General features: G+C 55.8%; 2 protein-coding genes and 1 long non-coding RNA gene across 9 annotated transcripts in view; 2 read left to right on the top strand and 1 right to left on the bottom strand.

The window, feature by feature from the left end:
• Positions 1-3,990: 3,990 nt before the first annotated feature.
• pip5kl1 (phosphatidylinositol-4-phosphate 5-kinase-like 1) lies at positions 3,991-69,025 on the top strand. 3 transcript variants are annotated; one of them, XM_059638249.1, is made up of 10 exons: positions 3,991-4,794; positions 40,501-40,692; positions 49,460-49,510; positions 50,945-51,099; positions 51,491-51,615; positions 58,191-58,225; positions 62,658-62,713; positions 63,624-63,736; positions 64,842-65,004; positions 68,579-69,025. In XM_059638249.1, the coding sequence occupies exons 1-10, from the start codon at positions 4,783-4,785 to the stop codon at positions 69,003-69,005; spliced, it is 1,329 nt and encodes a 442-aa protein (XP_059494232.1). In that variant the 5' UTR covers positions 3,991-4,782; the 3' UTR covers positions 69,006-69,025. The 3 variants fall into 3 exon arrangements, with proteins under 3 accessions (XP_059494232.1, XP_059494231.1, XP_059494233.1); XM_059638248.1 differs by lacking the exon at positions 3,991-4,794 and adding an exon at positions 5,244-5,301; XM_059638250.1 differs by lacking the exons at positions 3,991-4,794; positions 40,501-40,692; positions 49,460-49,510; positions 50,945-51,099; positions 51,491-51,615 and adding an exon at positions 57,608-57,871.
• On the bottom strand, positions 27,863-40,666 carry LOC132206038 (uncharacterized). Its single transcript, XR_009442766.1, has 3 exons — positions 40,632-40,666; positions 28,062-28,160; positions 27,863-27,949 (listed from the first exon to the last, which is right to left on the bottom strand). It is a non-coding gene; the product is annotated as an uncharacterized LOC132206038 (long non-coding RNA).
• Positions 69,026-102,260: 33,235 nt separating the features above from the next.
• The window catches only part of sh3glb2b (SH3-domain GRB2-like endophilin B2b), a 126,975-nt gene continuing 89,720 nt past the window's right edge, over positions 102,261-139,515 (top strand). For 2 of the 5 annotated variants that reach the window (XM_059638407.1, XM_059638410.1), the window contains exon 1: positions 102,262-102,800. In XM_059638407.1, the coding sequence (XP_059494390.1) occupies positions 102,681-102,800 (120 nt within the window). In that variant the 5' untranslated portion in view covers positions 102,262-102,680. Of the gene's footprint in view, positions 102,801-139,515 lie in introns of all 5 variants that reach the window. The other 3 variants (XM_059638406.1, XM_059638409.1, XM_059638408.1) reach the window with 2 other exon arrangements.

Here is a 139,515-nt window from a genome sequence, read left to right on the forward strand (position 1 = left end):
AACTTCCTTCCTGTCTCCCCAAACCCTGCCCACCATCTGCAGGGCATGAGCCAGGAGTGTGTTGGAATACTCCCCACCCGTCCATTTGATTCAGCTCTCCAACAACCCCCAGGAAGCTCAACACCATCCAGGACAAAGCAACATGCTTGACTGGCACTCCATGCACCATGAAGCCTTACGGTGTGTTAGGCTTTATTGGTAAAGGGATTGAGTTCCGGAGCTGTGATGTCATGCTGCAACTGTACAAAACGCTAGTGCAGCCTCACTTGGAATATTGCGTGCAGTTCTGGTTGCCCCACTACATGAGGGATATGGAAGCATTGGAAAAGGCGCAGAGGAGATTTGCCAGGATGTTGCCTGGTCTGGAGTGCAGCCCCTATGAAGAAAGGCTGAGGGACTTGGGTCTGTTCTCATTGGAGAGAAGGAGGCTAAGAGTGGATTTAATAGAGACATACAAGATGATCAGAAGATTAGATAGGGTGGACAGTGAGAGTCTTTTTCCGAGGATGATGACTTCAGCTTGTACAAGGGGGCATAGCTACAAATTGAGGGGTGATAGATTTAAGACAGATGTCAGAGGCAGGTTCTTTACTCAGAGAGTAGTAAGGGCGTGGAATGCCCTGCCTGCCAGTGTAGTTAACTCAGCCACATTAGAGGCATTTAAACAGTCGTGGATAAGCATATGGATAATGATGGGATAGTGTAGGGGGAGGGGCTTAGATTAGTTCACAGGTCAGCGCAACATGGAGGGCCAAAGGGCCTGTTCTGCGCTATATTGTTCTATGTTCTATGATGTACGTACATAGTGGTATAAATCATCACAGCAGTTGACCAAGGCCCCTTCAACAGCACCTTCCAACCTGATAGTCTCTTCTGGCTCGACAAACAAGGACAGCGGACACATAGCTCACCCCCATTATCCACCAAACAGACTTGGGAATATGTTGCTGTTTCTTCAGTGTCGCTGTGTCGAAATCCTGGAATTCCATCCCTAATGGCACATGGACTGCAGTGGTTCAAGAAGGCAGCTCACCACCACCTTCTGGAGAGCAACTAGACATGGGCAATAAATGCTGGTTTTGTCAGTGACTCCACTAAAAGAATCCTCTACAAAAAAAAAGTTCTAGGACTGGGATAAAGCTACTTCTGTTTGTCTCAATATGTATTACTCTCACAGAGTCATTGAGTCACACAGCATGGAAACAGACGCCTCAGTCCAACTCATCCATGTTGAACATAATCCCAAACTAAACTAGTCCCACCCACCTGCTCCTGGCTCACATCCCTCCAAACCTTTCCTTTTTTAGATTAGATTCGATTCCCTACAGTGTGGAAACAGGCCCTTTGACCCAACAAGTCCACACCGCCTCTTGAAGCATCCCACCCAGACCCATCCCCCTATAACCCACACACCCCTGAACACTATGGGCAATTTAGCATGGCCAATCCACCTAACCTGCACATCTTTGGACTGTGGGAGGAAACCGGAGCACCCGGAGGAAACCCAGGCAGACACCGGGAGAATGTGCAAACTCCACACAGACAGTCGCCCGAGGTGGGAATCGAACCCGGGTCCCTGGCGCTGAGAGGCTGCAGTGCGAACCACTGAGCCACCGTGCTGCCTATGTACCTATCTAAATATCTTTTAAACCTTGTAGCTGTGCCTGCATCCGCCACTTCCTTAGGGAGTTCACACCACCAACTGTGTAAAACATTTCCCCTGCATATCCTTTTAAAATGTGTCCTCTCACCTTAAAAACATTCCCCCTTCTCAAGGAATGCCCCAACCTAGGGAAGAGACACCTACCATTAATTCTATCTATACCCCTAATGATTTTATAAACCTCTATAAGGTTACCTCTCAATCTCTTATGCTCCAGTGAAAAGAGTCTCAGATTATCCAGCCTCTCCTGTCAACTCAAACTTCCCATACCTAGCAATATTCTGATAAATCTCTTCTGAACCCTCTCTAGCTTAATAAATATTCTTCCTTTCTTTTATATCGTTTCAGATTGGGCTCAAGTCTCACTGCAGAGATTGAGTCCCCATTTCAGGCTGATAACCACAACGCCCACAGGGAGATGGGGTATCGCTCCCTCAGAGTGTCATCTTTCCAGTGAGGAATTTAACTGAAGCTCTGTTTGTTTGCTTGCACAGAGAAGTAGGAACATCCCCGCCGCCACCCCCCGCTTGCGAGAGCTTACTGCTTGCATGTTCTATGTTACAGCTGTGACTGCTCTTCAGAAGCACACCCACAAAAAACACATTACTGCGGAGGCTTGAAATCTGAAATGAAATGAAAAAAAGCTGGAGGCCACTCAGCAGGTCATGTAGCATCTGTGGAGAGACATTCAGACCGTTAATGTCAGAACGGACTCTCGTAAACGACCTTGAGAAATTGTTCTCCATGGAGCAGAGAAAGTTACGGGGAGACTAATAGAGGGATTGAAATCACGGAAGGCTTTGTGGAATTCACTGCCACAAAAGCTTGTGGAGGCCAGATCATTGAGTATATTAAGGAAAGAGATTGATAGATATTTAGATATGAAAGGCACAAGGGGTATGGAGAGGAAGCAGGAATATGGTGTTCAGGTAGACGATCAGCCATGATTATATCGAATGGAAGAGCAGGCTCAAGGAGCTAGTTCCAACATTTCTAATGACAATGTATACAAGGAGAAATTATTCACAGTGGCAGATGGATTAGCAATATTTTAATTTTGAAAAATTTTCATTTGTAGATGTGGACTTTGCTAGCTGAGCCAGCATTTATATCCCATCTCCAGCTGCTGTCGTGAAAGTGATGCTGGGCTGCTTACGTGAAGCACTACAGTCCATTTAGTGTAGCAGAGCCCACAGTGCAATTACGGAGGCAGTGATCTAATCACTAGCCCATTAATCCAGAACATCAGGCTATCATTCTGGGGGCATGGATTCCAATCCCACCAGTGAGGTGGTAAATTCACTGATTATCTGGATTTGGTAAATTAGTCTAATGACGACCACGTAGCCAACTCCATCTGGTTCTACGAATGTTCTTTCAGGAGGGAAATCGGCTGGCCTTACCTGGTCTGACCTACACGTGACTCCAGACCCACAGCAATTAAGGATGGACAATAAATGCTGCCCCAGCCAGCGACGTGCAAATCCCACGGACATTTTTTTTAAACTTCTGGAATTTTCACCCATTGACCAGCGATATATTTCCAAGTCAGGGTGGTGAGGGGCTTGGAGTGGGGAGGTGGGGGGGAATCTTGCAGATGTTGGAAGTAACTGCTGCCCTGGTACCTCTAGATGGTGGTGATTGTGGGCTTGGAAGGTGCTGCCTGAGGAGTCTTTGGTGAACTTCTGCAGCGCATCTTGTAGACAGTACACACTGCTGCGACTGTTCATTGGTAGCGGAGGGATTGCATTTTTGTGGTCGTCGTGCCAAACAAGTGGGCTGCTTCGCCCTGGAAGGTGCGCAACTTCTTAAGTATTATTGGAGCTGCACCCAGGGGGGAGTATTCCCTCACACTTGTGACTTGTGCCTGGAAGGTGATGGACAGGTGCTGGGGAGATGGGAGCTGAATTATTTGCTGCAGGATCCTTAACCTCTGACCTGCTCTTGTATCCGCAGTATGTATATATCTGGTCCTCCTCGTCAATGATAACACCCAGGACACTGCTAGTGAGGTATTTAAGATAAGTAGTAACTAGAGGGTAGATGAGAATATTTTTTATGGTTGTCAGTTGCTGTGATCTGAAATGCAGTGTCTAAAAGTGCAGTGGAAGCAGATTGAAGAGTAACTTTCGAAAGGAAAGGGGGGGGCATTGATTTGGCAAGGGGGGGTACACATGCTGGGCTGTGCAGGTGGGAAAAATGGTCTTATTCTGCACTAGGTCACGATGGCTCTGTAGAAGCATAGGTGCCATGAAATTGCAGGCTGTGTTCATATTGGACTTTCTTTAAGGAAATCTACCAGTTGCATTGGCCCCTTATCTAACAGTCGCAGTTGTAAATGAGAACGGGGAGCCTATCCAAAGTTGGGTGTAAGGAACACACCCATCATCTTGACATTAGTTGTTGTATTGGTGTAAGGGTATTTTTCTGCTAGATGTTTTGGTGGAAGACACCTGCACCTCTGAAATAAGTAGGTGTTTGAAGTTACCTAGCAACGTGTTTGTTTATCAGCTAGTGCGTGATTATGGGGTGGTTTGAGAGAACTGGCATTAGCTGCAGTGCTGTCGATATTAGTCCTGCTGACTACTCGTTTTTCTTCCAGTGCCGTCTGAAAGCCCTCCCCTGCAGCATTCCACTGTTAAAAAGTGGCACAAATGTTTCTTTTTAAACAGGAGAATGAACAGCATATTGTCAGACACAGGGCTTGCAATTAAAACAATTTAAGGGTGTTACTTTAAAGGAGTGAGCGTATGGAGTTTGGTTCCACAGTTGTCTATGCGCTCGCACCCAGCAGTGCGAAATCTGACCACCCCTGCTGCAATTTAACTGTAGGTTCAACCAACGGAGCTCAAATAGTGATGGATTTTTCATGGTGGTGAGGGGTGGGGGCTGTCCTGGAATGAGCAGGCGAGTCTTATAAGTGGGGAGGCACTGCATTACAGGAGAAACTGGAGAACGTGGGCTGTGCCTAGGCCTCAGGAGGGACTCACTGGCAAAGGAGGATGCTGGAAAACAAAAGAGTGGGCATCAGCTCAACCTAACCCCAGGGAGCTCAAAAACAAACTGAGTAGATCTAGCAGATCACTGGGAAGCCAGTGAGCTGTCAACATCCTTGCACTATGGCTGAGGAGGTAAGAAATATTTGGGTGAAATCTATATAATTTTTTGGCATGCATGATGGGCGTGAGAGTTATTGCTATGATTGTTTATTTGAGATTTGTTGTAACATAATTAAGAAAAAAATTGCAATTGTAATCAAACCTGCAAATTTAATTTGAGATTGATTGAATCCTGCATTTTCCTAGCTATTTCCAGTCCTGTTCTGTGAATGCACCGGAACACCATCTCTCTTCTTACAGCTTTTATTTGACGGCAATTAAAATGATCTAACTTCAAAAGCTGCAGTGTTCAGTTTGTACTGCAGAAGGTGCTTTCATAAAGAGAAAATGCATTATTCAGGCTGGCTTTCAGTAGCAATTATCTTGGAAGATGGGATGGACTGAAATCGGGAGTGGCGGTTAATGCTGTACCTAACATTAAATGATGTGTTCTGGCGCAAACTTTGATGACTGCTGACATAGTGACATCTCATTGTGTGCAAAGTATAAAATGGACTATTGATGTGCAGTCGGAGGGAAGTAAGTATAAACTACATAGAGGATAGACCCAACTGGCTCATACTGGTGTTTATGCTACCCTCCACCTCTCTTCATCCCACCCTGGCAGTGCATCCTTTCTCCGTCATGCACATTCCTGGCTTTCCCTTAAGTGCATTTGTGTTAACAACCTCTATTACTCCCCGCGTGATGTTAAGTTCCACGTTCTGTCACTTTCCAGTGAAAGTGGTTTCTCCTGAGCTGGGGAAATGTGAGGAGAAGGATGGGACGTTTGTGAAATAATTGAAGCTGTTTAGCTGCATTTTACAGTCCACTTATAAAGTTTCCTTGAGGACCTGAGCTTTGCAGAACAATTCAGGGCGAGCAGATCCCCAGTTAGATTATCCTTGTACAATGAGGTAGCAGACATCAGCGGGAGCAGAGTTCCAGCTGGTAGACTTGGATTATCAACATATTTCCAATGCTGGTTTGCAAAAGTACAGAATGTTGTGTTTCTTACTGCAGATTTGATTTGAGTGTGATTAAAACAACCTAATTTTGAAAGCTGTAGCATGTAAGTAAAACTGTGAAAATATTTCTCTTTTAAATAAAAGGGAATTCAGACTAGGTTTCAATAGTAGCCATCAGTCAGGATGATGTCCAAACATTTTTCTGCACTCATCTTAACTCACACCAAGACACTTCCACTTATCATAGAATCCTTGCAGTGTGGAAGCAGGCTATTTGGCCCATTGAATCCATGCCAGCCCTCTGGAGAGCATCTCACACAGACCCACTTCCCTACCCTATCCCTGTAGCCCTGCATTTCCCATGGCCAATCCACCGAGCCTGCACATCTTTGGACTGTGGGAGGAAACCCACGCAGCCACGGGGAGAACGTGCAAACTGCACACAGACAGTCGCCTGAGGGTGGAATTGAACCTGGATCCCTGGTGCTGGGAGGCAGCAGTGCGAACCACTGAGCCACTGATCACCACCTCTGATTATTCTCTATTGAATCCCAGCCAACAATGCCTTGATTTTAAATTTTTTATTATGCTTTCAGATCCCTCTGCAGGCTTGCCCTCCCTATCACCACAGTCTCGTCCAGCTCTGCAATCCTCTAAGGTTGCTGCACTCCACCAATTCTGAGACCTAGCATTTCTCATTTTTACCAAAAAGGTAGTTCATTTGTAAAACTTGCAAACCATTTTGAATTTTTTTAAAAATTCATTCATGGGATGTGCCAGGGCAGCATTTATTGCTTGTCTGTCATTGATCAGGGAGGTAGCTAAGAGTCAACCACATTGCTGTGGGTCTGGAGTCACATGCAGGCCAGACCAGGTAAGGCTGGTAGATTTGCTTCCCTAAAGGCCATGAGTAAATCAGATGGATTTTTACAGGAATCAATAGTGGTTACGTGATTTCCATTAGGGTCAATTCTTAATCCAGAATTTTATTGGATTCAAATTTCGTCATCTGCCATGATGGGATTCAAACCTACCTCCATAGATTCTCGATTACTAGTCTAGTCATATCACCCCATGCTACTGTCTCTCCAAAAATACTACAGAAAGTGTAATAAAGTTGAACGTTTCTCTACTCAGCATGGCACACTCTGAGGTGCCCTAATACAATTGCAGCATTTTTCAAGTTCATAAATAAAATCCCAAGCACACAGCTCCGAGGGTAAACCCCTCGAATTTAACCCCACTCAGCAGGAGCACGCTCCCCTGTGTGGTGCCATTGTAGAATTTCTGCGTTCTTGATGCTCACAGTGGATGTTCCATGTCAAAAACACAGCGCAGCATGTTCCACACAGTTTCCAGCCCACAATCCACTATTGCAAAAAGGTCATGGACCCGAACATTCCCCCCTTGTGCCTCTGTATCAGCTGTCCAAGTGTTGGTGCGTCCCTCGTCTTATATCTTTAACCTTTCTTAACCATTCTACTAGTGCAGGCCGTGACCTCAGCAGCCTGGTGCCCTAATCTTTGGCATTCCCTCCCCTAAACTTCTCTGTCATTTCTTACTGCCTACCTGTTAAACCATGTGTTTGGTCACCTGCCTTCATTCTTCTTATGTGGCTCAGTGCCGATTTCTGTTGAGAGCGCTCCTGTGAAGAGCTTTTTCCCAAGTGAAAGATGCTACAGAAATATACACTGTTGTAAACCTGTTTATTTTTATCGCTTCTGGACTCTTTATCGTGGTCTAGTGACTGGGATCGGAAGCCAGATACAGGATCACAGCACATCAGGATATAACCTGCTGGTATTTGTTGCCAGGCTGTCAACTCTGTTCCAAGTGAATCAGAAGCCAAGATATCTTTCTTTCATTGGAAGGGTTTATTAACTTCTAAATCTTAGAGTTCCTTCCTCAAGCCGACTCTTCATCTAGCCAGTTAATTAATCAATCAATTAATCCCGATCACCTTGGTAATGACTTGCTGTATTAACACGGATTTAGACTCAACCACTTCAGTAAGATATTGAAAGTCTAGTCGAGCTTGTACTCCAGAAACAGCAACCCGGGCAGGACAAAACGCTGGAAATTTGGGGAGGGTGGCACGGTCGCAGAGGCAGAGAGGGGATCTATATTCCCAGTGAGTAATTTCTAGTGTTGATCAATTGTGTCCAGATTCAGTAAGTACCCTCATGGCTTGCCCATGTGCAGACCCTACGTATGGCCCACCTCAGCGCAGCCTCGTAGGCCCCTGTCTTCACCCCATTCCCACTTACTTCACCACAGGAGTTTATGTACCATCAGTGAAGCCATTACTGTGACCTTTGTTTGAGACAATAAATCAAGTTTACACAGCGTAGCAGTGAATCCCACCCCCTTCAACCAATGGGCTATCATCAAGTGAAGGAGAATGTTTGTATTGTTCCTCAAAAGATCCTTGAAAGTGGAGCCGCAGGTAGATGGGGCGGTGAGGAAGGCGTTTGGCACAGTTGCCCTCATTGGTCGGAACTTGGAGTATAGAAGTTGGGATGTGATGTTGCAGCTGTACATTGGTCAGAGATAATGGGAACTGCAGATGCTGGAGAATCCAAGATAACAAAATGTGGAGCTGGATGAACACGGCAGGCCAAGCAGCATCTCAGGAGCACAAAAGCTAGGCCACTTTTGGGAAAACTGTGTAGAATTCTGATCGCCCTTCGATAGGAAGGATGTTGTTAAACTTGAGAGGATGCAGAAAAGATTCACAAAAGTGTTGCCGGGGTTGGAGGGTTTGAGCTACAGGGAGAGGCTGAACAGGCTGGGGCTATTTTCCCCGGAGGCTGAGGGGTGATCTTATAGAGGTTTATAAAACCATGAGGGGTGTGGATAGGGTGAATAGTCAAGGTCTTATTCCCAGGTTCGGGGCGGGGGGAGTTCCAAATCTAGAGGATCATCGGTCGAAGGTGAGAGGGGACAGATTTAAAAGGGACCTGACGGGTTACTTTTTCATGCAGAGGGTGGTGCATGTGTGAACATAGAGCATAGAACAGTGCAGCACTTTACAGGCCCTACGGCCCACAATGTTGTGCTGACCTATTATCCTACTCTAAGATCAATCGACCCTGCGTACCCGACATTTTATTATCCTCCATGTGCCTATCCAAGAGTCGCTTAAAATATCCCTAATGTATCCACTCCACTACCTCCGCCGACAGCGTATTCCACGCACCCACCAATCTCTGCGTGATGAACCTACCTCTGACATCTCCCCTATACCTTCCTCCAATCACCTTAAAATTATGCCCCCTCATAATAGTCATTTCCATCCTGGAAAAAAGTCTCTGGATATCCACTCTATCTCTGCTTCTCATCATCTTGTACATCTCTATCAAGTCACCTCTCATCCTTCTTTGCTCCAAAGAGAAAAACCCTAGCTCCCTCAACCTTTCCTCATAAGACCTGCCCTCCAGCATCCTGGTAAATCTCCTCTGCACCCTCTCTGAAGTTTCCACATCTTTCCTATGCTGAGGCGACTAGAACTGAAAACATTATTCTAAGTGTGGTCTAAGCAGGTTTGATAGAGCTGCAGCATAACCTCGCGGCTCTTAAACTCTATTCCCCTGCCAATGAAAGCCAATACACCTTCTTCACAACCCTATCAACTTGGGTAGCAACTTTGAGGGGATCTATGGACGTGAGCCCCAACATCCTTCTGTTAGTCCACACTGCCAAGAATCCTGCCATTAACCCTGTATTGTGAATTCAAATTCAACCATCCAAAATGAAAGACTTCACAATTTTCCGGCTTGAATTCCATCCGCCACTTCTTTGCTCAGCTCTGCATCCTGTCAATGTCCCATTGCAAACCACAACAGCCCTCCATCCTGTCCACAACTCCACCAACCTTCGTGTCATTGGCAAACTTACTAACCCACCCTTCCACTTCCTCATCCAAGTCATTTATAAAGATCACAAAGAGCAGAGGTCCCAGAACAGATCCCTGCGGAACACCACTGGTCACCGAGCTCCAGGATGAACACTTTCCATCTACATATACCCTCTGTCTTCTATTGGAGAGCCAGTTTTGTATTCAGACAGCTAAATTTCCCTGAATCCCATGCCTCCTTACTTTCTGAATGAGCCTACCATGGGGAACCTTGTCAAATGCCTTGCTAAAATCCATATACACCACATCGACTGCTTGATCTTCAATATGTTTTGTCACATCGGCAAAGAATTAAATAAGACTTGAGGCATGGCCTGCCCCTCACAAAGCCATGCTATTTCTAATCAAACTGTGCTTTTCCAAATAATCGTAAACACTACCTCTCAGAATCCGCTCCAATAATTCGCCCAACACAGAAGTAAGGCTGACCAGTCTGTAATTTCCAGGATTTTCCCTATTCCCTTTCTTGAACAAGGGAATGGCATTTGCCACTCTCCAATCTTCTCGTACTACTACAGTGGACAGCGAGGATGCAAAGATCAGTGCCAAAGTGGCAGCAACCTCTTCCCTCGCTTCCCGTAGTAATCTTGGGTATATCAATCCTCGAGTTTTGCAAAATTTCTAGCATATCCTCCTTCCTAACATCAACTTCTTCGAGCATATCAGCCTGTTTCATGCTGTGCTCACAAATGTCAAGGTCCCTCTCACTGGTGAATACTGAAGCAAAGTGTTCATTAAGGACCTCCCCTACCTCCTCTGACTCTGCACACAAATTCCCTCCACTATCCCTGAGTGCCCTACCCTCACTCTGGTCATCCTCTTGTTCCTCACATAAGTACAGAAAGCCTTGGGGTTTTTCTTGATCCTACCCACCAAGGTTTTCTCTCAGTCCCTTCTAGCTCTCCTAAGTCCATTCTTCAGTTCCTTCCTGGCTACATTGTAGACCTCTAGAGCCCTGTCTGATTCTTGTTTCCTCAACCTTAAGTAAGCTTCCTTCTTCCTCTTGACTAGGTATTCCGCATGTCTTGTCATCCAAGGTTCCTTCACCTTACCATCCTTTCCCTGCTTCAGTAGGATAAACCTATCCAGTATCTGTAGCAAGTGCTCCCTAAACAACCTCCATATTTCCGTTGTGCATTTCCCTGAGAACATCTGTTCCCAATTTATGCTCTGTAGTTCTTGCCTGATAGCATTGTAATTCCCCCTCCCCCAATTAAATACTTTCCCATACAGTGTGCTCCTATCCCTCTCCATGGCTATAGTAAAGGTCAGGGAGTTGTGATCACTGTCACCAAAGTGCTCTTCCACCGAGAGGTCTGACGCCTGGCCTGGTGGAAGGAGCTTCCAGAGGAAGTAGTGGAAGCTGATATAATTACAACATTTAAAAGGCATCTGGATGGGTAAATGAATAGAGGGTTTAGAGGAATATCAGCCAAATGTTGACAAATGGGACTAGGTCAGATTGGGATGTCTGTTTTAGAACAGTACAGCACAATACAGGCCCTTCGGCCCACGATGTTGTGCCGAACTTTTACCCTAAACCTAAGGTCTGTCTAACCTCCACCCCTACCTTATACTATCATCCATATGCCTATCGAATAGCCGCTTAAATGCCCCTAATGAGGCTGACTCCACTACCCTCTCCGGCAATGCATTCCACTCCCTGATCACTCTCTGAGTAAAGAACCTACCTCTGACATCTCCCCTATATCTACCTCCACTCGCTTTAAAACTATGACCCCTCATAATAGCTACTTACACCCTAGTGAAAAGTCTCTGGCTGTCCACTCTATCTATACCTCTGATCATTTTGTACACCTCTATCAAGTCACCTCTCAACCTTCGTCGTTCTAAAGAGAAAAGTCCTAGCTCACTCAACCTTTCCTCATAAGACCTTCCCTCCTTTCCAGGCAACATCCTGGTGATGCTCCTCTGCACCTTTTCCAATGCTTCCACATCTTTCCTGTAATGAGGTGACCAGAACTGGACACAATACTCCAGATGTGGCCGAACCAGGCTTTTGTATAGCTGGAGCATAACTTCAGGGCCCTTGAACTTAATCCCTCTATTAATGAAAGCTCACACACCTTCTTAACAACTCTATCCACCTGGGTGGTAGCTTTCAGGAAACTGTGAACATGAAACCCGAGATCCCTCTGCACCTCCACACTGCCAAGAATCTTTCCGTTAACCCTGTATTCTCCTTTCAAATTTGTCCTTCCAAAATGAATCACCTCACACTTTTCAGGGTTAAACTCCATCTGCCACTTCTCAGCCCATCCCTGCCGCATCCTATCAATGTCCCTTTGTAACCTAGAACCGCCCTCTGCACTATCCACAACTCAACGCACCTTCATCAGCAAACTTACTAATCCACCCTTCCACTCCTTCATCCAAATCATTAACAAAAATCACAAATAGAAGAGGACCCAGGACAGATCCTTGTGGTACACCACTCGGAACTGAGCACCAGTTTGAATATTTTCCATCTACTTGTTTTAAAGGCCTGTCACTGTCAATTTGTACACATAAACGTGTTGGTACAGAAAGGCACTATCTGTAGCAAGATCATATGTGACCAATTGATCTGTTTTAGAGGTGGTCGTTGAGGTTATTAGGCCGGAATAGCCTTCTTTGACTTCACTTTATCCTGTACAATCTTGTAGATTTTGCAATGTCTCTTCCACAGTCCAATTCCGCTCCTCTGTCAATTTTGGCTCAATCCCTCCAGCCACTATGATGTCGCTCCCCAACCCATCAACGACTCCACTAATTGCCGATATCTCCATAACTCCCACTCAACGTTCCTATAATTCCCTATTTCACCATTAAACATCCCCCAATACCCATTCTGTCCTTCAATGCCCCCCCCCGGAATTCTCCATCTCCTTCCTATTTATAACACCATACCGACTTCTCCAGCCGTCCCCCTATGAACTCTCTGGCCTATCTTCCAATGACGTTCTGGAGCCATGACGGCATAGTATGTAATAAATTGTGCCACAAGTAAATAAATATTTCTTCATTACTAAAGCCTTCGACTATTAGACAAAACAATGGCATGTTAATAGCTTGTTCTGTGGCAGAACTGAACAACTCTCAAATGAGAGAAAATGTTCAGTTTTTTTTCATACATGGTTATATCACAAATGTGAACCCACTGCACACACATGACTGCACGTGTCCAATACTTGCAGCATGGGTTAGTACCTGGGACTTCGATGTTGTGGCCATTTTGGAGACATGGATAGAGCAGGGACAGGAATGGTTGTTGCATGTTCCGCGATTTAGATGTTTCAGTAAGAACAGAGAAGATGGTAAAAGGGGCGGAGGTGTGGCATTGTTGGTCAAGGACATACAGTTGCAGAAAGGATGTTTGGGGACTCGTCAACTGAGGTAGTATGGGCTGAGGTTAGAAACAGGAAAGGAGAGGTCACCCTGTTGGGAGTTTTCTATAGGCCTCCGAATAGTTCCAGAGATGTAGAGGAAAGGATAGCAAAGATGATTCTCGATAGGAGTGAGAGAGACAGGGTAGTTGTCATGGGGGACTTCAACTTTCCAAATATTGACTGGGAACACTGTAGTTCGAGTACTATAGATGGGTCAGTTTTTGTCCAGTGTGTGCAGGAGGGATTCCTGACACAGTATGTAGATAGACCAACAAGGGGCGAAGCCACATTAGATTTGGTACTGGGTAATAAGCCCGGCCAATGTTAGATTTGGAAGTAGGTGAGCACTTTGGTGATAGCGATCACAATTCTGTTATGTTTACTTTAGTGATGGAAAGGGATAGGTGTATACCACTGGGCAAGAATTATAGCTGGGGGAAAGGCAATTACGATGAGATTAGGCAGGATTTAGGGAGCATAGGATGGGGAAGGGAACTGCAGGGGATGGGCACATTAGAAATGTGGAACTTATTCAAGGAAAAGCTCCTGTGTGTCCTAGATAAGCATGTACCTGTCAGACAGGGAGGAAGCTGTAGAGCGCGGGAGCCGTGGTTTACGAAGGAGGTGGAATCTCTGGTCAAGAGGAAGAAGAATGCTTATGTTAGGATGAGATGTGAAGGCTCAGTTAGGGCACTTGAGGGCTACGAGGTAGCCAGGAAAAACCTAAAGAGAGAGCTCAGAAGAGCCAGGAGGAGACATGAGAAGTTGTTGGAGGATAGGATCAGGGTAAACCCTATGGCTTTCTATAGGTATTTAAGGAATAAAAGAATGACGAAAGTAAGATTAGGCCCAATCAAGGATAGTAGTGGGAAGTTGTGTGTGGAGTCAGAAGAGATAGGGGAAGCGCTAAATGAATATTTTTCAACAGTATCCACTCTAGAAAACGACAATGTTGTCGAGGAGAATACTGAGATACAGGCTACTAGACTAGGTGGGATTGAGGTTCACAAGGAAGAAGTATTAGAAATCCTTCAGAGGGTGAAGATAGATAAGTCCCCTGGGCCGGATGGGATTTATCCTCGGATCCTCTGGGAAGCCAGGGAGGAGATTGCCGAGCCTTTGGCATTGATCTTTAACTCGTCATTGTCTGCAGGAATAGTGCCAGACAATTGGAGGAAAGCAAATGTGGTTCCCCTGTTCAAGAAGGGGAGTAGAGACAACCCTGGTAATTATAGACCTGTGAGCCTTACCCCAGTTGTTGGTAAAGTGTTGGAAAAGGTTATAAGGGATAGGATTTATAATCATCTAGAAAAGAATAAATTGACTAGGGATAGTCAGCACGGTTTTGTGAAGGGAAGGTCGTGCCTCACAAAGCTTATTGAGTTCTTTGAGAAGGTGACCAAACAGGTAGATGAGAGTAAACCGGTTGATGTGGTGTATATGGACTTCAGCAAGGCGTTCGATAAGGTTCCCCACAATAGGCTATTGTACAAAATGCGGAGGAATGGAATTGTGGGAGATATAGCAGTTTGGATCGGAAATTGGCTTGCTGAAAGAAGACAGAGGGTGGTAGTTGATGGGAAATGTTCATCCTGGAGACTAGTTACTAGTGGTGTACCTCAAGGGTCGGTGTTGGGTCCACTGCTGTTTTGTCATTTTTATAAATGACCTGGATGAGGGCGTAGAAGGATGGGTTAGTAAATTTGCAGACGTCACTAAGGTCGGTGGAGTTGTGGATAGTGACGAAGGATGCTGTAGGTTGCAGAGAGACATAGATAAGCTGCAGAGCTGGGCTGAGAGGTGGCAAATGGAGTTTAATGCAGACAAGTGTGAGGTGATGCACTTTGGTAGGAGTAACCAGAAGGCAAAGTACTGGGCTAATGGTAAGATTCTTAGTAGTGTAGGTGGGCAGAGAGATCTCGGTGTCAATGTACACAGATCCTTGAAAGTTGCCACCCAGGTTGACAGGGCTGTTAAGAAGGCATAGAGTGTTTTAGCTTTTATTAATAGAGGGATTGAGTTCCGGAACCAAGAGGTTATGCCGCAGCTGTACAAAACTCTGGTGCGGCCACACTTGGAGTATTGTGTACAGTTCTGGTCACCGCATTATAAGAAGGATGTGGAAGCTTTGGAAAGGGTGCAGAGGAGATTTACTAGGATGTTGCCTGGTATGGAGGGAAGGTCTTACGAGGAAAGGCTGAGGGACTTGAGGCTGTTTTCATTAGAGAGAAGAAGGTTGAGAGGTGACTTAATTTAAACATATAAGATAATCAGAGGGTGAGATAGGGTGGATAGGAAGAGCCTTTTTCCTAGGATGGTGACGGCAAGCACGAGGGTGCATAGCTTTAAATTGAGGGGTGAAAGATATAGGACAGATGTCAGAGGTAGTTCCTTTACTCAGAGAGTAGTAGGGGAATGGAACGCTTTGCCTGCAACGGTAGTAGATTCGCCAACTTTAGGTACATTTAAGGTGTCATTGGATAAGCATATGGACGTACATGGAATAGTTTAGGTTAGATGGGCTTGAGATCGGTATGACAGGCCGGCACAACATCGAGGGCCGAAGGGCCTGTGCCGTGCTGTAACGTTCTATGTTCTATGTTCTATGTAATACATACTGCAGGGTGAATACAAATATTTCTTCTGCCATTCGTGTAGGAATCCAGGATCTAAAGCCTTTAAATGTTGAGAAGTGGGTTAATCAGCCCATTGAGACTGCTCCACCATTCAATGAGATCACGGGTGACCTGATAATCCTCAACCCTACTTTCCCACCCTTTCCCCCATAGCGTTTGATTCCCTTTTACTGATTAAAAATCAGTCTGTCTATCTCAGTCTTGTATATCCTTAACTACGCAACCTTGACAGTCCTCTGAGGTAAAGAATTCTATAGATTCACTGCCCTCAGAAGAAATTCTTCCTCATCTCTGTCTTAAATGTGCAATTCCTTATTCTGAGATTGTACCCTTTTGGTCCTAGACTGTTCCACAAGGGAAATAATCTTTCCATATCTACCCTGTCAAGTCCCCTAGGAATCTTGTATGTTTCAATAAAATCACCTCACATTCTTTGATATTTTAATGAGTACAGGTCCAATATAGTCAATCTCTCCTCCATACCTGCTGTCAGTCCAGTGACTCTGACTCACTGTGTAAAACTCTGATTTCAGTCGCTTGGCCAAACACTGCATTTTGAAAGTATCTCTCAGCATGGAAAGCAGCAGCTCTGCCCATCACTTTGAAAGAGCTGTGCCATTAGTCTTCCATTAGTTTGCCCTTCCGTGATGGGCTTGCAGGGCTATCCCCTTTGTGTAAATCCACTGCCTATCCAAGTTAGGACGAAAACAAACACAGGAAAACAACAAAATGCTCCCAGCCATTGAAAACCTCTTGGAATCCCCAGTAATGGTGAGCAGACAGAAGCCCATCTCTTCCTTACTCTCTGGGCAAGGAGAAAGATAGAAACAATAAAATCTCAATTCCGGGTTCGGTCTATGTCCAGGACAAGGTGCCAGTTTGAGAACAGAATGGGCACGTGCCAGTGAGTAATGGCTGCAATTCCTTTCATTGTGAGAGACTTAACTGTACCTTTGTACACAGAATTACACCTCTGCGTTGAACATACAGTATGTCAGTAGGCCATTTGGCCCATCTCACCCATACTGGTGCTTATGATCCATTTGATCCTCCTCCTGCATCCCTCTTGATCTCATTCTGTCAACATCTTTTGCTCCTTACGCCACCCCCATTAAATACATCAACAGTATCCACTTCAAACACTCCTTGTAGTGATGACTTGCACATAGTGACCACTCTCAATGTAAGAACCTTTATCCTGAATTACCAACTGGATATATTTTGGCCAACTTGTGCCTTTCTATGGTTCTGGTCTCCTCCTCTATTGGTAGAAATGTGTTCTCTCTGTCCAACCTACTACAATTCCTTTCATTGTCATAAAGATCACCCACAAATTCTTCTTAATAGAGAAAAAAAACTCTATTTCCTGGTACTCTAATTTCTGATGCCAACCTAAAGAATGTTTTTATGAATCTCCTTCAATGCCTCTGTATTCCTTTCCTCATATAGAGACTAGAAACATGCATATCAAAGCTGGAGGTCTACCCGGTCTTCTATCATTACCAACTAGGAGTGAATTGTAGAGCGACATATCCAGCTAATGGAAGGCAGTCATTCCTAAAATGGGATTTAACAGAATTCTGAGGCACATTGCCTGAGTTTCCTTAAATAGATAGTTGATACATTACATAAGAAGGAGAAGTAGAAAAGAAGTAGGTTATTCAGCCCCTTGAGGACACTGTGCTATCCCATAAAACCATGGCTGACTTGAAACAGTAGTAGAAATTGCTCGAAAAGCTCAGCAGGTCTGGCAGCATCTGTGGAGAGAAGTCAGAGTTAACGTTTCAGGTCCAGTGACCCTTCCTCAGAAGATGGCTGCTTTGATGTGACCGTAATTCCACTTTCTTATTCCAGTCTTGTTGAACAAGAAGTCATTGAACACAGCCGTGAATATATTCTGACCCGACCTCCACTGCTCAATGGCAAGAGAATTCCAAAGATGTAAGGAAGTCACTCCTATTTCCCGCTTAAGTGGAAAATGCCATATTTAAGATGTGCCCCCCTGCTTTTAGATAACCTCCAGGATTTCCACCAGCACCCTATCCGAAACCAGGGAAGCCCTAGACTCCCCGACTCCTTCCGGGGAGTTGTAGATTCTTCCATACATGCACTCAGTCATTCTCGGGGAGTTCCAGATCCATCCCTCCAACACACACTCGTGTACACATAGACTCTCTCTGAGGGAGTTCTGGATAACTCCCCCAACACACAAGTGCACATGCATATGCACACTTTTGGGGATTTCTACATATCCTCCCAAAACATGTATGCACGCAGACTCTCTTTAGGAGAGTTCTAGATTCCTCCCAAAACACACGTCCACACACACACTCACACACACAAACACACACACACACACACACACACACACACACACACACACACACAGACACGTGTACCCTATCTAGGGGAATTCTAGATTCTCCTCACAAGACGAGTTCTGGATCCTACCCTGTGGGTTAGCTATGAACACGATCTCTCCACATGTGGAACTAAGTTTACGTTAGTGAGAAATGGAGTTAAGAATTGGAATTATTGGAGGGTCTTCCTTGAACTTGTCAGGGCTGTGTAGAGTAGAGGAGCCTAAAAGGGTGGTGGAGGCAGGAAACTCTAAACATTTTAAAATATCCTTGGATATTCACTTGAAGTGCCATAACCTACAAGGCTACAGACAATGAGTTGAGTTAAGTGGGCTTGGGCTGGATGCTTCTTGTTGGCGATCATAAACATGATGGGCTGAATGACCTTACGTGCTGTAAATGTTGATGATTCTCTGGTTCAAAAAGTGGTAGGGTGTTGTGTAATGGTTTCTATACATCAGTGAGATAGAACAAATTACCCCTTTTATATGCTCTGATCTTCACGATATGGAAGTAACAGTAAGTGGATTCAGTGGAAGTTTGGCCCTGGGATTAATAGGAAAGTTTGACTAGAGAAGTGGCAGGAATAGGAAGGAGCACGGGAACTGGAGCGTAGGATAAAGGGTCCTTTGAGCTGAGTCCACCATTTCATTATAGCATGGCTCATCTGAATGCACGGCTTCACAGATTTGTGCCTTCAGCCATATTCGTTCCTGCTTGGTGGACTTTACAATCCTGCAGCAGTGAGAGTTATCGCACTGTTTCACATTCCATTCTAGAACATAGAATTGTGCAGCACCGTACAGGCCCTTCGGCACCCGATGTTGTGCCAAGCTTTTGCCCTAAACCTAAGGTCTATCTAACCTCCACCCCTACCTTATACTATCATCCATATGCCTATCTAATAGCTGCTTAAATGCCCCTAATGAGGCTGACCCCACTACCCTCTCCAGCAATGCATACCACACCCCGACCATTCTCTGAGTAAAGAACCTACCTCTGACAAGTCCCCTATATCTACCTCCACTCATTTAAAACTATGTCCCATCGTAATAGCTACCTCCACCCTAGGAAAAAGTCTCTGGCTGTCTACACTATCTATACCTCTGGTCATTTTGTACACCTCTATCAAGTCACCTCTCATCCTTCGTCATTCTAAAAAGAAAAGCCCTAGCTCTTTCAACCTTTCCTCATAAGACCTTCACTCCATTCCAGATAACATCCTGGTGAATCTCCTCTCACCTTTTCCAACACCTCCACATCTTTCCTGTAATGAGGTGATCAGAACTGGACACAATACTCCAGATGTGGCCGAACCAGGCTTTTGTATAGCTGGAGCATAACTTCATGGCTCTTGAACTCAATCCCTCTATTAATGAAAGCTCACACACCACACGCCTTCTTAACAACTCTATCCACCTGGGTGGTGGCTTTCAGGAAACTGTCAACATGAAACCCGAGATCCCTCTGCACCTCCACACTGTCAAGAATCTTTCCACTAACCCTGCATTCTGCTTTCAAGCTTGCCCTTCCAAAATGAATCGCCTCACCTCATTCTTATAGGGATGGCTCTGGAAAAAATCTTCTTCTGGGAAATGTCACTCACTGCTCCCCAGTGAGAAGCTGCATTCCTAATGAGGTCTTTCCCAGTTACAGGATACATGTGGACCCTGCCCTTAATGGCCAAAACATCCAACAAGGCTTTACGGAGGGTGGAGAAACAAATAAAAAAAACAGGAGAAACAGAATGACCACCAAGCAGAGCTGGGAGAGTTAGGAGTCAGATTGAGCTTTAAGATGAGAGCACCTCATGATAGCTGGATTCTTTGTCAACCAGTTTGTGATGTGGAAAAGGGCACATAGACAGAGGCGAAGGTTAGAAGACCAGAAGACCCAGGGTGGCACAAAAGAAAGACAAAGCGTCAAGCATCTTTTAAGAAGAGGATTTAATCTAATTCAACAGGAAGCCTGTATGGATGGGCCCAGAGCCTGAGCTGATTGACAACTGGGGCATGGGCAGCTGATGTTTTAAAACAGGAAGCACTGGAGAAACCCTAAGGTTCAGTAGCAGATGACAAGGTGTGGAGCTGGATGAACACAGCAGGCCAAGCAGCATCAGAGGAGCAGGAAGGCTGAAGTTTCAGGCCTAGACTCCTCTCCAGAATTTCTAAAGGATGGTCTAGGCCCGAAATGTCAGCTCTCCTGCTCCTATGATGCTGCCTGACCTGCTGTGTCCATCCAGCTCCACACCTTGTTATCTCAGATTCTCCAGCATCTGCAGTTCCTACTATCTCAGGTCCAGTAACATGTGTGCAGAGAGAAACAGCTAATGTTTCAAATTCGATTTGAGTTCTTTGGAACCCAGAGCCATGAAGAAGAGTCACACCAGACACAACATTAACTCTGTTTCTCTCTCCATGGATACGGCCAGACATGAAGATTTTCACCAGCACGCTTTCTTATTTCACACCCCCAGCATCTACACAACTCAGCTTTTGATGTGAAGTTGTGAGCAGGTTGAAATTCAAGGAGGACGAGGCCTTTAGGACAATCAAGTCTAGGGGTGACAGAAACAGCGATTAAGGTTTAGGATGAGGTGGGGACAGAGATGGATGATGACGCAGAGGGATCCAGAGTGTCATTGGGTCTGCGCTCATCCAGGCAAGTGGGGAGTATTCCATCACACTCCTGACTTGTGCCTTGTGGATTGTCACAAGGCTTTGGGGAGACAGGAGCAATATTCTCTCATTCTCTTTGGGGTGTGTGGGTGCTTTAAAGGTGGGCACTGTTTAAAATGTATTGCATGTTCATGCACATGTGGTAACTTAAAGGGGCCCATGAGTGTGTGGCTCGTGGTATGCCCAATCAAGCTTAGGGGGGGGCGTTTGGTCAGCACTTGTGTTACTCAGCCCCTGACCTACTCTAGTAGCTGCGGTGTTTGTAATGACTAGGCCACTTGTGCTTTTGATCAATACCAAGTCCGAAGTGGAGAATTCAGCAGAAGGTCATCAGAGTTTGTTCTCTCTCCTAGCAAGCAGTGAAGGCTGGTCACTGAAGTATAACCACCGCTGAGTTTGATTCATGAGGGTGTTGAGGGTCATGGAGCGGTAGCAGGGGAAGAGTTCACATCAGATCAACTGTGAATTTATTGAGTGCGCAGCAGGCTCTGGGGCCAAATGGCCTACTTCTGTTCTGATTTTGAATCTTCTGATGTTCAGCAATGATGTAGTCACTGAAGGCCTGGGGTGTATAGAGGAATAACAATTATTCCCAGGAAAAGTCTAAACAATCATAGTTTCTATCTAGAGATAGTAAGAACTGCAGATGCTGGAGAATCCAAGATAACAAGGTGTGGAGCTGGATGAACACAGCAGGCCAAGCAGCATCAGAGGAGCAGGAAAGCTGACGTTTTGGGCCTAGGCTGCAATGATGCTGCTTGGCCTGCTGTGTTCATCCAGCCCTCCATCTCATAGTTTCTATCTATCCTGACTGTTTTGTTTGGTCTGTTTGAGGGGAATCTTGTGTGTTTATTTGGTGAGAGGTGTCTGAGATGTAGATAGGGGCCGAGGCGGAGATACAGCTTTGGTACGGGGGTGGTGTGGGGGAGCAGAATGAAAACAGAGGACGGTAAAGGCAACAGAGCCCAATAACAATGATACCCTGGGAGGGAAGATTCTTTGCAAAGGATGTTAGGATGGAATTGATTTGGGGTGTTAGTATGAGCTAGATGGGAGGAATGGACAGAATGGAAAGTGGTTGGCAATGAGGTGGGGTGGATATAATGATAGAATTAATTAAGTGTGACAAAGCAGATGGGCAGTTTGTTGAATACGATGTTTTATGCCAAAGCTATTCTTTCCAAAGATTAAAATGCATATTCACTGCATTTGAATTACAAAGTTCATTTTGTCGAGTGAATTAATAGAATATCACAGTTTGGATTCAATAGTTTGAGAAGTTGTTAACAGTCTGTATCCTACAGAGTGAAACTATTGTATATGTTTGGACATGCTGGCATACAATAGAAAGGTATAGTTATGATGGTGCTATGAAACATGGATCTGAACAAGGAAACACATGAACAGAATGGAGCTGTTTTTTCAATTCTGATAAAAACATGTCCCCATTTACACTCTAAGATAATAAAATGTGAGGCTGGATGAACACAGCAGGCCAAGCAGCATCTCAGGAGCACAAAAGCTGACGTTTTGGGCCTAGACCCTTCATCAGAGAGACGTCAGCTTTTGTGCTCCTGAGATGCTGCTTGGCCTGCTGTGTTCATCCAGCTCCACACTTTGTTATCTCAGATTCTCCGGCATCTGCAGGTCCCATTATCCCTGATCCCATTTACACTCTCACATTCCACTACATCCCAGAAAGCCTGGATAGCCTGGGAGTTTTTTCCACTGGAGTGTAGGAGGTTGAAAGGTGACACAATAGAGTTGTAAGCTCAAGAGAGGGATGGATAGAGTTAATGGTAGGTGCTTTTTCCCTAGGATGGGGGATTTCAAGACCAGGGGGCACATTTTTAAGGTGAGGAGCGAGATTTTAAAAAGGCATAAGGGAAAACATTTTTTTATACAGTGGATGGTCCGTGTGGAAGTGGCAGATGCCAACGCAGTTACAATGTTGAAAAGACACATAGATCAGTAGACAAAAAGGAAAGTTTTGGAGGGATATGGGCCAGGAGCAGGCAGGCGGGACTGGTTTAGTTTGGGATTACATTCTGCATGGACTGGTTGGGCCGAAGGGTCTGTTTCCATGCTGTGTGACTCTATGCCTGGGTCTGTTTTGCTTTCTAACACTTTATCTGGAGTGAGAGGGTTTGATTCTGTTCAAGGCACTGTATTTAAAATAGTACAATCGTGGTAATGATACTAATTTAGTCGTTGCTGTGCTCAAAGATATTCACAATGTGCATGCATACATGCCAATAAACACAGACGTGTTCAATCTAGAAGCTTGAACAAATGCAGGAGAAATAGCGGTAATTCACTATTCAGCCAGAATGTTCTGTTATGTTTTCTCTGCTTCTGTTTGTGTTGGTTGGTTGCGAGCCTGTCTATATTGTGTCACAAGGCCTACATGAGGCAATAATGAACAAGTGGACGGAAGAGAATGGAAAATTCCATCAGGTTCCGCAGAGATTGCATTCAGTAGCAGTCTCCAGCAAGTGTTTGAATCAGCATGATTTCAAGATTGGAATATCCTCAAGAATATTCCCTGGGACATCCAGACTGGGCAAGCTCGGTTAGTGCCTGACAGAGAGCAGTTAGCAAAAGGATTGGTTTATAGTATCTCCATCTTCCTTGATTGATCGCTGAGCCAGTAAAGCCATTTTGTGCTTATAACGTTTTAGTGACATTTCCTACCTCTTGCACACTTGCATCAATTTAATCATAAGATAGTCGGGACTGCCGAAGGTGGAGAATCTGAGATAACAAGGTGTAGAGCTGGATGAACATCTCATGATGCTGCTTGGCCTGCTGTGTTCATCCAGCTCTACACACAATTTAATCATCTCAGGTTTGCTACTGCATTTTGAATTGATTTAGCATCCTCTCGCATGATGACCTGAGACACTTCACAGCAGCATTATCAAACAAAATTTGACACAGAATGGACAGTATACAGTAGATGGCAGGACTGTTATAGGAACATTGATATGCAGAGAGATTTTGGGATGAAAATGCATAGTTTCCTGAACGTGGCAATACAAGTGGATAAGAGGGCAAAGAAGGAATGTTTGCCTTCATTGGTCGGTGCACTGAGTATAAAAGATAGCAAGTTGTGTAGCAGTTATGTAAAACTTTAGTGAGACCACAACTGGGCTATTGTGTACAGTTCTGGCTGTCACACTGTAGGAAGGATGTGGCCGCTTTGGAGAGGCTGCAAGAAAGGTTTGCCAGGATATTTTTTAAAAACTGAAAGGACTGCAGACTCTGGAAATTAGAAGCACAAACAGCAATTGCTAGAAAAACTCAGAACTGAAGAAGAGTCACTGGACTTGAAACGGTAACTCTGATCTCTCTCCACGGATGCTGCGAGACCTGCTGAGTTTTTCCAACAATTTCTATCTTTGTTTACGAGAACGCTGCCTGGAATGGTGGGTGTTGGCTATAAGAAGCGGTTAGACAAAATTGGTTTGTTTTCGCTAGAGTGTCAGAGGCTGAGGGGTTGATCTGAGAGAAGTGTACAAAATTGAAAGGCACGAATACGATGCATTGTCAGAGTCCTTGTCCCAGGAGGAGCATAGATTTAAAGCGAGGGGAGAAACTTTAAAGGAGATGTAGGAGGTGAGTTTTTTTACACGGAGGGTGGTAGCTGCCTGGAGCTTGCTGCCGGGGGAAGATTACTCTCTAGGTCAAGTCAGCAGAGGGAGGGGGAAAGTGTTGGGTATTCCAAAAGGCATTAGGGTGGACAAGTCCCCAGGTCCGGATGGGATCTATCCCAGGTTTCTGAGGGAAGCAAGAGAGGAAATAGCTGGGGCCTTAACAGATATCTTTGCAGCACCCTTGAGCACAGGTGAGGTCCTGGAGGACTGGAGAATTGCTAATGTTGTCCCCTTGTGTAAGAAGGGTAGCAAGGATAATCCAGGAAATTATAGACCGGTGAGCCTGACGTCAGTGGTAGGGAAGCTGCTGGAGAAGATTCTGAGAGATAGGATCTATTTTTATTTGGAAGAAAATGGGCTTATTAGTGATAGGCAACATGGTTTTGTACACGGATGGTCTGTCTTACCAACTTGATAGAATTCTTTGAGGAAGTGACAAAGTTGATAGATGAGGGAAGGGCTGTAGATGTCATATACATGGACTTCAGTAAGGTGTTTGATAAGGTTCCCCATGGTAGGCTGATGGAGAAAGTGAAGTCGCATGGGGTCCAGGGTGTACTAGCTAGATGGATAGAGAACTGGCTGGGCAACAGGAGACAGAGAGCTGTAGTGGAAGGGAGTTTCTCAAAATGGAGAACTGGGATCCCTGTGGAACACCAGGGTCAATGTCGGGACTGCGGTTGTTGGTGATGTACATAAATGGCCTGGAGGAAGGTATAGATTGTCTGATCAGCAAGTTTGCAGATGACACTGAGATTGGTGGAGTAGCAGATAGTGAAGGGGACTGTTGGAGAATGCAGCAGGATATAGATAGATTGGAGAGTTGGGCAGAGAAACGGCAGATGGAGTTCATTCCAGGCAAATGTGAGGTGCTGCATTTTGGAAGAGCTAATTCAAGGGCGAACTATACAGTAAATTGAAAGGCCCTGTGTAAAATTGATGTACAGAGAGATCTGGGTGTTCAGGTCCATTGTGCCCTGACGGTGGCAACGCAGGTCAATAGGGTGGTCAAGAAGGCATATGGCATGCTTTCCTTCATTGGATGGGGTATTGAGTACAAGAGTTGGCAGGTCATGTTGCAGTTGTATAGGACTTTGGTTCGTCCATATTTGGAGTACTGTGTGCAGTTCTGGTCGTCACATTACCAAAAGGATGTGGATGTTTTGGAGAGGGTGCAGAGGAGGTTCACCAGGATGTTGCCTGGTATGGAGGGCGCTAGCTATGAGGAAAGGTTGAGTAGATTAGGATTATTTTCATTAGAAAGACGGAGATTGAGGGCGGTACCTGATTGGGGTCTACAAAATCATGAGGGGTATAGACAGGGTGGACAGCAAGAAGCTTTTTCCCAGAGTGGGGAACTCAATTACTCGGGGTCACGATTTCAAGGTGAGAGGGGAAATGTTTAAGGGAGATAAGCATGGAAAGTTCTTTACGCAAAAAGTGGTGGGTGCCTGCCACACGTTACCAGCGGAGTTGGTAGAGGTGGGTACAATAGCGTCATTTGGGATATATCTAGACAGACACTTGAATAGGCAGGGAGCAGAGAGATACAGATCCTTGGAAAATAGGCGACAGGTTTAGATCGAGGCTCTGGATCGGCGCAGGCTTGGAGGGCCGAAGGGCCCGTTCCTGTGCTGTAATTTTCTTTGTTCCTTTTTTCTTTGAGATGGTAGAAGCAGATACCATGAAACATTTGTATTCAGTTGGTATTCAGAAGTATTCAGACAATCACAGGAACAGGCAGGGAATAGAAAGATTTGGACCATGTGCAGGCAGATGGGATTAGTTTAGAATGGCATCATGGTCGGCACAGACGTGGTGGGCTGAAGGGCCTCTTATTGTGCTGTACTGCTTTATTTCTAACCACCTAAGCAAGATGAACATATGAATTAGGAGGAGAAGGACACTAAGCCCCTCAAGCCGGCTCTATTTTTTATTAAAGTTGTTCCTGATTTGAATATTCCACATCCCTACCTCCCTTCAGTGACTATTCTCCCCTTGATTATTCAGAAACTTCTTAACCTCTCCATTAAAACATATTCGAAGAATCTACTTCCACCCCCTTTTAAAGAAGAATGCTCTAAAGACAGGGGAACCTCCATATGAAAAGTAATTCTCATCTCTAATGTTTTACCCATGCGGCTGGCAGCTTGGTCAAGTAGCTGGCTTTCTAGGGAATGTCTTTGAGGAGGAGTGAGCGAGGCAGAGAAACAGCTATGTTAATGCGGTGGATTGCCGCATCTTGGAGCCCAGCAGCTGAGACACGGACCCCAGAGGTGCCTGGAAGGGGATTTAGGATGTATAAGAAGGAAGAACGCAGAGATCTTGAGTATTGTAGGGCTGGAGGAGAGCAGAAATCATGGAGGAGTCAGTCTCCCACTATTTGACTTCTGTAGGCTCCTCCATAAAACTGTGCCAGTCCAGAGAGGCAGCTCAACATCATTTTCTCCAGGGTAACTAGGGATGGGCAATAAATGCTGGCCCAGCCAGAGACACCCACATCCCACAAATGAATTTTTAAAAAAACACTCTCATTGGTTTGCAGCTCAGAATTCTTGAAGGCGTTGGGCAGCTTGCACGGGGCCTGTGTAAAAGACCTGTCTGCGTACATAGATCCCTGAAAGTGCTGTTAAGAAGGCTTACGGTGTGTTAGGTTTTATTGGTAAAGGGATTGAGTTCCGGAGCTGTGATGTCATGCTGCAACTGTATAAAACGCTAGTGCGGCCTCACTTGGAATATTGCGTGCAGTTCTGGTCGCCCCATTACAGGAAGGATGTGGAAGCATTGGAAAAGGTGCAGAGGAGATTTACCAGGATGTTGCCTGGTCTGGAGCGCAGCCCCTATGAAGAAAGGCTGAGGGACTTGGGTCTGTTCTCATTGGAGAGAAGGAGGCTAAGAGGGGATTTAATAGAGACATACAAGATGATCAGAGGATTAGATAGGGTGGACAGTGAGAGTCTTTTTCCGAGGATGATGACTTCAGCTTGTACAAGGGGGCATAGCTACAAATTGAGGGGTGATAGATTTAAGACAGATGTCAGAGGCAGGTTCTTTACTCAGAGAGTGGTAAGGGCGTGGAACACCCTGCCTGCCAATGTAGTTAACTCAGCCACATTAGGGGCATTTAAACAGTCGTGGATAAGCATATGGATAATGATGGGATAGTGTAGGGGGAGGGGCTTAGATTAGTTCACAGGCCAGCGCAACATGGAGGGCCGAAGGGCCTGTTCTGCGCTGTATTATTCTATGTTCTATGTTCAAAATCCATCTTAGTGCTGGAAAGACAACCATTGTCAATGACACTCATATCCCAAGTACAAGCAAGACCTTTTAGAACATGATTTTGAGGGATGCAAACAAAAGAAATCTCCATTTAGTCGAGGTGTTTACTTCAAATGTTATTCAAGCAAAATGTTTTTTAATTGGAAAACTCATGGATGTCAAATGGTCCAATCCTTTCCCATCACATTTTCCTGAGTCAGGCGATGATCTCTTTTTCCTGTGTTTTGTCCGGCTTTCATTGTGGTTGGGATAGAGGAGCTAATTGACTCTCAGACCTTGTCAGCAGGCACAGATTAAAGTAGCCTTTTGAAAAAAATCAAGCATGATTATTTTGCAAGGGTTTGCCATTTTTGTCAATTTTGTTTCATTTTTAAAAAGGTTTGAGGCTTTTTGAGCACCACGTACAAGCACGTACCTCGAGGAGAAAATCGAGGATCCAGTCAGTTGACATCCTTCTCTTTCGTTGTATAAATTGTCATTCCCTTTATGAAGTTTAGCTTCTTGTACTCCAGCTCTGATGAACGCAAACCAAAAGGTTTCAATTATGTGTCTCATTTTAGCCATGTTAAAGAATAGGAAGTTGTACAGCCTGGAGAAAATGATGTAATTAAAGCGAGGGTGCTGGTGGAAGGCTGTTTTGCGGACTAGGCCCTGCCACTTTCGTTTGTCATTGATATAAAATAATTGAGATGAGAAGATAGAAGAGTAAGTTTGCGAATGACACCAAAACTGGTGATATAATGGAGAGTGAAGAAGGTGCTCTAAGATTCCAGAGAGACCTTGATTGGGTCAATGGGCTGAGAGGTCGCAGATGGAGTTTAATTTGGATAAATGTGAGGCATTACATTTTGGTACAAATGAGGGCAGGGTGGTGTTGTAGAACATCGGGATTCAGGTACATAATTCTTTGAAGTTTGCGTTACATATAGACAGGATGGTTCAGAAGGCATTTAGCACACTTGTCTTCATTGCTCAGACCTTCTGAGGATAGGACAGGACATTGGCGAGGCCCCTTTTGGAGCACTGTGTCCAGCTCTGGTCTCCTCCTGTTATAGGAAGGATATCTTTAAGCTGAAGACGGTTCAGAAAAGATTGACGAGGATGTTGCCCAGAATGGAAGATTTGAGTTATAGGGAGGGGCTGGATGGGCCGGGACTTCTCTCACTGAAGCATAGGAAGTTTTTAAGATCATGAAGGGTATAGATAAGGGTGAATGGTAGGTCTCTTTTCCCTAGGGTGGGGGAATTTTAAGACTTGGGGACATATTTTTAAGGTGAAAGGAGAAAGATTTAAAAAAGAACGTGAGGGACAACTTTTCCACACAGAGTGGTTCAGAAGAAGTGTTGGATGTGAGTACAGTTACAACTTCTAAAAGATATTTGGATAAGTACATGATTCAGAAAGGTTTGGAGGGATATGGGCCAGGAGCAGGCAGGCGTGACTAGTTCAGTTTGGGGATTATGGTCGGCACGGTCTGGTTGGGCCGAAGGGCCTGTTTCCGTGCTGAGTGACTCTATGACACTGGCAACAGTAGAATACTAGCCTCGCCACTGAGTGAGTAATTCAGAGTCCTCGGGCCGATGACCGAGGCACAATATCAAATCCCACAGAAGGAATGAAGGGTCACGGGGAGAGTGCAGGGAAGTGGTGTTGAAATGCCCATCAGCCATGATTTAAATGGCAGAGTGGACTTGCTGAGCCGAATGGCCTTACTTCCACTCCTATGTCTTACGGTCTTATGGTAGCTGGGATAATTTAAATTTAACTACTTATTCTAAATTTATTTAGAAATTATAAAATGCTAATATTGGTAATGGTAACCAAAAAGACACCAGGTCACTGTAAAAAGCCATCTGGTCATGTCATGTTTTTGAGAGAAGGAAGTCTGCATTCCTAATCTGGCCTACATGCAACTCTGGCCATGCAACATTTACTGTTGACTGATAACTGCCCTCTGAAATTTCCCAATAACCACTCAGTTTTTCGCACTGCTGCCTCGCAGCGCCAGGGACCCGGGTTTGATTCCACCCTCGGGCGACTGTCTGTGTGGAGTTTGCACATTCTCCCTGTGTCTGCGTGGGTTTCCTCCCACAGTCCCAAGCTGTGCAGGTCAGGGTGGATTGGCCGGGCTAAATTGCCCGTAGGGATGTGTAGATTAGGTGGGTGGGATGCTCTGAGGGTCGGGATGGGTTTGTTGGGCCGAAGGGCCTGTTTCCACACTGTAGGGATTCTATTCTGTCTATTAAAGAAATCGCTTGCTGAGCAAGTGGCTCACCGAGGGCAATTAGCAATGAACAATTAATGTTTCTAATACTTAAGTGTTTTGGAGAGTCCTGGGCAGCCCGTGTACGTCAGTGAGCACTGGGACAGTGGGTGACCTGCACTCGGTGCGAGTGAGTGGCAGATTTTTGGATGAGTTCAGGTTTGTGGGGGGTGGAGGACAGGAGCTTGGCCAGTCCTTCTTGCAACATCCCCATCGTGTGAATATATCAGAAAAAGACCAAATGGACATGTTCCAGTGCTGTCAGTGCTCTGTAATTATCTAAATGCAATTGCATGCGTTTTTGTAAACAGCAGAATCTCTGCCTTTTTTTCTGTAACATTGTAGAATTCCTTATCCAGGCTCTGATACAGTCAGCCTCCCTTATGGAACAGATTGTTACTTCGCTTGTTCGCTTTACTTTGTGTTCTCAAACTTTACTTTCTTGGTAATTGTTATCTCTCTTTAAAAAGTGTTTAATATTTGTGAAGCCAAGATACTAAGATTCTTTGCTATTACTGATCCAAGGCTGTAAAATGGAACTCAGATACAGCTGAGTCATCATCTAATCAAAAGGTGAAATTGATTCCACAAGCTTTCATTCTCTACTGTTTTCCTGACCCTCTGATTCACTTCCACAGTACGGGATAAGATTCCTCATTTCAGGAGCTCATCAGAGCTGATCTTGACTTTATCTCCTGGCCATCCTCCCATCTTCCACCCTCCTGAAACCTGAGCTCATCTGAAAATCTGCACTCTCTCACATAGAGTGCACATCCACATGCTCACCAAGCTCTGTTGGCTGCTAGCCCAAAAGAGGCATATTGGATTGGAAATATTTACTCTCTTTTCACAGATACTACCAGATCTGTTACGCTTATCCAACATTTCCTGTTTTTATTACAGATATCCGGCGTTCACAGTACTTTGCTTTTATGTTGCTATATAAATGCAGATTGTTATTGGTATGTTGACATAGACTGAGTCATCTGGAGACTGATAATCCGGTGGCTAGGTGTAAGCATTTGAGTGGTATCTCTGGCAGACTGTCAGAGGCTTGTAAAACTGAAATGACCGAGGGTGTAAGATAAGAAGGAGTAGAGCTGGATGGACACAGCAGGCCAGTCAGCATCTCAGGAGCACAAAAGCTGACGGTTCGGGTTGGGACCCTTCTTCAGAAATGGGGGAGGGGAAGGGGATTCTGAAATAAATAGGGAGACAGGGAGAGGCCAAGAGTGCGTTGACTTTCTCCTGTTTTTGATCAATGGCTTTGTTGTGCTCAGAAGAAAAGTTTAGAGGAGATTTGACAGAAGTCGTACAGTCGTAGAGTCAGAGAGATCTACGTGATAGAGAAAGGTCCCTTCAGCCTATCACATCTGTACTGGTTAAAAATGACCATCTAACTATTCTGATCCCATTTCCCAGCACTCGGGCTTGAGTATGCATATCTAAATATTTTCTAGGTGTGATGAGGGTTTCTGCCTCTCTCATTCTTACAGGCAGTGAGTTTCAGATTCCCCACCATCCTCTGTATGGAAAAAGTTCTTCCTTACACCCTCACTGAAGCCCCTGCCCCTTACTTTAAATTTACGTCCCTCGGGTCATTGATCTCTCCACCAAAGGGACAAGTTTATTCCTATGGTCTGGGTGGGATGCTTCAAGGGGCGGTGTGGACTTGTTAGGCCGAAGGGCCTGTTTTCCACACCATAGGGAATCGAATCTAATCGAATCTATCCTGGTTATGCATCTCATCATTTTATACATTTCAGCGTTGTCTCCACTCAGTGGAAACAACCCCTGTCCAATCTCTTTCCATAAACATGCCAGCCCAGGACAGGCCTGGTTAGAAGAATTGGAGTTTCTTGTGATTGAAGACCCAAAATTTTAAGAGATTTGAATGTAGCTGACGTTCGAATGAACACTAGTTTTTTTCAGCAATCAATGACAGTTTATTTGCACCATTACTGAGACCAGCATTTATTAATCAAATTTAAAATCAACCAGCCACTCATGTTGGGCCTGGAACTCACGTCCTCAAAGCATTTGCCTGTATCTCTGGGTTACGAGCCCAACAACATTACCACAGCGTTCTCCGTCGCCGGCTTGTTCTAATTGAATTTGTCCTAATGCCCACAACGACAACGTACATTTACATAGAGCCTTTTAACATGTGAAATATCTTAAGGCCCTTTAGAGGCGAGTTATCAAACACCGGACATACATTGTTATGTAAGACATACCTGGGCAGGTGAAGCAAAGTTTGCACAATTGAGTGGGGGTTTTGATGAGCATCTTAAACAGGGACAGGGAAGAGTTTAGGAGTACATTCTGGAACTTAGGAGCCAGATGGTTGAAACCATCATCACTAAGGGAGGAACCAAGGAATTGGCAAAGGGCCAGAATTTGAAAACCCAAGTGGCTCAAGTTTAAAATTCCCATCTTTGTGTTTGAATTCCTTTTTGGACGTCCCCCCCGCCCCGTCTCAGTGACCACCACTAGCCCTACAACCCTCTGCCCTTCTTACAGAATCACGAACTAAGGCAGTGCAAAAGGAGGCCGTTCAGCCCAACGAACCTGATATGCTCAGGAGCATTCCATCCTCTGTATTTCCTGCATTTTGTTTTCTCTAACAAGTGTTTATCCAGTCCGTTTTGAAGGTTTAACTAAAGCTGTATCCATCACCAGTGGGGGTTTTGATGAGCATCTTAAACAGGGACAGGGAAGAGTTTAGGAGTACATTCTGGAACTTAGGAGCCAGATGGTTGAAACCATCATCACTAAGGGAGGAACCAAGGAATTGGCAAAGGGCCAGAATTTGAAAACCCAAGTAGCTCAAGTTTAAAATTCCCATCTTTGTGTTTGAATTCCTTTTTGGACGTCCCCCCCGCCCCGTCTCAGTGACCACCACTAGCCCTACAACCCTCTGCCCTTCTTACAGAATCACGAACTAAGGCAGTGCAAAAGGAGGCCGTTCAGCCCAACGAACCTGATATGCTCAGGAGCATTCCATCCTCTGTATTTCCTGCATTTTGTTTTCTCTAACAAGTGTTTATCCAGTCCGTTTTGAAGGTTTAACTAAAGCTGTATCCATCACCAGTGGGGGTTTTGATGAGCATCTTAAACAGGGACAGGGAAGAGTTTAGGAGTACATTCTGGAACTTAGGAGCCAGATGGTTGAAACCATCATCACTAAGGGAGGAACCAAGGAATTGGCAAAGGGCCAGAATTTGAAAACCCAAGTAGCTCAAGTTTAAAATTCCCATCTTTGTGTTTGAATTCCTTTTTGGACGTCCCCCCCGCCCCGTCTCAGTGACCACCACTAGCCCTACAACCCTCTGCCCTTCTTACAGAATCACGAACTAAGGCAGTGCAAAAGGAGGCCGTTCAGCCCAACGAACCTGATATGCTCAGGAGCATTCCATCCTCTGTATTTCCTGCATTTTGTTTTCTCTAACAAGTGTTTATCCAGTCCGTTTTGAAGGTTTAACTAAAGCTGTATCATCACCCTATAGGCTTCGACTGAAACTGTATCTAACGCTCTATAGGCTTCGACTAAAACTGTATCCATCACCCTATAGGCTTCGACTGAAACTCTATCCATCACCCTATAGGCTTCGACTGAAACTGTATCTAACACTGTATAGGCTTCGACTAAAACTGTATCCATCACCCTATAGGCTTCAACTGAAACTGTATCCATCACCCTATAGGCTTCGACTGAAACTGTATCTAACACTGTATAGGCTTCAACCAAAACTGTATCCATCACCCTATAGGCTTCGACTGAAACCATATCTATCACTGTATAGGCTTCAACCAAAACTGTGTCTATCACCCTATAGGCTTCAACTGAAACTGTACCCATTACCCCATAGGCTTCGACTAAAACTGTACCCATTACCCTGTCAGAGAGTGCATTCCAATCACTTGTTTCTTCCTAAAATGTTTCTCCTCATGCCAGATCTGGTGTTTTTACCACTCGCTGTAAATCCGTACGCTCAGGAATATTGACCCTTTGGTCACTGGCCAGAGCATTATCCTTTCTAAAGCCTTTGTGATTTTGAACGGCCCTGCCAAATCTCCCCTCAGCTTTCAGCCAGCAGCCTGGCTTCTTCTTCCTCTCCATGTACTCCCTCGTCCTTGCGGCCCATTCTAGTAAATTTCTTCTGAACCTTCTCTAAAAATTTAGCTCCTTCTTAAAATGTGGTGCTAGGAATTGGACCTGGTGCTTCCAGCCATTGCACTGAAGCCAGGGCGTGTCTCAGTGCATATTTGTGTAGTTCATGATGTCTCACTTGTATCTTGAACCCTCCTTCATAAAACAGTTGAAATTGAGAATGTCACTTTGGAGGCCAATGGTCCAATTTTGGTCCAAAGGAGCGGATGTCCTTAAAGCCTGACTTTATTTCCTTTCTGCCTGGGAATAGATAATACAGTCGCTATAGCGAGACTGTCACAGGCAGCCTGCTTTCAGAATCACAGCAGCATACTGTTTGCCATCTTTCATTAAATGCCAGCAATTGTACTCTCAGAATCACAGCTCTCAAGATTTGGTTGAAACTGCAAATGCAGCCAGCTCATGGTGCAGAGCGAAGATTACAGTCTGTGCTTGGCAAAAGGTGTCCTTTCTCCATCTCAGTAGCCAGGCCATGCGTTTCATCCATCTTCTTCAGCTCAATCTACATTAAGCACCACAGCCCAACAATCCTGTGGGGAAATTAACTATCCTCCCAGTGTAATCCCAGCAGGATAACAAGGTGTGGAGCTGGATGAACACAGCAGGCCAAGCAGCATCTTGGGAGCACAAAAGCTGACGTTTTGGTTTCCGATGAAGGGTGTAGACCTGAAACGTCAGCTTTCCTGCTCCTAAGATGCTGCTTGTCCTGCTGTGTTCATCCAGCTCTACACCTTATTATCTGCGATTCTCCAGCATCTGCAGTTCCTACTGTGCCTAATCCCAGCAGGAGACTGCAAGGGACACTCAGGGACTGGTGAGTAGTACTGAGGAGGTGGGGAAACTGCAGAAAGATTTAGACAGTTTAGGAGAGTGGTCCAGGAAATGGCTGATGAAATTCAATGTGAGTAAATGTGAGGTTTTGCACTTTGGAAAAAAGAATACAGGCATGGACTATTTTCTAAACGGTGAGAAAATTCGCAAAGCTGAAGTACAAAGGGATCTGGGAGTGTTGGTCCAGGATTCTCTAAAGGTTAGCTTGCAGGTAGAGTCTGTAATTAAGAAAGCAAATGTAATGTTGTCATTTATCTCGAGGGTAGGAATATAAAAGTAGCGATGTGCTTCTGAGGCTTTGTAAAGCTCTAGTTAGGCTCCATTTAGAATACTGTGTCCAATTTTGGGCCCCACACCTCAGGAAGGACATACTAGCCCTGGAGCGTGTCCAGCAGAGATTCACACGGATGGTCCCTGGAATGGTAGGTTTAACGTATGATGAACAGCTAAGGATCCTGGGATTGTACTCATTAGAGTTTAGAAGGTTGAGGGGAGATCTAATAGAAACTTACAAGATAATGTATGGTTTAGAAGGGGTGGACACTAGGAAGTTGTTTCCATTAGGCGGGGAGACTAGGACCCGCAGGCACAGCCTTAGAATTAGAGGGGGTAAATTTAAAACCGAAATGAGATGACATTTCTTCAGCCAGAGAGTGGTGGGCTTGTGGAATTCATTGCCACGGAGTGCGGTGGAGGCCGGGACGTTGGTTGCCTTCAAGGCAGAGATCAACAAATTCTTGATCTCAAAAGGAATCAAGGGCTACGGGGAGAGTGCAGGGGAGTGGTGTTGAAATGCCCATCAGCCATGATTTAAATGGCGGAGTGGACTTGATGGGCTGAACGGCTTTACTTCCACTCCTATGTCTTATGGTCTTATGGAAACAGTGTAATTTTGGAAACATTGTGAAGTGGCCATCTTTAACTTTGCAGCTCCCCTGAGGTCACTCACTGGAAATTTGACAAGCATTCTTGCAGTGTGTAGAGATAAGAGTTTGCTGATTTTGTGTGGAATTATATGGGATCTTCTAGCACAGCAGCAGACCACTTGGGTCACAGCTGGACGTTGCTGGTTTACACTCCAAACCTGCCCGCTTCCAGTTTAATTCTTCTATCCCCATTGACACCTTTGAGGCAAACTGTATTGTGGGTAATGTCATGATGTGGGTCATGCAGAGGCCCAGGCTAATGCTGTGGGAAGCTGATTCTAACCCCACCATTGGCAGTTAGAAAGGACATTTGCTGTCTGCACCCAGTCTAAAGACAGAAGTCACATGACATCAGGTTCACTTCAACATCCAACAGGTTCACTTGAAATCACAAGCTTTCACAGCACTGCTCCTTCATCAGGTGAAGTCCTGGTCTGACCTACAAGCAACTCCAGACCCACAGCAATGGGGATGGCTCAGAAATGACTTCGCAAGCCACTCAGTTGTCTCAAAGAAATTAAGTTGGGAGGCCCTATCTTATTACCCCGACTCACCACCACCTTCTCAGTTCATGAACACTGACCCAGGCAGCAAAACCCTACATCCTGTGAAATGAATAAATGAGAATGATTGATTTGACACGGTGGCTCAGTGGTTAACATCGCTGCCTCACAGCACCAGAGACCTGGGTTCGATCCCACCCTCGGGCGACTGCCTGTGTGAATTTTGCACGTTCTCCTGGTGTCTGTGTGGGGCCTCCCCGCATTGCTTCAGTTTCCTCCCACTGGTTAGGGTGGATTGGCCATGGTGTGGCGTGCAGGCTAGGTGGATTCACCACCGAAAAAATGTAGGGATAGGATATGGCTGTGGGCCTGGGTGGGATGCCTTCAGAGCGTTGTTATGGATTTGACGGGCTGAATGGCCTGCCCCCACACTGTCGGGATTCTACACCATGACAGTGTGAGATTGTAAACACCTGCTGCCTTGCTCCTTTTAGCTGATGGAGGTTTCAGATTGGTAGATGCTACTGATCAGCCATGTTGAGGAGAGGGAATGTTTAGATGGCAGATAAACTGCCAATAATTGGGCAGTTTTATCCTGGATGATGTCAAGCTTTTTAATGTTGCTGGAACTGCATTCATCCAGACAAACAGGGAGTATTCCATCGAAACAATCGGAGTTGAAATGCCCATCAGCCATGATTAAGTGGCGGAGTGGACTCGATGGGCCGAATGGCCTCACTTCCATTCCTATGTCTTATGGTCTTGTGGAAGCCTATAAGATTCTTAGAGGACTTGATAGGGTTGATGCAGAAACGTTGCTTCCCCTTGTGGGAGGGTCTAGGACCAGAAGGCATCGTCTCAGACTAAGGGCTGCTCCAGTGAAGGCAGAAATGAAGATTTCTTCTCTCTGATGTGAGTGAATCTATGAATTCTTTACTGCAGCGGACCATAGAGACTGGGTCATTCAGAATACTAAAGGCTGAGACAGACAGAATTTTAATCAGCAAAGGAATTGAGAGTTATGGAGGAAAGGCAGGAAAGTGGAGTTGAAGATTCTCAGATCAGCCATGATCTCATTGAGTAGCAGAGCAATCTCAAGCTGAATGGCTTATTTCTGCTCTGACACCTCATGGTCTTTTCACAATCCTGACTTGTGCCTTATCGATGGTGAACAGCTGAGTAGAAATGCGTGGGGAATTTTGAAGCATATTAATATTGGCTCACACAACCACCTCCAATGTATAGTAACTCTCCTGGCTGAAACCTTACTTACCCCAAGTCCTATTCAGCCATCGTATTGGCATATTGGCTTCCTTTCTGAGCACACTGATTTAAAACTTCTCCTCCCTATGTTCAAATTCCTCCATTCTCACCCATCCCTGTCTCTGTGACTTCCTAAACCTTCCGAGAACCTTCGGTTTCCGCTCTCTCGGGCATCCTCTGCTGTCTCTGCTCCTTCGCCAGCTGCTTTTCTTTTTGTTGTGATCATCCTAAACGTTGGAATTTCTTCCTCAGACTTGTCCACATCTCCATCTCCCTCAACACCATCCTGTAAACCTCTGAGCAAATTCCAAATATTGCCCACTTTAGGGCTCAGTGACAGCATTTGATCCCAGTGCACCTGTGAAGCATCTGAGGATATGTTGGCTGTGTTAGAGGTGCCATATAAATGCAAGCTGTTGTTGGTTAACTGTGGCCAAATCAAAATACTTGAGCCTTCCATCACTATGCGCTGGTGTGCCCCCGTTGTGTGAGTGTCATCTGACACCTTCATTTCTGATTTATGATCAGTCTTCCCTCCCCGATTTACAGAAAATAGGGCCTGGAGGTCCTTCCTGTCCATTCTGCAATTCAATATGAACATGGCTGATCATCCGACTCAGGCCCCTGCTCCTGCTTTCTCCCTGTACCCTCTAATCCCTTTAACCCCAAGAACTGTGTTGAACTCCTTCTTGAAAACATCCAATGTTTTGGCTTCAACCACTTTCTGTGATGGAAAATTCCATGCTCTCTGGGTGACAAAATCTCTCTTCATTTCAGTCCTAAATAACCTAACTCATATCCTCAAACTGTGACCCTGGATTCTGGACTCCCTGGTCACTGGGAACATCTGCATTTACCCTGTGTGGCCCTGTTAGAGTTGTATAGATTAGCTTCCCTACAGTGTGGAAACAGGCCCTTCGGCCCAACAAGTCCACACCACCCTTTGGAGCATCCCACCCGAACCCATCCCCCTGTAACCCACACACCCCTGAGCACTACAGGCAATTTAGCACGGCCAATCCACCTAACCTGCACATCTTTGGACTGTGGGAGGAAACTGGAGCACCCGGAGGAATCCCATGCAGACACGGGGAGAATGTGCAAACTCCGCACAGATAGTCGCCCAAGGCTGGAATCGAACCCGGGTCCCTGGTGCCGCCCATAGGTTTCTATGGGATTCCCCCTTCATTCTTCCAAACTCCAGTGAATATAATCGTAACTGATCCAGCCCGTCTCCATGTGTCAGTCCTGCCATTCCGGGAATCAGTTCCTGGCTTTCAGCTGAATTTACCGCACTGTGCTGCGCTCAGTACTGTGACTAATGCATTTTGATCTCTGCAATCCTTCCCTTGTGAAAGCCAAAACATAAAGATTCTCTTTCAGTCTGCCCGCTGACCTGAATTAACCTCAACATCAGATGCCTAAATGCATCTGCCAGCTCCGGCATGTTTCACTTTCTGGATGATGCACTAAGCAGGAGAAAAATTACTGGGCCTCAAAACAGGCAGGTGTTTTATAAAGGGATAATGGGAACTGCAGATGCTGGAGAATCCGAGATAATAAAGTGTGGAGCTGGATGAACGCAGCAGCATCTCAGGAGCACAAAAGCTGACGTTTTGGGCCTAGACCCTTCATCACCTCTCTGATGAAGGGTCTAGCCCCGAAACATCAGCTTTTGTGCTCCTGAGATGCTGCTTGGCCTGCTGTGTTCATCCAGGTGTTTTATAAACACTTTTCTTCAAAAACGTATCCTTGTTAATTGCATATTGCTCGATTCATGATCGAGTGTCGTCCAGTTGAAGGATTGAAAGTCTGTTCACTTCCCATTGTCCAAGGGCAGGCGGGACATGACTAGGAAGGCCAGGTTGTGGGGACAGTGTAGGTTACATTATGATTAAACGTCCAGGAATTTCCCTGGAAATTGGCAACTCTGAATTATTACTGTACGCGTAAAGATGACATCGCTCGTCAAGACTGTAAGCCCAGGATAATATTGTGGTCTCTTGCTGTTCTCTGTGCAACATAGAACATAGAACATAGAACATTACAGCACAGTACAGGCCCTTCGGCCCTCGATGTTGTGCCGACCTGTCATACCGATCTCAAGCCCATCTAACCTACACTATTCCATGTACGTCCATATGCTTATCCAATGACGACTTAAATGTACCTAAAGTTGGTGAATCTAATACCGTTGCAGGCAAAGTGTTCCATTCCCTTACTACTCTCTGAGTAAAGGAACTACCTCTGACATCTGTCCTATATCTTTCATCCCTCAATTTAAAGCTATGCCCCCTCGTGCTCGCCATCACCATCCTAGGAAAAAGGCTCTCCCTATCCACCCTATCTAACCCTCTGATTATCTTACATGTTTCAATTAAGTCACCTCTCAACCTTCTTCTCTCTAACGAAAACAGCCTCAAGTCCCTCAGCCTTTCCTCATAAGACCTTCCCTCCATATGAGGCAACATCCTAGTAAATCTCCTCTGCACCCTTTCCAAAGCTTCCACATCCTTCTTATAATGCGGTGACCAGAACTGTACGCAATACTCCAAGTGCGGCCGCACCAGAGTTTTGTACAGCTTCACCATAACCTCTTGGTTCCGGAACTCGATCCCTCTGTTAATAAAAGCTAAAACACTGTATGCCTTCTTAACAGCCCTGTCAACCTGGGTTGCAACTTTCAAGGATCTGTGTACATGGACACCGAGATCTCTCTGCTCATCTACACTACTAAGAATCTTACCATTAGCCCAGTACTTTGCCTTCCGGTTACTCCTAACAAAAGTTAACAAGCCAGCAATAATATATTGTCACCTCTCTGGGCCTCAGTTGGATGAATGATTAAGAGGGTTTTCAGGCCCTGAAGCGGTTTGATTCACTGTTTCTTTCAGATGGAAAGCCAAGATACCAGCATGAGCCAAAGATCAGCGGCAAAGAGGAAGTTCCTGTGGCGAGTCAGACAGAAATGGAAACTGTTGGGTTTGTTTGAGATCGATCGCGATCACGAATTTTACGAATTTACCTGCATGCTGAAGGAAGGACTCACATCCGCTGTTCAAGTCTCCCTCGACAATCCACATATGGTAAGGTCAAGCGGTGTGCCAATCAGCCCCATCCTGTAACGCAGTGAGTGAAGATGTATGATAGTCATCTATTTCACACCAAATAAAGTCTGTCGGGGAGGTGATGGCCTGGCAGTGTTATCACTGGAATGTTAATCCAGAGACCCAGATTCGAATCCTGCCAAGGCAGATGGTGGAATTTGAATTCAATAAATATCTGGAACTAAGAGGGTGTCACTGGCCAGGCTGCATTTATTGCCCCATCCCTAATTGCCCAAAGGGTAGTTAAGAGTCAACCACATTGCTGTGGGTCTGGAGTCACATGTAAGGATGGCAGTTTCCTTCCCTAAAGGGCATTAGTGAACCAGATGGGTTTTTCCTGACAATTGGCCATGGATTCATGGTCATTAAACCCTTAATCTCTTACTTTTTATTGAACTCAATCTCACCATCTGCCGTGGTTCGATTCGAACCTGGGTCCCCAGAACATTACTTGGGTCTCTGGATTAATTGTCTAGTGATTATATCACAGAATTTATTTCGCTGTCAAACAAAAGGGTAGCAAGGTGTTTGTACACTGCTGCCTCTCAGCACCAGGGACCTGGGTTCGATTCCAGCCTCGTCTGTGTGGAGTTTGCACATTCTCCCCGTGTCTGCGCAGGTTTCCTCTGGTGCTTCAAGACCCATTCATCAGTCTGGTTTCTAAGTGTGACCGAGATGAATAGGAATTTCTTCAGCCAGACGGTGACTAATCTGTGGAACTCTTTGCTGCAGGAGGCTGTGGAGGCGAGGCATATTTAAGATAGAGGAAGATTGGCTCTTGATCAGTAAGGGGATCAAGGGTTACAGGGGGTAGGCAGGGAAATTGGGTTGAGAAACGTATCAGCTATGATCGAATGGCAGAGCAGACTCAAGCCAAATGGCCAAATTCTGCTCCTATATCTTATGGTCTTATGGGGAAATTACTGATTATCTCCACTCAGACTGGGACTTGATGTCATTTATTGCAGACAGAACAGAACAGTCCTTTCTCAGTTCGAATCTCAAATGCAACTCTCAGGGACTGCAGGGTTATCTATCCAGCAACATCCTGCACTGCCCAGAAATTAAAGATTAATTTCCTCTGACAGTATTACCAGTAATCCTGTTGAAACATTATGAGCAGCATTGTTTTTTAAAAATCTTCCCTTCCATGCTCTGTGAATTATCTTCAATTTGTTACCTGTGGAAGTTTAGAGACAGGAGGGAAGTCCATTTGACTAGCAAACCAAAATCATCTGAGTGCCGAAGGGAGATGCAGCTCATTTCTGATATCAGAGATAGTAGGAACTGCCAATGCTGGAGAATCTGAGATAACAAGGTGTGGAGCTGGATGAACACAGCAGGCCAAGCAGCATCAGAAGAGCAGGAAGGCTGACGTTTCGGGCCTAGACCCTTCTTCAGAAATGGAGGAAGGGAAGAGGGTTCTGAAATAAATAGGGAGAGAGGTGGAGGTGGATAGAAGATGGATAAAGGAGAAGATAGGTGGAGAGGAGATGGACAGGTCAAATAGGCGGGGATGGAGCCAGTAAAGGTAAGTGTAGTTGGGGACGTAGCGAGGGGATAGGTCAGTCCAGGGAGGGCAGGCAGGTCAAGGGGGTGGGATGAGGTTAGTAGGTAGGAAATGGAGGTGGGGCCTGAGGTGGGAAGAGGGGATAGGTGAGAGGAAGAACAGGATAGGGAGGCAGGGACGAGCTGGGCTGGTTTTGGGATGCGGTGGGGGAAGGGGAGACTTTGAAGCTGGTGAAATCCACATTGATACCATTGGGCTGCAGGGTTCCCAGGCGGAATAGGAGTTGCTGTTCCTGAAACCTTCGGGTGGCATCATTGTGGCATCGCAGAAGGCCCAGGATAGACATGTCGTCTAAGGAATGGGAGGAGGAGTGGAAATGGTTCGTGACTGGGAGGTGCAGTTGTTTGTTGCGAACCGAGCGGAGGTGTTCTGCAAAGCGGTCCCCAAGCCTCCGCTTGGTTTCCCCCAATGTAGAGAAAGCCGCACCGGGTACAGTGGATGCAGTATACCACATTGGCAGATGTGCAGGTGAACATCTGCTGATTGGAAAGTCATCTTGGGGCCTGGGATAGGGGTGAGGGAGGAGGTGTGGGGGCAAGTGTAGCACTTCCTGCGGTTGCAGGGGAAAGTGCCGGGTGTGGTGGGGTTGGAGGGGAGTGTGGAGTGGACAAGGGAGTCCCGGAGAGAGTGGTCTCTCCCGAAAGCAGACAGGGGTGGGGATGGAAAAATGTCTTGGGTGGTGGGGTCGGATTGTAGATGGCGGAAGTGTTGGAGGATGATGTGTTGTATCCGGAGGCTGGTGGGTGGTACGTGAGGACGAGGGGGATTCTCTTAGTGGTTGTTATTGCGGGGATGGGGTGTGAGGGATGAGTTGCGGGAAATGTGTGAGACACGGTCGAGGGCTTGGAAGGTGTTGGGTGTAGAAACGTACAAACTGGGAGCAAGGGTAGGGCCACTCAGCCCCTTAAGCCTGTTCTGCCATTCACTATGAGCTTGGCTGATCGTCCATCTCAACACAAACTGCCCCCATTCTTTCTGTACCCGTTGATTCCTTTAATATATAGAAATATATCAAATTTTTTTTGGTTTAGTCAGTGATCCATAGCCATCTGCGGTAGCAAATTTCACAGTTTGGCCACCCTCTGAGTGAAGAAATGTTCCCTACTCTCGGTCCTTTCTCCATAGTTTGAGACGGTGACCCCTCGTTCTAGATTCCCCAACCAAGGGGGGAAACATCCTCCCTGCAACAGGGCACACCAGCTCTATTTGTCTCCAAAAAGCCAATGACAGGGGTGTAGCGCGTGAAGTGGTTGGAGACAGGATGGTCACATGATGGGATTCCTGAAATGTGTCTGGCCAGCAGTGGGAGTGAGGAGATTGGCAACAGGCCAATGACGTGGCAGCTCCATGAACAGATCCATCTGGAGTTTACGAATTCCAGAGAGGTCGTGGGCTTCTTCTTATGGGGGACCTTGCATCCCCTGCACTCATACCAAACCCAGCTCTGTACCAGACAGTCGGTGAGGTCTTGCAGTGATTGAGTTGGTCATCTGCTGATCCAGCAAGTCAATTCATTTTGCATCATGCAACCAATGTTTCACTGGCATAGTTGCAAGAGTGAACATTCCTGTTTATATTTGGTGGAAGCCCAAACGTGTGGAAGTTACTGGAGAGACCCACTGGCTGGGTCTATCAGTCTGAAAACCACCCAAAGGAAGTCCTTCATGAGAAGAGTTTCCAAACAGTCAATGGAAATGTTCACCATTTTTGAAGAAGTGTTCCACACAGATCAATAAAGTGTAGTTACATAGGGAAGTGGGACAAAATTAGGATGTTCTGTTGTCCCACAATAAAAGGGGATATAGTGGACCAGTAGTCAACCCAGAAGCCCAGAGTCAATATGGTGCAGAGCTGGATGAACACAGCAGGCCAGGCAGCATCAGAGGAGCAGGAAAGTCGATGTTTCAGGTCAGGACCCTTCCTCAGGACTGGAGCTGTTGGGACGGAGCTCGGAAATAAATAGAGTGTGGGGTTGTGGGGCTGGGGTAAGGTAGGTGGGATGGTGGTGAGTCAGTGCGGTTTGGAAGTGGTAGGGACTGGCCTGTGGGAGGGATAGGGCAGATAGCTGGGGGAGAAGATGGACAGAGATTGTAGGAACTGCTGATACCGAAGCCTGAGATAAGGAAGTGAGGAGCTGGAGAAACAGAGCAGGCCAAGCAGCATCAGAGGACATGGACAGGTTGAGTCAGGTCAAGGAGGCAGGGATGAGAGGGTGGGTTGGACATGGAATGAGGCCAGGGGTGGGACATTTTAAAACTGGTGAATTTCGTGTTTAGGCCATGGAGCTGTAGGCTCCTGAGGTGGAATATGAGGTGCTGTTCCTTCAGATTGTGCATGAGGTCATTGTGGCACTGGAGTATCTCCGAGATCCAGAAGCCCAGTCTGACTCTCTGGGGCCATGGGTTCAAATTACACCAAGGCAGCTGGTGGAATTTAAATTCAATTCAAAAAGCAAAGAAAAAGGCCCTTCAGCCCATCATACCCACGTCATCATGAAGGACTTGCCTACCTTAGTCCCATTTTCCAGCTATTGGCTCTTAACCTTGTATGCCTGTAGCATTTTAAATATTGATCTAAATATTTGCTTAAGTGCCCTATCTCTACGACCCTTTTAGACAGTAAATTCCAAATACCCACAACCCTGTAGGTGAGAAAAGCCTTCCTTTATTCCCCTCTAAACCTCCCGTCCTTCGTCTTAAATCTATATCCTCTGGTTGTTGATCCCTTGATGAAGGGGAAATATTCCTATCTATCCTATCTATGCCCTTCATAATTTTATGCACTTTGGTCAAGTATACCCTCAGCCTTCTTTGCTTTACAGAAAAAAGCCCCAGCCCATCTCGTCTGTCTTTACAGCTGAATCACTCCAGCCCAGGCAACATCCTGGTAAATCTCTTCCGAACCCTCCCCAGTGCAATCACTTAGTCATTAGAGTCATCAACATACACAACATGGATACAGACCCTTCGGTCCAACTTGTCCATGCTGACCAGATATCCTAGATTAATCTTGTCCCATTTGCCAGCATTTGGCCCTCTAAACCCTTCCTATTCATATCCCCATCCAGATGCCTTATAAATGTTGTAATTATACCAGCCCCCACCACTTCACATCCTTCCAATAGTATGGCAGCCAGGACTGCACACAGAACTCCAGCTGCGGCCTAACTAATATTACATACAGCGTCAACATAACAATTCTGCTCTTGTTTTCAATGCATCGATGAATAAAGGTGACTCCCCCTTCTGTCTTCTTAACTCCAGTGCCCTTCTGATCGATCGTGGTGGCTGAGTACGTCACATTAGCACAGTCTAGCCTTACATTTCCCAGCTTGGTCAATGGCGAGGTGTATTGATTACAGCCTTTCAAATGCCCATATGACCATACGACATAGGAGTGGAAGTATGGCCATTCGGCCTATCGAGTCCACTCCGCCATTTAATCATGGCTGATGGGCATTTCAACTCCACTTCCCTGCACTCTCCCCGTAGCCCTTGATTCCTTGTGAGATCAAGAATTTGTTGATCTCTGCCTTGAAAGCTTTTAATGTCCCGGCCTCCACTGCACTCCGTGGCCCACCACTCTCTGGCTGAAGAAATGTCGTCTCATTTCCGTTTTAAATTTACCCCCTCTGATTCTAAGGCTGTGCCCACGGGTCCTAGTCTCCCTGCCTAACAGAAACAACTTCCCAGCGTCCACCCTTTCTAAAAAGGTTTGTGTTAGGTTAGGTCGACAGAAACAGTTTAGTCTGCTGGAGACCATCAAGAACAAGGCAAGATCAATCAATCATAGAATCCCTACAGTGTGGAAACAGGGCTTTCGGCCCAACAAATCCACACCGACCCTTGGAGCATCCCACCCAGACCCATGTCTCTAATCTACACATCCCTGAACACTACGGGCAACTTAGCACGGCCAGTCCACCTAACCTGCACATCTTTTGACTGTGAGAGGAAACAGATGGGTCTAGTTTGAGAGCCTGAATGTTTAGGAAGGGAAAACCAGGCAGCACCCTTTCACACAGACTCATGGAAATCTGGAATTCACCTCCCCAAAGGACTTTGGGTGGTGTGGTTGGGTTGGGGGTAGGAGGTTGTATCAGTTGACATTTTTAAGATGTAGAGGTGCTGGTGTTGGACTGGGGTGGACAAGGTCAGAAATCACATGACACCAGGCCATAGTCCAACAGGTTTATTTGAAAACACAAGCTTTCAGAGCCTCGCTCCTTCTGAAAGTCTCAGCACTAATAGCTGAAGAAGGAGCGAGTCTCCAAAATTTTGAAGACTAAGATCAATTGATCAATCTCAGCAGCATCTGTGAAGTGAGAAACAGTTAACATTTTAGGTCCAATTTGCCTGCTCTTGTTGTGAAGAATTTTTGCTTTTAATTGATTGATCTTCGTTGGTAGAGGAATAGGGAGCAAACGTGGCAGAATGGGATTGAGGTATAGGTCAACCAGGAGCTGACTGAGTGATAGAACAAGCTAAAGAGACTGAATGGCCTCCTGTTCCAAATCTAGTCACAGTTGCACATTGGTACTTGCAAGGTACAGTTTGAATTTGTCGCGCTCTCTAGTAGTGACCCGATCCTTTTGTTCTGCTAACAGATGACTTATCTCACTGACAATGCCTCATTGGAAATCTGAAATTTGGCCCATTCTCCTTGTTGACAAGAGACTTTTGAATGCCCCAGGGGTTAAAATGCCCTGTTATTACAGCTGTATTTTCTCCTGTGGTTACAATGTTATTATCAACATAATAAAGCCATATAATGTCTTAACACCCCACAGGAATGCATTGGACGTTTCTGAACCAGCTTAAGGCCTGGAGTATTAATCAAGCTGATATTGATAAATAAATATTTGTTGATCACCACATAGTGAGAGGAGGAGGACATTCAGCCCCTCACACCGATTCTGCCCCTCAATTAGATTATGGCTGATTATCACAACTGTCTTTTCCCAGCTTAGTTTCATTATCCATTAATTGCCTCTCCTTATAAAAGCATTTGCATCAAGTGTAGACCAGTTATGGGACTACAACAACTGTAAGACACAGGCTTGGCTTCCCAATGTAAAAGGGGGAGATTTGATCAAGGTGCTCAAAACCATGAGGGTAATTAATCGAGTAATAGAAAGTCTTCCCAGTGACAAGACATAAGGACAAGGAGTAGGCACAGACCATTTTGGCCCAAGCCTATTCTGTCATTCAGCACAACCGTTGTTGATCTCGGGCTTCCCCTTCACCTTCTCTGACTGCTCTCCATATGTCTTGCTTCCCTGAGAGATCAAAGACCTGTCTACCCCCACCTTCAATGTACTCAACAGTGGAGCATCCCCGACCCTGTAGGGTACAGAGATCCATCAGCAGTGACCAGTGGTGTGCCCCAAGGGTCAGTGTTGGCTGTACTGCTTTTAGTCCTTTATATAAATGACTTGGGTGTGAACAGAGGTAAGGTATGGAGATAAAGTTTGCAGATGACACCAAAATCAGCGGTGTAGTGGACAGCGAAGAAGGTTACCTCCGAGCAAAACAGGACCTTGGTCAGATGGGCCAATGGGCCGAGGAGTGGCAGATGGGGTTTAATTTAGGTAAATGTGAGGTGCTGCATTTTGGAAAGGCAAATCTGGGCAGAACTTTTAAACTTAAAGGTAAGGTCCTGGGGAGTGTTGCTGAGCAAAGAGACCTTGGAATGCAGGGTCATCGTTCCTTGAAAGTGGAATCACAGGTGGATAGGATAGTGAAGGAGACATTTGTAACGCTTGCCTTTATTAGTCAGTGCATTGAGTGTAGGAGTTGGGAGGGTCATGTTGTAGCTGTACAGGACAACAGTAAAGATAACACAGTGTGAAGCTGGAGGAACACAGTAGCTCCTCACTGCGTTATTTCTGACTCCAGTTCTTACAATCACTGTACAGGACATTGGTGAGGCCGATTTTGGAATACGGTGCACAGTTCTGGTCTCCCTGCTAGGGGAAGGATGCTGCAAAAGTTGAAAGAATTTATAAAAGATTTACAAGGACATTGCCAGGGTTGGAGGGTTTGAGCTATTCGGGGAGGCTGAATAGGCTGGGGCTATTTTCCCTGGAGCACCAGATACTCAGGGACGCCCTTATGGAGGTTTATATAATCATGAAGAGCATGGATAGAAAATATGTTTACCCCCAGGGCGGGGGAGTCCAAAACTAGAGGGGCATAGGTTTAAGGTCAGAAGGGAAAGATTTAGAAGGGACCTAAAGGGCAACTTTTTCGGGCAGAGAGTGGTCTGTGTGTGGAATGAGCTGCCAGAGGAAGTGGTGGAGGCTGGTACAATTACAGCATTTAACAAGCATCTGGATGGGTTTATGAATAGGAAGGGCTAGAGGGATATGGGCCAAATGCTGGCAAGTGGGAGACAACAAGGTGTGGAGCTGGATGAACCAGGCCAAATCCAGGATATCCAGTGAAGAAAAATGAGTTGGGCCGAAGGGTCTGTTTCCATGCTGTACATCTCAATGACTCTATGACTATAAGCACAGAACATGGATTGGAGGTGATTAGCAATGGACTGAAAGGGAGATGAGGACATTTGATTAAACAGTGAGTTGTTATGATCTTGAGTGTGGTGTCTGTGAGGGTGAAGGAGTCAGTTTCAAAATGACCTTCCAAAGGGAATTGGGTGAATACATGTAGGGAAAAAAATTACAAGCCTACGCAGAAAGGGGTGGGAGAAGAGGAATAATTGGAAAACTCTCCAGGAATTAGCTGGCCTCCAACTTTGTAGTAGTATTCGATGCTTCTAATCTAAAGGTTCCTTCTGGACTTGTCACTGTCACATTGCTCCGTGTGTGTGTGTGTGTGTCTATGTGTGTGTCTATGTGTGAGTGTTTGTGTGTAACTGTGTGTGTGTGTGTGTGTGTGTGTCTGTGTGTCTATGCGTGAGTGAGTGTGTGTCTGTGTGTGTGTGTGTGTGTCTGTGTGTCTGTGTGTGTGTGGGATCTTGCTGTCACAAATTGGTTCCTGCATTTCCTACATTCCAACACTATGGGACATGTTTGACCTTTAACCTTAAAGCTCTTTGTGGCATCCAGAGAAGTGGAAAGGTGTTATATAAATGCAAGTGTTTTTTTTGTACTGGACAGCAGGGTAACATTTGCCTGTTTGTACTTTCTTTTCTTTCTTCTCTTCTTTTGTTCAGGGCATCCTCAGTGACCCGGACTTTGGGGCTGTGCTAACCCAAATACACAAGGTAAGCCTTTCTGCTTCCTCTGTCTGAATTTGGGAAGAGCTATGCAGATAGGAGCAATCAATCTTTGGAGAACCAGTAGGACATTCATTCAGGATTGTCTCTGCACCTAGATAACAAAGTGTGGAGCTGGATGAACACAGCAGGCCAAGCAGCATCTCAGGAGCCAAAAACTGACATTTCAGGCCTGGACCCTTCAACAGACCCTCCATCTGATGAAGGGTCTAGGCCTGAAACGTCAGCTTTTGTGCTCCTGAGATGCTGCTTGGCCTGCTGTGTTCATCCAGCTCCACACTTTGTTATCTCTGGGTCCAGGCCTGAAATGTCAGCTTTTGGCTCCTGAGATGCTGCTTGGCCTGCTGTGTTCATCCAGCTCCACACTTTGTTATCTTGGATTCTCCAGCATCTGCAGTTCCCATTATGTCTTGTCTCTGCACCTAAGTTCTTCTTATGAGAATGTTAGAAGATTCTTCCTTAATGAGTAGGGTCCTTTCCTACAGCCCCCTTTTTCCTGAGGAGATCATTGCTAATCACACTTTGTGTTTCAATGCATTTGTCTATGAGCTAGTAATGTAATTCCTTCTTCCTGAATTCTGTGCCTGAATGTAGATCTGACCCACAGCGCCCTGGCCTCTCCCAGGGTAGCGGGAAGAGGCAGGTCCCGAAACAAGCCCAAATGGAGATCAAACTCCATCTGTCAGCCCTGAAGAGATCTACACCAGCCTTCCACCCAACTGAGCTAGACCCACCACAGTCAGCAGACCGTTTTACCTGCAGCTTGTAGCCTAGAGCTCTGGGCCACTGCGGTAGAAGGTCCACTTTCTTCCCATCACAACTTACTGGGAATCTCAAGATAATACAATGTGAGGCTGGATGAACACAGCAGGCCAAGCAGCATCTCAGGAGCACAAAAGCTGACGTTTCGGGCCTAGACCCTTCATCAGAGAGGGGGATGGGGAGAGGGAACTGGAATAAATAGGGAGAGAGGGGGAGGCGGACCGAAGATGGAGAGTAAAGAAGATAGGTGGAGAGAGTGTAGGTGGGGAGGTAGGGAGGGGATAGGTCAGTCCAGGGAAGACGGACAGGTCAAGGAGGTGGGATGAGGTTAGTGGGTAGCTGGGGGTGCGGCTTGGGGTGGGAGGAAGGGATGGGTGAGAGTAACACCAGCCACAGTCTTCAGTTGGATGGTCCTACAAGTTTAGAAGCTGCCACCTTTTAGCTATGTTATGAATGCACCTTCTGTGTCTCTCAAACCCTGGAGTGGGACTCAAAGCCAGATGATGCAAGTTATTGATTGTGCAATGTTGAGGTTTTGCTGTTTTCAGCGCAATGCTGAATTAATGAAGGGAGGAAGTAATTTAAGGCTGTCTCACAAGAGATGTTTAATGTTGTCCTCGTGTTAAGAAACTCAGATTGTCTGCCTGTTTTCTATCACAGGGTTTTGAGATGAAGACATTTGCAGGGCCTGTGTTTGCAAAGTTCCGGTCCATGCTGGGCATGAATGAGACAGAATACCAGCAGTCCCTCAGTTCCGAAGGATTCTACCTTCAGTTCATTAGCAACTCCAAGAGCAAAGCCAACTTTTTCCTTACGTGAGTAAGATTGGCATGCGTGGAGAACGGGTATTTGAAGGACCGGAGCGTCCTGAAGCTGTAGCAGAATCGGTAACAAAAGAACCAGATCGCTCCCCGAGCAGAGTGACACGCTCCCCGTGTACAGTGACTCTGTCCCCTCGCACAAGAGACCCTCCTCCCTCACGGAGCCACACACGCCCTTGTGGACTTAATCATTCCACGGGCAGAGTGACTGGCTCCTCTCCCCACCCCTCGGTCCTCATCCCCCCAACCCCATCCATACCCTGGAACCCACCAGCTCTGCACAGAACGGGCCAGCACAGTGGGAAGTGAGCTGCTGATTTCTAAGAGAATTTTGCTAAATTTTCTTAATTAATCTACTTAATTTGTCTTAATTTGACACACTCAGAAATGACAAGAGGATTTTCCTGAAAACTCAGGAGAAGAGAGAGATAAAGTTTCTGCTATCGAACCTGCGGTCCTACATTCAACACATGGAGAAATACCCACATTCACTACTCGTCAAGTTTCTGGGTAAGAGGAGCATCACAGTTTTAATAAAGGAGCTCCCCCCAGGGCCTGAGTTAAAGGCTGTGTTTAATCAAGGGGTAACGACCAGACAAGGTCATCACAGAGTGGGGTATCTCACTTGCAGTATCTCACTCAGAGATAGCAGTAACTGACGATGCAGGAGTCAAAGATAACACAGTGTGGAGCTGGAGGAACACAGCAGGCCAGGCAGCATCAGAGGGGCAGAAACGTCAGCATTTCGGGTTGGGACCCTTCATCAATTCTGATGAAGGTTCCTGACCCAAAACGTCAGCTTTCCTGCTCCTCTGATGCTGCTGGGCCTGCTGTGTTCCTCCAGCTCCACACTGTGTTATCTCTGACTCCTGCATCGTCAGTTACTGCTATCTCTGAGTGACCAGACAAGGTCCATTGTCAATCTTTAGTCTGTCCTGCTTCAGTTGACCATGAGGGGGCAGTAGAATTGTTGTTGGGATTAAAAAAAGATTGAGCCTCCCTCCATTTCATCCAATGAGTCTCGTTGTAAAGTGCATCTTCATCAATCTTTTGCAGAATATTACAGTTCAGAAACAGGCCATTCAGCCCATCTGCTACATGCCACCGAGTGTCTCACAAGAAACCAAGAAATAGGAGCAGGAGGATACCATTCAGCCCATCGAGCCTGCACTGCCATAGATGATTGGAGGGTTCATCTACCCTTTCGCATCCTCTTCCCCATTTCTCAATTCCCTGAGACAAAAGCCCAAACTGTCCTGACCTCAAAAACACCCAACGACAGAGCATCAACAAAACTTTGAGATACAGTTTTGGATTCACAGCCTTTAAATGAAGAAATTTCTCTTTATCATTTGTCTTAAGACAGTACCCAGCTGCCCCCACCCTGCTTTAGATTTCCCTTATTCACAGAAACAATCTCACCTGTACTTAATACAAATTACTATTTATTGCAAATAAATTGATTCTTATTACATGTAAACAATAATGAACTGTCAGCATATACCTCCACCAGTTAAAACCCTATTCCCCCCCTTTATAAAGTCCCCCATTCCACACAAATAGTCTTACAGGCAGGTTAACACAAACAGAAATTGCTGGAAGAGCTCAACTGGCCTAGCAGCATCTCGAGTTCTGAGGAAGGGTTACTTGACCCAAAGCATTAACGCTGATTTCATAGAATCTCTACAGTGTGGAAGAAGGCCATTCAGCCCAACAGGCCCCTGACCCAGACCGTCTCCCTAAAACTCTGTACTTTCCATAGCTAATCCACTCATGCCTGGACGTAATGGGCAATTTAGCATGGCTAACCCATGCTAACCTGCACATCTTTGGACTGTGGGAGGGAACCGGAGCACCCGGAGGAAACCCACGCAGACACGGGGAGAATGTGCAAACTCCGCACAGACAGTCATCTGAGGCTGGAATTGAACGTCAGCCCCTGGCGCGAAGCACTGAGCTACCGCGCCACCCCTTTCTCTCCACAGATGCTGCCAGACTTGCTGAGCTTTTCCAGCAATTTCAACTGTGTATCTGGTTCACAGCATCCACATTTCTTCCAGTTACAAAAAAGACACGGGTGCGATGGGTGGAAGGAAAGACTGGGAAGGCAGTTCTATAGTCCCTATTCACAGGGTTCTCTAAGATGGCCCTTTTGTCTTGTCAGAACATGAGGTTCCTTGATTCTCTTTCTCTAATTACTTTTACTTCCTTACAGAAGGCACAGGGTGGCTGGATCATATTTAGGAAGACTCTGCCTTATTGGTTAAGAGCCACAGTTTACGCTGATTGCTGAGGCAAAATGTATCGGCTTTCATCGGGCTTAAGATGGCTTTTACTCCAAAGAAAAGGGGCAGTACAAGGATGCAGAAGTATTGCTACGTTACAAAAACCCTGGTTAGGCCCCATGTGGAGCAGATCTGGGCAATACACCTTGGGAAGGCTTGAACTGTATAGAATATCGTTTATTGCCACGTGTTCTCCAGTACAGAAGTACAGGGGCACTGTGAAAAGTTTTTACAATGCTGCCTCTAAGGGCACCATCTTAGGTCCAAGTACCCAGATAGGCTGACCTTCGAGGGAGTACAATGTGGGTTCACGAGAATGACACCTGGATTTTAGGGGCTAAGTTATGTGGAGAAGTTATAAGAATTAAGCCTGCTTTCTGTGGAATTTAGAAGGTTAAGGGGTGACCTGATTGAAGTCTACCAGATATTAACAGCAAAGGCAGGTTGGATAAAGTTAATCCATTTGCATTGGTTGGAGATTCTTCACTGGGGTCACCGATCCTCCAGAATTAAGTTGCATTCTCCAGGACTGAAGAATTAATCCCCTGGATAACGAAGGGGGAATTTAAAAAAATAGTATTTTTTTTAATGGTCTCCTTCAAATGATTATGTTTATTAGTTACAAATCTGTTGGAGTTGGGGTAGTTTTTGAACAAAGGGATTTGATCGAGCCAGATGTTTGGAGGCAGAGATGAAATCTCCAGGAATGCGTCTAATCCGAATGGGTAATCCTGCTCTCTACCTTCCCACTTTTAAGACGTTGTTTACAACCTAACATATCCTATTGATCAAACTTCTCACCATCTGCCCAGATGCTGCTTCATGCAGCTCACCATTAGTGTCTATCTGACCTTGTGGGTGCTTTTACAATGACAAAGTTGCTACGTAAATGCAGGTGGTTACCGTATGTTCCTGATCATCGCCATTTAACTATTCTGCAGCAGCGAAGGGACAAGTTTGTTATTGTAACTGGTCCACCAGGGAACAGCTGTCATTCACTTGCAGTGCACTGCGCAAGGGGGAGATTTATTTACTAATTTCCTGATTAGTGCCACAAGAGATGTGTTTTTCTTAAGAATACCCAGTACCCTGGGGAATTGTGTTGTTCTACATCCCACATCAGGAGGGTCTAAATGATGCTTCCAGGAGTCAAACTGTCGTCATTGATGAGGTTCTTTGAAACTTTGAATCCTAAAAGTGCCTGATAATTGTTCCCTGGTACCCACGATCTTGCACAGGTTAAATAATTGGCATGGCTACGCACTGATTCATTGTGCGTAAACAGGCCTGTAACATCCCTCTGTAAATGATAAACATTTGCAACAGCATCACTCACACTATGCTGAGCAGTCTCCTCCAGGGCTGCACTTTCTGACTTAATGTCCTGACCCAGGGGTAGCGCAGGGGACCAGCACCCAGGCTAACCACTCCCCACGTCTGATCCTAGTCAGACACTATCAGTGAATCACTCCAGCCATTCCCAGGGGAGTGTGTCAGTATTTACAGGAAGAGCTGGGCCGAGGCGGGGGCGCGGTGTCAGTGTTTACAGGGAGAGCTGGGGGGGGGGAGTGAGTCAGTGTTTACAGGGAGAGCTGGGGGGCAATGTGTCAGTATTTACAGGGGTAGCTGGTGGGGGGGAGTGTGTCAGTGTTTACAGGGAGAGCGGGGGGGGGAGTGAGTCAGTGTTTACAGGGAGAGCTGGGAGGGTAGTGTGTCAGTGTTTACAGGGAGAGCTGGGGGGGCAGTGTGTCAGTGTTTACAGGGAGAGCTGGGGGGCAGTGTGTCAGTGTTTACAGGGAGAGCTGGGGGGGGCAGTGTGTCAGTGTTTACAGGGGTAGCTGGTGGGGGGGAGTGTCAGTGTTTATAGGGGTAGCTGGTGGGGGGGGAGTGTGTCAGTATTTACAGGGAGAGCGGGAGGGGGAGTGAGTCAGTGTTTACAGGGAGAGCTGGGAGGGTAGTGTGTCAGTGTTTACAGGGAGAGCTGGGGGGGCAGTGTGTCAGTGTTTACAGGGGTAGCTGGTGGGGGGGGAGTGTCAGTGTTTACAGGGGTAGCTGGGGGGGGGGAAGTGTGTCAGTGTTTACAGGGAGAGCTGGGGGGGCAGTGTGTCAGTGTTTACAGGGGTAGCTGGTGGGGGGGAGTGTCAGTGTTTACAGGGGTAGCTGGTGGGGGGGAGTGTGTCAGTATTTACAGGGAGAGCGGGAGTGGGGAGTGAGTCAGTGTTTACAGGAAGAGCTTGGGGGGAGTGTGTCAGTATTTACAGGGAGAGCTGGGGGGGAGTGAGTCAGTGTTTACAGGGAGAGCTGGGGGGGCAGTGTGTCAGTGTTTACAGGGAGAGCTGGGGGGGAGTGTGTCAGTGTTTACAGGGAGCGCTGGGGGGCGCAGTGTGTCAGTATTTACAGGGGTAGCTGGTGGGGGGGAGTGTGTCAGTGTTTACAGGGATAGCTGGGGCGGGGGGAGTGTGTCAGTATTTACAGGGAGAGCGGGGTTAGGGAGTGAGTCAGTGTTTACAGGGAGAGCTGAGGGGGAGTGAGTCAGTGTTTACAGGGAGAGCGGGGGGGGCAGTGTGTCAGTGTTTATAGGGGTAACTGTGGGGGAGTGTGTCAGTGTTTACAGGGAGCGCTGTGGGGGGCAGTGTGTCAGTATTTACAGGGGTAGCTGGTGGGGGGGAGTGTGTCAGTGTTTACAGGGATAGCTGGGGCGGGGGGAGTGTGTCAGTATTTGCAGGGAGAGTGGAGGGGGGAGTGAGTCAGTGTTTACAGGGAGAGCTGGGGGGGGAGTGTGTCAATATTTACAGGGGTAGCTGGGGGGGCAGTGTGTCAGTGTTTATAGGGGTAACTGGGGGGGAGTGTGTCAGTGTTTACAGGGGTAGCTGGGGCGGGGGGAGTGTGTCAGTATTTATAGGGAGAGCGGGGGCGGAGTGAGTCAGTGTTTACAGGGAGAGCTTGGGGGGAGTGTGTCAGTGTTTACAGGGAGAGCTGGGGGGGAGTGTGTCAGTATTTACAGGGGTAGCTGGGGGGAGTGTGTCAGTATTTACAGGGGTAGCTGGGGGCTGCAGTGTGTCAGTATTTACAGGGAGAGCTGGGGGGGAAGTGTGTCAGTGTTTACAGGGAGAGCTGGGGGGTGCAGTGTGTCAGTGTTTACAGGGAGAGCTGGGGGGTGCAGTGTGTCAGTGTTTACAGGGAGAGCTGGGGGGTGAGTGTGTCAGTGTTTACAGGGGTAGCTGGGGGGGAAGTGTGTCAGTGTTTACAGGGAGAGCTGGGGGGGGAGTGCGTCAGTATTTACAGGAGAGCTGGGACGGGGGAGTGTATCAGTGTTTACAGGGAGAGCTGGGGGGGTGTGTCAGTATTTACAGGGAGAGCTGGGGTGGGGGAGTGCGTCACTGTTTACAGGGAGAGCTGGGGGGGAGTGTGTCAGTATTTACAGGGACAGCTGGGTGGGCAGTGTATCAGTGTTTACAGGAGTAGCTGGGGGGGAGTGTGTCAGTGTTTACAGGGAGAGTTGGGGTGGGGGGAGTGTGTCAGTGTTTACAGGGAGAGCTGGGGGGGAGTGTCAGTATTTACAGGGGTAGCTGGGGGGAGTGTGTCAGTGTTTACAGGGAGAGCTGGGGTGGGGGGGAGTGTGTCAGTGTTTACAGGGAGAGCTGGGGGTGTGTGTCAGTATTTACAGGGGTAGCTGGGGGGAGTGTGTCAGTGATTACAGGGAGAGCTGGGGGAGTGTGTCAGTATTTACAGGGAGAGCTGGGGGGGTGTGTCAGTATTTACAGGGGTAGCTGGGGGGAGTGTGTCAGTGTTTACAGGGAGAGCTGGGGGTGTGTGTCAGTATTTACAGGGGTAGCTGGGGGGAGTGTGCCAGTGTTTACAGGGAGAGCTGGGGGGGAGTGTGTCAGTATTTACAGGGGTAGCTGGGGGGAGTGTGTCAGTGTTTACAGGGAGAGCTGGGGATGTGTGTCAGTATTTACAGGGGTAGCTGGGGGGAGTGTGCCAGTGTTTACAGGGAGAGCTGGGGGGGAGTGTCAGTATTTACAGGGGTAGCTGGGGGGAGTGTGTCAGTGTTTACAGGGAGAGTTGGGGTGGGGGGAGTGTGTCAGTATTTACAGGGATAGCTGTGGGGGTGTGTCAGTATTTACAGGGACAGCTGGTGGGTGGACAGCGTGCTGGTATTTACAGGGAATCCTGGAATGGGAATAATGCCTGGGAAATGCCAGCGTTGTACCATCTCCCAGGGAACAGTGCCTCCTGTAAATACTGACACACTTTCAGAGACCGCTTTGTTTACTGAAAGTCTTTCATATGAGCATAAAACAACTGAAATATTGTGCCAGTCTGCAGTTAAACCTCCTGGTGTCTGACAGTGATAGGATCAGGATCACTATCCTGTTTGAATGCTTCTTGTTCCACTCCTGTTATTGAACAACACAAACGTCAAAGTGTAGAAATAGAAAGGATGTTTCCCCTCTAGAAAGAGAGGTCATAGTTTTAAGGTAAGGAACAGCAGATTTAAAACAGATGAGGAGAAATTACTTCCCTCAAAGGTTGTGAATTCAGTCCCTCGGAGTGTGGTGGATGCTGGGACACTGAGTCAGCCTAAGAATGAGCTGGACAGGTTTTAATTAATGAAGAGTTATCGGGCACAACCAGGAAAGTGGGATTGAGGCCTAGCTGAGATTAGCCCATGATCATACTAAATGGTGGAGCATGTTTGAGGGGCTGAATGGCCTCTTCATGCTTCTCGTTCTTCTGTTCTAATGTTGTCTTGCTTATGACTGTTTGATTTTGAGGTGTGCTCCTCTTTTCCTGCAGGTGTTCACAGTATCAAGATTGCCCATGGGCAGAAGGTGAGTTGGTCCCCACTCTCTCCAATACACTCTGCTGGACCCTGTTTAAACAACATCAACTTCACCCCAGACCATTCCTGCCAGGCAGCTTGAGGCTAATTTTACTAAACGGGCATCATCCTGAAAGTCAGACCACCCCCCCCCCGATTCCTGACAGAGGTCTGGTGGAAAAGCTCAGCAGGTCCGACAGCATCTGTGGAGAGAAACCAGAGTTAACGTTTCCAGTCCAGTGACCCTTCCTCAGAAGTGAAACGGTAACTCTGATTTCTCTCCACAGATGCTGCTGAGCTCTTCCAGCAGCTTCTGTTCTTGTTTCCGACTTACAGCCTCCGCAGTTCTTTTGGATTTTTTTTTTCTCTTTCGGTTCTCGATCCCGGTTTTCAAATCCCTTCCTGGTGTCACATTGAAACCGCACATTGCAAACCTTTACGCATGCTGGAGGGCGTTATTTAAACATGGAGAGAAAGCAGGGAAATGGCACCAAGTCAGGGAGTTCATTCGGAGAGCTGGTTCATTCACAATTGCCACGCGTACTCAAGTGTGAAAGTACGGGGGCACAGTGAAAAGTGTATAACACCACCACACAAAGCACTATCATAGATACAAGTACATAGGTTACAGAATCTTCAGATCAAGGTACAAAAAATGAATAAAGTTAGGCACTGCAGTGATTATAATTTGGTATAAAACATACAAAGTAAGGTCAGAAGTTACCCATGGCAGACCTTGTTAGGTTTAAGTAGGAAAATGAAGAAATAAAGCAGAACCATAGAAGATAGGACCAGGAGGAGGCCATTCAGCCCTTTGAGCCTCCTCCACCATTCTTCAGGATCATGGCTGATCATCCAACTCAACAGCCTGATCCTGCTTTCTCCCCATAACCTTTGATCCCATTCTCCCCCAAGTGCTATATCTACTCACCTCTTGAATACAGTCAATGTTTTGGCATCAACTACTTCCTGTGGTGATGAATTCCACAGGCTCACCGCTCTTTGGGTGAAGAAATGACTCCTCACCTCCGTCCTGAATGATCTGCCCTGAATCCTCAGGCTGTGACCCCCTGGTTCTGGACACACCCATCATCGGGAACAACCTCCCTGCATCTACCCTGTCCACTCCTGTTAGAATTTTGTCAGTCTCTGTGAGATCCCCCCACCGCTTCATTCGTCTGAACTCCAGCAAAAACAATCCCAACCCAGTCAACCTCTCCCCATATGTCAGACCTGCCATCCCTGGTATCATGGACTCCCCAGCATCTGCAGTTCCCATCATCTCTCATCCCCGGAATCAGCCTGGTTTGAACAATATGGCAGGTATTTCTGGATATAATGCAGAAGGTGCAGGATCAGTTCATTCCAAAGAGGAAGAAACATCCTAAGGGGAGGCGGGGGCGGCCGTGGCTGACGAGGGAAGTTAAGGACTGTGTAAAGATAAAAGAGAAGTATAACATAGCATCGTGCTGAAAGTCAGACCCCCCTGATTCCTGACAGAGGCCCAGTTTCCCATTGCAGCATGGTCAGAGCTCCCTGTATTAGGGAGCAGAGGCAGGTGAAACCTCCCTCTCACCTAGCCTTTATAAAATTTGCTAATGTGGGCAACAGGTTTGGGACTGAGATAATGGGAACTGCAGATGCTGGAGAATCCAAGATAACAAAGTGTGGAGCTGGATGAACACAGCAGCATCTCAGCAGCACAAAAGCTGACATTTCGGGCCTGGACCCTTCGGGTCAGCTTTTGTGCTCCTAAGATGCTGCTTGGCCTGCTGTGTTCATCCAGCTCCACACTTTGTTATCTGAGGCCAGATTCACTGAGACAGAACCATTCCTGTAGAAACACTGTCCCCTGGTGACTGGATGTTGAATGACAGGCTCAAGGTCCAATTTGATTCTGATTGATAACAAAGTGTGGGGCTGGATGAACACAGCAGGACAAGCAGCATCTCAGGAGCACAAAAGCTGACGTTTCAAGCCTAGACCCTTCATCAGAGAGGGGGATGGGGTGAGGGTTCTGGAATAAATAGGGAGAGAAGGGGAGGCGGACCGAAGATGGAGAGAAAAGAAGATAGGTGGAGAGGAGAGAGATAATGGGAACTGCAGATGCTGGAGATTCCAAGATAATAAAATGTGAGGCTGGATGAACACAGCAGGCCAAGCAGCATCTCAGGAGCATCAAAGCTGACGTTTCGGGCCTAGACCCTTCATCCTGGATGAAGGGTCTAGGCCCGAAACGTCAGCTTTGGTGCTCCTGAGATGCTGCTTGGCCTGCTGTGTTCATCCAGCCTCAAATTTTATTATCTTAGGTGGAGAGGAGAGTATAGGTGGGGAGGTAGGGAGGGGATAGGTCAGTCCAGGGAAGACGGACAGGCGAAGGAGGTGGGATGAGGTTAGTAGGTAGGAGATAGAGGTGCGGCTTGGGGTGGGAGGAGGGGATGTGTAAGAGGAAGGACAGGTTAGGGAGGCAAAGACAGGTTGGACTGGTTTTGGGATGCAGTGGGTGGAGGGGAAGAGCTGGGCTGGTTGTGTGGTGCAGTGGGGGGAGGAGACGAACTGGGCTGGTTTAGAGATGCAGTAGGGGAAGGGGAGATTTTGAAGCTGGTGAAGTCCACATTGATACCATTGGGCTGCAGGGTTCCCAGGCGGAATAGGAGTTGCTGTTCCAGCAACCTTCGGGTGGCATCATTGTGGCACTGCAGGAGGCCCATGATGGACATGTCATCTAAAGAATGGGAGGGGGAGTGGAAATGGTTTGCTACTGGGAGGTGCAGTTGTTTATTGCGAACCGAGCGGAGGTGTTCTGCAAAGCGGTCCCCAAGCCTCCGCTTGGTTTCCCAAATGTAGAGGAAGCCACACCGGGTACAGTGGATGCAGTTCGTCCCCTCCCCCCACTGCACCACACAACCAGCCCAGCTCTTCTCCCCCACCCACTGCATCCCAAATCCAGTCCAACCTGTCTCTGCCTCCCTAACCTGTTCTTCCTCTCACCCATCCCTTCCTCCCACCCCAAGCCGCACCTCCATCTCCTACCTACTAACCTCGTCCCACTTCCTTGACCTGTCTGTCTTCCCTGGACTGACCTATCCCCTCCCTACCTCCCCACCTATACTCTCCTCTCCACCTATCTTCTTTTCTCACCATCTTCGGTCCGCCTCCCCCTCTCTCCCTATTTATTCCAGAACCTTCACCCCATCCCCCTCTCTGATGAAGGGTCTAGGCCCGAAACGTCAGCTTTTGTGCTCCTGAGATGCTGCTGGGCCTGCTGTGTTCATCCTGCCTCACATTTCGTTATCTTGGATTCTCCAGCATCTGCAATTCCCATTATCATTGATTCTGATTGTACAGGCCGATGGGGGTCGAATCCTCCCGCCATCCCATTGCAATACAACCAGCTGACAAGTTAGGATGTGGATTGCTAAATGCTGTATGACTCCACGATAGGTCATTTAGATGAGGAGGAATGTCCTCACCCAGAGTGTGGTGGGCCCCTGGAATTCTTGGACACAGAAAGTAGTTGAGGTCAAAACATCAAACATGTTCAAAGTTAAGTTAGATGCAGTTTTTAGCGTTAAAGCAGGCATGGGGAGAAAGCAGGAACTGAGTTGGATGATCAGCCATAATGGAGCAGTTTCGAAGGGCCGAGTGGCCTTCTCCTGCTCCCTGTTTTCTATGTTGGGTCTGATTCAGCAGCACCCAGCCCCCCGTGGGGACATCCGAGGCTCTGGAATCAGCAGCTGAGCGATGGGCGATGTGTATCAGGAGCCAAACTCCCTCTCCCTTCATAGGACAGCCAGCCCAGAGCCCCAGGTTAGGAAGCTGCCTCCTGGCTGCCCCAAGCAAGCACAGGGTCCCACAGTCCACAGGGGAAAGCCACAGCCTGAGATCTTACAACACAGGCTGGGCTGTCACAGCCCAAACGAAACACCCTCTGGAGCCACCGTTGCCAAACACAGCAGTTACTTCTAGCAGCAAAGTGGGAATGTGGAGGCTCTAAGCATGGATTCAGCAGTTACAATTCTTCCTTCGTCATCAACATCAACTGGCTAGTATGACACTTGTGTCCGTTCCTAATTACCTCTGAGAAGATGGTGGAGAGCCACTTCCTCAGATACAAACAACTGGCCTCTGAGCTATTTCAGAGGGCAGGTAAGAATCAGCCACGTTGCTGTGGGTATGGAGTCACGTGTAGACCACACTGCGTAAGCTTGGTTAGTTTCCTTCCTTAGAGGGCTTTCGTGACCCAGTTGAATTCTTATGATGATCCAGAGGTTCCTCACTTTTTTTAGTCACTGCAGATATATTTAGATCATCGAATTTAAATGCCCCAGCTACCCGCGGGTAGGATTTGAGGCTTAGTGTCCAGAGACGTGAGCCCAGTAACGTAAGCACTGTGACACTGTGCCCATCCTTCTGAACACATCAATGTCTTTTCTTGACAGAAGTACTTCATCATAATGCAGAGTGTCTTTTACCCTGATGAGAGAATCGTTGCCAGGTATGTATGTCACCGTTTGCGAACGGCTCTTTGAAGTCCAATCAGTTGAGTATTGGATGGGTTTCCACCAATGGGGTTTGTTCGAGTGTAAACTTCAGTCTAGGGTCTGTCCGCATGTTGAGTGGGCAGCTAGCTGGTACGGGTGGTTACCAGAATGTTAATGTCATAGTCTGTCAGATAGTTGGTCCCCAAGGGGAGAGTCTTATCGAGCTTTTTAGAGATGGGAGTACACACAGGAAGGATATTCCTGATGGCCAGGGAGTCCAGGACCAGGGGTAACGGTTTAAAGTTGCAGGTGCCAGAGGTATTGGTAGATAGAAGTACAGTTAGATAGAGGTAGAAGGCATTTGGACAGGTACATGGATGGGGAAGGTTTAGAAGGATATAGGTAAGTGAGTTAGGGAAACTTGGTTGGAGTGGACAAGCTGGACCGAAGGGTCTGTTTCCATGCTGTATGACTCTATCCAAGGTCATTTAGGAGCGAGATGAGGAGAAATGTCTTCGCCCAGAGAGTGGTGAGCCGATCACAGAAAACAATTGAGGCCAAACCTTGAAATATTTTCAAGAAAGAGTGAGAATGAGTCCTCGGAGCTAAAGGAATCAAAGAGTTTGGGGAGAAAGTGGGAACTGAGCTGGATGATGTTATTGAATATTGGAGCCGGGTTGAGGGGCCGATTGGCCTACTGCTGTTTCTGTTTTCTCTGTTTCCATGTTTCTGTTCTTCCACCATTCTCCAAACCAAGAGAATTACCAAACTTCAGATTCTCCATCTGCTCTGATGTAAAGTATTAGAATCCCATTGACTTCTCATTAATGGCTTTCTCACTCCGTGCCCTATCACCCTTCCATAGCCAGAGCCCCTAGGTGAGACAGAAAACACCCTGTTCAGGATTATTATTGCTTTCTCCAGGTATGACATCAAGGGCTGCCAAGTGAGTCGATGGACGGAGCCTGCTCCTGAGGGGAGCAATGTCATCGTGGTGCTCAAAGACCTGAATTTTGAGGGAAACACCATCAGCCTGGGTAAGGATCCATCTTATCCTGCTTCCGATCACAGCTTCCTTCCCTCCTCTAGAACCAGAAGGATACCATTCGGATCGGTGTGCATGTGCTAGCCCTCCGATTGAGCATCTCTCTGAGGGCCATTTTCTTCCAAATACTGAGTTGCTCATTTGAACAGCCAGTGCATGTAATAGGCTGAATGGCCTCCTCCCAGGTTGTAAAGCGTTCTGTGGCCTGGTGTCTTTGATGTTGGTTGCAGCTCCTATTTCTGAAATTGAGAACATTGGGATATGATGTTGTGCTGTCCCACTGAGTCTGCTGTTAAAGATGAGTCTGGTCTACAACACCCTCCGTATATAATGGTATAATGACCAGGCTCTGAAATGCACCAGGCATATAAATATAAACTTACAGGTTGGGAGTTCTGTGGTGAGTGGCTCACTTCCTAACAAACCTCCGCTTTACCCCCACTCCCACCCAACATCAACAAGGTACCAGTGCGGAGTATGATCACTTACCTGGATGAGTGCAGCTCCAACAACTCTGGGCCCCATGTAGGACCAAACAGGTCCACTCGGTTGGCACCACATCCACCACCTTAATGTTAAATCCCTCTACCACCGACACTCAGTAGCAGCTATGAATCCTCAACAAGGGGCGCTGCAGAAACTCACCAAGGGTTTCTCGGATAGCGCCTTCCAAACCCACAACCACTCCCATCTAGAAAGACAAGGGCAGCAGATGCATGGGAACACTAGCTCCACCCCCCCACCCCCCAACCCCCACCCCGCAACTTTCCTTCCAAGCCACTCACCATCCTGACTCTAAAACATAGCGCCATTCCTTCAGTGTCGCTGGGTCAAAATCCCGGAATTCCCTCCCTAAGGGCATTGTGGGTCAGCCCACAGCACACGGACTGCAGCGGGTCAGGAAGGTAGCTCACCCCCACCTTCTCAAGGGGGCAATTAGGGCCGGGTATTAAAGGCACCGACAGGCACATCCCATGAGTGAATCATTAAAGAAACAATGCCCTTTATGCTGCCGGTGAGTTTCTGAAGCTATGCGTGTTGGTATAGTTAAGTTTTCTTCCTGCACTGTTCTGGATTCTCGATGCATTCTGTTGCAGATCAGCAGCGGTCCTGGCTCGTTCGGCAGATGACCGTTGATACGGAGTATTTGAAAAGCCTCAATGTCCTGGACTACAGCCTCCTGGTGGCCCATCAGCCCCTGCACCTCGATGAGCGCCGCCAAAGCTGGTCCTTTGCAAATATCATTCTCCGAACAAAGAAGTAAGCAGATAATCCCGAGGTGGCCCATTCCTGGGGAACGCCTCCGTCCAGCTCCTAATCATAGCTTCTCTGCAGTGTGGAAACAGGCCATTCAGCCCATTGAGTCCATGCTGGCAGAGATCTGAAGAGCATCCCACCTAGACCCACCCCATAAACCCTACATTTTCCATATAACCCACCCTGACCTGCACATCTTTGGACAGTGGGAGGAAACCCACGCAGACACGGGGAGAATATGCAAATTCCACACAGACAGTCGCCTGAGGGTGGAATCGAACCTGGGTCCTTGGTGCTGTGACCACAGCTAACCACTGAGCCACCGTGCCACCCACTAATCTAGGTATCCATTAGCGGCTTTCAGCTCCATGGCAAATCTTCCTGCTCAGAGGATCGCTCTCTTTTTCTCAATTGCTGATTGTGAGTTCTATTTTATTCAGTCATGGGATGAGGGTGTCACTGGCCAGCCAACAGTTATTGCCCCATTCCTAATTGCCCAGAGGGCAGTTGAGTCAACTACATTGCTGTGGGTCTGGAGTCACATATAGACCAGACCAGGGAAGGACGGCAGTTTCGGAGATAATGGGAACTGCAGATGCTGGAGAATCCAAGATAACAAAGTGTGGAGCTGGATGAACACAGCAGGCCAAGCAGCATCTCAGGAGCACAAAAGCTTGTTTCATTCCCTAAAGGGCATTAGTGAACCAGATGGGTTTTTCCAACAATTGACAATGGATTCACGGTCATCATTAGATTCTTAACTCCAGATATTTACTAAATTCACATTCCACCGTCTGCTGTGGTGAGATTTGAACCGGGGCCCCAGGATGTTACCTGGGTCTCTGGATTAACAGTCTAGCAATAATACCACTAGGCCGTCGCCTCCCCTCCCTGGACCACTCCAGGGTCTTGAGCACAGATTCTAGGATTTCAGTCTGGTGCAGTGCCAAGGAGGTACGGCACTGTTAAAAGGCACTGTCATGTGGATGAGACATTGAACCGAGTGCCCTGTCTGTCCTATTGGATGGGCATGAAATGTCCTATGGCCACCATCTGGAAGACAAAGATAGGTGAAGTTGTGGATGGTGAGGAGGATTGTCTGAGGACACGGCAGGATGTAGATTGGAGGCTTGGGCAGAAAAACGGTAGATGGAGGTTAATCTGGACAAATGTGAGGTGGTGAATTTTGGAAGGTCACATACAGGTGGAAATCTTGCAGTGAATGGCAGAACCCTCAGCAGTATTGATATGCAGAGGGATCTGGGCATGCAGGTCCACAGATCACTGAGGGTAGCAGCGCAGGTAGATAATGTAGTAAAAGATGCCTATTCGCTTGGGAACCCTGCAGCCCAATGGTATCAATGTGGACTTCACAAGCTTCAAAATCTCCCTTCCCCCTACTGCATCCCAAAACCAGCCCAGCTCGTCCCTGCCTCCCTAACCTGTTCGTCCTTCCTCCCACTTCAACTCCACCCCCACCTCCTACTTACCAGCCTCATCCCTGCCTCCTTAATCTGTCCGTCCTCCCTGGACTGAGCTATCCCCTCCCTAACTCCCACCTACACTCACCTTTACTGGCTCCATCCCCACCTCTTTGACTAGTCTGTCTCCTCTCCACCTATCTTCTCCTCTATCCATCTTCTATGCACCTCCCCCTCCCTCCCTCTTTATTTCAGAACCCCCTCTCCCTCCCCCATTTCTGAAGAAGTGTCCAGATCCGAAACGTCAGCTTTCCTGCTCCTCTGTTGCTGCCTGGCCTGCTGTGTTCCTCCAGCTCTACACCTTGTTATCTATGACATATTTGCCTTTATTGGAAGGGGCATTGAGCATATGGATAGGCAGGTTATGCTGCAGCTTTATAGAACTTTCATTAGGCTGCACTTGGAATATTGCGTTCAGTTGTGTTCATCACACAACCAGAAGGATATGGAGAGGGTACAGAAAAGTTTTACCAGGATGCTGCCTGGTCTGGGGGGTTTTAGCTAAGAAGAAAGATTGAATAGACGGGTCTGTGTTCACTGCAATGCAGGAAGTTGAGGGGTGACCTGATAGATGTGAATGGCATGGTTAGGGTGGAAAGTGTGAGGCTTTTCCCAGGGTGGAGGGGTCAGTTACTAGGGGACGCAGGCTCAAGGTGCAAGGGTTGAAGTTTAACAGAAATGCATGAGGCATGTTTTTCACACAAAGGGTGGTGAGCGCCTGGAACGCGCTGCCAGGAGAGGTGGTGGAAGCAGGCGCAATAGCAGCTTTGAAGAAGCATCTGGACAAATCCATGAATAGGAAGGGAACAGAGGGATAGGGATTATCAATGACGCCAGTTTTAGTACGGAAGGGCAGAATGTGTCAGCGCAGATTTGAAGGGCCAAAGGGCCTGTTCCTGCACTGTATTGTTCTTTACTCTTTGATCAAGGGCTTCCCTCACATATTCTGAGTTCAATTCATTATTTATTTAGTGCTTTCAAGTCTCCAGAGCTGAGACATTACCTCTTTTGTTGAGTTTAAGGTCCACTACTGAGTCTGTAGAGGGGACACTCCTCAATGACGTTGAGACAGCATTGCTTCTACCTCTCTGTAAGTGCCTGTGGGGTTTGTACCCAAGGCCTCGGTGGTGATGTCTAACAGTGCAGGGGCCCCAGGCCCACATTCATCACAACTGTTCGCAGTCTGCCTTTTGACGCAAGGATCATGTGATTGACTTCCTGCCTTCCATGCCACCATGGGTGGTTATTGATGGATCTCGCTGAGGAAGGTTACCCCTAACGTAAACACTGACCCATTGGCGCGAAACACTCCTTCCCTCACCGTGCTGCCTGCCAATTGCCCTGCATCACAGGGTATGTTGGGAATGGTGTGTTGACCTTTATAGTGAGATGGTTTAAGGACAGGATCAGCAGTGTTTGGTTGCAATTATACAGGGCCATTGTGACCGCGCCTGGAATATTGTGTGCAGTTCTGGCCTCATTTTCTGAGAAAGGAAGGACTGGTGACAGAGGGAGTGCAACAGTGGTTGATCAGACCAGTTCCTGGGATGGCAGGACTGATGTCTGAAGGCAAACTGTGTTGGTTAAGATTACACTCACTGGAGTTCAGAAGAATGAAGTGGAAATCTCATAGAAACCTATAAGGTTCTAACAGGACTTGATGAAGGAGATACAGGAAGGGTGTTCCCAAACAGCAGGTAATCCAGAACCAGGGGCTATAGTTTAAGAATTTAGGGTAGGCCATTTAAGAGTGAGATAAGGAGAAATGTCTTCACCCAGAGAGTGGTGAGCCTGTGGAATTCTCTGTCACAGAAAGCAGTTGAGGCAAAAACATTGAATATTTTCAAGTAGGAGTTAGATATCGTTCTTAGGGACAAAGGGATCAAAGGGTCTGTGCAGAAAATGGGAATGAGGTACTGAGCTGGAAGATCAGCCATGCTTCTTTCGAATGATGCAGCAGTCTTGAAGGGCCGAATGGCCTACCCCTGCTCCTGTTTTCTATGAGTTCGATCTCGTCAAGAGTGCCTGATGTGACTGGGAGGTCTCGAGGTGGTAAAAGGCCCTATGTAAACACAGGTCTTTCCTCTCTCTCGCAGATCGATGACACGTAGTGCCAGCCCCTCAACCTTCGTGAGTAGCCCAGCACCGGGCCTAATGGAGGAGGATGCCACAGTGCTCGTGGCTGAGACGGTGAGTGGGACCAACGAGACCCACTTCAAGGAGATCCCTGAGGTCACTGTGACCACGAGGGACGGTAGCCTGGTCTCGGAGCTCGAGCTGGCAGACCCGACCACTCAGAACCGCAGGCTACTGCCCAACTTCCGGAACTCTCTGCACGTCATCGATGGGGCCCAGTCCCGCTACTTTGTGGGCATCATCGACATCTTCACTGTCTACGGCTTCCGCAAGAAGCTGGAACACCTTTGGAAATCCATCCGTTACCGGGGGCAGTCCTTCTCAACCGTCAGCCCGGACAAATACGCAAAGCGACTGTGCCAGTGGGTAGATGACCACACGGTGTAGACGGCCAGTTCAGGAGTGGGGTGGGGGAGATGGGGGTGGGCGGCACAGGGCGGGGCGGGCGGGGGTGAGGTTGTGTGTGGGAGAGTGGTTGGGGGAAGGGGGAAGAGGAGGGCACTGGGGAGGGTGGGCTTTGTCCCCAGCCCTACCCTCCCCCAGTCCCGAGCCCGAGCGCGGTCAGTGCCTTTCTGGAAGGTGTTGGAATTGTGGAAGGAAAAGGGCAATGCTGCAGGCTCTACACCGAGTTACATGCTCCAGGTCCTGGTGACCGGTGTGAAGCAGCAGCAGGTACGGGCCCTCTCTCTCAAAACCTGGCACCAGTGCTAGCTTTGGGAAATATCCACATCCCCCACAAATGCATGGGGAAGCCCCCGGCCTTTGCATGATCCTGCCGTCTGCCTTAATCAATCGGGGGGAGTAGGGGACACCGCTGAGCATTACTGCTGAGCTGTAGCCAAGTATAAAACCTAATCACTGCTGTGCAACATGTATAAAAGAACGGTTTCATTTTGTTTTATTGCTGTACATAACCAGGAACGCCAGAGTTACACCCACCAACTCTCTCCACACGTAACCCCAATCCCCCAAACCTCCCCGCAGGCAGTCAAAAGGTTATCTCTGTAGCTGCCGATCCTGTACCTCCTTCCCACCATCTCGAAGGGATGGCTTGGGAGAAAAGGTTTGCGCCTCAGAGTGGGGCACGATGGTAGCACCCGCACCTCTGAGCCAGGAGGCCTGAGTTCTTGAGTCCTACTTGTCCCGGAGGTGCGCAGCAATGTCCCTGAGCCGGCCGCTTAGGAAAGCACCAGGAAGGATCTCAGCCCCTTCACTGATGCTCCGAGCGACCAGGGCAGAGTTAGTAAAACCGAACCCGACCTCAGGGCCAGTGAGGAGAGTCTGCGAGGGAATGGGATCTGGGCCATGGGTTTTCTTTTACACAGTTGATTGTAAACCTCATTCATAGACATATCTGTGTCACATGATGCGAAAGTAACAACTATTTACTCCTTACACTGGGGTTCTCATTCAGCTCGATAACCAGCACAGATGTTAAACCTGAGCTGGGCTCTCTGCTTTAACACTCAAAACATATCAATCTGCATCCATGCCAGTTAGCAAGCCAGAAACTAAGGCGCCTCCCTGTGTAGGTAGAGTTTATTAACTACTCAGTCTTACAGCTCTTTCCACACCCCAGTCCCATTACAAGCAGAGCCAGGAGGGAGGTGTTTCACTAACTGTTTACAATGACCTGGGATGTGTTGTGTGACAGGGTGGTGAAAGTAGATTCAGTAACTTTCAGAACAGAACTGAGAAAATGCAGGGAATAGTTGGAGAGATCTTTCAGAAAGGCAGCACAGGCACGATGGGCTGAGCGGCCTCCGCCTGGGATGAGAGATTCTACATTTTTAGACAGTCTAGTTAAAAGATAGATCTGAGCAGCAACTGTCAGCCCCAGACAGGAGCTGTGAGGACTCACTGACACTGGCCTTATTATTGCTTTAACGTTAGTAACAGAGTCCAATAAATAAGCTCATCTTGGATTAGAGAGAGGAGGCACCCTGGAGGATTGGCTGGGAGCCAGTTCACAAAGGGATTGGTGAAGGGGTCTGAATATTGTTCTCAATCAGGTGTTTGCTACCAGAGTGTGTATTTTCCTGTGGCCCCCAGCCTTCACTCAATGTGTCTGGTCCCTGTGAGTTTAATGCAGCCTCGGCGATGGTGAGGTGGGGGGTAACCACATTGAGAATTTCGTTGGCTGTTGGGGCGTTTCGATTGAGTGGGTCACTCCCTCAGCCGCCGGGCGACATGGGGCAGATCCAGAACTCGCCGTCAACTGTAGGTCCATGTTTGGGAAGCCAGATGAATAAAACAGAAAACTGTGGAGGCCGGAGATCCGAAGCAAAAGCGGAAGCTGCTGGAGAAACTCTTGCAGCACCTGTGGAGAGTGAAACAGAGTTAACGTGTCAAGTTCCGTTCTGATGGAGAGCCACCGGACTTGAAACTTTAGCTGTGCTCTCTCTGCACAGATGCCGCCAGACCTGCCAAGTTTGCCCAGCAACGTTCGTTGGAGATCAGGACTGTCCCACCAACTTGGCCAGTTGACAGAAGTTCAGGCTGACCTTATGCAGAGTTGTAGACCATAATTAATTGAGCCCACTCTGCATCGCAAATCTGCCCCCATTCCAGCCGTGACAGAATTAGTTAAGATTTTTAAAGGGTAACTGTTCCAGTGGCTTGCTAATACAAGAAACCAGGAGTCAGGTATTTTTTTTGGTAAGTGATGAAAGAGGTACATGATGGGAAGGCTTTTTATTTACGCAGTAAGTGCTAATGAGCTGACGGCCATCCAGGCTGGTGGAATTGGAGATGGTCAAATATTTAAACTGGAAGTTGGATGGGCACTCGAAGGAAATAAACTTGCAGGGCTGCATATAGATTGTAGGATTGTCTGGTTATTACCCAGAGAGCTGGCAGAGCCTTGATGGGCCACATGGCTTCCTTTGGTGCTCTAACAAATCCGTGACTCTATAAGGAGGTGCTCGATACTGTAACTTGTGACTTATATTGCATCCTCACAGAACCACATGAAGTCCCTTTAGATCCTACTGCACCCCAGTGGGAGCACCATATTTACCAGGCTCCAGTAGGATTCCACAGTTTGTCACAACAACCATAAGATTTGTCATGTTTCCTTTCTTTGACCATGTAATATACCTTCATTCAACTTTAGAGCGTGTAATAATCCACAGGCCAAGTGTAGGATTAAGTGCCAATTTGGCTCAATCAGTAGCACTCTTAACTCTGGCCCAGGGAATTGTGGGTTCAGAATGTGAGGATTTAATGCATTTGTAAAATATGAACAAGAAGACTCAGGCATCATGTATAATGAATTCACACTGTGCAAATAACTGATTTAATAAATTGTACAGTATTTGAAAATGTAAATGCAAAATCTGATGAATTAAATAGATTTTTTTCCCACTCTTGTTCTGAAATTTTGCTGTCAATCTGATCGAAACAGGGATAGGCTTGTATTTATTGAACACTTTTCACTGCCTCGGTGTCAATCTGGATTCATGGCAGTCCAGGAGACAGAAATCAAAACACCTTGCTTTGTGACCAGAGTTTATTAACTTCTCAGTCTTAGAGTTCCTTCCACTTACAGTGGGACAGGTATTCCTCTAACTATGGATGATTTCCTGACCAACCTGTTATGACACACCCTGGAGCAGGCGGGACATGAATCTGGGCATCCTGGCTCAGAGATTGCGACACTGCCACTGCACCACACGAGCCCGTTTATCTATAATCGGTGCTGAGACATTTAATACCACCATCTCTTTCTCCTGAATCTTGAGTAGGAACATGAACAAACTTAACAATATGGTTAACCAGGTATAATACGCAGAACAATGGTATTTCACAGCCAATGTACACTCTTGTGATGGAGAAAAAGTATCAGCCAATTTGTGCGTAGATCACTCCCACAAATTGGGATGTGGTGATGAGCAGGTAATGTGTTTTTGGCGTGTCTATTGAGGGATATTGAATATTGACCAGGATAACAGGAAGAGCCACATGAGCTGACCCTCAAAATCAGGTCCATGGGACATTTGACACCCACCTCAGCAAATTTTCCATATCACATATGGTGCTGTGCGTTAAGAGCCACCTGAGACTGAGGGCACTTGGAGTCACAGAGTCATCCAGCACAGAGACAGACCCTTCGGTCCATCCAGTCCATCCCGACCATAATTCCAAACTAAACTAGTGCCACCTGCCTCCTCCTGGCCTATATCCCTCCAAACCTTTCCTATTCATGAACTTATCCAAATGCCTCCAAATTGTACTCACATCCACCACTTCCTCAGAAAGTTCATTCCACACGCGAACCACCTCCTTTGTAAAAAAATTCCCTCTTAAATCTTTTTAAAATCCCTCTCCTCTCATCCTAAAAATGTGTCCCCAGTCTTGAAATCCCCCATCCCAGGGTAAGGACCATTAACCCTATCTCTACCCTTTGTTATTTTATAAACTTCTATCCAATCGCCTCTCAGCTTCCTACATTCCAGTGAAAAAGGTCCCAGCCTTTCCTCAACCCTTCCATACCCAATCCATCACAAGCAGGAGACTTGATATTAATGCACCTAAATATCTGGAAGAAATTCTTAACTGATGCCTCCAACTGGATGGCCTGGTATCCACCCCTGTTGTGCTTCAGCTCATTGGCTGCTAAAACCCTCATCCCTGCCTTTGAAATCTCTAAATTTGACTTCTTACAAATGTCCTCTGAATCTTCTCCTCTCTGGGGGAAACAGTTCCAATTTCTCCAATCTAGAGAATCCCTACAGTGTGGAAACAGGCCCTTCGGCCCATCAAGTCCATGCTGACCCTCCGAGCATCCCACCTAGACCCACCCCCCCATAACCTATCTAATCTATACCTCCCTCAACACTGTGGGCACTACCTCGCGGGTATCTATCCCCATGACTGCCTGGGACGATAGCTGTAAATCGCTCTGCACTCTCTCCAAGGTGTTCACATTCTTTCTACCGTATGACAGCCAGATTTGTGCACAATACTTCAGCTGAGGTTGAACCCGTTTCTTACACAAGTTTGTCATAACTTCCCTCCATTTACTGTATGCTTTACTAGCAGCTATCTCTGCCTGTTCTGTTAGTTTTAATGATCTACGTACATTTTTCATATACAGGTTTCTCTGATCGTGCACACCCTTTAGGATAGTACTCTTCATTTTATACTCTCCCCCCTTCTCCTTTGTACCATATAACCATGAGATATCTGAGGGGAATTAGGCAATTTAGTCTGCCATATGTTTCTCAGTCCTAGATAGTAGGAGCTGCAGATGCTGGAGAAACTGAGATAACAAGGTGTAGAGCTGGATGGACACAGCAGGACGAGTCTCAATCCTATTCTCCTGCCTTCTCCATGTAACCCTTGATCCCCTTACTAATCAAGAACCCATCTATCTCTGTCCTAATGACACTCAATGATTTGGCCTCTACAGCGTTTGGTAGCAATGAGTTCCGCAGATTAACCACCGAAGACATTTCTCCTCATCTCAGTTCTAAAGGGTCATCCCTTTACTCTGAGGTTGTGCCCCTGCGTCCTGCTGGTGGAACCATCTCCACATCCACACTATCCAATCCTCTCAGTATTCAGTAAGTTTCAATCAGATCTCCCCCTCATCCTTCTAAACTCCCTCGAGTACGGACCCAGAGACATCGAGTGTTCCTCATGTAACAAGCCCTTCATCCCCAGGATCATTCTTGTAAATCTCCTCTGGAATCCCTTCCAACACTAGCACATCCTTCCTTGGATACGGGACCCAAAGTTGCTCACAACATTCCAGATGTGGTCTGAACCAGCCTTATACAGCCTCAGCGGTACATTCCTGCTCTAGTATTGTAGCCCTCTTGAAATGAATGCTAATATCGCATTTGTCTTCCTAATTGCCAACTGAGCCTGCATGTAAACCTTCAGAGAATCCTGAACTGTGACTGCCTTTTGTGCTCTTGATTTCCGAAGCCTTTCCCTATTTACAGAATAGACTATGCCTTTAGTCAGCCTTCCAAAGTGTGTAACCTCACGCATTCTGACATTGTACTCAATCTGCTAGTTCTTTGCCCGCTCTCCTAGTCTGCCCAAGTCTTCCGTAGCCTCCCCACATCCTCAACACTGCCTGTCATTGCACCTAGCTTTGAGTCATCTGCCAGGTATAACTTTCCAAAAAACCTTTCACCCCTCCCTCCCTCGCTGAACAAAAATCATCCCATCTCTAGCTTAAAAATATTCAAAGACTCGGTTTCCACCACCTTTCGAGGGAGTTGCAAAAACTCACAACCCTCTGAGAGTGAAAAAAAACTCTCGTCACTATCTTGAAGGAGCGACACCTTTGTGTTTAACTGAGTTCTAGATTCTCCCACAAGAGGCAGCATCATCTCTGCATGATCCCGCCCAGATCGCCAGGAATCTGACTTTTCTAAACTCCGGCAATATCGAGCCCAGTCCATCTAAACTTTCCTCATACAGCAATTTGCCCATGGTAGGTGTCAGTCTGGGTGAACCTTCTCTGAAATGTATGTGCACCAGCTTTAAATAAAGAGACTGACAGTGCTCACCAATGCTGTGTTGAACTGTATGTGAGAACATAACAAACAGGAGCAGGAGTAGGCCATCTGGCCCATCGACCCTGCTCTGCCATTCAATAAGATCATGGCTAGCCTTTCTCATGGACTCAGCTGCAGTTAACCCACCCTCTCACTATAACCCTTAATCCCTTAACTGTTCAAAAACCTACCTAACTTTGCCTTAAAAACATGCAATGAGGAAGCCTCAACTGCTTCTCTGGGCAGGGAATTCCACAGATTCACAACCCTTTGGGTGAAGAGGTTCCTCCTCAGCTCGGCCCTAAACCTGCTCCCCCTCATTTTGAGGCTATGACCCCTCGTTCCAGTGCATGAGCCTCCCTGCGTTTTCTTTCCAGTTCAGGAATTTAACTCGAACTGTTTCACTGCAGAAAAGAAGCATGCTTTTTCCGGAAAACAGAAAACTTACTTATAGAAATAACTAATTCCTTTGTATAACCCCAAGCCGCTCTGATAACATTGTAATTCACTGAGCCCCAGTCTCCTGATTTTCAGTCCCATCTTTGGTTTGACTCGGTGAATGAAGTTGATCTCCGAAACACTAGAGGGAGCTGGTTACCCTCCTTGGACAGAGACATGGACAGAGTGAGCCCAATCTCAATGACACCGGTTGGATGGGTTCATGGACACTCTGAAAGACAAGTGCCCCAGAATTCTCAAGTTGGGAAGGAGTCACGTCAAAATGGCAAAAAAATACAAATGGAATTTTGTCAATGAGGAGCACAAGAATACCATTTGGGCCATCTAGCCTGCTCAGCCATTCAATGCTATCATGGCTAGTATGGGTTTCAGCTCCACATTCTGGTTAGTTCTGCCATCTCTCGGTTCCCTCTCTTTAGTCTAGCCTCAAGGGTAGGTAGTTCCAAAGATGCACAAGCTCCAGAGTGAATTAATTTTTCCTCGTCTAGCCCTGAATCAGAGCCCCTGCGTTTTAGATTCCTTCCCCTGTCTGTAAACATCAACCCAATCAAACTCCCTCAGAATCCGCTATTTTTCCATCTTGTGTGGGGACAGGCAAGGCGTACACACACAGGGACAAAGGGACGCAGACGCCCTGGGGATCCCAGGGACCTAGTCCTCAGAGAGTTGGAGGTCACGGGGTGAGTTCACAGGATTAAACAAGGAGAATCCATTATCCATCGGATGTGGGCATCGCTGGCCGGGTCTGCGGTTACTCCCCTTTGCCCGGCCGAGTGTCAACCCCATTGCTGTGGGCGTGGAGTCACGTGTAGGCCAGAACAGGTAAGAACAGCAGACTGAAGGCCTGAAGGGTGCTCCCTCAACACTGTCGGAGGGTCAGTGCTGAGGGAGCGGGCACTGTTGGAGGGTCAGTGCTGAGGGAGTGGGTACTGTCGGAGGGTCAGTGCTGAGGGAACGGGCTCTGTCGGAGGGTCAGTGCTGAGGGAGCACCGCACTGTCGCACGGTCGGTGCTGAGGGAGCGCTGCACTGTTGGAGGGTCAGTACTGAGGGAGCGCCACAGTGTCAGAGCGCCAGAGCTGAGGGAACGGGCTCTGTCGGAGGGTCACTGCTGAGGGAGCACCGCACTGTCGCAAGGCCGGTGCTGAGGGAGCGCTGCACTGTTGGAGGGGCAGCACTGAGGGAGCGCCGCACTGTCGGAGGATCAGTACTGAGGGAGCGCCACAGTTTCGGAGGGAGTGGGCACTGTCGGAGGGTCAGTGCTGAGGGAGCGGGCACTGTTGGAGGGTCAGTGCTGAAGGAGAGGGCACTGTTGGAGGGTCAGTGCTGAGGGAGTGGGCACTGTCAGAGGGTCAGTGCTGAGGCAATGCTGCACTGTTGCAGGGTCAGTGCTGAGGCAATGCTGCACTGTTGCAGGGTCAGTGCTGAGGGAGCGGGCACTGTCGGAGGGTCAGTGCTGAGGGAGTGGGCACTGTCAGTGGGTCAGTGCTGAGGGAGCGGGCACTGTCGGGAGGTCAGTGCTGAGGGAGCGGGCACTGTCGGATGGTCAGTGCTGAGGTAGCAGCGCGCTGTCGGAGGGTCAGTGGTGAGGCAATGCTGCACAGTTGCAGGGTCAGTGCTGAGGGAGTGGGCACTGTCGGAGGGTCAGTGCTGAGGGAATGGGCTCTGTCGGAGGGTCAGCGCTGAGGGAACACCGCGCTGTCAGAGGGTCTGTGCTGAGGGAGCACCACAGTGTCGGACGGTCAGTACTGAGGGAATGGGCACTGTCAGAGGGTCAGTGCTGAGGGAGTGGGCACTGTCAGAGGGTCAATGCTGAGGGAGCGGGCACTGTTGGAGGGTCAGTGCTGAGGTTGTGGGCACTCTTGGAGGGTCAGTGCTGAGGGAGTGGGCACTGTTGGAGGGTCAGTGCTGAGGTTGTGGGCACTCTTGGAGGGTCAGTGCTGAGGGAGTGGGCTCTGTCGGAGGGTCAGTGCCGTGGGAGCGCCATACTGTCGGAGGGTCAGTGCTGAGGCAACACCGCACTGTCAGAGGGTCAGTGCTGAGGGAACACCGCACTGTCAGAGGGGCAGTGCTGAGGCAACGCTGCACTGTTGGAAGGTCAGTGCTGAGGGAGTGGGCACTGTTGGAAGGTCAGTGCTGAGGGAGTGGGTACTGTCAGAGGGTCAGTGCTGAGGGAGCTCCTCACTACCGGAGGGTCAGTGCTGAGGGAGCGCCTCACTGTCAGAGGTTCAGTGCTGAGGAACCGGGCTGTGTCGGAGTGTCAGTGCTGAGGCAATGCTGCACTGTTGGAGGGTCAGTGCTGAGGGAGTGGGCACTGTCGGAGGGTCAATGCTGAGGGAATGGGCTCTGTCGGAGGGTCAGCGCTGAGGGAGTGGGCACTGTCAGAGGGTCAATGCTGAGGGAGCGGGCACTGTTGGAGGGTCAGTGCTGAGGTTGTGGGCACTCTTGGAGTGTCAGTGCTGAGGGAGTGGGCTCTGTCGGAGGGTCAGTGCCGTGGGAGCGCCACACTGTCGGAGGGTCAGTGCTGAGGCAACACCGCACTGTCAGAGGGTCAGTGCTGAGGGAACACCGCACTGTCAGAGGGGCAGTGCTGAGGCAACGCTGCACTGTTGGAAGGTCAGTGCTGAGGGAGTGGGCACTGTTGGAGGGTCAGTGCTGAGGGAGTGGGTACTGTCAGAGGGCCTGCGCTGAGGGAGCGCCGCACTGTCAGAGGGTCAGTGCTGAGGAACCGGGCTGTGTCGGAGTGTCAGTGCTGAGGCAATGCTGCACTGTTGGAGGGTCAGTGCTGAGGGAGTGGGCACTGTCAGAGGGTCAGAGCTGAGGGAGCACCGCACTGTCAGAGGGTATGCGCTGAGGGAGCACCGCACTGTCGGACGGTCAGTACTGAGGGTTGCGCCACACTGTCGGAGGGTCAGTGCTGAGGGAATGGGCTCTGTCGGAGGGTCAGCGCTGAGGGAGTGGGCACTGTCAGAGGGTCAGTGTTGAGGGAGTGGGCACTGTCGGAGGGTCAGTACTGAGGGAGCGCCACACTGTCGAAGGGTCAGTGCTGAGGGAATGGGCTCTGTCGGAGGGTCAGCGCTGAGGGAGTGGGCACTGTCAGAGGGTCAATGCTGAGGGAGCGGGCACTGTTGGAGGGTCAGTGCTGAGGTTGTGGGCACTCTTGGAGTGTCAGTGCTGAGGGAGTGGGCACTGTTGGAGGGTCAGTGCTGAGGGAGTGGGCTCTGTCGGAGGGTCAGTGCCGTGGGAGCGCCACACTGTCGGACGGTCAGTACTGAGGGAGCGCCGCACTGTCGGAGGGTCAGTGTTGAGGGAGTGGGCACTGTCGGACGGTCAGTACTGAGGGAGCGCCACACTGTCGAAGGGTCAGTGCTGAGGGAATGGGCTCTGTCGGAGGGTCAGCGCTGAGGGAGTGGGCACTGTCAGAGGGTCAATGCTGAGGGAGCGGGCACTGTTGGAGGGTCAGTGCTGAGGTTGTGGGCACTCTTGGAGTGTCAGTGCTGAGGGAGTGGGCACTGTTGGAGGGTCAGTGCTGAGGGAGTGGGCTCTGTCGGAGGGTCAGTGCCGTGGGAGCGCCACACTGTCGGACGGTCAGTACTGAGGGAGCGCCGCACTGTCGGAGGGTCAGTGCTGAGGGAGTGGGCACTGTCAGAGGGTCAGTGCTGAGGGAGCGCCTCACTGTCAGAGGTTCAGTGCTGAGGAACTGGGCTGTGTCGGAGGGTCAGTGCTGAGGCAATGCTGCACTGTCAGAGGGTCAGTGCTGAGGGAGTGGGCTCTGTCGGAGGGTCAGTGCTGAGGGAGCGCCGCACTGTCGGAGGGTCAGTTATGAGGGAGTGCCGCACTGTCAGAGGTTCAGTGCTGAGGGACCGGGCTGTGTCAGAGGGTCAGTGCTGAGGCCATGCTGCACTGTTGCAGGGTCAGTGCTGATGGAGTTCGCACTGTCAGAGGGTCAGTGCTGAGGGAGTGGGCTCTGTCGGGGGGGTCAGTGCTGAGGGAGTGTGCACTGTCGGAGCGTAGGTGCTGAGGGACAGGGCACTGTCGGAGGGTCAGTGCTGAGGGAACAGGCACTGTCGGAGGGTCAGTGCTGTGGGAACGGGCTATGTCGGAGGGTCAGTGCTGAGGGAGTGCCGCACTGTCAGAGGTTCAGTGCTGAGGGACCGGGCTGTGTCAGAGGGTCAGTGCTGAGGCCATGCTGCACTGTTGCAGGGTCAGTGCTGATGGAGTTCGCACTGTCAGAGGGTCAATGCTGAGGGAGTGGGCTCTGTCGGAGGGTGTCAGTGCTGAGGGAGTGCGCACTGTCGGGGGGTCAGTGCTGAGGGAGCGCCTCACTGTCAGAGGTTCAGTGCTGAGGAACCGGGCTGTGTCGGAGGGTCAGTGCTGAGGCAATGCTGCACTGTCAGAGGGTCAGTGCTGAGGGAGTGGGCACTGTCAGAGGGTCAGTGCTGAGGGAGTGGGCACTGTCAGAGGGTCAGTGCTGAGGGAGCGGGCTCTGTTGGAGGGTCAGTGCTGTTGGAGCGTGACACTGTTGAAGGGTCAGTGCTGTGGGAGCAGCGCACTGTCAGAGGGTCAGAGCTGAGGGAGCACCGCACTGTCAGAGGGTCTGCGCTGAGGGAGCACCGCACTGTCGGACGGTCAGTACTGAGGGTTGCGCCACACTGTCGGAGGGTCAGTGCTGAGGGAGTGGGCACTGTTGGAGGGTCAGTGCTGAGGGAGCACCGCACTGTCAGAGGGTCAGAGCTGAGGGAGCGCCTCACTGTCGGACGGTCAGTACTGAGGGAGCGCCACACTGTCGAAGGGTCAGTGCTGAGGGAGTGGGCACTGTCGGAGGGTCAGTGCTGAGGGAGCGCCTCACTGTCAGAGGTTCAGTGCTGAGGAACCGGGCTGTGTCGGAGGGTCAGTGCTGAGGCAATGCTGCACTGTCAGAGGGTCAGTGCTGAGGGAGTGGGCACTGTCGGAGGGTCAGTGCTGATGGAGTTCGCACTGTCGGAGGGTCAGTGCTGATGGAGTTCGCACTGTCGGATGATCAGTGCTGAGGGAGCGCCGCACTGTCGGAGGATCAGTGCTGAGGGAGCGCCGCACTGTCGGAGGGTCAGTGCTGAGGGAGCGCCTCACTACCGGAGGGTCAGTGCTGAGGGAACGGGCTTTGTTGGAGGGTCAGTGCTGAGGGAGCGCCGCACTGTTGGAGGTCAGTGCTGAGGGAATGGGCACTGTCAGAGGTCAGTGCTGAGGGAATGGGCACTGTCAGAGGTTCAGTGCTGAGGGAGTGCCGCACTGTCAGAGGTTCAGTGCTGAGGGACCGGGCTGTGTCAGAGGGTCAGTGCTGAGGCCATGCTGCACTGTTGCAGGGTCAGTGCTGATGGAGTTCGCACTGTCAGAGGGTCAGTGCTGAGGGAGTGCGCACTGTCGGGGGGTCAGTGCTGAGGGAGCGCCTCACTGTCAGAGGTTCAGTGCTGAGGAACCGGGCTGTGTCGGAGGGTCAGTGCTGAGGCAATGCTGCACTGTCAGAGGGTCAGTGCTGAGGGAGTGGGCACTGTCGGAGGGTCAGTGCTGAGGGAGCGGGGCACTCTCAGAGGGTCAGTGCTGAGGGAGTTGGCACAGTCGGAGGGTCAGTGCTGAGGGAGTGGGCTCTATAGGAGGGTCAGTGCTGAGGGAGCGTGACACTGTTGAAGGGTCAGTGCTGTGGGAGCAGCGCACTGTCAGAGGGTCAGAGCTGAGGGAGCACCGCACTGTCAGTTGGTCAGCGCTGAGGGAGCGCCGCACTGTCGGACGGTCAGTACTGAGGGAATGGGCACTGTCAGAGGGTCAGTGCTGAGGGAGTGGGCACTGTCAGAGGGTCAATGCTGAGGGAGCGGGCACTGTTGGAGGGTCAGTGCTGAGGTTGTGGGCACTCTTGGAGGGTCAGTGCTGAGGGAGTGGGCACTGTTGGAGGGTCAGTGCTGAGGTTGTGGGCACTCTTGGAGGGTCAGTGCTGAGGGAGTGGGCTCTGTCGGAGGGTCAGTGCCGTGGGAGCGCCATACTGTCGGAGGGTCAGTGCTGAGGCAACACCGCACTGTCAGAGGGTCAGTGCTGCGGGAACACCGCACTGTCAGAGGGGCAGTGCTGAGGCAACGCTGCACTGTTGGAAGGTCAGTGCTGAGGGAGTGGGCACTGTTGGAAGGTCAGTGCTGAGGGAGTGGGTACTGTCAGAGGGTCAGTGCTGAGGGAGCTCCTCACTACCGGAGGGTCAGTGCTGAGGGAGCGCCTCACTGTCAGAGGTTCAGTGCTGAGGAACCGGGCTGTGTCGGAGTGTCAGTGCTGAGGCAATGCTGCACTGTTGGAGGGTCAGTGCTGAGGGAGTGGGCACTGTCGGAGGGTCAATGCTGAGGGAATGGGCTCTGTCGGAGGGTCAGCGCTGAGGGAGTGGGCACTGTCAGAGGGTCAATGCTGAGGGAGTGGGCACTGTTGGAGGGTCAGTGCTGAGGTTGTGGGCACTCTTGGAGTGTCAGTGCTGAGGGAGTGGGCTCTGTCGGAGGGTCAGTGCCGTGGGAGCGCCACACTGTCGGAGGGTCAGTGCTGAGGCAACACCGCACTGTCAGAGGGTCAGTGCTGAGGGAACACCGCACTGTCAGAGGGTCAGTGCTGAGGGAACACCGCACTGTCAGAGGGGCAGTGCTGAGGCAACGCTGCACTGTTGGAAGGTCAGTGCTGAGGGAGTGGGCACTGTTGGAGGGTCAGTGCTGAGGGAGTGGGTACTGTCAGAGGGCCTGCGCTGAGGGAGCGCCGCACTGTCAGAGGGTCAGTGCTGAGGAACCGGGCTGTGTCGGAGTGTGAGTGCTGAGGCAATGCTGCACTGTTGGAGGGTCAGTGCTGAGGGAGTGGGCACTGTCAGAGGGTCAGAGCTGAGGGAGCACCGCACTGTCAGAGGGTATGCGCTGAGGGAGCACCGCACTGTCGGACGGTCAGTACTGAGGGTTGCGCCACACTGTCGGAGGGTCAGTGCTGAGGGAATGGGCTCTGTCGGAGGGTCAGCGCTGAGGGAGTGGGCACTGTCAGAGGGTCAGTGTTGAGGGAGTGGGCACTGTCGGAGGGTCATTGCTGAGGGAGCGCCTCACTGTCGGACGGTCAGTACTGAGGGAGCGCCACACTGTCGAAGGGTCAGTACTGAGGGAATGGGCTCTGTCGGAGGGTCAGCGCTGAGGGAGTGGGCACTGTCAGAGGGTCAATGCTGAGGGAGCGGGCACTGTTGGAGGGTCAGTGCTGAGGTTGTGGGCACTCTTGGAGTGTCAGTGCTGAGGGAGTGGGCACTGTTGGAGGGTCAGTGCTGAGGGAGTGGGCTCTGTCGGAGGGTCAGTGCCGTGGGAGCGCCACACTGTCGGACGGTCAGTACTGAGGGAGCGCCGCACTGTCGGAGGGTCAGTGCTGAGGGAGTGGGCACTGTCAGAGGGTCAGTGCTGAGGGAGCGCCTCACTGTCAGAGGTTCAGTGCTGAGGAACCGGGCTGTGTCGGAGGGTCAGTGCTGAGGCAATGCTGCACTGTCAGAGGGTCAGTGCTGAGGGAGTGGGCACTGTCGAAGGGTCAGTGCTGAGGGAGTGCAGCACTGTCAGAGGTTCAGTGCTGAGGGACCGGGCTGTGTCAAAGGGTGAGTGCTGAGGCCATGCTGCACTGTTGCAGGGTCAGTGCTGATGGAGTTCGCACTGTCAGAGGGTCAGTGCTGAGGGAGTGGGCTCTGTCGGAGGGTCAGTGCTGAGGGAGCGCCGCACTGTCGGAGGGTCAGTTCTGAGGGAGTGCCGCACTGTCAGAGGTTCAGTGCTGAGGGACCGGGCTGTGTCAGAGGGTCAGTGCTGAGGCCATGCTGCACTGTTGCAGGGTCAGTGCTGATGGAGTTCGCACTGTCAGAGGGTCAGTGCTGAGGGAGTGGGCTCTGTCAGGGGGGTCAGTGCTGAGGGAGTGTGCACTGTCGGAACGTAGGTGCTGAGGGACAGGGCACTGTCGGAGGGTCAGTGCTGAGGGAACAGGCACTGTCGGAGGGTCAGTGCTGTGGGAACGGGCTATGTCGGAGGGTCAGTGCTGAGGGAGTGCCGCACTGTCAGAGGTTTAGTGCTGAGGGACCGGGCTGTGTCAGAGGGTCAGTGCTGAGGCCATGCTGCACTGTTGCAGGGTCAGTGCTGATGGAGTTCGCACTGTCAGAGGGTCAATGCTGAGGGAGTGGGCTCTGTCGGAGGGTGTCAGTGCTGAGGGAGTGCGCACTGTCGGGGGGTCAGTGCTGAGGGAGCGCCTCACTGTCAGAGGTTCAGTGCTGAGGAACCGGGCTGTGTCGGAGGGTCAGTGCTGAGGCAATGCTGCACTGTCAGAGGGTCAGTGCTGAGGGAGTGGGCACTGTCAGAGGGTCAGTGCTGAGGGAGTGGGCACTGTCAGAGGGTCAGTGCAGAGGGAGCGGACTCTGTCAGAGGGTCAGTGCTGAGGGAGTGGGCACTGTCAGAGGGTCAGTGCTGAGGGAGCGGGCTCTGTTGGAGGGTCAGTGCTGTTGGAGCGTGACACTGTTGAAGGGTCAGTGCTGTGGGAGTGGGCACTGTCAGAGGGTCAGAGCTGAGGGAGCACCGCACTGTCAGAGGGTATGCGCTGAGGGAGCACCGCACTGTCGGACGGTCAGTACTGAGGGTTGCGCCACACTGTCGGAGGGTCAGTGCTGAGGGACCGGGCTGTGTCAGAGGTTCAGTGCTGAGGGACCGGGCTGTGTCAGAGGGTCAGTGCTGAGGCCATGCTGCACTGTTGCAGGGTCAGTGCTGATGGAGTTCGCACTGTCGGAGGGTCAGTGCTGAGGGAGTGGGCACTGTTGGAGGGTCAGTGCTGAGGGAGCACCGCACTGTCAGAGGGTCAGAGCTGAGGGAGCGCCTCACTGTCGGACGGTCAGTACTGAGGGAGCGCCACACTGTCGAAGGGTCAGTGCTGAGGGAGTGGGCACTGTCAGAGGGTCAATGCTAAGGGAGTGCCGCACTGTCGGAGGGTCAGTGCTGAGGGAGTGGGCACTGTCGGAGGGTCAGTGCTGAGGGAGCGCCTCACTGTCAGAGGTTCAGTGCTGAGGAACCGGGCTGTGTCGGAGGGTCAGTGCTGAGGCAATGCTGCACTGTCAGAGGGTCAGTGCTGAGGAAGTGGGCACTGTCGGAGGGTCAGTGCTGATGGAGTTCGCACTGTCGGAGGGTCAGTGCTGATGGAGTTCGCACTGTCGGATGATCAGTGCTGAGGGAGCGCCGCACTGTCGGAGGATCAGTGCTGAGGGAGCGCCGCACTGTCGGAGGGTCAGTGCTGAGGGAGCGCCTCACTACCGGAGGGTCAGTGCTGAGGGAACGGGCTTTGTTGGAGGGTCAGTGCTGAGGGAGCGCCGCACTGTTGGAGGTCAGTGCTGAGGGAATGGGCACTGTCAGAGGTCAGTGCTGAGGGAATGGGCACTGTCAGAGGTTCAGTGCTGAGGGAGTGCCGCACTGTCAGAGGTTCAGTGCTGAGGGACCGGGCTGTGTCAGAGGGTCAGTGCTGAGGCCATGCTGCACTGTTGCAGGGTCAGTGCTGATGGAGTTCGCACTGTCAGAGGGTCAGTGCTGAGGGAGTGGGCTCTGTCGGAGGGTCAGTGCTGAGGGAGTGCGCACTGTCGGGGGGTCAGTGCTGAGGGAGCGCCTCACTGTCAGAGGTTCAGTGCTGAGGAACCGGGCTGTGTCGGAGGGTCAGTGCTGAGGCAATGCTGCACTGTCAGAGGGTCAGTGCTGAGGGAGTGGGCACTGTCGGAGGGTCAGTGCTGAGGGAGCGGGGCACTCTCAGAGGGTCAGTGCTGAGGGAGTTGGCACAGTCGGAGGGTCAGTGCTGAGGGAGTGGGCTCTATAGGAGGGTCAGTGCTGAGGGAGCGTGACACTGTTGAAGGGTCAGTGCTGTGGGAGCAGCGCTCTGTCAGAGGGTCAGAGCTGAGGGAGCACCGCACTGTCAGATGGTCAGCGCTGAGGGAGCGCCGCACTGTCGGACGGTCAGTACTGAGGGAATGGGCACTGTCAGAGGGTCAGTGCTGAGGGAGTGGGCACTGTCAGAGGGTCAATGCTGAGGGAGCGGGCACTGTTGGAGGGTCAGTGCTGAGGTTGTGGGCACTCTTGGAGGGTCAGTGCTGAGGTTGTGGGCACTCTTGGAGGGTCAGTGCTGAGGGAGTGGGCTCTGTCGGAGGGTCAGTGCCGTGGGAGCGCCATACTGTCGGAGGGTCAGTGCTGAGGGAACACCGCACTGTCAGAGGGTCAGTGCTGAGGGAACACCGCACTGTCAGAGGGGCAGTGCTGAGGCAACGCTGCACTGTTGGAAGGTCAGTGCTGAGAGAGTGGGCACTGTTGGAAGGTCAGTGCTGAGGGAGTGGGCACTGTTGGAGGGTCAGTGCTGAGGGAGTGGGTACTGTCAGAGGGTCAGTGCTGAGGGAGCTCCTCACTACCGGAGGGTCAGTGCTGAGGGAGCGCCTCACTGTCAGAGGTTCAGTGCTGAGGAACCGGGCTGTGTCGGAGTGTCAGTGCTGAGGCAATGCTGCACTGTTGGAGGGTCAGTGCTGAGGGAGTGGGCACTGTCGGAGGGTCAATGCTGAGGGAATGGGCTCTGTCGGAGGGTCAGCGCTGAGGGAGTGGGCACTGTCAGAGGGTCAATGCTGAGGGTGCGGGCACTGTTGGAGGGTCAGTGCTGAGGTTGTGGGCACTCTTGGAGTGTCAGTGCTGAGGGAGTGGGCACTGTTGGAGGGTCAGTGCTGAGGGAGTGGGCTCTGTCGGAGGGTCAGTGCCGTGGGAGCGCCACACTGTCGGAGGGTCAGTGCTGAGGCAACACCGCACTGTCAGAGGGTCAGTGCTGAGGGAACACCGCACTGTCAGAGGGTCAGTGCTGAGGGAACACCGCACTGTCAGAGGGGCAGTGCTGAGGCAACGCTGCACTGTTGGAAGGTCAGTGCTGAGGGAGTGGGCACTGTTGGAGGGTCAGTGCTGAGGGAGTGGGTACTGTCAGAGGGCCTGCGCTGAGGGAGCGCCGCACTGTCAGAGGGTCAGTGCTGAGGGAGCTCCTCACTACCGGAGGGTCAGTGCTGAAGGAGCGCCTCACTGTCAGAGGTTCAGTGCTGAGGAACCGGGCTGTGTCGGAGTGTGAGTGCTGAGGCAATGCTGCACTGTTGGAGGGTCAGTGCTGAGGGAGTGGGCACTGTCGGAGGGTCAATGCTGAGGGAACGGGCTCTGTAGGAGGGTCAGTGCTGAGGGAACGGGCACTGTCGGAGGGTCAGTGCTGCGGGAATGGGCTCTGTCGGAGGGTCAGCGCTGAGGGAACACCGCACTGTCAGAGGGTCAGTGCAGAGGGAGCGGACTCTGTCGGAGGGTCAGTGCTGAGGGAGTGGGCACTGTCAGAGGGTCAGTGCTGAGGGAGCGGGCTCTGTTGGAGGGTCAGTGCTGATGGAGCGTGACACTGTTGGAGGGTCAGTGCTGAGGGAGTGGGCACTGTCAGAGGGTCAGAGCTGAGGGAGCACAGCACTGTCAGAGGGTATGCGCTGAGGGAGCACCGCACTGTCGGACGGTCAGTACTGAGGGTTGCGCCACACTGTCGGAGGGTCAGTGCTGAGGGGGTGGGCACTGTTGGAGGGTCAGTGCTGAGGGAGCGCCGCACTGTCAGAGGGTCAGCGCTGAGGGAGCACCGCACTGTCAGAGGGTCAGAGCTGAGGGAGCGCCTCACTGTCGGACGGTCAGTACTGAGGGAGCGCCACACTGTCGAAGGGTCAGTGCTGAGGGAATGGGCTCTGTCGGAGGGTCAGCGCTGAGGGAGTGGGCACTGTCAGAGGGTCAATGCTGAGGGAGCGGGCACTGTTGGAGGGTCAGTGCTGAGGTTGTGGGCACTCTTGGAGTGTCAGTGCTGAGGGAGTGGGCACTGTTGGAGGGTCAGTGCTGAGGGAGTGGGCTCTGTCGGAGGGTCAGTGCCGTGGGAGCGCCACACTGTCGGACGGTCAGTACTGAGGGAGCGCTGCACTGTCGGAGGGTCAGTGCTGAGGGAGTGGGCACTGTCAGAGGGTCAGTGCTGAGGGAGCGCCTCACTGTCAGAGGTTCAGTGCTGAGGAACCGGGCTGTGTCGGAGGGTCAGTGCTGAGGCAATGCTGCACTGTCAGAGGGTCAGTGCTGAGGGAGTGGGCACTGTCGAAGGGTCAGTGCTGAGGGAGTGCCGCACTGTCAGAGGTTCAGTGCTGAGGGACCGGGCTGTGTCGGAGGGTCAGTGCTGAGGCCATGCTGCACTGTTGCAGGGTCAGTGCTGATGGAGTTCGCACTGTCAGAGGGTCAGTGCTGAGGGAGTGGGCTCTGTCGGGGGGGTCAGTGCTGAGGGAGTGTGCACTGTCGGAGCGTAGGTGCTGAGGGACAGGGCACTGTCGGAGGGTCAGTGCTGAGGGAACAGGCACTGTCGGAGGGTCAGTGCTGTGGGAACGGGCTATGTCGGAGGGTCAGTGCTGAGGGAGTGCCGCACTGTCAGAGGTTCAGTGCTGAGGGACCGGGCTGTGTCAGAGGGTCAGTGCTGAGGCCATGCTGCACTGTTGCAGGGTCAGTGCTGATGGAGTTCGCACTGTCAGAGGGTCAATGCTGAGGGAGTGGGCTCTGTCGGAGGGTGTCAGTGCTGAGGGAGTGCGCACTGTCGTGGGGTCAGTGCTGAGGGAGCGCCTCACTGTCAGAGGTTCAGTGCTGAGGAACCGGGCTGTGTCGGAGGGTCAGTGCTGAGGCAATGCTGCACTGTCAGAGGGTCAGTGCTGAGGGAGTGGGCACTGTCAGAGGGTCAGTGCTGAGGGAGCGGGCTCTGTTGGAGGGTCAGTGCTGTTGGAGCGTGACACTGTTGAAGGGTCAGTGCTGTGGGAGCAGCGCACTGTCAGAGGGTCAGAGCTGAGGGAGCACCGCACTGTCAGAGGGTCTGCGCTGAGGGAGCACCGCACTGTCAGAGGGTCAGAGCTGAGGGAGCGCCTCACTGTCGGACGGTCAGTACTGAGGGTTGCGCCACACTGTCGGAGGGTCAGTGCTGAGGGAGTGGGCACTGTTGGAGGGTCAGTGCTGAGGGAGCGCCGCACTGTCAGAGGGTCAGCGCTGAGGGAGCACCGCACTGTCAGAGGGTCAGAGCTGAGGGAGCGCCTCACTGTCGGACGGTCAGTACTGAGGGAGCGCCACACTGTCGAAGGGTCAGTGCTGAGGGAGTGGGCACTGTCAGAGGGTCAATGCTGAGGGAGCGCCGCACTGTCGGAGGGTCAGTGCTGAGGGAGTGGGCACTGTCGGAGGGTCAGTGCTGAGGGAGCGCCTCACTGTCAGAGGTTCAGTGCTGAGGAACCGGGCTGTGTCGGAGGGTCAGTGCTGAGGCAATGCTGCACTGTCAGAGGGTCAGTGCTGAGGGAGTGGGCACTGTCGGAGGGTCAGTACTGAGGGAGCGCCACACTGTCGAAGGGTCAGTGCTGAGGGAGTGGGCACTGTCAGAGGGTCAATGCTGAGGGAGCGCCGCACTGTCGGAGGGTCAGTGCTGAGGGAGTGGGCACTGTCGGAGGGTCAGTGCTGAGGGAGCGCCTCACTGTCAGAGGTTCAGTGCTGAGGAACCGGGCTGTGTCGGAGGGTCAGTGCTGAGGCAATGCTGCACTGTCAGAGGGTCAGTGCTGAGGGAGTGGGCACTGTCGGAGGGTCAGTGCTGATGGAGTTCGCACTGTCGGAGGGTCAGTGCTGATGGAGTTCGCACTGTCGGATGATCAGTGCTGAGGGAGCGCCGCACTGTCGGAGGATCAGTGCTGAGGGAGCGCCGCACTGTCGGAGGGTCAGTGCTGAGGGAGCGCCTCACTACCGGAGGGTCAGTGCTGAGGGAACGGGCTTTGTTGGAGGGTCAGTGCTGAGGGAGCGCCGCACTGTTGGAGGTCAGTGCTGAGGGAATGGGCACTGTCAGAGGTCAGTGCTGAGGGAATGGGCACTGTCAGAGGTTCAGTGCTGAGGGAGTGCTGCACTGTCAGAGGTTCAGTGCTGAGGGACCGGGCTGTGTCAGAGGGTCAGTGCTGAGGCCATGCTGCACTGTTGCAGGGTCAGTGCTGATGGAGTTCGCACTGTCAGAGGGTCAGTGCTGAGGGAGTGGGCTCTGTCGGAGGGTCAGTGCTGAGGGAGTGGGCTCTGTCGGGGGTGTCAGTGCTGAGGGAGTGCGCACTGTCGGGGGGTCAGTGCTGAGGGAGCGCCTCACTGTCAGAGGTTCAGTGCTGAGGAACCGGGCTGTGTCGGAGGGTCAGTGCTGAGGCAATGCTGCACTGTCAGAGGGTCAGTGCTGAGGGAGTGGGCACTGTCGGAGGGTCAGTGCTGAGGGAGCGGGGCACTCTCAGAGGGTCAGTGCTGAGGGAGTTGGCACAGTCGGAGGGTCAGTGCTGAGGGAGTGGGCTCTATAGGAGGGTCAGTGCTGAGGGAGCGTGACACTGTTGAAGGGTCAGTGCTGTGGGAGCAGCGCACTGTCAGAGGGTCAGAGCTGAGGGAGCACCGCACTGTCAGAGAGTCTGCGCTGAGGGAGCACCGCACTGTCGGACGGTCAGTACTGAGGGAGTGCCACACTGTCGGAGGGTCAGTGCTGAGGGAGTGGGCACTGTTGGAGGGTCAGTGCTGAGGGAGCGCCGCACTGTCAGAGGGTCAGCGCTGAGGGAGCACCGCACTGTCAGAGGGTCAGCGCTGAGGGAGCACCGCACTGTCAGAGGGTCAGAGCTGAGGGAGCGCCTCACTGTCGGACGGTCAGTACTGAGGGAGCGCCACACTGTCGAAGGGTCAGTGCTGAGGGAGTGGGCACTGTTGGAGGGTCAGTGCTGAGGGAGTGGGCACTGTCAGAGGGTCAGTGCTGAGGGAGCGCCGCACTGTCGGCGGGTCAGTGCTGAGGGAGCGCCTCACTGTCAGAGGTTCAGTGCTGAGGAACCGGGCTGTGTCGGAGGGTCAGTGCTGAGGCAATGCTGCACTGTCAGAGGGTCAGTGCTGAGGGAGCGAGCTCTGTTGGAGGGTCAGTGCTGATGGAGTTCGCACTGTCGGAGGGTCAGTGCTGAGGGAGTGGGCTCTGTCGGAGGGTCAGTGCTGAGGGAGTGGGCACTGTCAGAGGGTCAGTGCTGAGGGAGCGCCGCACTGTCGGATGATCAGTGCTGAGGGAGCACCGCACTGTCGGAGGGTCAGTGCTGAGGGAGCGCCGCACTGTCGGAGGATCCGTGCTGAGGGAGCGCCGCACTGTCGGAGGGTCAGTGCTGAGGGAGCGCCTCACTACCGGAGGGTCAGTGCTGAGGGAACGGGCTGTGTTGGAGGGTCAGTGCTGAGGGAGCGCCGCACTGTTGGAGGGTCAGTGCTGAGGGAATGGGCACTGTCGGAGGGTCAGTGCTGAGGGAGTGCCGCACTGTCAGAGGTTCAGAGCTGAGGGACCGGGCTGTGTCAGAGGGTCAGTGCTGAGGCCATGCTGCACTGTTGCAGGGTCAGTGCTGATGGAGTTCGCACTGTCAGAGGGTCAGTGCTGAGGGAGTGGGCACTGTCGGGGGGTCAGTGCTGAGGGAGTGTGCACTGTCGGAGGGTCAGTGCTGCGGGAACGGGCTCTGTCGGAGGGTCAGTGCTGAGGGAGTGGGCACTGTCGGAGGGTCAGTGCTGCGGGAACGGGCTCTGTCGGAGGGTCAGTGCTGAGGGAGTGGGCACTGTCGGAGGGTCAGTGCTGAGGGAGCGGGCACTGTCAGAGGGTCAGTGCTGAGGGAATGGGCACTGTCGGAGGGTCAGCGCTGAGGGAGTGCCGCACTGTCAGAGGTTCAGTGCTGAGGGACCGGGCTGTGTCAGAGGGTCAGTGCTGAGGCCATGCTGCACTGTTGCAGGGTCAGTGCTGATGGAGTTCGCTCTGTCAGAGGGTCAGTGCTGAGCGAGTGGGCTCTGTCGGAGGGTCAGTGCTGAGGGAATGGGCTCTGTCGGGGGTGTCAGTGCTGAGGGAGTGGGCACTGTCGGGGGGTCAGTGCTGAGGGAGTGTGCACTATCGGAGTGTAGGTGCTGAGGGACAGGGCACTGTCGGAGGGTCAGTGCTGAGCGAACGGGCACTGTCGGAGGGTCAGTGCTGCGGGAACGGGCTCTGTTGGAGGGTCAGTGCTGAGGGAGCAGTGCACTGTCGGACGGTCAGTGCTGAGGGAATGGGCACTGTCGGATGGTCAGTGCTGAGGGAGCGCCGCACTGTTGGGGGTTCAGTGCTGAGGGAGTGGGCACTGTCGGAGGGTCAGTGCCGAGGGAGTGTGCACTGTCGGAGTGTAGGTGCTGAGGGACAGGGCACTGTCAGAGGGTCAGTGCTGAGGGAGCGCCTCACTGTCAGAGGTTCAGTGCTGAGGAACCGGGCTGTGTCGGAGGGTCAGTGCTGAGGCAATGCTGCACTGTCAGAGGGTCAGTGCTGAGGGAGTGGGCACTGTCGAAGGGTCAGTGCTGAGGGAGTGCAGCACTGTCAGAGGTTCAGTGCTGAGGGACCGGGCTGTGTCAAAGGGTGAGTGCTGAGGCCATGCTGCACTGTTGCAGGGTCAGTGCTGATGGAGTTCGCACTGTCAGAGGGTCAGTGCTGAGGGAGTGGGCTCTGTCGGAGGGTCAGTGCTGAGGGAGCGCCGCACTGTCGGAGGGTCAGTTCTGAGGGAGTGCCGCACTGTCAGAGGTTCAGTGCTGAGGGACCGGGCTGTGTCAGAGGGTCAGTGCTGAGGCCATGCTGCACTGTTGCAGGGTCAGTGCTGATGGAGTTCGCACTGTCAGAGGGTCAGTGCTGAGGGAGTGGGCTCTGTCAGGGGGGTCAGTGCTGAGGGAGTGTGCACTGTCGGAACGTAGGTGCTGAGGGACAGGGCACTGTCGGAGGGTCAGTGCTGAGGGAACAGGCACTGTCGGAGGGTCAGTGCTGTGGGAACGGGCTATGTCGGAGGGTCAGTGCTGAGGGAGTGCCGCACTGTCAGAGGTTTAGTGCTGAGGGACCGGGCTGTGTCAGAGGGTCAGTGCTGAGGCCATGCTGCACTGTTGCAGGGTCAGTGCTGATGGAGTTCGCACTGTCAGAGGGTCAATGCTGAGGGAGTGGGCTCTGTCGGAGGGTGTCAGTGCTGAGGGAGTGCGCACTGTCGGGGGGTCAGTGCTGAGGGAGCGCCTCACTGTCAGAGGTTCAGTGCTGAGGAACCGGGCTGTGTCGGAGGGTCAGTGCTGAGGCAATGCTGCACTGTCAGAGGGTCAGTGCTGAGGGAGTGGGCACTGTCAGAGGGTCAGTGCTGAGGGAGTGGGCACTGTCAGAGGGTCAGTGCAGAGGGAGCGGACTCTGTCAGAGGGTCAGTGCTGAGGGAGTGGGCACTGTCAGAGGGTCAGTGCTGAGGGAGCGGGCTCTGTTGGAGGGTCAGTGCTGTTGGAGCGTGACACTGTTGAAGGGTCAGTGCTGTGGGAGTGGGCACTGTCAGAGGGTCAGAGCTGAGGGAGCACCGCACTGTCAGAGGGTATGCGCTGAGGGAGCACCGCACTGTCGGACGGTCAGTACTGAGGGTTGCGCCACACTGTCGGAGGGTCAGTGCTGAGGGACCGGGCTGTGTCAGAGGTTCAGTGCTGAGGGACCGGGCTGTGTCAGAGGGTCAGTGCTGAGGCCATGCTGCACTGTTGCAGGGTCAGTGCTGATGGAGTTCGCACTGTCGGAGGGTCAGTGCTGAGGGAGTGGGCACTGTTGGAGGGTCAGTGCTGAGGGAGCACCGCACTGTCAGAGGGTCAGAGCTGAGGGAGCGCCTCACTGTCGGACGGTCAGTACTGAGGGAGCGCCACACTGTCGAAGGGTCAGTGCTGAGGGAGTGGGCACTGTCAGAGGGTCAATGCTAAGGGAGTGCCGCACTGTCGGAGGGTCAGTGCTGAGGGAGTGGGCACTGTCGGAGGGTCAGTGCTGAGGGAGCGCCTCACTGTCAGAGGTTCAGTGCTGAGGAACCGGGCTGTGTCGGAGGGTCAGTGCTGAGGCAATGCTGCACTGTCAGAGGGTCAGTGCTGAGGAAGTGGGCACTGTCGGAGGGTCAGTGCTGATGGAGTTCGCACTGTCGGAGGGTCAGTGCTGATGGAGTTCGCACTGTCGGATGATCAGTGCTGAGGGAGCGCCGCACTGTCGGAGGATCAGTGCTGAGGGAGCGCCGCACTGTCGGAGGGTCAGTGCTGAGGGAGCGCCTCACTACCGGAGGGTCAGTGCTGAGGGAACGGGCTTTGTTGGAGGGTCAGTGCTGAGGGAGCGCCGCACTGTTGGAGGTCAGTGCTGAGGGAATGGGCACTGTCAGAGGTCAGTGCTGAGGGAATGGGCACTGTCAGAGGTTCAGTGCTGAGGGAGTGCCGCACTGTCAGAGGTTCAGTGCTGAGGGACCGGGCTGTGTCAGAGGGTCAGTGCTGAGGCCATGCTGCACTGTTGCAGGGTCAGTGCTGATGGAGTTCGCACTGTCAGAGGGTCAGTGCTGAGGGAGTGGGCTCTGTCGGAGGGTCAGTGCTGAGGGAGTGCGCACTGTCGGGGGGTCAGTGCTGAGGGAGCGCCTCACTGTCAGAGGTTCAGTGCTGAGGAACCGGGCTGTGTCGGAGGGTCAGTGCTGAGGCAATGCTGCACTGTCAGAGGGTCAGTGCTGAGGGAGTGGGCACTGTCGGAGGGTCAGTGCTGAGGGAGCGGGGCACTCTCAGAGGGTCAGTGCTGAGGGAGTTGGCACAGTCGGAGGGTCAGTGCTGAGGGAGTGGGCTCTATAGGAGGGTCAGTGCTGAGGGAGCGTGACACTGTTGAAGGGTCAGTGCTGTGGGAGCAGCGCTCTGTCAGAGGGTCAGAGCTGAGGGAGCACCGCACTGTCAGATGGTCAGCGCTGAGGGAGCGCCGCACTGTCGGACGGTCAGTACTGAGGGAATGGGCACTGTCAGAGGGTCAGTGCTGAGGGAGTGGGCACTGTCAGAGGGTCAATGCTGAGGGAGCGGGCACTGTTGGAGGGTCAGTGCTGAGGTTGTGGGCACTCTTGGAGGGTCAGTGCTGAGGTTGTGGGCACTCTTGGAGGGTCAGTGCTGAGGGAGTGGGCTCTGTCGGAGGGTCAGTGCCGTGGGAGCGCCATACTGTCGGAGGGTCAGTGCTGAGGGAACACCGCACTGTCAGAGGGTCAGTGCTGAGGGAACACCGCACTGTCAGAGGGGCAGTGCTGAGGCAACGCTGCACTGTTGGAAGGTCAGTGCTGAGAGAGTGGGCACTGTTGGAAGGTCAGTGCTGAGGGAGTGGGCACTGTTGGAGGGTCAGTGCTGAGGGAGTGGGTACTGTCAGAGGGTCAGTGCTGAGGGAGCTCCTCACTACCGGAGGGTCAGTGCTGAGGGAGCGCCTCACTGTCAGAGGTTCAGTGCTGAGGAACCGGGCTGTGTCGGAGTGTCAGTGCTGAGGCAATGCTGCACTGTTGGAGGGTCAGTGCTGAGGGAGTGGGCACTGTCGGAGGGTCAATGCTGAGGGAATGGGCTCTGTCGGAGGGTCAGCGCTGAGGGAGTGGGCACTGTCAGAGGGTCAATGCTGAGGGAGCGGGCACTGTTGGAGGGTCAGTGCTGAGGTTGTGGGCACTCTTGGAGTGTCAGTGCTGAGGGAGTGGGCACTGTTGGAGGGTCAGTGCTGAGGGAGTGGGCTCTGTCGGAGGGTCAGTGCCGTGGGAGCGCCACACTGTCGGAGGGTCAGTGCTGAGGCAACACCGCACTGTCAGAGGGTCAGTGCTGAGGGAACACCGCACTGTCAGAGGGTCAGTGCTGAGGGAACACCGCACTGTCAGAGGGGCAGTGCTGAGGCAACGCTGCACTGTTGGAAGGTCAGTGCTGAGGGAGTGGGCACTGTTGGAGGGTCAGTGCTGAGGGAGTGGGTACTGTCAGAGGGCCTGCGCTGAGGGAGCGCCGCACTGTCAGAGGGTCAGTGCTGAGGGAGCTCCTCACTACCGGAGGGTCAGTGCTGAAGGAGCGCCTCACTGTCAGAGGTTCAGTGCTGAGGAACCGGGCTGTGTCGGAGTGTGAGTGCTGAGGCAATGCTGCACTGTTGGAGGGTCAGTGCTGAGGGAGTGGGCACTGTCGGAGGGTCAATGCTGAGGGAACGGGCTCTGTAGGAGGGTCAGTGCTGAGGGAACGGGCACTGTCGGAGGGTCAGTGCTGCGGGAATGGGCTCTGTCGGAGGGTCAGCGCTGAGGGAACACCGCACTGTCAGAGGGTCAGTGCAGAGGGAGCGGACTCTGTCGGAGGGTCAGTGCTGAGGGAGTGGGCACTGTCAGAGGGTCAGTGCTGAGGGAGCGGGCTCTGTTGGAGGGTCAGTGCTGATGGAGCGTGACACTGTTGGAGGGTCAGTGCTGAGGGAGTGGGCACTGTCAGAGGGTCAGAGCTGAGGGAGCACAGCACTGTCAGAGGGTATGCGCTGAGGGAGCACCGCACTGTCGGACGGTCAGTACTGAGGGTTGCGCCACACTGTCGGAGGGTCAGTGCTGAGGGGGTGGGCACTGTTGGAGGGTCAGTGCTGAGGGAGCGCCGCACTGTCAGAGGGTCAGCGCTGAGGGAGCACCGCACTGTCAGAGGGTCAGAGCTGAGGGAGCGCCTCACTGTCGGACGGTCAGTACTGAGGGAGCGCCACACTGTCGAAGGGTCAGTGCTGAGGGAATGGGCTCTGTCGGAGGGTCAGCGCTGAGGGAGTGGGCACTGTCAGAGGGTCAATGCTGAGGGAGCGGGCACTGTTGGAGGGTCAGTGCTGAGGTTGTGGGCACTCTTGGAGTGTCAGTGCTGAGGGAGTGGGCACTGTTGGAGGGTCAGTGCTGAGGGAGTGGGCTCTGTCGGAGGGTCAGTGCCGTGGGAGCGCCACACTGTCGGAGGGTCAGTGCTGAGGCAACACCGCACTGTCAGAGGGTCAGTGCTGAGGGAACACCGCACTGTCAGAGGGTCAGTGCTGAGGGAACACCGCACTGTCAGAGGGGCAGTGCTGAGGCAACGCTGCACTGTTGGAAGGTCAGTGCTGAGGGAGTGGGCACTGTTGGAGGGTCAGTGCTGAGGGAGTGGGTACTGTCAGAGGGCCTGCGCTGAGGGAGCGCCGCACTGTCAGAGGGTCAGTGCTGAGGGAGCTCCTCACTACCGGAGGGTCAGTGCTGAAGGAGCGCCTCACTGTCAGAGGTTCAGTGCTGAGGAACCGGGCTGTGTCGGAGTGTGAGTGCTGAGGCAATGCTGCACTGTTGGAGGGTCAGTGCTGAGGGAGTGGGCACTGTCGGAGGGTCAATGCTGAGGGAACGGGCTCTGTAGGAGGGTCAGTGCTGAGGGAACGGGCACTGTCGGAGGGTCAGTGCTGCGGGAATGGGCTCTGTCGGAGGGTCAGCGCTGAGGGAACACCGCACTGTCAGAGGGTCAGTGCAGAGGGAGCGGACTCTGTCGGAGGGTCAGTGCTGAGGGAGTGGGCACTGTCAGAGGGTCAGTGCTGAGGGAGCGGGCTCTGTTGGAGGGTCAGTGCTGATGGAGCGTGACACTGTTGGAGGGTCAGTGCTGAGGGAGTGGGCACTGTCAGAGGGTCAGAGCTGAGGGAGCACAGCACTGTCAGAGGGTATGCGCTGAGGGAGCACCGCACTGTCGGACGGTCAGTACTGAGGGTTGCGCCACACTGTCGGAGGGTCAGTGCTGAGGGGGTGGGCACTGTTGGAGGGTCAGTGCTGAGGGAGCGCCGCACTGTCAGAGGGTCAGCGCTGAGGGAGCACCGCACTGTCAGAGGGTCAGAGCTGAGGGAGCGCCTCACTGTCGGACGGTCAGTACTGAGGGAGCGCCACACTGTCGAAGGGTCAGTGCTGAGGGAATGGGCTCTGTCGGAGGGTCAGCGCTGAGGGAGTGGGCACTGTCAGAGGGTCAATGCTGAGGGAGCGGGCACTGTTGGAGGGTCAGTGCTGAGGTTGTGGGCACTCTTGGAGTGTCAGTGCTGAGGGAGTGGGCACTGTTGGAGGGTCAGTGCTGAGGGAGTGGGCTCTGTCGGAGGGTCAGTGCCGTGGGAGCGCCACACTGTCGGACGGTCAGTACTGAGGGAGCGCTGCACTGTCGGAGGGTCAGTGCTGAGGGAGTGGGCACTGTCAGAGGGTCAGTGCTGAGGGAGCGCCTCACTGTCAGAGGTTCAGTGCTGAGGAACCGGGCTGTGTCGGAGGGTCAGTGCTGAGGCAATGCTGCACTGTCAGAGGGTCAGTGCTGAGGGAGTGGGCACTGTCGAAGGGTCAGTGCTGAGGGAGTGCCGCACTGTCAGAGGTTCAGTGCTGAGGGACCGGGCTGTGTCGGAGGGTCAGTGCTGAGGCCATGCTGCACTGTTGCAGGGTCAGTGCTGATGGAGTTCGCACTGTCAGAGGGTCAGTGCTGAGGGAGTGGGCTCTGTCGGGGGGGTCAGTGCTGAGGGAGTGTGCACTGTCGGAGCGTAGGTGCTGAGGGACAGGGCACTGTCGGAGGGTCAGTGCTGAGGGAACAGGCACTGTCGGAGGGTCAGTGCTGTGGGAACGGGCTATGTCGGAGGGTCAGTGCTGAGGGAGTGCCGCACTGTCAGAGGTTCAGTGCTGAGGGACCGGGCTGTGTCAGAGGGTCAGTGCTGAGGCCATGCTGCACTGTTGCAGGGTCAGTGCTGATGGAGTTCGCACTGTCAGAGGGTCAATGCTGAGGGAGTGGGCTCTGTCGGAGGGTGTCAGTGCTGAGGGAGTGCGCACTGTCGTGGGGTCAGTGCTGAGGGAGCGCCTCACTGTCAGAGGTTCAGTGCTGAGGAACCGGGCTGTGTCGGAGGGTCAGTGCTGAGGCAATGCTGCACTGTCAGAGGGTCAGTGCTGAGGGAGTGGGCACTGTCAGAGGGTCAGTGCTGAGGGAGCGGGCTCTGTTGGAGGGTCAGTGCTGTTGGAGCGTGACACTGTTGAAGGGTCAGTGCTGTGGGAGCAGCGCACTGTCAGAGGGTCAGAGCTGAGGGAGCACCGCACTGTCAGAGGGTCTGCGCTGAGGGAGCACCGCACTGTCAGAGGGTCAGAGCTGAGGGAGCGCCTCACTGTCGGACGGTCAGTACTGAGGGTTGCGCCACACTGTCGGAGGGTCAGTGCTGAGGGAGTGGGCACTGTTGGAGGGTCAGTGCTGAGGGAGCGCCGCACTGTCAGAGGGTCAGCGCTGAGGGAGCACCGCACTGTCAGAGGGTCAGAGCTGAGGGAGCGCCTCACTGTCGGACGGTCAGTACTGAGGGAGCGCCACACTGTCGAAGGGTCAGTGCTGAGGGAGTGGGCACTGTCAGAGGGTCAATGCTGAGGGAGCGCCGCACTGTCGGAGGGTCAGTGCTGAGGGAGTGGGCACTGTCGGAGGGTCAGTGCTGAGGGAGCGCCTCACTGTCAGAGGTTCAGTGCTGAGGAACCGGGCTGTGTCGGAGGGTCAGTGCTGAGGCAATGCTGCACTGTCAGAGGGTCAGTGCTGAGGGAGTGGGCACTGTCGGAGGGTCAGTACTGAGGGAGCGCCACACTGTCGAAGGGTCAGTGCTGAGGGAGTGGGCACTGTCAGAGGGTCAATGCTGAGGGAGCGCCGCACTGTCGGAGGGTCAGTGCTGAGGGAGTGGGCACTGTCGGAGGGTCAGTGCTGAGGGAGCGCCTCACTGTCAGAGGTTCAGTGCTGAGGAACCGGGCTGTGTCGGAGGGTCAGTGCTGAGGCAATGCTGCACTGTCAGAGGGTCAGTGCTGAGGGAGTGGGCACTGTCGGAGGGTCAGTGCTGATGGAGTTCGCACTGTCGGAGGGTCAGTGCTGATGGAGTTCGCACTGTCGGATGATCAGTGCTGAGGGAGCGCCGCACTGTCGGAGGATCAGTGCTGAGGGAGCGCCGCACTGTCGGAGGGTCAGTGCTGAGGGAGCGCCTCACTACCGGAGGGTCAGTGCTGAGGGAACGGGCTTTGTTGGAGGGTCAGTGCTGAGGGAGCGCCGCACTGTTGGAGGTCAGTGCTGAGGGAATGGGCACTGTCAGAGGTCAGTGCTGAGGGAATGGGCACTGTCAGAGGTTCAGTGCTGAGGGAGTGCTGCACTGTCAGAGGTTCAGTGCTGAGGGACCGGGCTGTGTCAGAGGGTCAGTGCTGAGGCCATGCTGCACTGTTGCAGGGTCAGTGCTGATGGAGTTCGCACTGTCAGAGGGTCAGTGCTGAGGGAGTGGGCTCTGTCGGAGGGTCAGTGCTGAGGGAGTGGGCTCTGTCGGGGGTGTCAGTGCTGAGGGAGTGCGCACTGTCGGGGGGTCAGTGCTGAGGGAGCGCCTCACTGTCAGAGGTTCAGTGCTGAGGAACCGGGCTGTGTCGGAGGGTCAGTGCTGAGGCAATGCTGCACTGTCAGAGGGTCAGTGCTGAGGGAGTGGGCACTGTCGGAGGGTCAGTGCTGAGGGAGCGGGGCACTCTCAGAGGGTCAGTGCTGAGGGAGTTGGCACAGTCGGAGGGTCAGTGCTGAGGGAGTGGGCTCTATAGGAGGGTCAGTGCTGAGGGAGCGTGACACTGTTGAAGGGTCAGTGCTGTGGGAGCAGCGCACTGTCAGAGGGTCAGAGCTGAGGGAGCACCGCACTGTCAGAGAGTCTGCGCTGAGGGAGCACCGCACTGTCGGACGGTCAGTACTGAGGGAGTGCCACACTGTCGGAGGGTCAGTGCTGAGGGAGTGGGCACTGTTGGAGGGTCAGTGCTGAGGGAGCGCCGCACTGTCAGAGGGTCAGCGCTGAGGGAGCACCGCACTGTCAGAGGGTCAGCGCTGAGGGAGCACCGCACTGTCAGAGGGTCAGAGCTGAGGGAGCGCCTCACTGTCGGACGGTCAGTACTGAGGGAGCGCCACACTGTCGAAGGGTCAGTGCTGAGGGAGTGGGCACTGTTGGAGGGTCAGTGCTGAGGGAGTGGGCACTGTCAGAGGGTCAGTGCTGAGGGAGCGCCGCACTGTCGGCGGGTCAGTGCTGAGGGAGCGCCTCACTGTCAGAGGTTCAGTGCTGAGGAACCGGGCTGTGTCGGAGGGTCAGTGCTGAGGCAATGCTGCACTGTCAGAGGGTCAGTGCTGAGGGAGCGAGCTCTGTTGGAGGGTCAGTGCTGATGGAGTTCGCACTGTCGGAGGGTCAGTGCTGAGGGAGTGGGCTCTGTCGGAGGGTCAGTGCTGAGGGAGTGGGCACTGTCAGAGGGTCAGTGCTGAGGGAGCGCCGCACTGTCGGATGATCAGTGCTGAGGGAGCACCGCACTGTCGGAGGGTCAGTGCTGAGGGAGCGCCGCACTGTCGGAGGATCCGTGCTGAGGGAGCGCCGCACTGTCGGAGGGTCAGTGCTGAGGGAGCGCCTCACTACCGGAGGGTCAGTGCTGAGGGAACGGGCTGTGTTGGAGGGTCAGTGCTGAGGGAGCGCCGCACTGTTGGAGGGTCAGTGCTGAGGGAATGGGCACTGTCGGAGGGTCAGTGCTGAGGGAGTGCCGCACTGTCAGAGGTTCAGAGCTGAGGGACCGGGCTGTGTCAGAGGGTCAGTGCTGAGGCCATGCTGCACTGTTGCAGGGTCAGTGCTGATGGAGTTCGCACTGTCAGAGGGTCAGTGCTGAGGGAGTGGGCACTGTCGGGGGGTCAGTGCTGAGGGAGTGTGCACTGTCGGAGGGTCAGTGCTGCGGGAACGGGCTCTGTCGGAGGGTCAGTGCTGAGGGAGTGGGCACTGTCGGAGGGTCAGTGCTGCGGGAACGGGCTCTGTCGGAGGGTCAGTGCTGAGGGAGTGGGCACTGTCGGAGGGTCAGTGCTGAGGGAGCGGGCACTGTCAGAGGGTCAGTGCTGAGGGAATGGGCACTGTCGGAGGGTCAGCGCTGAGGGAGTGCCGCACTGTCAGAGGTTCAGTGCTGAGGGACCGGGCTGTGTCAGAGGGTCAGTGCTGAGGCCATGCTGCACTGTTGCAGGGTCAGTGCTGATGGAGTTCGCTCTGTCAGAGGGTCAGTGCTGAGCGAGTGGGCTCTGTCGGAGGGTCAGTGCTGAGGGAATGGGCTCTGTCGGGGGTGTCAGTGCTGAGGGAGTGGGCACTGTCGGGGGGTCAGTGCTGAGGGAGTGTGCACTATCGGAGTGTAGGTGCTGAGGGACAGGGCACTGTCGGAGGGTCAGTGCTGAGCGAACGGGCACTGTCGGAGGGTCAGTGCTGCGGGAACGGGCTCTGTTGGAGGGTCAGTGCTGAGGGAGCAGTGCACTGTCGGACGGTCAGTGCTGAGGGAATGGGCACTGTCGGATGGTCAGTGCTGAGGGAGCGCCGCACTGTTGGGGGTTCAGTGCTGAGGGAGTGGGCACTGTCGGAGGGTCAGTGCCGAGGGAGTGTGCACTGTCGGAGTGTAGGTGCTGAGGGACAGGGCACTGTCGGAGGGTCAGTGCTGAGGGAACGGGCACTGTCGGAGGGTCAGTGCTGAGGGAACGGGCACTGTCGGAGGGTCAGTGCTGAGGGAGCGGGCACTGTCGGAGGGTCAGTGCTGAGGGAACGGGCACTGTCGGAGTGTCAGTGCTGCGGGAACGGGCACTGTCAGAGGGTCAGCGCTGAGGGAGTGGGCTCTGTGGGAGGTTCAACACAAACATTATTACCCTGTAGAACCCCCTCGCGGGATGGAGCACACAGTATTTCTGAGCCAGAAAGTGAAGGAAAGCCTCCAGCTCGGAGGAGCTCACTGCCTCAGTGAGTTCTCTTTGCTGTCAGCCTCTGTGACAGTCGCACAGGAGGCTTCGCAGAGCGTCCGGGTGTTTTTGTCACAGTCTGGTGTTTTAAAGGGCTGTGGGGACCATGCCCTGACTTAGCCACCTTCCTGACCAGTGGGGCCAGGGTACTGGCACTCGGTGTTGCCGTTTTAAGAGTCTGCCTGGTTGATCGCTGAGAATGTGGACGGCACAAGAGGGTGTTTTGAGCGCTGTTTTGTGTGTTTCTCTCCTTACGCCCACCAGCAGTGTGACCCTGCGTGGCTTAAGAGGCAGATTTCGACAAAGGGACAGGCTTGTACCAGGGTGTATGCTCTGGTGAGGAGGTTCCGGCTGAGGATCCTGGTTGTCTCAGGTTATTTCCAGTTTAAGGGGCAGGAGCTGCTGCTGTTTGCTCAGATTAGATGGGCTAAGCTGCTGGGAGCGGGGAGGGTGTGGGGTTTTTTTTTCGATGTGGATGTTGTCAGCCTCAGTCCCTGGGGCAGGCAGGGACGCACAAACACCGAGGATGGATTTCAATGTGAAGAAGCTGGCTTCGGGCGCTGGGGTTTTCTTCAGCCGGGCCGTGCAGGTGAGAGGCTTCTCGTTCGGTGCCAGCCCTAACCCCAGCCCCCACCCCCGGGGGTGGGTGTGGGAAGGGGCTACGTACAGGGAGCTACATTCAGGCAGGTCTGCTGGGGGCAGTGCTCGGGGGAGCTCACTGTGACAGGAACAACTCCACCCCGGGGGGGCACGGGGAGAGAGTGGGGCAGGGAGGGGGCACGGGGAGAGAGTGGGGCAGGGAGGGGGCACGGGGAGAGAGTGGGGCAGGGAGGGGGCACGGGGAGAGAGTGGGGCAGGGAGGGGGCGGGGGGAGAGAGTGGGGCAGGGAGGGGGCACGGGGAGAGAGTGGGGCAGGGAGGGGGCACGGGGAGAGAGTGGGGCAGGGAGGGGGCACGGGGAGAGAGTGGGGCAGGGAGGGGGCACGGGGAGAGAGTGGGGCAGGGAGGGGGCGGGGGGAGAGAGTGGGGCAGGGAGGGGGCGGGGGGAGAGAGTGGGGCAGGGGGCGGGGGGGAGAGTGGGGAAGGGGGCGGTGGGGAGAGTGGGGCAGGGGGGCGGGGGGGAGAGTGGGGCAGGGGGGCGGGGGAGGGGGGGAGAGTGGGGCGGGGGGGAGGGGGGGAGAGTGGGGCGGGGGGGAGGGGGGGGAGAGTGGGGCGGGGGGGAGGGGGGGAGAGTGGGGCGGGGGGGAGGGGGGGGAGAGTGGGGCGGGGGGGAGGGGGGGGAGAGTGGGGCGGGGGGGAGGGGGGGGAGAGTGGGGCGGGGGGGAGGGGGGGGAGAGTGGGGCGGGGGGGAGGGGGGGGAGAGTGGGGCGGGGGGGAGAGTGGGGCGGGGGGGAGTGGGGCAGGGGGCGGAGGGGGGGAGAGTGGGGCGGGGGGGAGTGGGGCAGGGGGCGGAGGGGGGGAGAGTGGGGCGGGGGGAGGGGGGGAGAGGGGGGAGGGGGGGAGAGTGGGGCGGGGGGGAGGGGGGGGAGAGTGGGGCGGGGGGGAGTGGGGCAGGGGGCGGGGGGGAGAGGGGGGAGGGGGGGAGAGTGGGGCGGGGGGGAGGGGGGGGAGAGTGGGGCGGGGGGGAGGGGGGGAGAGTGGGGCGGGGGGGAGGGGGGGGAGAGTGGGGCGGGGGGGAGGGGGGGGAGAGTGGGGCGGGGGGGAGGGGGGGGAGAGTGGGGCGGGGGGGAGGGGGGGGAGAGTGGGGCGGGGGGGAGGGGGGGGAGAGTGGGGCGGGGGGGAGAGTGGGGAGAGTGGGGCGGGGGGGGGAGTGGGGCGGGGGGGAGTGGGGCAGGGGGCGGAGGGGGGGAGAGTGGGGCGGGGGGGAGTGGGGCAGGGGGCGGAGGGGGGGAGAGTGGGGCGGGGGGGAGTGGGGCAGGGGGCGGAGGGGGGGAGAGTGGGGCGGGGGGAGGGGGGGAGAGGGGGGAGGGGGGGAGAGTGGGGCGGGGGGAGGGGGGGGAGAGTGGGGCGGGGGGGAGTGGGGCAGGGGGCGGGGGGGAGAGGGGGGAGGGGGGGAGAGTGGGGCGGGGGGGAGGGGGGGGAGAGTGGGGCGGGGGGGAGTGGGGCGGGGGGGAGGGGGGGGAGAGTGGGGCGGGGGGGAGTGGGGCAGGGGGCGGGGGGGAGAGTGGGGCGGGGGGGAGTGGGGCAGGGGGCGGAGGGGGGGAGAGTGGGGCGGGGGGAGGGGGGGAGAGGGGGGAGGGGGGGAGAGTGGGGCGGGGGGGAGGGGGGGAGAGTGGGGCGGGGGGAGGGGGGGAGAGGGGGGAGGGGGGGAGAGTGGGGCGGGGGGGAGGGGGGGAGAGTGGGGCGGGGGGGAGGGGGGGAGAGTGGGGCGGGGGGCGGGGGGGAGAGTGGGGCGGGGGGGAGTGGGGCAGGGGGCGGGGGGGAGAGTGGGGCGGGGGGGAGGGGGGGAGAGTGGGGCGGGGGGGAGGGGGGGAGAGGGGAGAGGGGGGGAGAGTGGGGCAGGGGGGAGGGGGGGAGAGGGGGGAGGGGGGGGAGAGTGGGGCGGGGGGGAGGGGGGGAGAGGGGGGAGGGGGGGGAGAGTGGGGCGGGGGGGAGGGGGGGAGAGGGGAGAGGGGGGGGAGAGTGGGGCAGGGGGGAGGGGGGGAGAGGGGGGAGGGGGGGGAGAGTGGGGAGGGGGGGGAGGGGGGGGAGGGGGGGAGAGGGGGGAGAGTGGGGCGGGGGAGAGGGGGGAGAGTGGGGCGGGGGGGAGGGGGGAGGGGGGGAGAGGGGGGAGGGGGGGAGAGGGGGAGAGGGGGGCGGGGGGGAGAGGGGGGCAGGGGGGAGGGGGGGGAGAGGGGGGAGAGGGGGGCAGGGGGGAGGGGGGGGAGAGGGGGGAGGGGGGGGAGGGGGGAGGGGGGGAGAGGGGGGCGGGGGGGGAGAGGGGGGCGGGGGGGGAGAGTGGGGCGGGGGGGAGTGGGGCAGGGCGGGGGGGAAGAGTGGGGCGGGGGGGGAGAGTGGGGCGGGGGGGAGTGGGGCAGGGGGCGGGGGGAAGAGTGGGGCGGGGGGGAGAGTGGGGCGGGGGGGAGTGGGGCAGGGGGCGGGGGGAAGAGGGGGGAGGGGGGGAGAGGGGGGCGGGGGGGGAGAGTGGGGCGGGGGGGAGTGGGGCAGGGGGCGGGGGAAGAGTGGGGCGGGGGGGGAGAGTGGGGCGGGGGGGAGTGGGGCAGGGGGCGGGGGGAAGAGTGGGGCGGGGGGGAGAGTGGGGCGGGGGGGAGTGGGGCAGGGGGCGGGGGGAAGAGTGGGGCGGGGGGGAGAGTGGGGCGGGGGGGAGTGGGGCAGGGGGCGGGGGGGAGAGTGGGGCGGGGGGGAGGGGGGAGGGGGGAGAGTGGGGCGGGGGGGAGTGGGGCAGGGGGCGGGGGGGAGTGGGGCAGGGGGCGGGGGGGAGTGGGGCAGGGGGCGGGGGGGAGAGTGGGGCGGGGGGGAGGGGGGAGGGGGGAGAGTGGGGCGGGGGGGAGGGGGGAGGGGGGAGAGTGGGGCGGGGGGGAGGGGGGCGGGGGGGAGAGTGGGGCGGGGGGGAGAGTGGGGAGGGGGGGAGAGTGGGGAGGGGGGGAGAGTGGGGCGGGGGGGAGAGTGGGGCGGGGGGGAGGGGGGAGGGGGGAGAGTGGGGCGGGGGGGAGGGGGGAGGGGGGGAGAGTGGGGCGGGGGGGAGAGTGGGGCGGGGGGGAGAGTGGGGCGGGGGGGAGAGTGGGGCGGGGGGGAGAGTGGGGAGGGGGGGAGTGGGGAGGGGGGGAGTGGGGAGGGGGGGAGTGGGGCGGGGGGGAGTGGGGCGGGGGGGAGAGTGGGGCGGGGGGGAGAGTGGGGCGGGGGGGAGAGTGGGGCGGGGGGGAGAGTGGGGAGGGGGGGAGAGTGGGGCGGGGGGGAGAGTGGGGCGGGGGGGAGGGGGGAGGGGGGCGGGGGGGAGAGTGGGGAGGGGGGGAGAGTGGGGAGGGGGGGAGAGTGGGGCGGGGGGGGGAGTGGGGCAGGGGGCGGGGGGAAGAGTGGGGCGGGGGGCGGGGGGGAGAGCGGGGCGGGGGGGAGAGTGGGGCGGGGGGCGGGGGGGAGAGTGGGGCGGGGGGGAGAGTGGGGCGGGGGAGGGGGGGAGAGTGGGGCGGGGGAGGGGGGGAGAGTGGGGCGGGGGGGCGGGGGAGGGGGGGAGAGTGGGGCGGGGGGGAGTGGGGCAGGGGGCGGGGGGAGAGTGGGGCGGGGGGGAGTGGGGCAGGGGGCGGGGGGGAGAGTGGGGCGGGGGGGAGTGGGGCAGGGGGCGGGAGGGAGAGTGGGGCGGGGGGGAGTGGGGCAGGGGGCGGGGGGAAGAGTGGGGCGGGGGGGAGTGGGGCAGGGGGCGGGGGGAAGAGTGGGGCGGGGGGGAGTGGGGCAGGGGGCGGGGGGAAGAGTGGGGCGGGGGGGAGTGGGGCAGGGGGCGGGGGGAAGAGTGGGGCGGGGGGGAGTGGGGCAGGGGGCGGGGGGAAGAGTGGGGCGGGGGGGAGTGGGGCAGGGGGTGGGGGGAAGAGTGGGGCGGGGGGCGGGGGGGAGAGCGGGGCAGAGGGGACAGCGGGGCAGGGAGCGGGGGGAGAGCAGAGCCGGGGGAGAGCGGCGCGGGGGGGCGAACAGGGCAGGGAGCGGGCGGAGAGCGTGGCGGGGGGTAGAGCGGGGGGAGAGCGGGGCGGGAGGGAGAGCGGGGCAGGGAGAGGGGGGAGAGCGGGGCGGGGGGGAGAGCGGGGCGGGAGGGAGAGCGGGGCAGGGAGAGGGGGGAGAGCGGGGCGGGAGGGAGAGCGGGGCAGGGAGAGGGGGGAGAGCGGGGCGGGAGGGAGAGCGGGGCAGGGAGAGGGGGGAGAGCGGGGCGGGGGGGAGAGCGGGGCGGGAGGGAGAGCGGGGCAGGGAGAGCGGGGCAGGGAGCGGGGGGAGAGCGGGGCAGGGGGGACAGCGGGGCAGGGAGCGTGGGGAGAGCGGGGCAGGGGGGACAGCGGGGCAGGGAGCGGGGGAGAGCGGGGCAGGGGGGACAGCGGGGCAGGGAGCGGGGGAGAGCGGGGCAGGGGGGACAGCGGGGCAGGGAGCGGGGGGAGAGCAGAGCCGGGGGAGAGCGGGGCGGGGGGGCGAACAGGGCAGGGAGCGGGGGGAGAGCGTGGCGGGGGGTAGAGCGGGGGGAGAGCGGGGCGGGAGGGAGAGCGGGGCAGGGAGAGGGGGGAGAGCGGGGCGGGAGGGAGAGCGGGGCAGGGAGAGGGGGGAGAGCGGGGCGGGAGGGAGAGCGGGGCAGGGAGAGCGGGGCAGGGAGCGGGGGGACAGCGGGGCAGGGGGGACAGCGGGGCAGGGAGCGGGGGGAGAGCGGGGCAGGGGGGACAGCGGGGCAGGGAGCAGGGGGAGAGCGGGGCAGGGGGCGGGGCGGGGGGGAGAGCGGGGCCGGGGGGGAGCGGGGCCGGGGGAGAGCGGGGCGGGAGGGAGAGCGGGGCAGGGAGAGGGGGGTGAGCGGGGCAGGGAGAGGGGGGAGAGCGGGGCGGGAGGGAGAGCGGGGCGGGAGGGAGAGCGGGGCAGGGAGAGGGGGGAGAGCGGGGGGGGGGAGAGCGGGGCGGGAGGGAGAGCGGGGGAGGGAGAGCGGGGCAGGGGGGAGAGCGGAGCGGGGGGAGAGCGGAGCGGGGCAGGGAGCGGGGGGAGAGCGGAGCGGGGCAGGGGGCGGGGGGAGAGCGGGGCAGGGGGCGGGGGGAGAGCGGGGCAGGGGGCGGGGGGAGAGCGGGGCAGGGGGCGGGGGGAGAGCGGGGCGGGGGGAGAGCGGGGCAGGGGGCGGGGGGAGAGCGGGGCAGGGGGCGGGGGGAGAGCGGGGCAGGGGGCGGGGAGAGCGGGGCAGGGGGCGGGGAGAGCGGGGCAGGGGGCGGGGGGAGAGCGGGGCAGGGGGCGGGGGGAGAGCGGGGCAGGGGGCGGGGGGAGAGCGGGGCAGGGGGCGGGGGGAGAGCGGGGCAGGGGGCGGGGGGAGAGCGGGGCAGGGGGCAGGGGGCGGGGGGAGAGCGGGGCAGGGGGCGGGGGGAGAGCGGGGCAGGGGGCGGGGGGAGAGCGGGGCAGGGGGCAGGGGGCGGGGGGAGAGCGGGGCAGGGGGCGGGGGGAGAGCGGGGCAGGGGGCAGGGGGCGGGGGGAGAGCGGGGCAGGGGGCGGGGGGAGAGCGGGGCAGGGGGCAGGGGGCGGGGGGAGAGCGGGGCAGGGGGCGGGGGGAGAGCGGGGCAGGGGGCGGGGGGAGAGCGGGGCAGGGGGCGGGGGGAGAGCGGGGCAGGGAGCGGGGTGGGGGGGAGAGCGGGGCGGGGGGGGAGCGGGGCCGGGCGAGAGCGGGGCAGGGAGCGGGGGGAGAGCGTGGCGGGGGGTAGAGCGGGGGGAGAGCGGGGCGGGAGGGAGAGCGGGGCAGGGAGATGGGGGAGAGCGGGGCGGGAGGGAGAGCGGGGCAGGGAGAGGGGGGAGAGCGGGGCGGGAGGGAGAGCGGGGGAGGGAGAGCGGGGCAGGGAGCGGGGGGAGAGCGGGGCAGGGGGGGCAGGGGGCGGGGGGAGAGCGGGGCAGGGGGCGGGGGGAGAGCGGGGCAGGGAGCGGGGTGGGGGGGAGAGCGGGGCGGGGGGGGAGCGGGGCCGGGCGAGAGCGGGGCAGGGAGCGGGGGGAGAGCGTGGCGGGGGGTAGAGCGGGGGGAGAGCGGGGCGGGAGGGAGAGCGGGGCAGGGAGATGGGGGAGAGCGGGGCGGGAGGGAGAGCGGGGCAGGGAGAGGGGGGAGAGCGGGGCGGGAGGGAGAGCGGGGCAGGGAGCGGGGGGAGAGCGGGGCAGGGGGGACAGCGGGGCAGGGAGCTGGGGGAGAGCGGGGCAGGGAGCGGGGGGAGAGCGGGGCAGGGGGAGAGCGGGGCAGGGAGCGGGGGGAGAGCGGGGCAGGGAGCTGGGGGAGAGCGGGGCAGGGGGGAGAGCGGGGCAGGGAGCGGGGGGAGAGCGGGGCGGGGGGGAGAGCGGGGCAGGGAGCGGGGGGAGAGCGGGGCGGGGGGGAGAGCGGGGCAGGGAGCCGGGGGAGAGCGGGGCGGGGGGGAGAGCGGGGCAGGGAGCGGGGGAGAGCGGGGCGGGGGGGAGAGCGGGGCAGGGAGCGGGGGAGAGCGGGGCGGGGGGGAGAGCGGGGCAGGGAGCGGGGGAGAGCGGGGCGGGGGGGAGAGCGGGGCAGGGAGCTGGGGAGAGCGGGGCGGCGGGGAGAGCGGGGCAGGGAGCGGGGGAGAGCGGGGCAGGGAGCGGGGGAGAGCGGGGCGGGGAGCGGGGGAGAGCGGGGCTGGGGGGAGAGCGGGGCAGGGAGCGGGGGAGAGCGGGGCAGGGGGGACAGCGGGGCAGGGAGCGGGGGGAGAGCGGTGCGGGGGGGACAGCGGGGCAGGGAGCGGGGGGAGAGCGGTCCGGGGGCATAGCGTGGCAGGGAGCGGGGGGAGAGCAGAGCGGGGCAGGGAGCGGGGTGAGAGCGGGGCAGGGAGCGGGGGGAGAGCGGGGCTGGGGGGAGAGCGGGGCAGGGGGCTTGGGGGAGAGCGGGGCGGGGGGGGGCGAACGGGGCAGGGAGCCGGGGGAGAGCGGGGCGGGGGGGGGGGCGAACGGGGCAGGGAGCGGGGGGAGAGCTGGGCGCGGGAGGGAGCCGGGGGGAGAGCGGGGCGGGGGACGGAGCCGGGGGGAGAGCGGGGCAGAGAGCGGCGGGAGAGCGGGGCAGGGAGCGGCGGGCGAGCGGGGCGGGAGGGAGAGCGGGGCAGGGAGAGCGGGGCAGGGAGCGGGGGGAGAGCGGGGCAGGGGGGACAGCGGGGCAGGGAGCGGGGGGAGAGCGGGGCAGGGGGGACAGCGGGGCAGGGAGCAGGGGGAGAGCGGGGCAGGGGGCGGGGCGGGGGGGAGAGCGGGGCCGGGGGGGAGCGGGGCCGGGGGCGAGCAGGGCGGGAGGGAGAGCGGGGCAGGGAGAGGGGGGTGAGCGGGGCGGGAGGGAGAGCGGGGCAGGGAGAGGGGGGAGAGCGGCGCGGGAGGGAGAGCGGGGCAGGGAGAGGGGGGAGAGCGGGGCGGGAGGGAGAGCCGGGGGGGGAGAGCGGGGCGGGAGGGAGAGCCGGGGGGGGAGAGCGGGGCGGGAGGGAGAGCGGGGGAGGGAGAGCGGGGCAGGGGGGACAGCGGGGCAGGGAGCGGGGGGAGAGCGGAGCGGGGGGAGAGCGGAGCGGGGCAGGGAGCGGGGGGGAGAGCGGAGCGGGGCAGGGAGCGGGGGGAGAGCGGAGCGGGGCAGGGAGCGGGGGGAGAGCGGGGCAGGGGGCGGGGGGAGAGCGGGGCAGGGGGCGGGGGGAGAGCGGGGCAGGGGGCGGGGGGAGAGCGGGGCAGGGGGCGGGGGGAGAGCGGGGCAGGGGGCGGGGGGAGAGCGGGGCAGGGGGCGGGGGGAGAGCGGGGCAGGGGGCGGGGGGAGAGCGGGGCAGGGGGCGGGGGGAGAGCGGGGCAGGGGGCGGGGGGAGAGCGGGGCAGGGGGCGGGGGGAGAGCGGGGCAGAGGGCGGGGGGAGAGCGGGGCAGGGGGCGGGGGGAGAGCGGGGCAGGGGGCGGGGGGAGAGCGGGGCAGGGGGCGGGGGGAGAGCGGGGCAGGGGGCGGGGGGAGAGCGGGGCAGGGGGCGGGGGGAGAGCGGGGCAGGGAGCGGGGTGGGGGGGAGAGCGGGGCGGGGGGGGAGCGGGGCCGGGCGAGAGCGGGGCAGGGAGCGGGGGGAGAGCGTGGCGGGGGGTAGAGCGGGGGGAGAGCGGGGCGGGAGGGAGAGCGGGGCAGGGAGATGGGGGAGAGCGGGGCGGGAGGGAGAGCGGGGCAGGGAGAGGGGGGAGAGCGGGGCGGGAGGGAGAGCGGGGGAGGGAGAGCGGGGCAGGGAGTGGGGGGAGAGCGGGGCAGGGGGAGAGCGGGGCAGGGGGAGAGCGGGGCAGGGAGCTGGGGGAGAGCGGGGCAGGGAGCGGGGGGAGAGCGGGGCAGGGGGAGAGCGGGGCAGGGAGCTGGGGGAGAGCGGGGCGGGGGGGAGAGCGGGGCAGGGAGCTGGGGGAGAGCGGGGCGGGGGGGAGAGCGGGGCAGGGAGCTGGGGGAGAGCGGGGCGGGGGGGGAGAGCGGGGCAGGGAGCTGGGGGAGAGCGGGGCAGGGGGGAGAGCGGGGCAGGGAGCGGGGGGAGAGCGGGGCGGGGGGGAGAGCGGGGCAGGGAGCGCGGGGGAGAGCGGGGCGGGGGGGAGAGCGGGGCAGGGAGCGGGGGAGAGCGGGGCGGGGGGGAGAGCGGGGCAGGGAGCGGGGGAGAGCGGGGCGGGGGGGAGAGCGGGGCAGGGAGCGGGGGAGAGCGGGGCAGGGGGGACAGCGGGGCAGGGAGCGGGGGGAGAGCGGGGCAGGGAGCGGGGGGAGAGCGGGGCAGGGAGCCGGGGGAGCGGGGGGAGAGCGGGGCTGGGGGGAGAGCGGGGCAGGGGGCTTGGGGGAGAGCGGGGCGGGGGGGGGGCGAACGGGGCAGGGAGCCGGGGGAGAGCGGGGCGGGGGGGGGGGGGCCGGGGGTAGCTGGAGTAGTGCGGGGCAGAGAGCGGCGGGAGAGCGGGGCAGGGAGCGGGGGGAGAGCGGGGCGGCGGGGAGAGCGGGGCAGGGAGCGGGGGGGAGCGGGGGAGAGCGGGGCAGGGGGGACAGCGGGGCAGGGAGCGGGGGAGAGCGGGGCAGGGAGCGGGGGGAGAGCAGAGCCGGGGGAGAGCGGGGCGGGGGGGCGAACAGGGCAGGGAGCGGGGAGAGAGCGGGGCGGGGGGTGCGAACGGGGCAGGGAGCCGGGGGAGAGCGGGGCGGGGGGGGGGGGCGAACGGGGCAGGGAGCGGGGGGAGAGCTGGGCGCGGGAGGGAGCCGGTGGGAGAGCGGGGCGGGGGACGGAGCCGGGGGGAGAGCGGGGCGGGGGGGAGAGCCGGGCAGGGAGCTGGAGTAGAGCGGGGCAGGGAGCGGGGGGAGAGCGGGGTAGGGAGCGGGGGGAGAGCGGGGTAGGGAGCGGGGGGAGAGCGGGGTAGGGAGCGGGGGGAGAGCGGGGCAGGGAGCGGGGGAGAGCGGGGCAGGGAGCGGGGGGAGAGCGGGGCAGGGAGCGGGGGGAGAGCGGGGCAGGGAGCGGGGGGAGAGCGGGGCAGGGAGCGGGGGGAGAGCGGGGCAGGGAGCGGGGGAGAGCGGGGCGGGGGGGGAGAGCGGGGCAGGGAGCGGGGGGGAGCGGGGCTGGGGGGAGAGCGGGGCAGGGAGCCGGTGGAGAGCGGGGCGGGGGGGGAGCGGGGCGGGGGGGGGCGAACGGGGCAGGGCGCGGGGGGAGAGCGGGGCTGGGGGGGGGCGAACGGGGCAGGGAGCGGTGGGAGAGCGGGGCGGGGGGGGCGAACGGGGCAGGGAGCGGGGGGAGAGCGGGGCGGGGGGGAGCGAACGGGGCAGGGAGCGGGGGGAGAGCTGGGCGCGGGAGGGAGCCGGGGGGAGAGCGGGGCGGGGGACGGAGCCGGGGGGAGAGCGGGGCGGGGGGGAGAGCCGGGCAGGGAGCTGGAGTAGAGCGGGGCTGGGGGGAGAGCGGGGCAGGGAGCGGGGGGAGAGCGGGGCCGGGGGGAGAGCCGGGCAGGGAGCTGGAGTAGAGCGGGGCTGGGGGGAGAGCGGGGCAGGGAGCGGGGGGAGAGCGGGGCCGGGGGGAGAGCCGGGCAGGGAGCTGGAGTAGAGCGGGACTGGGGGGAGAGCGGGGCAGGGAGCGGGGGGAGAGCGGGGCAGGGGGGAGAGCCGGGCAGGGAGCTGGAGTAGAGTGGGGCTGGGGGGAGAGCGGGGCAGGGAGCGGGGGGAGAGCGGGGCGGGGGGGAGAGTGGGGCAGGGAGCGGGGGGAGAGTGGGGTGGGGGGGAGAGCGGGGCAGGGAGTGGGGGGGAGCGGGGGAGAGCGGGGTGGGGGGGGAGAGCGGGGCAGGGAGCGGGGGCGAGCGGGGTAGAGCGGGGCAGGGGGGACAGCGGGGCAGGGAGCGGGGGAGAGCGTGGCAGGGGGGACAGCGGGGCAGGGAGCGGGGGAGAGCGGGGCAGGGGGGACAGCGGGGCAGGGAGCGGGGGGAGAGCAGGGCAGCGGGGACAGCGGGGCAGGGAGCGGGGGGAGAGCGGGGCAGGGGGGACAGCGGGGCAGGGAGCGGGGGGAGAGCGGGGCAGGGGGGACAGCGGGGCAGGGAGCGGGGGGAGAGCGGGGCGGGGGGGAGCGGGGCAGGGAGCGGGGGGAGAGCGGGGCGGGGGGGAGCGGGGCAGGGAGCTGGGGAGAGCAGAGCGGGGGGAGAGCCGGGCAGGGAGCGGGGGGCGAGCGGGGCAGGGAGCGCGGGGAGAGCGGGGCCGGGGGGAGAGCGGGGCAGGGGGCTGGGGGGAGAGCGGGGCAGGGAGCCGGGGGAGAGTGGGGCGGGGGGGAGACCGGGGCAGGCAGCGGGGGTAGAGCGGGGCGGGAGGGGTCGAACGGGGCAGGGAGCGGGGAGAGAGCGGGGCGGGGCGGGCGAACGGGGCAGGGAGCGGGGGGAGAGCGGGGCGGGGGGGGCGAACGGGGCAGGGAGCGGGAGGAGAGCGGGGCTGGGGGGGCGAACGGGGCAGGGAGTGGGGGGAGAGCGGGGCGGGGGAGGGAGCCGGGTGGAGAGCGGGGCGGGGGACGGAGCCGGGGGGAGAGCGGGGCGGTGGAGGGAGCCGGGGGGAGAGCGGGGCGGGGGAGCGAGCGGGCCGGAGGGTAGAGCGGGGCGGGGGCGGGAGCCGGGGGAGAGCGGGGCGGTGGGGAGAGCGGGGCGGTGGGGAGAGCGGGGCGGTGGGGAGAGCGGGGCGGGGGAGGGAGCGGGGCGGGGGAGGGAGCGGGGGGGGGGAGAGCGGGGCGGGGGAGGGAGCGGGGGGAGAGCGGGGCGGGGGAGGGAGCGGGGGGAGAGCGGGGCGGTGGGGAGAGCGGGGCGGGGGAGGGAGCGGGGGGAGAGCGGGGCGGTGGGGAGAGCGGGGCGGGGGAGGGAGCGGGGGGAGAGCGGGGCGGGGGAGGGAGCGGGGCGGGGGAGGGGGCGGGGGAGGGAGCGGGGGGAGAGCGGGGCGGTGGGGAGAGCGAGGCGGGGGAGGGAGCGGGGGGAGAGCGGGGCGGTGGGGAGAGCGGGGCGGGGGAGGGAGCGGGGGGAGAGCGGGGCGGTAGGGAGAGCGGGGTGGGGGAGTGAGCGGGGGGAGAGCGGGGCGGGGGAGTGAGCGGGGCGGGGGAGGGAGCGGGGGGAGAGCGGGGCGGTAGGGAGAGCGGGGTGGGGGAGTGAGCGGGGGGAGAGCGGGGCGGGGGAGTGAGCGGGGGGAGAGCGGGGCGGTGGGGAGAGCGGGGCGGGGGAGGGAGCGGGGGGAGAGCGGGGCGGTGGGGAGAGCGGGGCGGGGGAGGGAGCGGGGGGAGAGCGGGGCGGGAGGGAGAGCGGGGCGGGGGAGGGAGCCGGGGGAGAGCGGGGCGGTGGGGAGAGCGGGGCGGGGGAGGGAGCCGGGGGAGAGCGGGGCGATGGGGAGAGCGGGGCCGGGGAGGGAGCGGGTGGAGAGCGGGGCGATGGGGAGAGCGGGGCCGGGGAGGGAGCGGGTGGAGAGCGGGGCGATGGGGAGAGCGGGGCCGGGGAGGGAGCGGGTGGAGAGCGGGGCGATGGGGAGAGCGGGGCCGGGGAGGGAGCGGGTGGAGAGCGGGGCGGTGGGGAGAGCGGGGCGGGGGAGTGAGCCGGGGGGAGAGCGGGGCGGTGGGGAGAGCGGGGCGGTGGGGAGAGCGGGGCGGGGGGGAGAGCGGGGCGGTGGGGAGAGCGGGGCGGGGGAGGGAGCCGGGGGAGAGCGGGGCGGTGGGGAGAGCGGGGCGGTGGGGAGAGCGGGGCGGTGGGGAGAGCGGGGCGGTGGGGAGAGCGGGGCGGTGGGGAGAGCGGGGCGGGGGAGGGAGCGGGGGGAGAGCGGGGCGGTGGGGAGAGCGGGGCGGGGGAGGGAGCGGGGGGAGAGCGGGGCGGTGGGGAGAGCGGGGCGGGGGAGGGAGCGGGGGGAGAGCGGGGGGAGAGCGGGGCGGGGGAGGGAGCGGGGGAGAGGGGGGTGGGGGAGGGAGCGGGGGGAGAGCGGGGCGGGGGAGGGAGCGGGGGGAGAGCGGGGCGGGGGAGGGAGCGGGGGGAGAGCGGGGCTGGGGAGGGAGCGGGGGGAGAGCGGGGCGGTGGGGAGAGCGGGGCGGGGGAGGGAGCGGGGCGGTGGGGAGAGCGGGGCGGGGGAGGGAGCGGGGGGAGAGCGGGGCTGGGGAGGGAGCGGGGGGAGAGCGGGGCGGTGGGGAGAGCGGGGCGGGGGAGGGAGCGGGGCGGTGGGGAGAGCGGGGCGGGGGAGGGAGCGGGGGGAGTGCGGGGCGGTGGGGAGAGCGGGGCGGGGGAAGGAGCGGTCGGAGAGCGGGGCCGGGGGGAGAGCTGGGGAGGTAGCGGGGGGGAGAGCGGGGCGGGGGAGGGAGCGGGGCGAGAGCAGGGTGGGGGAGAGAGCGGGGTGGGGGAGAGAGCCGGGTGGGGGAGGGAGCGGGGGGATAGCGTGGCGGGGGGAGAGCGGGGCGGGGGAGGGAGCGGGGCGAGAGCAGGGTGGGGGAGAGAGCGGGGTGGGGGAGAGAGCCGGGTGGGGGAGGGAGCGGGGGGATAGCGTGGCGGGGGGAGAGCGGGGCGGGGGAGGGAGCGGGAGGAGAGCGGGGCGGGGGAGGGAGCGGGGGGAGAGCGGGGCGGGGGAGGGGAGGGAGCGGGGAGAGAGCGGGGCGGGGGAGAGAGCGGGGTCGGGGAGGGAGCCGGGGGAGAGCGGGGCGATGGGGAGAGCGTGGCGGGGGGGAGAGCAGGGTGGGGGGGAAAGCGGGGCGGTGGGGAGAGCGGGGCGGGGGAGGGGGCCGGGGGGAGAGCGGGGCAGGGTGCGGTGGGAGACCGGGGCTGGGGGGAGAGCGGGGCAGGGAGCGGGGGGAGAGCGGGGCAGGGAGGAGTGGGAGTGCGGGGCAGGGACTGGGGGGAGAGCGGGGCAAGGAGCGGGGGTGAGAGCGGGGCGGGGGGGAGAGTGGGGCAGGGAGCGGGGGGGAGCGGGGGAGAGCGGGGCAGGGAGCCGGGGGAGAGCGGGGGGAGTGCGGGGCTGGGGGGAGAGCGGGGCATGGAGCGGGGGCAGAGCGGGGCAGGGAGGGGGTGGGAGAGCAGGGCAGGGAGCGGGGCAGGGAGGGGGTGGGAGAGCGGGGCAAGGAGTGGGGTGAGAGCGGGGCGGGGAGAGCGGGGCTGGGAGGGGGTGGGAGAGCGGGGCAAGGAGCGGGGTGAGAGCGGGGCGGGGGAGAGCGGGGAAGGGAGCGGGGGGAGTGCGGGGCGGGGGGGAGAGCGGGGCAGGGAGCGGGGGGAGAGCGGGGCGGGGGGGAGAGCGGGGCAGGGAGCGGGGGGAGAGCGGGGCGGGGGGGAGAGCGGTGCAGGGAGCGGGGGGAGAGCGGGGCGGGGGGGAGAGTGGGGCAGGGAGCGGGGGAGAGCGGGGCAGGGGGGACAGCGGGGCAGGGAGCGGGGGAGAGCGGGGCAGGGGGGACAGCGGGGCAGGGAGCGGGGGGAGAGCGGGGCGGGGCAGGGAGCTGGGGGAGAGCGGGGCGGGGGGAGAGCGGGGCAGGGAGCGGGGGGAGAGCGGGGCAGGGAGCGGGGGGAGAGCTGGGCGGGGGGGAGAGCGGGGCAGGGAGCGGGGGGAGAGCGGGGAAGAGCGGGGCAGGGGGGACAGCGGGGCAGGGAGCGGGGGAGAGCGGGGCAGGGGGGACAGCGGGGCAGGGAGCGGGGGAGAGCGGGGAAGGGGGGACAGCGGGGCAGGGAGCGGGGGAGAGCGGGGCAGGGGGGACAGGGGGGCAGGGAGCCGGGGGAGAGCGGGGCAGGGAGCGGGGCAGGGAGCGGGGGGAGAGCGGGGCAGGGAGCGGGGGAGTGCAGGGCAGGGAGCGGGGGGAGAGCGGGGCAGGGAGCCGAGGGAGCGCGGGGAGAGCAGGGCAGGGAGCGGGGGGAGAGCGGGGCTGGGGGGAGAGCGGGGCAGGGGGCTGGGGGGAGAGCAGGGCAGGGAGCCGGGGGAGAGCGGGGCAGGGGGGAGAGCGGGGCGGGGGGGGGCGAACGGGGCAGGGAGCGGGGGGAGAGCGGGGCGGGGGGGGCGAACGGGGCAGGGAGCGGGGGGAGAGCGGGGCGGCGGGGGGCGAACGGGGCAGGGAGCGGGGGGAGAGCTGGGCGGGGGACGGAGCCGGGGGGAGAGCGGGGTGGGGGGGAGAGCCGGGCAGGGAGCTGGAGTAGAGCGGGGCCGGGGGGAGAGCGGGGCAGGGAGCGGGGGGAGAGCGGGGCCGGGGGGAGAGCGGGGCGGGGGGGAGAGCGGGGCAGGGAGCGGGGGGAGAACGGGGCGGGGGGGAGAGCGGGGCAGGGAGCGGGGGGAGAGTGGGGCGGGGGGGAGAGCGGGGCAGGGAGCCGGGGGAGAGCGGGGCAGGGAGCGGGGGGAGAGCGGGGCAGGGAGCCGGGGGAGAGCGGGGCAGGGAGCGGGGGGAGAGCGGGGCAGGGGGGAGAGCGGGGCAGGGAGCGGGGGGAGAGCGGGGCCGGGGGGAGAGCGGGGCAGGGAGCGGGGGGAGAGCGGGGCCGGGGGGAGAGCGGGGCAGGGAGCGGGGGAGAACGGGGCGGGGGGGAGAGCGGGGCAGGGAGCGGGGGGAGAGTGGGGCGGGGGGGAGAGCGGGGCAGGGAGCCGGGGGAGAGCGGGGCAGGGAGCGGGGGGAGAGCGGGGCAGGGGGGACAGCGGGGCAGGGAGCGGGGGAGAGCAGAGCGGGGGGAGAGCGGGGCAGGGAGCTGGGGGGGAGCGGGGCAGGGAGCGGGGGGAGAGCGGGGCTGGGGGGAGAGCGGGGCAGGGGGCTGGGGGGAGAGCGGGGCAGGGAGCCGGGGGAGAGCGGGGCAGGGGGCTGGGGGGAGAGCGGGGCAGGGAGCCGGGCAGAGCGGGGCAGGGGGGAGAGCGGGGCGGGGGGGGCGAACGGGGCAGGGAGCGGGGGGAGAGCGGGGCCGGGGGGGCGAACGGGGCAGGGAGCGGGGGGAGAGCGGGGCCGGGGGGAGAGCGGGGCAGGGAGCGGGGGGAGAACGGGGCGGGGGGGAGAGCGGGGCAGGGAGCGGGGGGGAGAGTGGGGCGGGGGGGAGAGCGGGGCAGGGAGCCGGGGGAGAGCGGGGCAGGGAGCGGGGGGAGAGCGGGGCAGGGGGGGGAGCGGGGGAGAGCAGAGCGGGGGGAGAGCGGGGCAGGGAGCCGGGGGGGAGCGGGGCAGGGAGCGGGGGGAGAGCGGGGCTGGGGGGAGAGCGGGGCAGGGGGCTGGGGGGAGAGCGGGGCAGGGAGCCGGGGGAGAGCGGGGCAGGGGGCTGGGGGGAGAGCGGGGCAGGGAGCCGGGGGAGAGCGGGGCAGGGGGGGCGAACGGGGCGGGGGGGGCGAACGGGGCAGGGAGCGGGGGGAGAGCGGGGCCGGGGGGGCGAACGGGGCAGGGAGCGGGGCGGGGGGGTGCGAACGGGGCAGGGAGCGGGGGGAGAGCGGGGCGGGGGGGGGCAAACGGGGCAGGGAGCGGGGGGAGAGCTGGGCGCGGGAGGGAGCCGGGGGGAGAGCGGGGCGGGGGACGGAGCCGGGGGGAGAGCGGGGTGGGGGGGAGAGCCGGGCAGGGAGCTGGAGTAGAGCGGGGCGGGGGGGAGAGCGGGGCAGGGAGCGGGGGGAGAGCGGGGCGGGGGGGAGAGCGGGGCAGGGAGCGGGGGGAGAGCGGGGCGGGGGGGAGAGCGGGGCAGGGAGCGGGGGGAGAGCGGGGCGGGGGGGAGAGCGGGGCAGGGAGCGGGGGGAGAGCGGGGCGGGGGGGAGAGCGGGGCAGGGAGCGGGGGGAGAGCGGGGCGGGGGGGAGAGCGGGGCAGGGAGCGGGGGGAGAGCGGGGCGGGGGGGAGAGCGGGGCAGGGAGCGGGGGGAGAGCGGGGCGGGGGGGAGAGCGGGGCAGGGAGCGGGGGGAGAGCGGGGCGGGGGGGAGAGCGGGGCAGGGAGCGGGGGGAGAACGGGGCGGGGGGGAGAGCGGGGCAGGGAGCGGGGGGAGAACGGGGCGGGGGGGAGAGCGGGGCAGGGAGCGGGGGGAGAACGGGGCGGGGGAGAGAGCGGGGGGAGAACGGGGCGGGGGGGAGAGCGGGGCAGGGAGCGGGGGGAGAGCGGGGCGGGGGGGAGAGCGGGGCAGGGAGCGGGGGGAGAGCGGGGCGGGGGGGAGAGCGGGGCAGGGAGCGGGGGGAGAGCGGGGCGGGGGGGAGAGCGGGGCAGGGAGCGGGGGGGAGTGGGGGAGAGCGGGGCAGGGGGGACAGCGGGGCAGGGAGCGGGGGAGAGCGGGGCAGGGGGGACAGCGGGGCAGGGAGCGGGGGGAGAGCGGGACGGGGGGGAGCGGGGCAGGGAGCGGGGGAGAGCAGAGCGGGGGGAGAGCGGGGCAGGGAGCGGGGGGAGAGCGGGGCAGGGAGCGGGGGGAGAGCGGGGCGGGGGGGAGCGGGGCAGGGAGCGGGGGAGAACAGAGCGGGGGGAGAGCGGGGCAGGGAGCGGGGGGAGAGCGGGGCAGGGAGCGGGGGGAGAGCGGGGCAGGGAGCGGGGGGAGAGCGGGGCAGGGAGCGCGGGGAGAGCGGGGCCGAGGGGAGAGCGGGGCAGGGGGCGGGGGGAGAGCGGGGCAGGGAGCCGGGGGAGAGTGGGGCGGGGGGGAGAGCGCGGCAGGCAGCGGGGGTAGAGCGGGGCGGGGGGGGTCGAACGGGGCAGGGAGCGGGGAGAGAGCGGGGCGGGGGGGGCGAACGGGGCAGGGAGCGGGGGGAGAGCGGGGCGGGGGGGGCGAACGGGGCAGGGAGCGGGGGGAGAGCGGGGCGGGGGGGGCGAACAGGGCAGGGAGCGGGGGGAGAGCGGGGCGGGGGGGGCGAACGGGGCAGGGAGCGGGGGGAGAGCGGGGCGGGGGGGGCGAACGGGGCAGGGAGCGGGGGGAGAGCGGGGCGGGGGGGGCGAACGGGGCAGGGAGCTGGGGGAGAGCGGGGCGGGGGGGGCGAACGGGGCAGGGAGCTGGGGGAGAGCGGGGCGGGGGGGGCGAACGGGGCAGGGAGCGGGGGGAGAGCGGGGCGGGGGGGGCGAACGGGGCAGGGAGCGGGGGGAGAGCGGGGCGGGGGGGGCGAACGGGGCAGGGAGCGGGGCGGGGGGGGCGAACGGGGCAGGGAGCGGGGGGAGAGCGGGGCGGGGGGGGCGAACGGGGCAGGGAGCGGGGGGAGAGCGGGGCGGGGCAGGGAGCGGGGGGAGAGCGGGGCGGGGGGAGAGCGGGGCAGGGAGTGGGGGGAGAGCGGGGCAGGGAGCGGGGGGAGAGCTGGGCGGGGGGGAGAGCGGGGCAGGGAGCTGGGGGAGAGCGGGGAAGAGCGGGGCAGGGAGCGGGGGGAGAGCGGGGCAGGGAGCGGGGGGGAGCGGGGGAGAGCGGGGCAGGGGGGACAGCGGGGCAGGGAGCCGGGGGAGAGCAGAGCGGGGGGAGAGCGGGGCAGGGAGCGGGGCAGGGAGCGGGGGGAGAGCGGGGCAGGGAGCGGGGGGAGTGCAGGGCAGGGAGCGGGGGGAGAGCGGGGCAGGGAGCCGAGGGAGCGCGGGGAGAGCAGGGCAGGGAGCGGGGGGAGAGCGGGGCTGGGGGGAGAGCGGGGCAGGGGGCTGGGGGGAGAGCAGGGCAGGGAGCCGGGGGAGAGCGGGGCAGGGGGGAGAGCGGGGCGGGGGGGGCGAACGGGGCAGGGAGCGGGGGGAGAGCGGGGCGGGGGGGGCGAACGGGGCAGGGAGCGGGGGGAGAGCGGGGCGGCGGGGGGCGAACGGGGCAGGGAGCGGGGGGAGAGCTGGGCGCGGGAGGGAGCCGGGGGGAGAGCGGGGCGGGGGACGGAGCCGGGGGGAGAGCGGGGCGGGGGGGAGAGCCGGGCAGGGAGCTGGAGTAGAGCGGGGCCGGGGGGAGAGCGGGGCAGGGAGCGGGGGGAGAGCGGGGCCGGGGGGAGAGCGGGGCCGGGGGGAGAGCGGGGCAGGGAGCGGGGGGAGAGCGGGGCGGGGGGGAGAGCGGGGCAGGGAGCGGGGGGAGAGCGGGGCGGGGGGGAGAGCGGGGCAGGGAGCGGGGGGAGAGCGGGGCGGGGGGGAGAGCGGGGCAGGGAGCGGGGGGAGAACGGGGCGGGGGGGAGAGCGGGGCAGGGAGCGGGGGGAGAGTGGGGCGGGGGGGAGAGCGGGGCAGGGAGCCGGGGGAGAGCGGGGCAGGGAGCGGGGGGAGAGCGGGGCAGGGGGGACAGCGGGGCAGGGAGCGGGGGAGAGCAGAGCGGGGGGAGAGCGGGGCAGGGAGCCGGGGGGGAGCGGGGCAGGGAGCGGGGGGAGAGCGGGGCAGGGGGCTGGGGGGAGAGCGGGGCAGGGGGCTGGGGGGAGAGCGGGGCAGGGAGCCGGGGGAGAGCGGGGCAGGGGGCTGGGGGGAGAGCGGGGCAGGGAGCCGGGGGAGAGCGGGGCAGGGGGGAGAGCGGGGCGGGGGGGGCGAACGGGGCAGGGAGCGGGGGGAGAGCGGGGCCGGGGGGGGCGAACGGGGCAGGGAGCGGGGCGGGGGGGTGCGAACGGGGCAGGGAGCGGGGGGAGAGCGGGGCGGGGGGGGGCAAACGGGGCAGGGAGCGGGGGGAGAGCTGGGCGCGGGAGGGAGCCGGGGGGAGAGCGGAGCGGGGGACGGAGCCGGGGGGAGAGCGGGGTGGGGGGGAGAGCCGGGCAGGGAGCTGGAGTAGAGCGGGGCGGGGGGGAGAGCGGGGCAGGGAGCGGGGGGAGAGCGGGGCGGGGGGGAGAGCGGGGCAGGGAGCGGGGGGAGAGCGGGGCGGGGGGGAGAGCGGGGCAGGGAGCGGGGGGAGAGCGGGGCGGGGGGGAGAGCGGGGCAGGGAGCGGGGGGAGAGCGGGGCGGGGGGGAGAGCGGGGCAGGGAGCAGGGGGAGAGCGGGGCGGGGGGGAGAGCGGGGCAGGGAGCGGGGGGAGAACGGGGCGGGGGGGAGAGCGGGGCAGGGAGCGGGGGGAGAACGGGGCGGGGCAGGGAGCGGGGGGAGAACGGGGCGGGGGGGAGAGCGGGGCAGGGAGCGGGGGGAGAACGGGGCGGGGGAGAGAGCGGGGGGAGAACGGGGCGGGGGGGAGAGCGGGGCAGGGAGCGGGGGGAGAGTGGGGCGGGGGGGAGAGCGGGGCAGGGAGCGGGGGGGAGTGGGGGAGAGCGGGGCAGGGGGGACAGCGGGGCAGGGAGCGGGGGAGAGCGGGGCAGGGGGGACAGCGGGGCAGGGAGCGGGGGGAGAGCGGGACGGGGGGGAGCGGGGCAGGGAGCGGGGGAGAGTAGAGCGGGGGGAGAGCGGGGCAGGGAGCGGGGGGAGAGCGGGGCAGGGAGCGGGGGAGAGCGGGGCAGGGAGTGGGGGGAGAGCGGGGCGGGGGGGAGCTGGGCAGGGAGCGGGGGAGAGCAGAGCGGGGGGAGAGCGGGGCAGGGAGCGGGGGGAGAGCGGGGCAGGGAGCGGGGGGAGAGCGGGGCAGGGAGCGGGGGGAGAGCGGGGCAGGGAGCGGGGGGAGAGCGGGGCAGGGAGCGGGGGGAGAGCGGGGCAGGGAGCGGGGGGAGAGCGGGGCAGGGAGCGGGGGGAGAGCGGGGCCGAGGGGAGAGCGGGGCAGGGGGCGGGGGGAGAGCGGGGCAGGGAGCCGGGGGAGAGCGGGGCGGGGAGCGGGGGGAGAGCGGGGCAGGGAGTGGGGGGAGAGCGGGGCGGGGGGGAGCTGGGCAGGGAGCGGGGGAGAGCAGAGCGGGGGGAGAGCGGGGCAGGGAGCGGGGGGAGAGCGGGGCAGGGAGCGGGGGGAGAGCGGGGCAGGGAGCGGGGGGAGAGCGGGGCAGGGAGCGGGGGGAGAGCGGGGCAGGGAGCGGGGGGAGAGCGGGGCAGGGAGCGGGGGGAGAGCGGGGCAGGGAGCGGGGGGAGAGCGGGGCCGAGGGGAGAGCGGGGCAGGGGGCGGGGGGAGAGCGGGGCAGGGAGCCGGGGGAGAGCGGGGCGGGGGGGGTCGAACGGGGCAGGGAGCGGGGAGAGAGCGGGGCGGGGGGGGCGAACGGGGCAGGGAGCGGGGGGAGAGCGGGGCGGGGGGGGCGAACGGGGCAGGGAGCGGGGGGAGAGCGGGGCGGGGGGGGGCGAACGGGGCAGGGAGCGGGGGGAGAGCGGGGCGGGGGGGGCGAACGGGGCAGGGAGCTGGGGGAGAGCGGGGCGGGGGGGGCGAACGGGGCAGGGAGCGGGGGGAGAGCGGGGCGGGGGGGGCGAACGGGGCAGGGAGCGGGGGGAGAGCGGGGCGGGGGGGGCGAACGGGGCAGGGAGCGGGGGGAGAGCGGGGCGGGGGGGGCGAACGGGGCAGGGAGCGGGGGGAGAGCGGGGCGGGGGGGGCGAACGGGGCAGGGAGCGCGGGGAGAGCAGGGCGGGGGGGGGCGAACGGGGCAGGGAGCGGGGGGAGAGCGGGGCGGGGGAGGGAGCCGGGTGGAGAGCGGGGCGGGGGAGGGAGCCGGGTGGAGAGCGGGGAGGGGGAGGGAGCCGGGTGGAGAGCGGGGCGGGGGAGGGAGCCGGGGGGAGAGCGGGGCGGGGGAGGGAGCCGGGGGGAGAGCGGGGCGGGGGAGGGAGCCGGGGGGAGAGCGGGGCGGGGGAGGGAGCCGGGGGGAGAGCGGGGCGGGGGAGGGAGCGGGGCGAGAGCGGGGCGGGGGAGGGAGCTGGGGGAGAGCGGGGCGGGGGAGGGAGCGGGGCGAGAGCGGGGCGGAGGGGAGAGCGGGGCGGGGGAGGGAGCCGGGGGAGAGCGGGGCGGGGGAGGGAGCGGGGCGAGAGCGGGGCGGAGGGGAGAGCGGGGCGGGGGAGAGCGGGGCGGGGGAGGGAGCGGGGCGGTGGGGAGAGCGGGGCGGGGGAGGGAGCCGGGGGAGAGCGGGGCGGTGGGGAGAGCGGGGCGGGGGAGGGAGCGGGGGGAGAGCGGGGCGGTGGGGAGAGCGGGGCGGGGGAGGAAGCGGGGGGAGAGCGGGGCGGTGGGGAGAGCGGGGCGGGGGAGGGAGCGGGGGGAGAGCGGGGCGGTAGGGAGAGCGGGGCGGGGGAGGGAGCTGGGGGAGAGCGGGGCGGTGGGGAGAGCGGGGCGGGGGAGGGAGCTGGGGGAGAGCGGGGCGGTGGGGAGAGCGGGGCTGGGGAGGGAGCTGGGGGTGAGCGGGGCGGTGGGGAGAGCGGGGCGGGGGAGGGAGCTGGGGGAGAGCGGGGCGGTGGGGAGAGCGGGGCGGGGGAGGGAGCTGGGGGAGAGCGGGGCGGTGGGGAGAGAGGGGCGGGGGTGGGAGCCGGGGGAGAGCGGGGCGGGGGAGAGCGGGGCGGTGGGGAGAGCGGGGCGGGTGAGGGAGCGGGGGGGAGAGCGGGGCGGGGGAGGGAGCGGGGCGGGGGAGGGAGCGGGGGGAGAGCGGGGCGGGGGAGGGAGCGGGGCGGGGGAGGGAGCGGGGGGAGAGCGGGGCGGGGGAGGGAGCGGCTGGAGAGCGGGGCGGTGGGGAGAGCGGGGCGGGGGAGGGAGCAGGGGGAGAGCGGGGCAGGGGAGGGAGCAGGGGGAGAGCGGGGCGGGGGAGGGAGCAGGGGGAGAGCGGGGCGGTGGGGAGAGCGAGGCTGGGGAGGGAGCCGGGCGAGAGCGGGGCGATGGGGAGAGCGTGGCGGGGGGGAGAGCAGGGTGGGGGGGAAAGCGGGGCGGTGGGGAGAGCGGGGCCGGGGAGGGGGCCGGGGGGAGAGCGGGGCAGGGTGCGGTGGGAGAGCGGGGCAGGGAGCGGGGGGGAGAGCGGGGCAGGGGGACAGCGGGGCAGGGAGGAGTGGGAGTGCGGGGCAGGGACTGGGGGGAGAGCGGGGCAAGGAGCGGGGGTGAGAGCGGGGCGGGGGGGAGAGCGGGGCAGGGAGCGGGGGGAGAGCGGGGGGAGTGCGGGGCTGGGGGGAGAGCGGGGCATGGAGCGGGGGCAGAGCGGGGCAGGGAGGGGGTGGGAGAGCAGGGCAGGGAGCGGGGGGAGAGCGGGGCAGGGAGGGGGTGGGAGAGCGGGGCAAGGAGCGGGGTGAGAGCGGGGCGGGGAGAGCGGGGAAGGGAGCGGGGGGAGTGCGGGGCGGGGGGGAGAGCGGGGTGAGTGCGGGGCGGGGGGGGAGTGCGGGGCATGGAGCGGGGGGTGAGAGGGGCAGGGAGGGGGTGGGAGACCAGGGCAGGGAGCGGGGGGAGTGTGGGGCCCGGGGGAGTGCGGGGCAGGGAGTGGGGGCAGAGAGTGGTGCAGGGAGTCGGTGGGGGGAGAGTGGGGCAGGGAGTCGGAGTGGGGGAGTCTGGGGCAGGGAGTCGGGGGGGAGAGAGCGGGGCGGGGAGAGTGGGGCAGGGAGCCGGGGGGAGAGTGGGGCGGGAAGAGTGGGGCAGGGAGAGCGGCGGGCAGGGAAGGGGGCAGGGGGAGAGATGGGGATGGGGGTTGAGGAGGCGAGGGGTGGGGGATCCGAGAGGGAGTGGGGCACGAGGGAGAGTGGGGCATGCGGAGAGGGGGTAGGGAGGGGTCTGAGAGGAGGAGTGGGGCGGTGTGTGGGAGAGAGGGGCAGGGACTGGCAGAGGGCAGGGGGTTCGAGAGGGACAGTGGGGCATGGAAGCGGGGAGAGGGTCAGGGACAGGGACAGAGATTATTCCAGCGATAACTTCACTGTCCAGACCCAGAGACAGTGACAGAGACAGGTACAGTAACAAATGAGACTCCGAACGCGCCCCTTCCCCACCCCCCCCCCGTCATCACTGTATAATCCCAGCAACTGTGTGAATGAGGAAAAACCGGGACAGCTGAGAAACTGAGCAGATTTTCCCAGATGGGTTCCCTAAAATTAATTCAAATCTAACACACGTAGTTTGGGAGGTGGTGCAGAGTAGATTCAGATCCTGGTTAAAGTCTGCACCAATCAGTGTGTAACTTCAGAGAAAGGGTGCTCGACTGAGCTCAAACTTCAAATTCATCGTTTTGTTTGAGGGTGTTGTTTAATTGCAACAAGCTGAGCCTTTATCTCTCTCCCAGTCCAGGGGCTGCTAACTATTCCTGTCCCAATTCTTTGGTTTGACTAATTACGCCTTTTGCGTCTCCTGGTCTGGCACGGGTTGGCAGCAGATGTTGGAGCTTATTTGATATTGGTTTTATAGAACGTTATAATCTTGGGCTGGTTATGAGTAATGGTGGGTGAGAGAAGGAATACGGAATAGTAGGACGGTGATAACATAGAACAGGAGGCTACTCGGCCTGCACTGTTGCTGCTGGCTCTTGTCCAGATGGAGGCCACTTTCCTGTATAGGTAATGGCCCTTGTCATCTTTGAAAGCCCCAGTTTGGATCCGTCTCTGCCACCGCACTCTCTGAGATGACACCCCCCACCCCCCCCAAGAGGAAAGCTCTTGGCCAGTGTCCAGTAAAGATTTTAAGGGTGAGGGCCAAAGGCTGGTGTGTGGAGTTGGGCCATGCACCTGCCATTGAATGGCAGAACAGGTTTTCAGGGCTGAATGGCCTGCTCTGGTTCTAGGTTTCTGTTTCCAGTCCTGACCCTGTCACGAAGTGACTCCCTGACCGAGATCCAGTGACAAGGCCAGGCAGCCCCTCCTTTTCCTCAAGCAGGAATCTTGAGGGAAAGTCCCTTGCACTCCTGCCCTGGATCCAAGGATTTGTTCAAAGGGAATGCCTTCTTGGCCATATCTTGGTGTATATCGCTGCCCCACCCCACCATGGCTCCAGCTCCTGGTGCAGCGAACGATCCAGACTGATGGGACAATGAGCTACGGAAGAAATGCTGATCTGTTAGAGACAGGGCGCTTGTTATTGGCTGGGGTTCCAGGAACTGGGGCTAAAGAGGCTGGCACAAAGACTCTGGGTTCAGGTTGGAAAGGTGGCCTGGGTGTTGTGGGGACATCCGCAATGTCCTTAGGGACAGAATTCCAGGATTTTGACCCAGCAATACTGAAGGAACTGCGTTATGTTTCCAAGTCGGGATGGTGAGTGGCTCGGAGGGGAACTCTCAGGGGATGGTGTTCCCCTGTATCTGCTGCCCTTGTCCTTCTAGATGGAAGTGGTCGTGTGTTTGGAAGGTCCTGTCTGAGGGTCTCTAGTAAATTTCTGTGGTGCATCTTGTAGATGGTACACACTGCTGCTTTGTCCTGGATGGTGTCAAGCTTCTTGCGTGTTGTTGGGGCTGCACTCATCCAGGCAAATGCGGAGTATCCCATCACACTCCTGACTCGTGCCTTGTAGATGGTGGTTAGGCTTTGGGGAGTCAAGAAGGGAGTTACTCACCACAGGATCCCCAGCCTCTGACCTGCTCATGTAGCCACTGTGTTCATGTGTTTCGTCGTGTTGTGCTCACCATCAATGATAATGCACCCCCCCCCCCACCGAGGATATTGGTGGTGGTATTGATCATGACAGTGTCACTGAATGTCGGGAGGCAGTGACTGGATTCTCTTATTGGAGATGGTCATTGCCTGACACTGTGTAACACAGATGTATTTTTTTGCCAGTTTTCAAGCCAAGCCTGGCCCAGATCTTGCTGCGTTTGGAGAGGAATTGCGTCAGTATCTGAGGAGTCACAAACTGTGCTGAGCGTTGGGCATGTTCACTTCTGACCTCCTGATGGAGGGAAGGTCATTGATGAAGCAGCTGAAGATGGTTGGGCCTGGGACACTACCCTACTCTAAGGAACTCCTGCAGAGAGGTCCTGGAGCTGAGGTGACTGACCTCCGACAACCACAAAAAAAAAGCTGGCTTTTGTCGATTCCCTCCTGCAGGTCTGCTGTCTCCCATGGTCACCGAGCTAGGCCGAAATAGGTTAACACATCCTGCGGATCTGCTCCGTGTGATGACGGACCGGCCCCCTGAGTGTGTGTGTGTGTGAGATCCTGTAATTGCATGCGCATGCCTGTGAGCGTGACTGTGTACGCGTGTGTACGTGTGTGGGCGTGCATGCTTGCCTGTGCGAGCACGCACACATATGTGAGCATGGGCATGAGCGCGTGCATGCACGTGTGATCATGCACACGTGTGTGAGCGTGTGCGTGCGTGTGTGTGTGTGAGCATTTGTGGGTATGCATGAGTGTGCCTGTGAGAGTGTGCGTCTGTGCATTATTGCGCCTGTGTGAGTGTGCGCGTATGTGTGTGTTTTGTTTAGAGAGAGAGTGTGTGTCTGTGTGTGTGTGTCCCCACATCTCCCCTCCTGCTGGTGTGTCTCTCTCTGCCTGGCAGTTTCCTGCTGTGTGCCTTTTGAGAGGGCAGCTGGTTTGAAGGTGCTGACTTTGAGCTCTGACAGATCAAAATTAAATAAAGAACAATAAGGCCTTTCCATGATCAGGAACATGACGACCTCCTTCGCAACACAGCACTGTTTAACCTGAACTAATTTTATAATCTCTGCTGTAAACCCACAATGTGATTACAATCTTCAGCTGCAGTTCCCTCTGCACACCTTCAGTTTTTGCTTTTTTTTAATATGACTCCTGATTTTATTTTTAACTTCCTCCCCCTCCGCCCCCTCCACCAAGTCCTCCAACCCCCAATTGTGAGATTAATAAACCAAGTGGAGCTGGCGGGTCAGTAGTGACTGTGTGTAATCTAATCCCTTGGTGTTGTACTCCAAATGTAGAGTGTCCCTGGAAGCAGGTAGCTCTGTTACATCCCCCAGAGCGTGTCTCCTTTTAATGTGGCAGCTATATCTCTGTACGCAAGAGTTTAGAAGATTGAGAAGGGAAGGTCTTGTGGAACCTATAAAATTCCAGCAGGACTCGATGGGTGAACACAGGAAAGATGTTCCTGATGCCCATGGAGTCCAGAATCAGGGAACACCATTTAAGGATACAGAGTAGGCCATTTGGCACTGGGATGAGGAGAAATGTCTTCACCCAGAGAGTGGGGAGCCTGTGGAATTCTCTGTCCCAGAAAGTAGCTGAGGACAAAGTGCATGTTTTCAAGGAGTTAGATATAGTTCTTCGGGCTAATGGGAGCAAAGGATATGGGGAGAAAGTGGGAACAGGGGACTGAGTTGGATGGTCGGCCAAAGAAAGAGGTACTGTTGGTTGAGCTAAAGGAAGACAAGTCTCCTGGCTCTGATGGAATGCATTGCAAGGTACGAAAAAGGATGGCAAATGCACTGGCGGTAATTTTCCAAATTTTGCTGAACTCTGGGGCAGTTCCAGCAGATTGGAAAACAGCCAGAGCAGTGCCACTGTTTGAAAAAGGAGGTAGACAAAAGATGGGGAATTACAGGCCTGTTAGCTCAACTTCTGTAGCAGGGAAATGCTTGAATCTGTCATCCAGGGAGAAATAGCAAGATGTCCACACAGAAATTGTCCTATTGGGCAGACGCAGCATAGGCTCATGAAAGGCAGGTCATGCTTAACTAATTTAGTGGAATTTTATGACGACATTACGAATGCGGTGGACAACGAGGACCCAATAGATGTGTATCTGGATTTCCAAAAGGCAATTGACAAGGTTCCACACAAAAGGCTGCTGCGTAAGACAAAGGTGCATGGTGTTACGGGGCAATGTATTAGTATAGACAGAGGATTGGTTAACCAACAGGAATCTAAGAGCAGGGATAAATGAGTGCTTTCAGGTTGACGATCAGTGACTAGTGGTTTGCCTCAGGATCAGTGTTGGAACTGCAGTTGTTTACACTTTACATAGATGATTGGAGCAGGGGACCATGTGTGGTGTGTCAAAGTTTGTGGATGACACTAAGATGAGTAGTAGAGCAAAGTGTGCAGAGGACTCTGAAAGTTTGCAGAGGGAAATAGATAGCTTCCCTGAGTGGACATTGACCTGGCAGATGGAGTACAGTGTTGGTAAATGTGAAGTCATCTATTTTGGTAGGAATAACAGTAAAAAGGACTATTATTTGAATGGTAAAAGACTGTAACATGCTGCTGGGCGGAGGGACTTGTGTGCCCTTGTGCGTGTGGGTTGGTTTGCTGATATGACAGGTAATTAAGAAGGCAAATGGAATTTTGTCCTTCATTGCTAGAGGGACTGAGTTCAAAAGCAGGGAGGTTATGTTGAAGCTGTATAGGGTGCTGGTGGGGCCACACATGGAGTACTGCGCTCAGTTTTAATTTCCTTACTTGAGAAAGTATGTGCTAGCACTGGAGGGGTGCAGAGGAGATTCGCTAGGTTTATTCCAGGGCTGAGGGGGTTTGCTTATGAGGAGAGACTGGGATTACGTTCATTAGAATTTAGAAGAATGAGGGGGGACCTTACAGAAACATAAAATTGTGAAGGGAAGAGATAAGGGAAGGTTGTTTCTACTAGTGGGTGAATCTAGAATTAGGGTGCACAGCCTCAAAATAAAGGACAGCAGGTTTAGGACTGAGTTGAGGAGGAACCTCTTCACACAAAGGGTTGTGAATCTGTGGTTTTCTCTGCCTAGTGAAGCAGTTGAGGCTTCCTTACTGAATGTTTTTAAGGATAAGACAAGACAGATAGATTTTTGAACAGTAAAGGAATTAAGGGTTGTGGTGAGAGGGTGGGTAAGTGAAGCTGAGGCTATGAAAAGATCAGCCATGATTTTATCGAATGACAGAAAAGGTTCAAAGGGCCGAATGGCCTACCGCTGCTCCTATTTCTTGTATTTCAGGATGCCAGCCTGTAACCAGTGGAGAGCCACAGGGATCAGTGCTGGGGCCGTGGTAATTTACATTATATATCAGTGACATTGGATGAGGAAAGTGAATGTACTTTAGCCAAGTTTATGGATGACACAAAAATAGGTCGGAAGCCAAGCGGCCGGGATGAGACAAAGGGTCTGCAGAGGGATAGAGACAATCTCAGGGAGCGAGCAAAAATTTCACAGATGGCATACAACATGGGAGAACTGTGAGGTTATGCACTTTGATAGGAAGAGTAGAGAAGCTGAATATGAAGTAAATGGCGAGAGAGAGACTGCAGAAAGCTGTGGACCAGAGGGATTTGGGGACCCTTGTGTACAAATGACAAAAAGCCAGCATCCGAGGTCAGTGGGTAATACAGGGGAGGCAAGCGGAATGTTTTTGGTTTTATTTCAAAGGGAATGGAGCATAAAAATAGGGGAATTTTGCGAAAATGATTCAAGAACCAGTCAGATCCCAGCTAGAATACTGAGAACAGTTTTAGTGCACAATATGAGGAAAGATAGACTGACACTGGAGGCAGTTCAGAGAAAGTTCACTTGGTTCATCCCAGGTATGGAGGGACTGATTTATGAGGAGGGGGTGAGTAGGTTGGGTCTGTGCTCGATGGAGTTTAGAAGGAGGAGAGGAGACCTCACTCAAGCATACAAAATTCCTAGTGGACTTCAATGAGGGGAGGTGATGGCCTAATGATATTATCATTGGACTGTTCATCCTGAGCCGCAGGTAATGCTCGGGGGACCTGAGTTCGAATCCCACCAGAGCAGATAGTGGAATTTGAATTCAATACATAACTGGAATTAAGAGCCTAATGACCAATTGTCAGGAAAAACCTGTGGGATTTCCTAATGTCCCATAGGGAAGGAAACAGTCATCCTTACCTGGTCTGCAACTTCAGACCTACAGCCATGTGGTTGACTCATAATTGCTTCATGAGCAAGTAGGGATGAGCAATAAATGCTGGTCTAGCCAATGATGCCCTCATCCCGTGAATGAATAAAGAGGGGGGGGAAAAGAATGACATTTTGATGTGGAGAAGTTGTTCTCCCTTGTGGGAGAATCCAGGACCAGAGGTGATGGCCCGGTTAGGTTAGAGATGAAGATGAATTTCATGTGAAACTTTGGAACTCTGTTTTTTTTGTACTCAGTTGTGGAATGTGGGCGTCTCTGGCTGGGCCAGCATTTATCGAGCATTTCTGAGGAAGGGTCACCACACCCGAAATGTTAATTCTGATTTCTCTTCACGGATGCTGAGCTTTTCCAGCAACTTCTCTTTTTGTTTCTGATTTACAGCATCCACAGTCTTTCACTTTTCTTTAACTTGTCCGTCCCTAATTGCCCCTCGAGAAGGTGGGGGTGAGCTGCCTTCTTGAGCCGCTGCAGTCCATAATGCTTTTAGGGAGGGAATTCCAGGATTTTGACCCAGCGACAGCGAAGGGACGGTAATATTTTCCAAGTCAGGATGGTGAATGGTTTGGAGGGGGTGGGGACCTTTGTAGCTGGTTGTTTTTAGTTCGTTCGTGGGCATTGCTAGCCAGCCAACATTTATTGTGAAGAGTCAACCACATTGCTGTGGGTCTGGAGTCACATGTAGGCCAGACTGGGTAAGGATGGCAGTTTCCTTCCCTAAAGGGCATTAGTCATCCAATTGGCAGTGGTTACATGGTCATCATTAGATGATGAATCTAGTGATGCCCATGAGACCCATCATTAGACTCTTAACCCCAGCTTATTGTCGAATTCAAATTCCACCATCCGTCATGGTGGGGTTTGAACCCAGGTCCCCAAGATATTACGTCTGGATTAATAGTTTAGTAATAATACCACTAGGCTGTCATCTCCCTTGGTGTTCCTATGTATCTGCTACCCCTATTCTCCTAGAAGGAAGAGTTTGTGGGTTTGGACACTGCTGTCGGAGGAGCTTTGGTAAGTTTAGCGCGGAGGGCTGTTGAGGCTGGGTCATTGATTCTGTGGGAGTCTGTAATGGAGGGAAAAAGGCAGGAAAGCGGAGCTGAAGATGATCAGTTTGCTCGTGATCTCGTATGGCAGAGCAGATGGACTGAATGGCCTCCTCTGTCTGATTTTGATACATTAATGAGGGGAAATAAACAGATTATTGACAGGGCAGTGCTGGATGCAAACTATAACTGTGAATGGTAGGTCCTCCAAGTATATGAGGCTTTATTTGTCACATAATTTAAGATGATGTTTTTCCCAAAGGACCTTGTGTTGAGGAATAACCAGGGATTTATAAGCACCTGCCAACCTACAGAAACACAATCGCACTGTGAATGAGTTTGGTGTCTCAAGCAAGGAAAAAAAGGGCCTTTAAAGGGACAGGGTGATACCAGCAGAATGACACATGAAATAACATTCCTCACCTTTCAGTGGAGATTTCCGTGATTTAAATCACTGGATGCTGTTGTTATTTGGACTGTTGTCTGTTTTTTGTTTGGAGCCACAAGAGACCAATAGCAATAAGACTCCGTATTGTGCCAAGGATCCTTTCACATTAGCAGAACCAGTGTTGCTGGGTATAGTCACACAAGTTTTTGCTTTTGTCCCTGGTGTGTGGTGAACAGTGAATGATTTGTGTTTTTAATCTGTGAATTGTAACCTGTTAAACTTCAGGCAGAAGCACATCTGGAGCGAAGTGACACGTTGTAGGGAGCAGAGGGAAAGAAATTAATTCTAGTTTCCCATACTGGAGTGTGAAGAAGTTTGAGACTATGGATACCAATCAGACCAAACGCATTGGCCCCACATCGCTGAAGGCTCAGCATGATGTCCCCAGGACAGAAAGAGTGTTGTGTTTTAGCCAGAGACAATGGGAACTGCAGATGCTGGAGAATCTGAGATAACAAGGAGTGGAGCTGGATGAACACAGCAGGCCGAGCAGCATCAGAGGAGCAGGAAAGCTGACATTTCAGGCCTAGACCCTTCATCAGAAAAAAAAATTGGCCAAAACAAAGTTGTTTGCAAAGTAGTCCGAGCTGTTTCCATACCATATGGGGGTCTGAGTCCATGACTCTGCTGTCATCATCACCTGGGTGCCCAGTATGCAATGCTTTTGTTTCTGATGAAGGGTCTAGACCCGAAACGTCAGCTTTTGTGCTCTTAAGATGCTTCTTAGCCTGCTGTGTTCATCCAGCTGCACACTTTGTGTTTTAGCCTGTCATTCAGATAACTGCACAAGCTGTTAAACATGGATCCTTTCATTACCCCATCCCAGCAGACTCCCTCTGATGGTCCATGTGATTGTGTCAGTGTCAAATGGGAAGAATACACAACACAGTGTTTAATACAATACACCCAACAGCATGGCCTTCCACTTTGTTTCTGCCTAAAGTGAGTGAGCCTGTTAGCTCGACGCTGAATGAAGGACAGGACCAAATAGAGACCATGTGAGAGATCCACTAATGCCGCTGTCCAGGCCCACAGCCCAGGCCATGCCCCGCACCTGCCACATTCCAGCTCTGCCCCATTCACCCTCTGTTCCTCCCTACTCTCTCATCCTTGGCTCATTTTCCAGGCAGTGCTCTCTTCCTCTGACTCGGACAAATGCCTTCCTTTGTTCATGCTCAACGCTCTTTCTCAGCCCCCTTCATCTCCATTTCTCTCAATCCTGCCCAACCTCCGCATCTCCACCTGTCCCAACTCCTGCGCTCTCTCTGCCTCCTTGACTACTGCCCTCCTGACCCCACCCCCCCAGCCCTCACCCCACCCCACCCCTGTCACCACCTCCATTCTTGCACCCTCTCATGCCCTCCTCTTTGTTTCTCTGCCCCACCCCCCACCGTGTCTCTCTGTCTCTCCCTGGGGCCTCAGCTCCTGAGTTGGTTTCTGCTGGGTTTATCTGCCATTCTTCTGCTGTCCCTAATGGCTTGGTGAATGTCACAGGGGCATTTTCTCACACACCCCTGTCAGAAAGTCCATCTGGTTGTTTCTGTCATTGAGTAATTGGTGCCAGGAATCGATCGGCCATCCTGGGGCTGCGATGCCTGCTAATATCCGCAGTTTGTGCCGAAATCAGTGAAATGGGGAATTAAAGAGCATTTTAATTTCAAGATGATTCAGTGAAACTTGAAGCTGTGTCTTTCTGTTGTCATGATGCCAGGAGTAATTTACATGACATTTTGCTGCCCGGGCTCCTGAGACTTTGTACTGTCCAGCTCTGCTGTGGAGGGGCTTAGAACAGTTTACATGTGAAATAGGAACGGGATTAGGATCAGGAATGGGCCACTCAGCCCCTCAGCCTGCCCTACGTTCACAAAGATCATTGGCTGTTGTGAATATCCCAGCTTGATCACCTGAGTCCGAGGAAGTATTGACCTAGTGGTGTCATCACTGGACTGTGACCCAGATAATGTTCTGGGGACTCGGGTTCGAATCCCACCACAGCAGATGGTGGCATTTGAATTCAACAAAAGTATGGAATTAAGAGTCTAACGATGACCATGAATCGATTGCTGATTGTTGGAAAAACCCATCTTGTTCACTAATGCCCTTCAGGGAAGGAAACTGCCATCCTTACCTGGTCTGGCCTACATGTGACTCCAGACCCACAGCAATAGTTGACTCTTAACTACCCCCTGGGCAATTAGGGATGGGCAGCCAGCGATGCCCTCATCCCAAGAATGAATTGGGGGGAAAATGCCCTTCCCCTTCCCCCACTTGTCACTTATCAAAAATCTACCCCTCCCTGCCTTCGAAACCTCTACTCCACCATCTTTTTGAGGACATTGTTTCCTCACAGTCTTTGGAAGTAGTCTCCTCATTTCTGTCCTAAGTGGGTGACCTCCTTTTTGTTTGACCCTTAACTCTAGATGCTTCCACAAGAATAGCTTCTTCCCCGCTGTTATCTGTTTTATGAACACACCTCTCAGAGCTGATCTTTCTCTGCACCTTCTCTGTAGCTGTAACACTATAATCTGCCTTCTGTTCTATTCCCCTATTGTACTTACGTAAGGTATGATTTGTCTAGATAGCACACAAAACAATACTTTTCACTGTATCTCAGTATGGGTGACAACAATATACTGAGTCAAATCAAACCAAAATCCTCTCCTTGTGACCCTGTCCAGATCCTTCAGGATATGAAATGTTGTGATACAGTCATAGTCATGCAACGTAGAGACAGACCCTTCAGCCCATGCTGACCATATTCCCAAACTAAACCAGTCCCACCTGCCTGCTCCTGGCCCATATCCCTCCAAACCTTTCCTACTCATGTACTTACCCAAATGCTTTTTAAATGCTGTAACTGTGCCCACACCCACCACTTCCTCTGGAAGTCCGTTCCACACATGAATGAAAAAAAAATTGTGCATCAGGTCTTTATGAAATCTTTCTCCTCTCAACTTAAAACTATGGCCCTTGGTTTTTGAAATTGCCCACCCGAGGGAAAATGCACCCGCCGTTCACCCTACCCATGCCCCTCTTGATTTTATAAACCTCTATAAGGTCACCCCGTGACCTCCTATGGTCCTGTGTAGAACGTTACCTCTCCCATTTCCAAACTGCCAGCGGGCACAAGCCAGAATTTGGCCAACACCATTTAGTAAAACCACCTGCCTGTTCCAAGTATCACAGTGTGGAGCTGGATGAACGCAGCAGGCCAAGCAGCATCTCAGGAGTGGATGAAGGGTCTAGGCCCGAAACGTCAGTTTTCCTGCTCCTCTGATGCTGCTTGGCCTGCTGTGTCCATCCAGCTCCACACCTTGTTATCTCTGGATCAATAAGAACTGTAGTTACTGGAGTTTGGAAGAATGAGGCGGGAGTCACATAGAAACGTATAAAATTCTAATACGATTGGACAAAGTCAACACAAACAGGATGTCCTCAGTGACGGGGGAGTCCAGAACGAGGGGTCACAGTTTAAGGGTACAAGGGGAGGTTATTTAGGACTGAGATAAGGAAAAATCTCTTTGCCCAGAGAGTGGGGAGCCTATGGAATTCTCTTATCGTAGAAAGTTGTTTGTGCTAAAACATTGAATGATTTTCAAGGAGTTAGATACAGTTCTTGGGGATAAAAGGGTATGGGGGAGAAAGAGGGATGCGATCGTTTTGAAGAGTGGAAGGGCTGTATGGCTGCTCTTGATGCATATGTGTCTGTGCATATCTATCCACCTGTACCTGCTGCTTCTGATTCTCGCACCTCCCGTTAGCTTTAATTTCCAAACGCAGTGAACAAGCCCACCGACTGGGCACAGGGGGCAGTGGACCCCGCCTCTTCCCGGGATCTCTTGCTGCCTCGTGTGGGAACTTGCTGTGCACGTTCCTTTGGGTTAACGGTCCATTCGGCATCCTCTTCCTTCCTTCCTTCCCCGCTCCCCTCGCCCTCCCCCCCACCCCAACACCACCACTGCTGTTCGGGCCCCGGGGCCTCAGGGACGGGACTGTAAATGTGATTGCGGAGTCAGGATGAATTGGAAGCGTACCGGCATTTGTCTTTGAACAGATGGAATGTTTAATTCAGGGAAATAAAATCTCGAAGCTTGTTGGAAGGGAAACATTATGCTAATCTTGTTTTTGTACAGAACAATAGATAACTCCTGGCAGAAGCAGCTGAGTCACTCTATTGATTTAGGGGATCTCTGTAACCATGGTAATGCTTATCTCCTAAGATGGCGGTTATGTTAATGTGCTGTAATGAAAGATGATTGATGGAGACATCCAGTTTCACTGATCCACAGATACCGTCTGACCATTCCCTTTTAGCCACAGCTGGCACACTTGTGAGACATGCCCCTTTCATAACTGTTCTCTCAGGAGCTGGGTTCCTGCCTCTGGACGTGGTCTTTAGGATTGTCAGATTTTATTACAGGTTCCAATTCAGAACCTTTTAATTATCACAGTTCAAACCTCGACAGCTGAAGGTGGGATGAACAGAGTTGGGTCTTTGTTGAGGACGCTGCTGCTCCTCTGCTGTAATTCCTGGGGGTTTGTCACTTGTCAAGAAGGAAGCTGGTTCGAAATGGGAGGGAGAAAGGATCATGATTGGAGGAGTGGGGGTGGACACTGGAGGAGGCAGAGGGTATCTAGACTTAGCTGGGCGTTCCTGTGATGTCAATTCCATGTTATCATTTGTATTTCAACATCAGTGCCAAAAAAAATTGCCAATCTACCACAAAGCATTAAAACATTTGGAAAATACTCACTTTCTAGGCTCTCTTTCTCCCTGTTTCTCTCACTGTCTCTCTCTCTCTCTCCTCTTCCTCTCTCTCTCCTCTTCCTCCCTCTCTCCTCTTCCTCCTCTCTCTCTCTGTCTGCCTGTCTCTCTCTCCATGTCTCAGGCACTGTTTTTCCCTATCTGTGCCATATTTTCTTTGTTTTTCTCTCTGTTTCTGTCTCTCTCTCTCTCTCTCTCTCTCTCCCTCGCTCTCACTCTGTGCCTCTCTATCTCTGACTCTGTCTGTCTCTCTCTCTCTGCCTGTGTCTGTTTTTCTGTCTCCCTCTTTCTTTCTCTTTTTCTCTCTGTCATTCCCTCATAGAAACATAAAAGATAGGAGTAGGGGGAGACCTCTGCCCGCTTTGCCACACACTGTGTGCTTCTTTATCTGAGTTTTTCTCTCTCTGTATCACACACTCTGTCTTTGTGCGTCTATCTCATTGCCTATCTTTGCCCCTCTCTCTTTCTGCCTGTCTGTCCATGCTTTAGACCCCTTTCTGTGTCACCGTCTGTCTCTGACTCCCCTGTGTCACGTGCTCTGCCACTCTATCAAGTGTGGATTCTCTCTGTTGCTTTCTTTCCCCTCTTGCTCTGCTTCTCTGTCTCTCTTTCTGTCAGTGTGTATTCTCTCTCTCTCTCTCTCTCTCTCTCTCTCTCTCTCTCTCTCTCCCTCGCTCTCACTCTGTGCCTCTCTATCTCTGACTCTGTCTGTCTGTCTCTCTCTCTCTGCCTGTGTCTGTTTTTCTGTCTCCCTCTTTCTTTCTCTTTTTCTCTCTGTCATTCCCTCATAGAAACATAAAAGATAGGAGTAGGGGGAGACCTCTGCCCGCTTTGCCACACACTGTGTGCTTCTTTATCTGAGTTTTTCTCTCTCTGTATCACACACTCTGTCTTTGTGCGTCTATCTCATTGCCTATCTTTGCCCCTCTCTCTTTCTGCCTGTCTGTCCATGCTTTAGACCCCTTTCTGTGTCACCGTCTGTCTCTGACTCCCCTGTGTCACGTGCTCTGCCACTCTATCAAGTGTGGATTCTCTCTGTTGCTTTCTTTCCCCTCTTGCTCTGCTTCTCTGTCTCTCTTTCTGTCAGTGTGTATTCTCTCTCTCTCTCTCTCTCTCTCTCTCTCTCTCTCCCCCCCTTCCCCCCTCTCTTTCACCCCTCTCTCTCTCTTCCCCCCCACTTTCTCTCTCTCTCTCTCTCTTCTCTCCTCTCTCTCTCTCTCTCTCTCTCTCTCTTCACCCCCCTCTCTTTCACCCCCTCTCTCTCTCTCTTCACCCCCCTCTCTTTCACCCCCTCTCTCTCTCTCTTCTCTCCCCCCTCTCTCTCTCTCCTCGCCTCTCTCTCTCTCTCACTCCCTACTCCACTCTCTCCCTGCAGCACTGCCCCCCCCCCCAATTCTCTCCCTATTCTGTGTCAGTTCACTGTCACTCAGACTGTGCATTGGGAGAGTATGGAACAAGCTGGAATGGTTCACACAGAATCCTGACAAACTCTGTGCTGTCTG

This window comes from Stegostoma tigrinum, chromosome 29, assembly GCF_030684315.1.
Source record: "Stegostoma tigrinum isolate sSteTig4 chromosome 29, sSteTig4.hap1, whole genome shotgun sequence".
Taxonomy (NCBI): domain Eukaryota; kingdom Metazoa; phylum Chordata; class Chondrichthyes; order Orectolobiformes; family Stegostomatidae; genus Stegostoma; species Stegostoma tigrinum.

Bases quoted from the DNA above. Each gene is read 5' to 3' on its own strand.
- pip5kl1 (XM_059638248.1), top strand. The intron at 40,693-49,459 runs GTAAGGTCAAGC...TCTTTTGTTCAG, and splicing joins CCCTCGACAATCCACATATG to GGCATCCTCAGTGACCCGGA. The intron at 65,005-68,578 runs GTAAGCAGATAA...TCTCTCTCGCAG, and splicing joins ATCATTCTCCGAACAAAGAA to ATCGATGACACGTAGTGCCA.